Here is a 111,858-nt window from a genome sequence, read left to right on the forward strand (position 1 = left end):
GGAAGGAAGGAAGGGAAGGAGGGAGGAAGGGAGGGAGGGAGAGAAGAAGATATATGGAGTGAAATTGCAAATATCTACTTAGTTTTAAAAAAGCTTTTTTTTTATAGTTGTAAAACACCAATTTTTCCAAATCCACTTTTCCCAACAGGGTAGTTTTAAAAAGCTAACTTTGAAAAAAATATTTTATTCTACCATTGTTTCCCACATTTGTGCTTTATTGGAATCTTAATGATGTGATTCTTCACTAAGGTGCTTTTGAAAGGGCACAATTTTCAAAAATTTAATCGATCAATAAATATGCTTTCCTTGACTCAGCTTTAAACACCAAAATATTATACCATGTGATTTTGCTGAGATTTTATTTATGCATTCTTTTTTAAAGGTCACTTCTCTCAGTTGAAGGTTTTCTATCAAGCTAGCACTGAAAGATATTTTTCTCATCATTGCTTAACCAATAACAACTTGTTTTCTTCCTTGGAGAACATCTCATTCATATACAGCAGGCTGACAGCCAATACCATGAGAACTTCACTGCTTTTTAATAGTTATGTAAGAGAAACCCAAGAAGACCCTTTTTAATTGTCAAATCATGCACTCACATTATATGAAAATATAGATTTAACAAAGAGGCAGGAAGTTGATTGAGAGTTAACATCTATACCTAATGGATCAAAAAGGTTTGCCCCATTGATTGCTCCTTTTCAATTCAAGGTTTAATAAACTGATTCATTAATCATGTGGAGTTGTTTATGAAGAAATAGACCAATTTATTTGACTTTAATGGTTTTCATGGGTTGTAAGAACATGAAATTTTCCAGGCTAAACTACAAATACATTTAGTGGTTAGGTGGAACATTAGGCAGCAATATTAATCTCTTTTATAATGGAATATCTGGGTTTAAATAATGAAGCAAGAGAAACAAAACTATTTAAGTTCATATTCTCTATAACTTAATACCAGTTTTCATTAATCATTATGATTTATTTTTCAGTTCTATTTGAGGGCCAAATTGTTTTTTTTTAATGTTTTATTATTAGTACAACTGATTAGGCATTGAGGGAGAAATATCCCCTTAGAGACAGTATTCACTTGGGAGAATAAAGGAAGCTATAATGTGGATTGTTTTTGTATGATGTGCCCTTCATTTCTCACCAGCTGCTCTTCTTGAACTGGACTATACTTTCATCAGACTTCCAGAAAAACTCTTCACCAGGAAACTCATCATCCTGTAAGACTGCATCAGTTTTGGAACTCATGTCTTATCAGTACCATCAGGAACCCTCGGATTGGAAGGCCAGAATGTATGTAGATCAAAGAACTTCTCCCAAAGATTCTATTTAAAGAGGACTTCCAGGCCAGCCAGCTTTTCACTTCCTACCAGCTCCACAGCTTAAACTCAACTCCACTATGCCCCAGATAGGCACCTTCCCTCCACCCCCTTAGCTTTTCAGCTTTCTTTCATGTGTTGTCTTCTCTCATTCAATTATAAGCTCTTTGAGACATGGGATTTTTCTTATTTGCATCCCCACCACTTAGCATGGTGTTTAATGTTGAAAGACTGTTTGACAAAAATAACTTAGTCAAAGTTAGTTACATATCCATTATATGTTAGAGGCTATAAGGAATGTGAAGAAGAAATGGTGCTTCTTGCTCTCAAAATGCATACCTCTTCTAAATTTACTGTTCAGCAAAGACAGACTAGTTTAAACTAAAATCAATAAGTATTTAATGAGCTCCACTAAGTTCTAGACACTAATTAGGATGCATAAACAAAGTCTCAAAAAAATTATTTTAATTGAAGTCTGACTTGAAGGGTCACACGCAACTCTGTGAAGAAAATAAAAGTAAAACAATAAAAAAAATTTAAATACATGACAGAATTAAATGCCAAAGTAAATAGTATAGATAAAAAATGCTATGAGGTGACTAGTGAGTCATCTAAAAGACCAATGTAATAAAGGGAAACAAAGGAGAAGCTGTAGGGTTTAAGTCAAGATTTGGTCAAACAGAGGAAGAAGAGGAAACTCTAAGAGTAAGGAATGATATGGGGAAAAGAACAACGGCAGGAATAATAAGTGTGGCCATTGTAGACAAGAAGTGAAGAGAGGCATTCATTTAAGAAGCAGGCTTAAGTTAAAGAATAAAATTAAACTGCAGAGAGTTAAATTCTAAATTGAAGTATTTGGACTTTGAGAACATGGCATATCTAAAGGTTTAGTATCATGGGAGCAATATAAAAAGGTCATTTTTTAATTGATCAAGCAATATTATCAAAAATAGATTATGAGATCAATGGAGGAAGGGGAAAAGTGATCTCAAGGAAGAGGGGAGAAGGGGGTAGTCAGAAACAGGAAAACAACTTAGAAGGTAATCAGGGTCTGAATGAAAATGGTGGCCATGAAAATAGAAAGATTAAAGAGATAATAACAGCCAAACTGACAGACTAAGATAGATTGATAGACATAGACCCCGTCCCCACATAAAGCCCTGGAGTGAGCACAGGGCAGTGTGTCCCAGTAAGAAAGCCTACGGTAGGAAGGCTTTAAAATGGAACGTTTGAATTTGGTGATAGGTTGGGGAAATTGGCAATTAATTGATACTTGTAGTAGCCCAAATAGGACTGATATATATATATATATAGAGAGAGAGAGAGAGAGAGAGATAATTAGTTGATGCCTTATGGGAGTAGGGGGTTAAGGAAGAAGAAGAGGAACCCCTCAGACTTACTGGGTATCAGAAGAACATACCTGATGGACCAAAGGCATAGATACAGGAAATGGAGGATTGTGAATACCAAGCAAATCAGTTTAGCTGGAAGCAAAATACTGCATGAAAAGGAATAATATGGAATTTGTCGAGATGTATTGGAGTAGACTTGTGGAAAGCTTTAAACTTGTATGTAAAAATAGTTTGTATTTTATCCTAGAGGCAACAAAGACCCACTAAAATTTGAGCAAGGGCAAAACACAGAAGAGGAAGAAAAATTATCAGGTCTCTGTTTTAGACAATTAGACAATTATGTGGAAGACAGATTGAAATGGAGAAGAACTGAAGACAGGGTAACCAATTAGGAGGCTATTAAAGTAACTTTTGTGGAACTCAGAGATTATGCTACATTAATGTCCCCTTCTCCCAAAATGAAGGAGTAAAGGAATCAGTTGGTAGTGGCTGCCTCATTCCTTCATTTATGTCTTAGTTGTTTTTGTTCTTAAGAAGTTCAATGGATTTTAGAGGGCAAGTACCCAGAAATGGCTCTTGCTCTCATATGAATTGCAAGTTTTATGAGTTAAGTATTAGTGTAGTCCACTTAGATATGTGTACCAACTTAATTTTCTCTGGATTTGGCTATCAGGAAGGTATGAATAAACATTTTTATAGTCTCTTCTCTTCTCTCTCCGAGGGTGACTTTGATTCCTTCTATGAGGGGAGAAGGCTGGCAACTCTGTTCTCCTAGGATAGCGGCTGTGCTTGTTCAGCTGTTCATGCCTCTTCGGGACCCCATTTAGAGTTTTATTATTAAATATTGGCTGCTGAAGGATAATGAATTCCTAACAAATAAAGAAAACTAAAGTATTATCTGTAATAAGATAGATGTTTGAATGTATAAAAATAAAAAATTTTTTACAGGGAAAAGCAATAAAATAAAAATCAGAAGGAAAAAGTTACATATTTAGGGGAGAGAGGGAGAAATATGAAAAATATAACTGAAGAAAGTTTAATCTCCAAAATGAAATAACAATAACTAACATTTAGAGAGACCATTAAAGTGTCAGAAGTAAGATTTGAACCCAGGACTTCTGAACTTCAAATCCAGCAGGCTATCTTCACTGCCATAGTACCTTTTGAACTGGTATGAAAAAATAAGGTCAACAGCCAAATTTCAGGTAAGAATCAAAATAAAGGAACACACAGAGGAACAAGAAGAAATAAAGTAAGTTCCCACATAGACAAATAAGACAGTCTCACTAACAATTTAAGAAATATTCATTAAAAGTCCTATAACATACACCTAAGGTTGAATACATCTATTCAAACAGGAAAATAAATACAAATTATAAAGTACAATGTCTGTGGGGGAATGGCAGAAGAGCTTCCTTATCTATTGCTAACAACTCTGTAAATAGATTTCCCCTGGAGAATAATGTACCAGGAACTATAAAACTGTTAATATCCTTTGACATAATAATTCAGTTTTAGAAAGTATACTCTAAGGAAATAATCCAAAAGGAAGACACAATTTGCACAAAGCTCTTTTCATAGCAACGATATTAATGGGAGGAATAAAAGAAGAAACCCAAATTTCTTTAAAAAAAAAAAAAGTGTGGTTAAACAAACTATGGTATAGTAAATCTTATGCAATAACAACTAACCGTGAAAAAAAAATGTACATCAGTACATGAAAGGGGTTTATAAAATATTAAGAGAAAAAAGCAATACACAAAATAAAACTGCTGAAACTTCGGAAGTAGAAATGATCTGTTTTAAAAGTTAGTCATGTTCATTTTCCAAAAATGGCTTCCCTGTCTCCTCCTCAAGCATAATTGGGAAAATGAGAGATAATTCCGGGCCATCCTTGGATACCAAAGAAATACAAGAGCACCATCTAGTGGCAACCTGAATGACAGGAACATGATGTCTGAAAATCTGCAGGATATACGTCTTACGAATATAACTTATAACATAACCAATATATTCTCTTTCACAAAATGACTAATATGGAAAGATGTTTTACACTATTACACAGGTAAAATATCTATCAGTTTGTTTGCCATCTCAGGGAAGGGCAGGGAGGAGAGAGAGGAAGGGAGGAGAATTTGCTTGAGAAAAAAAAAAAAGATTTAAAATTTGGTTTGTTTATTTTTAGTGTAATTGAGAAGAAAGAGAAAGATGTTTTAAAGAACCAATGGGATCACTTTTTTCTTCTAGCTCTCTGAATATAACGGTGGATTGAGATTTCATAAAGAAAAATACAGCTCACTCTCACAAGTAACTGTCCTAGTTACACATATATCCATTGGAAGGGAAAGCAACTTCAACTAGCATGTATTTTTATTTCCTGAGGGTATGTATGTACGTCAAGTACGTCAAACACTTAGCTAGATGGTCACAGACTTTGTCTTTTTGCCCTGTTTGGAACATGCTGCTGTACATGTGAGGAACAATTAGGAGTTGAAAAGCTCTAGGACTCCATACAAATTTCAAAAGATCTTAAAAAGGTTGAGGCTCACACTACTTTTTTGTTTTTGTTTTTAATTTTTTAAACCCTTAACTTCTGTGTATTGACTTATAGGTAGAAGATTGGTAAGGGTAGGCAATGGGGGTCAAGTGACTTGCCCAGGGTCACACAGCTGGGAAGTGTCTGAGGCCGGATTTGAACCCAGGACCTCCCATCTCTAGGCCTGGCTCTCAATCCACTGAGCTACCCAGCTGCCCCCGCTCACACTACTTTTTATTCAGAAGTAAACAAAGTGGGCAGCTGGGTGGCTCAGTGGATTGAGAGCCAGGCCCAGAGATGGGAGGTCCTGGGTTCAAATGTGATCTCAGACACTTCCCAGCTGTGTGACCCTAGGCAAGTCACTTAACTCCCCATTGCCTAGCCCTTACTGCTCTTCTACCTTGGAACTAATACACAGTAGATATTGTTAAAAAAAAAAAAAAAAAAAAGTAAACAAAGATATTTTGTACTCTTTACAAATGTAATAATCTAAGGTAAGCAAACTCTTCCTACTTTTGTTTGATTTTTTGTTTTAAATGTTTTTTTTAACTTAAGACTGAATATTAATTCAAAAACTAAACTTAGCAATTTACACATAAGTTCTCCAGATAGTGTCATGATATTTTCACCATTAGTACTTCTAAGTTCCTTCGGAAATCTTTCTTCATTATTTTTTTTTCCTATCACAGAAATTTAGAGTTAGAAGATACCTTCAGCATTCGTCTCTACTTTAGTTCCAAAGGAATGTCTACCACAAATAGTTACCCAGTCTTCTTGAGGATATACCTCCAAAGAGTATTAGCTCTAATGGAAGCCATTCTATATTTTGCATAGTTCTAATTGCAAAGAAAATTTTCTTGCTATCAAGCCCTAAATTTTCCTCTTTTGTAGACTGCACTCTTTTTAGTTCTTGCCTTTGGGATCAAATAAAACAAGTTTAATCCCTCTAGCAGATGACAGCCCTTTAAATGCTTAAAAACAACTATCATGCCCTTCAATCCCAATGTAATGGAAAAGTTCATGAGCCTTAATTTCTCTTCTACTCCACACGCCCAGTTCCTCAAACCAGTCCTCATGTGAGGATTGCGAATGCCTCTTTCAGATTCTACCACCATTATTCAGTAACCTCTCCTCCTTTGATCTTCAATTCATATCTACAAAATTCTGGTTGTTTTTACCTATCAGCTTCCAGGATATTCTCCCCTTACTTTGAAGAATACAGCACCCTATCTTTTTCTCCTCCTCAACTCCAGCTCTCATACTAGACTTTGACACACATATTGACACTCTTTCTTAACACCTAAACCCCCAGTTCCTAAACTTAATCATTTCCCATGACCTATATTACTCCTTCACCCTCCTCAGGCACACACAAAGATGTTAATACTCTTGAGATCATTCAATCAAGCACAATTGCACAGTCCATATCATGAATTCTGAAATATCCCTATCTAATCACAATCAATTCCACTTCTCTTTCTGCCTTCTCAAACCAAATCCTGATCTTCATCCATTCCATGACCTCCAAACCCTTGACCCCTCAGTTTTCATCCCTGCACTAGTTACATTCTCTTCCTTGTCCCACCTTGATGCCTTAGTGAACCAGTTCAACTCCACATGGTCCTCTCTTCATGAGTCCTTTGTCTCTTTATCATATCATCAATCTTGCTCTGTCAAATTTCACCCTTAGCTCACTCCCACAATTTTCTACCTTCAATCCTATTCAGCTACTGTTGAACAAAGGTAGAGAAAAATCACAAAATCATGTTGACTGGGTCCACTACAAATTTGTCACATAACTTCTCTGCTATAAAGTAATTCTTTTAACTCACTATTCCACAGTGGCTCTTCCAAACCTTCTTTTCCCTACTCAAAACCTCCTGACTCCTCCCAACTCCTGCCTTCTTGGCTGAGAACATGTCTCCTGTTTTATGGAGAAAAGTTGAGGCCATTCACTGAAAGGTCCCTCATCTCCCCCTCCTTTTCTCACATTACCCAAACACCTTCTGACACTTTCTTTCCCTTCACCTCTATATCACATGAAGAGGTGACTCTTCTTCTTGCCAATTCTAACTCTTCTTCATTCATAAATGATGCCATTTTATTCCATGCTCTCCAACAGTTTGCTTCCTTTTCTTCATCCCCATTCTTACTTCTCTTCCATTTCTCCTTGTCTACTGGCTCTTTCCCTGACACCTACAAAAATACCCATTTCTCCCCTAACTTCAATGAACTCTCACAACCTATCCATATCCATTAACTCATTCCATCTCTCCTGCCTTTTGTGGCTAAAGTTATTGAGAAAACCTACCATAGGTGTCCCTAACTCCTCTCACCTCAACACCATAGTCTGGCTTCCAAAGTCATTATTCTACTGAAACTTTCTAAAGTTACTAACCATCTCTTTATTGTCAAATCTAATGTTTGTTTTTTCTCAGTACTAATCCTTCTTGATCTCTCTACAGCATTTGACACTGTGGATCACTCTCTTCCTGGTTCTCCTAACTGCTCCTTTCGTTTTGCTGGGTCCTCATCCAGACTATACACTCTCACCTAGGTGTCCAAAAGGGTTCTCTTCTCCCCTTATACTATTTCACTTGGTTATCTCATCAGGTCCCATAAATTTACTTACCATCTTTATGCTGATGCTTCTCAGAGCAGCTACTTATCTAGCCCTAATCCTTCTACTGATCTATCAGCAGATAACAAATATCTAAAGTGAATGATGAGTTCCTAGCAATAACTAAATGTCAAAAAGGATTCTACTAATCACCCTTTTCTCTTTAGCTTATTCAAAATTAGAGTAGTCAAGGATATCCACGGTCTCCAACAGCCTATCAAGCATCTCAACCTAGATACACACTATCCTGGTGCAGGGACTCCTCACTCCATGCCTGGACCAATAACTTGCTTGTTGGTTGGCCTGCCACAAGTCTCTTCCTTAGTCCAGTCCATCCTCCACTACTCCGCTCTCAAAGTGATCTTCCTAAAGCACAGGCCTATGTCACCCTCCTACTTAATAAACTCGATTGTCCCCTCTAGGATCAAATATAAAATTTTCTGATTGCATCTAAGACTGTTTATAACCTGCTCCTTTCTCATATATTTTCTTATCTTTTCCCTCCATGTTCTCTTTGCCACCTTACAGTTGCTAGAACTCTGCTCCTCCTCCGTCTCCCAACTTGGAATGTTTTTTCTGACTGTCCCTTATACCTAGAATGCTTACCATCATCTCTGCTTCATTTCTTTTGCTTCCTTCAAGTTCCATCTGCTAAAGGAAACCTTTGTGTCCCCCTTAATAGGAGTGCCTACCTCTTTAATTTATCCTTTCTGTATCATTTGTATATAATTGTTTGTATGCCATCTCTCTCACTAGACAGTAAGCTCTTGAGAACAGGGACTGTCTTTTGCCTTTCTTTTAACCCCCAGTGCTTAGCACAGTACCTGGCAGATTCAAGTACTCCTAATATTAGACTAATTGTGCCTTTTAAAAATTAGATTCATTGATCTAACCATTCTGGAGGGCAATTTGGAACTATGCCCAAAGGGTGCTAAAAGACTGTATGCCCTTTGATCCAGCCATAACACTGCTGGGTTTGTACCTCAAAGAGATCATAAACAGACTTGTACAAAAATATTTATAGCCATGCTCTTTGTGGTGGCAAAAAATTGGAAAATGAGATGTCCTTCAATTGGGGAATGGCAAAACAAATTGTGGTATGTATTGGTGATGGAATACTACTGTGCTTAAAGGAATAAAGAACTGGAGGAATTCCATGTGAACTGGAAAGACCTCCAGGAACTGATGCAGAGTGAAAGGAGCAGATCCAGGAGAACCTTATACACAGAGACTGATACACTGTGGTAAAATAGAATGTAATAGACTTCTCTACGAACAGCAATGCAATGATCCAGAACAATTCTGAGGGTCTTATGAAAAAGAACTGTGGGAATAGAAACACAAAAGAAAAACAATTGCTTGAACACGTGGATTGATGGGTATATGATTGGGGATGTAGACTCTAAAAGATCACCCCAGTGCAATTATCAATGATATGAAAACAGGTCTTGATCAATGATACATGTAAAACCCAGTGGAATTATGTTGGCTGGGAGGAGAGGGGGGGTCGGAGGGGAGGGAAAGAACATGAATCATGTAACCATGGAAAAATATTCTAAATTAAAGTTTTTCAGTTAGATGAAATAAAATAAATAAAAAATTACAATTAGATTCATAATCTTTCCAGATTTTCCAGAATTCTTCATATGTCTCAGTATTATTTGTATTATCATACTGGACCACAGACATTCCTGAATACTCCGATTTTGAATAAGCTAGGTAGGAAAGGGTGGTTGGTAGAATTTTTTGGTACTTAATAGTAATAGCTACAAATTCATCAATTATTCTTTATTTCCATCTATCAGTCCCCTCCACCTCCTCCCAGAGGGAACGGGCCTGCCTAATTTGACAAAAGTGCTTCAAGTCCCCATCGTATCACATCTACTTTAAATTTTGAATCCTTTATACTTTCCAGTGGTATTTGTGATCTGAAGCTTCTTCATTGATTTCTTGGTTTACTCTGTTGCCAAAATTTTTTAACATTCCAGATGTGGAGGTGCCAGATAATTGAACTCTATTAAGTCTATACAATTAACTCTTCATTCACACACTCTTTTAAGTTTATGAATCATAGAAATGCCCAGAATATTTAGGTATTAAAAATCATATCTCATATTTCTTTAGTGCTTTATCGTTTAAGTGCTTTTACAACTCTGAGGGTACTCCTCACGAGGAATTTCCTCTATCCATGCAGCCTGGTATATTTTCCAAAATTTATAACCTTAAAGAGTTGCTTAGAGAATTCAAAGATTATGTGCTTTATTCGGTATGAGGCGGCTGGGAGGCCACCTCTATTCACTACACCAGTGATGGGCAAACTATGGCCTGCTCCCTGAAACGTTCTATCCGGCTGCACAGTATTCCTAATCTGAGGAATACAATGAAACGTTGAAAGAGTTGCCTTAGAAACAGACTGACAGCTGAGCATTTCCTTTCTTTTGGCCCCCTCTTTAAAAAGTTTGCCCATCACTGCACTACACCACCCAGCCTTTCAATGTCATATAAGTGCATGTCATGATGATTAGCCAAAAAGAGATGCTTTCTTACTTCCATGAGTTAAAAGTACTAGTATAACCTATTTTCTACATATAACAAAATTTGAAGTCATTTACTACACAAGACCTTTGTTGAGTCCCCCAATTAAGTGATCCAAAATTTTGGGGTTTACTTATCTTAGTACATATTGTATTCCCTTAGTAGAAAGTAAATTTTTTTAAAGCAAGGACTGTTTTGCATTTTTCTTTGTGTCCACAATGATTTAACACAGTACACTAAAAACTAGAGATCTTTTTTTTTCAATATTTATTTGTTTGTCTAGTGTTTAGCACTGAGCCTGGCATATAATAAGCACTTATATACTTGAGTTGCTTTGCCATGGTGGTTAAAAAGTGTTTGTTGAATTGAAGATCACACAGCTTAGAAGGTGGTGTAGCCAGAAGTCAAGACTTGAATATGAATTTTCTTACTCTAAGGCCAGAGATCTATTTCATAAAAAAATTAGAGAACCCAACATATGATGAAAACTGAATGTTAAAAACATAGCATAACTGAAAGAAGCCAGACTCCAGTCCATGAACAAAGTATCTTCCTTAAGCTGGCAAGACTAATGGTAGGGCATTGCTATTATTACTATTCATCCTGCCCAAAACCAGTGATCTGTCAAGGAAATGGAAGTTCAGGTCTGAGTCCAAGCCTTGGATCACAAAAATTACTGAAAAGATTAAGATGCAAAGTTCGATGCGATACAATTAGATATTAGAAGCATGAGCCAAGGAGGTTCACCTCCAATAAAGAGGCCCAAACTCTGGATTAATAGGGATCAAGTTCAGTCCTGGGGGAGAGTGGTATTCTCATTGTCTTCTGCTACTTATGTCCAACTTTGGGGGAAATGACTTATATTTGGTTCATCTCTAGTTTAGAAGACTTATTACATACATATACGCACACAATCAATGCTTAAAACAGTAACCCCATCCTTCCTATATTCTCCTGAGAGGTTGGTATTCATCAAAACATAAAACATTTGACTGCAAAGTCATTTCTCTACTCTACATTGTCCAAACACCTCCCTCAGTCTAAAAGGTAATTGGGTTAAGTTTCTGTCAGTGGCCATCTCTGAGAAAGGTGTACTTGCAGATAGTTCCTACCAATGCCAATCAGCTCCTACTGAGACAAACTCCTGACTTCACTACCTTTGAATGAATAAATGAAGCATTGTGTTTACTGTGTACAAAGCACAGTGCTAAGCACGGGGAATACACATAGAAAAGACAATCGCCGCTATCAAGGAGCTCACATTCTAAGGAAGGAGACATTTACTGAAAGTTTCAGCAAGTCCCATTGGATTTACGGAAGTGGCAAAGTAGATGTAATATCTCTTCTTTAATTTCCACTTTTAAAATTACATCAGCTTTTGATTTGAACATTTGCAGTGCAATGCCAAGAATTTTCTCTCTTGTGTTTTCAGGAGCTGTTGCTGGCCTGCAAGCTCACCAAAGTTGCTTCCCAGAATGATGGCTGTAGACAATAACCTCAAAGCATTGCTGTTCCAAAGGCTCTTGAGTTCAAGGACCTGGACAATCTCCACCAGGGTCAGAGAGATGATTATCAAGGTGATGCCTCGAGGTGATGGTTTGACTCACCGGCTGTGTCTCCCTCACAGTGCCTTGATGCCAGGCTGGCTTGCCTTCCTTGGGAGTGGTAGTTGGCTGGCAGTTAGTGAAAATAGCTGATCCTTTTGTTCACTGGTTTCTATACTTTATGCAAGTCATATTACATAAACTCTCCCCCAGAAAAGGTATAGATCAACTGAACATTTCTTCTAAGGAGACAACCAGAATTTCACTTTCTAAAAGATTTCTCTCTTGCAGGTCAGGTTTTTTTATCTTATCTCCTTATGGAGGCAAATTATGTAGCCCCTTGTTCTATACATGGCATCAGCTGAGGTTATTCTATAGCTGAGATGTCATAAGTCCCCAGTCTTAGGCATATCTGGACATATTCCAGGATGCTGAAGGCAAGGGCAAACACCTTTTGGAGATATTTTGCCCAGGCATTTGACGGGATTTTCCTTGTTATTTTACTTAAAATGATTAATGACTCTCATACACAGTCATCTATTTATTACTATTAAATTTATAGTCATAATTTATCACTAAAATGCTAAACAAAATAGAATTACAAAGAGGATATATACCTTTAAAAAGGCATAAAATAGTGACTATAAACAGATTAAAGCTTCTTAAATTATCTTTCACAAAATGTAGCTATTTGTGAATATGGATCTTGCATAGGCACAACAGATAATGAGCTGGGTCCAGAACTGAAAAAAGAAAAGATTCAATTACACTTAACTTTTCTCTGAGATAAAATCCCATCTTTTTAAACACCAATATTCTCTCCACAATATGAAGTTGAAAATCATGGAATACCATAATTCATTAAATTCAAACAGAAAAAAAAGTGAGCTATACATCCGTAGCAGATTACTAACGATGATGCCAGTGAAAGTAGCAGCAAAAAAGAGACCCCTGGCTGCATCTTGTTTTGTGTTTCTTTCCGGGACATCAATCCTGAGGTGGGAATGTCTAAGCTTGGTGGCGACATCATGAGTTTGAGAGGCTAGATAATCTGAGTTCTTCACTTCAGTTAGAGATGATGAGCTTCTAAACCAGAAAAGATAACCATAACAAAAGGATGAACAAAAGCCCTGATCTGGTTTGCCAGAAAACATGATCCTGGAGAAAAATGTTTAAAACATTTCAGATCTGAGGTAAAATGCCTATTCAGTAATCCTAACAAATGATATTTTTTTAAACGCTTACCTTCTGTGTCTTGGAATCAATACTGTGTATTGGTTCCAAGGCAGAAGGGAGAAAGGGTCAGGCAATGTGGGTTAAGTGACTTGCCCAGGGTCACATAGCTATTTGAAAGGAGGCAGTCCTTGCTCTGAAGAAATTCAGTCTAATGAGAGGAGTCCTTATATACCTTTTTGTCATGGATCTAGTAGAACCCTAAATTAAATTCTAACCAATTCTCACTGACTCCCATAACTGTCTTACTTAAAACACTACTATGTCACTAGTTATAAAATTAAGAGCTCTTTTTTATTGTTCAAGAAAATCATGAGTTAATAAATGTGCCTGCGTACTAAACAAGCAGTTTTCGAAACCACTAAATCCATCTTCTGGGTTTTCCAGCTTTAGAAGAAAAAGTGGATTGTCAGAATTTTTCAAACTAGATGCTTCTGAAAAACTACCACAAGATGGAGATAAATCTACAGTTTGAGCTAAGAATTGTATTATAGTCATGCAAACAAAGGTTTTTAACAAGTTATTGCCATTCTATTTGAATCTATAGCAGACAATTATTTTAATATGCAAAATTAAATGTAAATTAAATATTTGTGTCATATTTAATGATTTTAGAAAAGATTCCAGTCTACAAAGATATGTTTCATTGCTTTGTATCTTTAATCCTTGGTCTGATAAACTGATGTCATACCCCTACAGTTCTTTTAGGAGTCCTTCAACCCACATCCTTTGGTTTATTAGACATCCACTTTCTTAATGGCTTCTCCCAATATAAGTTCATAGGAATTCAGATGAATGACACACAAATATCTTCACTTTAAGGCTAACAAATCTGGTTCTGTCTCACCTAAAACAATCACTCACTGCACAGGGACTAAAATTTAACTTTCCCTCTCTGTTATATTGATTACCATGGACAGGAACACAAATTAGATTCTTCCAATGATTTGTTCCACTACCTTATCAATTTTTTTAAAATCTGTGTAACCTATAGAAGTCCATTGGCTTCAAATACAAAAAATTGCAATCATTATTAGCCACACATACAGCCCAACAATTAACTAAACATCTTTATATTTTTTTTCAGTTTGTTTTCAGGATGACTTTTAAGCCACTAGAACATTTTCAGAGTTAGTTAAAACTAGATAATGTAATCAGGAAATTTGCTTACCTCTGCACACATAAATTGCCACCTCTCACAATAAACTAAAATGAGCAAATGACTAAGGATAGCACTATATCCATCCCTTTATGTAGAACTTAACTTCTTCCCTCAAGACACCTCATGTAACATAAATACACGAGGATACAGTGTAAATTAGTAAAAATTGGGCAAAGTATAATTTCTTAATTTTATGGGGAAAAAATTTAAATAGAAGTTATATTTTCTTCTCACATCCAAATAGTTCACCTTGTGAACTTTGGAGACACTTGTCCTGTATCAGTAAAAAAAGATTTATTCAACTGAATTTATCAATTAATTCCCAGGGAGAAGATATTCCACTTCCTATCCCATTTCAAAAGAATAAGGAACATGAAGAGAATGTCTCAGTGGCCTAAAAATGTCACTTCCAGCACTTACCTCCTTTGTGTGGACCCAAGTCAAACTATTCTTCCCATCTTTATTTCTAGTGCCAATTCAAGTACCTCATGTATTACATCTAGTTGAACTAGTGGACTAGTTGAACTGAAAGGTGCCTACGTCTCTTCTAAGTCTATGATTAGAATTAAGACTAAGACATAATACTATTTGTGTATAATCAACCCATACAGAAAAAGGATACAAACTATACAATTTGTAAAGTTTATTATTAGGAAACATGAATACAGGTTAAAAAAGGGCTGTTTCTTGTCTGAAACACACTGAATGAAAATTCATGGCAGGACATATGCAGGCAATGATAAAGTATTAAATAGTATCCAAATTAAGAGGCCATAATTCAAACTGTTCAATTACAATCCACATGTCCTGGCAGAAGTACATAGTTTTCCTTCTTCATGAAGTCTATGGCCTTCAGAAAAAAGCATTAAAAAGCCTCACCACAAACTTAGTTATAAAACTTACAGAAAACAATGCCTTTTTTGTGAATAAGCATGCACCTATCACATAAAGCATTGTAACTTTCTATTTACAAATGTTTGAAGTTTTTTAAAACTATGTCACATCCATCATTTAAAGTGCAAGCTACAAATATGCTGTACTCCTAAAGAAAAGAAAGGCATTAAAAAGTCTGATGTAGAGACCAGATCCTGCCAAAAGTGGTTATACAACTAACCAAAAGGAAACTGGCAGAGCATTCCTAGCTCCAATCAGGTTTTAGTGTAACACCTCCAAAAGGATTCTTTTTTTTATAACACTACCAACCAAACATATATTCCATTGCTTTAGATACAAGACTTTCATCTTTTCTCGGAGTTTGTCTGTCAGAAACAACCTAAAAGACACAAAGAGAAAGAGCCATTATTACCATAAACAGTTTCTTCAAAATTAATTGCATAGTAAATATCAAAACTGAAACAATTAAGTGTTTGTAGCTCATTCATCAACAAGTTTGTGCTTTGCCTAGCATTACCAAAGTTAAGTGGCTGAGCAAGAATGTGGTAAGATCTTCTAAATCTCCTTTCTTATACTATTTTCCCTAAGGTTTAGGGTTTTTTCATGCACAACAGTTTACTATGGATAGTTGTTCTATAAAAAGGAAAGTCAAAAGACAGGCCAACAATCACTACCATTTTATTATCTTTGTTGTTGGTCTTTCATCTGCCACCATAATAGAAATGGGACTCAACATACTAAAATAATGTCCAATTCCTCAAGGAAGGAAACAAAAATGTAGAAGTGAAGAAAGGAAAAAGAGTTTTTTCATTAATCCAATTCTCATTTTAAAAAATAGTATTCAAAAACATCATTAGTTAAATCATCTCAAAGACACCAATTCTGTCCCTTTTTTAAAAAACATTAAAAAATATACATTTAGAGCTTTGAAAAAGATTTCACTCTCTCCTATAAACATATATGGTAAGAAAAAATGTTGTAAGACCATACAAGTAAAGAATATCTTTTTGCCCAACTCATAAAATACCTGATAGTCACTAGTAGAGGCTTTATAAGCTGTAGCAAGAGGTCTCATTGTAGAAATTCTAGGAGTACTTGAAGGTTGTACTGGTGTGCCTAAAGTTTTGATTGGTGGTGTGAAGGCTGATCCTGGAGAATATACAGTGCTTCTATCAAAGCTTTCCATAACGCTCTAGAGAACAAAAAATGCAAAGCCTGACTTAGTTCATAAAACCAAAAGGGCCTTCAAAGAGTCTTTTTTCTGTCTAGTCTATTTCTTCACTATAAAGCTGAGAAATTGAAGCCCTGAAATCACATAGGTAATAAATGGCAAAATTGGAGTTTGAAGCTAAGTCTCCTGATTTCTAATCCAATGCTCTTACCTACTACTACTTCTTTGGTAGAAATATAAAACCAAACACATCAACATAAAATTTTAAAGTAAATTTTTTCAATGAAATCATGAAGATGATTATAATATCTTAACTGGTCAAATTATCCTTTTAAACAACAACTGCATTGAAATAAACAATGTTTTACTCTAAGGTTGTATGGTAAAAAGCCTAAGAAACAGTGGGTCTAGATTCTATTCAGGTTTTTGCCACTAAATAACTAAGCTACTATGGTAAAAATTAAAACTTTTAACAGGTTTCCATTATTACAACTGAAAAAATTAAGAGGTTCCCCTTTCCTTAAAATCACAAAGAGATGAAACTTTAGAGGTCCTCTAGTCTAATTCCATATTCTTACAAATGTAAAGTTATCTGATTATTTATGATGTCTAAAGTTTCTTCTTAATTTGTTTAGCATTTACCAACCAAGTGAAGACACATTAATGCCCTACCTTCAATTAAAACAGAATGTCAAACTTCAACAAACTTGTGATATATCAGAAAATCAAAAATAAGCAACAGAAGCTGCTGAAAGGCAAATTGTCAAAAAAAATTCCATAAATTTTGATTATTAGGAAAGATACAGAACTTCACACAACACTCACACATACTTTCTCCCACAAACCTGTGACATTCTCTAATATATATTGTAAGTAACTTACAATTACAAATACAGTGCCAACAGCAGCAAGTTAAGGAAAAGAAGCAATGAAGGTATTTAATGTAGAAACAAATAGTCCTAAAGACTCTTGATAGGCCCTATAGTATGGCACAGTACTATCATTAATGTTCATGATTTAATGAGTCATTAAGAAAACATTAAACTGAGGCAGCTAGGTAGCTGAGTGATGGAGAGCAAGCTCTGGAGACAGGAGGTCCTGTGTTCAAGTCAGAACTCAAGGCACTTCCTAGCTGTGTGATCCCACTAGACAATTCACTTAAACCCAATTACCTCACTCTTGCCACTCTTCTGCCTTAGTATTGATTCTAATACTTAGTATTGATTCTAAGACAGAAGGTATGAATTAAAATAAAAAAAACAAAAAATACATTTCAACTGTTCAGTATACTCTGCTGAAGGCAGACTACAAAAGCAGTTACCTTGATTTTTTTAAATAAAAGAGGCAAGTTTCATTTGAATAGAGAACGCCTCATTTATCAAAATGCCAACATTACTAAAAATGTTATATTATCTGGTTCAACTTTATAAATTCAGTATGATCCATTTTATAAGGAAAGGAGAACAAAGGCATACATGGCCTGTCAAAAGATAACATGGCTAAAAAAAAAATTAATTAAAATAAATAAATAGGTAGATGGCTAAATAAACAAATGGATGAATGGACAGATAGATGAATAAATGAATGAATGAATGAATGAATAGATAAATGAATAAATAAATAAATAGGTAGATAGGTAGATAAATAAATAAATGAATGAACACACAAATAAATAAATAAATAAATAAATGAGCGAATGAGTGAATGAATGAATAAATAAATAAATGAACATATAAATAAATAAATAAATGGATGGATAAATGGATGAATAAGTGAATGGATGCATGAATAAATAAATAAATAAATAAATAAATAGATGGATCGATGGATGAATAAATAAATGAATGAATGAACGAATAAATAAATAAGTGAGTAAATGGGTAAGTAGGTAAATAAATAAATGAATGAATGAATAAAGGTAGCATGGCTAGTTAGAGGGAAAATCAGCCAAAGAAATCAAAAGATTCTCAATTCTCAGTTCAGTGGTCTTCCTATAGAATAGATTATATACCTGTTTTTCAATAACTTACTTTATCTATACAAGGCTTTACTCCAATCATTATGGACTCTCCAAAAATTCTCCCATCTTTGCTTAAGGCTTTCCGGGCCTGAAGTTTGGACTGATAACGAATATGCATCCAATTCCCTGTGTTAGACATCTGCAGAGATTTCAGTTGCAGAAAATATGAAATGGAGTCAAATAAAGAATAGATGAGAAAGGTAAAAATCCACAATAAAAATAATGAATCAAAATCACTATTTTATAGTGCTTTATAGTTTACAAAATACATCTTATGGATTGTCCATGATCACAGTTTCTTCCCTTAGTCCAGTGCAGTTTCCACTATACTATGTGGTCCCAACAAATAACAAATTTTTTTAAATTGTGGATAATAATTTTTAAAATTGTCAAATTACAATTGCTAACAACAAAATATATTTCAAATAATACTGTGCAAACAAATGCCTTTTCCTAAATCCCATTTATTTGACTCATATTTTTCAAGTACCAGTAAGATACCACTTTAATAATAATATTTAAATCTAAGATTATGTTTAGAATATGTATTTCCATAATCGTTAAATGGATCATTTTCTACAATCATGTGATACCACAAAAAAGACTCAACTAGCCTTACACATTTAAGAGTTCCTGTGAGGAAGCACAGGAACACCAGATCCATGCCTAATTCTCCTAACAGCCCCCTGCCTACCTGTCTGCAATAATCATCAATAATAACTATTTTGACTTCATTTATATGAGGAATTCCTGATGAGGATACTCCTTCAATCAATGCAGAACTGTAGCTGAAAGAGTAAATAACTTGTGGCAACTAGGTGGCTGGCTCAGGGGATAGAGCCAGGCCTGAAAACAGGAGGTCCTGGGTTCAGATCTAGCCTCAGACACTTCCCAGTTATGTGACCTCCACCCCGGGCAAGTCATGTAACACCCATTGTCTATCCCTTACCACTCTTCTGCCTTAGAACCAATACATAGTATTAAGTGTAAAATAGAGTAAGGTGAGTAAATAACTTGCCCAGGATCACACAACTTGAAAGTATCAAAGGGTCTCTCTGACACCATGGACAGCCCTTTATCCACTGTACCACAATGCCACTTAACAATACCTGAGGTTTATATAGGACTTTAAGATTTTACAGAAAGCACTTTCCTCATTAATAACCCTGAGAAATACACAGAATAAGTATTATCCCCATTTTACAGAATGGGAATCTGAGGCAAAAAAATTTTAAATGATATACCCCGAGTGTATGCAGAAATCAGGATACAAATTCAGCTCATTATGCTGTGCTCTCTCAAACTTTTGAGAACCTAAGGAAAATCCTATACTAAAAATATCTTCAAAAACCCAAAGAAATGGGGAAATAGGAATGAATACACAACCCGTCTGATTTCTCCTATCCACAACATATTTTTATTCTGCCCACCTTTTATTTCCCTCCAATGAAAAAACTTTTTTTACAAAAACTTACCACATGTTTTAATATGTTTCCATACTGTGCAAACTGTAGGAGTATATAAGAAGCAGATGCTTGAGGAAACCTGAAAAGAACAGAAATCATGTTCAACTCCATATTAACAGCACAAATATCATCATGCAATAAAATATTTATTAAGTCATTATTAGGTGCTAGACAAAAGTAAAAGTCTTTATTCTCAAATAGCTCGCTAAATAATCTGTGAGAAAAACAACTGAAAAAGTTAAAGAGCTCTAATTGCTAAAAGCATCAAAGTAAGTTTACTCTTCAATTCACAACATTTTGGCAAGAAGGGACAAAATTACAAAAATCTCAAGAGAAGCTCTTGAGAATACCTCCATTCCACCTTAGAGTGGGACCCCTCCACAAGATGTAATTCTAGCATTTTATTCTCTATTATAGCCAAACACTCCAGTCCCATCTCTATTTTAAGTGATTCCAAATTCATTCAAGGGAGCTTTATGGTGATTGTGTTACACCAATCATAGAACTATAAATAAAGATTTTTTCAAAAATACCTAGGGTATTTCATTTTTATCTATATATGCAATTACATATACACACATACACACAAATATATGTATATATGTGTAGTGCATATACACATAATACATATGCAACTGTACTTAGTAGTAAAACATAAAAGCTGAGAATGATAACTAAGATTTTCAAAATACCATTGTGGTAAAGTCATGGCTCACTAAGTTCAAGTTACCTCAATGATATACTTAGCAAATGGCTGAAGACCATAAAGTAAACAAAAGGGGACTTCCACTAGCCAAAGTATCAGAGTCCATGAATTAAGACCTCACTCTAATTCGATTTATTCTTATTTTAGACACAATTCTAGCAGACTTCATCATCGTTAGGCCCAGCCCATAGTATATTAAAAACAACCAGCAAAGGGAAGGGAGTGAGAGAGATTTCAATTAGTCTAAGTGCCTACTAAGTGCTGGATATGAGATAGTCACTCTGATTATAGGAAAAAAAACTTTTAATTATCATGTAATTCAACATCTTCATTTTATAAATAAGCCAACTGCGACCAGAGACTTAAATGATTTGCCTATGGTTGTATGGCTATTAAGTAACAGAGGTGGGATAAAATCTGGGTCCTCTTTCTATTTTATCACAATGACAGCAGAAAGAAATAACAATGTGAGAATGATGGACACATCAAAAAAAATTTTAAATCAGAAATTATTTACAAGACTTTGTATTCTAGGATCAAATACGCATCCATCTCAAGAAAACTTAAGGATAATTTTATTGTAGCATGGAATTAGAATAGTATAAGAATGAACCCCAATTTCCCAGAAAAAGTTAAATAATATTAAGTATAACTTATTGAATCAGGAAATATATAAAATAAATGATAAATAATCCCATAAAAAGTTAACATAAAATATTTTGTCACTTAAAATGTTTAGTCATCTAAAAAATTTCATTATATAGAACACTTTATTCCAAGACAAATAAATAAGATACTCCTATAATAAATATGAAATAACAAATGAAAAATGAGGAGGCTAAGAGAGTAAAATGCTTCCAGCAATCTACCTATTCATAATGACACAATCATGTTAAAATGACATTGCTGCTACTAAAGAACAGAAGATTTTTGTTCCAAAACTGACATTCAGATTTCAGTGTTTTGACATTTCATGATTAAAAAGATATATTCAAATATAATGATTCTAATCTCAATTATTACATATATATACTTGAATGATGAAAATTCTGGAATTTTCTGAAAAAATTAAGAGAATTAAATGATTCTTATTTTGTGTTATGTTATTCTTTCCAATATCTACCCACTTCTACAACTCATACATTATTAAGCTTTAGTATCATTACAGTAACTATTTTTTCTCTCATCTGTAAAACTTCTCCATTTTAATTGGTATGAGGTAACTACAGAAATGTGCCAGGTGGGTGTTACTGTACATATGTTTATATAAATGTAATTTTGATGCCAGTTTTTATCACTTCAAAACATATGGACTGAAGGGCAACGGTTGCTAGAAAGAGGGCAAAATGGCTCTGTGGAGTCAAGATTCTATCACAGATAAGGGTAAAGTAAATAAGACAGGGTAAAAAAACAAACAATAGCCATTTCAAAATTTTGATAAATGGTTAGGGGTAGGGAGAAAATTGATACCTTTTCCTCCACTCTAAGATAAGGTTACATATTTCACTAATAAATAACATTAATTGTTGAACCTTTTTAAGACAGAAAAAAAAGAAAGTAGTACTAGTGTAGTTCTTTGCTCCAAAGGAAAAAAGCTTAAGGCAAAGAGCCAAATGATGAAAATCACTTACCCAAATACAGTTACCCAAGTGTCATCAAGATGATCATCTGAAGTCAGAGAATCTCCTTGAGTATAAAAGGGATCCAGCTGAGCAGGAGACAGAGTAGTCTTTCGTGGCTGACCAATATTTGCTGGACTGAACACTCCTGGACCTATTATTAAAAGATCATTTAAATTCCAATGTAATTAACTCATTTTATTTGAAATCTAACAGTGTTTTAAATAAAAAAACAATACATAAAATTCAAAATTTATTAAAAGACAGAACTTTGACCAAAAATAACAGATAACTTAATAATTAAAGCTTTAGAACTTTTATAGAGAACAAATGGTTACATTTCTGCTTACATTTTTGCTAATATGAAACATATTCTCGAAGAAGCCCCTTTTTGATTATCTCCATTTTTACTAACCCTCTAAAAAAATTCAAAAGTACTAAGGAGTACAACTAGATTTAGGCAGCAGTTATGCCTTGTCTTAAGATTCTAAAGCTTCTCAGCCACCATTGTACCTATTCCAGTTCAGGGTCAAAGCTCTGCCCTCTGCATGTACTCAAGAGAATGGAAAAACAATGGACAGGGACAATGAAAAATCCACCTGTCTCCCAAATATGAGGGCTTGCTATTAGATTTAAAACAAATTTGCTTAATTCTTATGCAGTGCCACACACATTATTCAACATGCATTTGAGCAAGAGCTTACTCCTTGCAAGTCAGTGAGATATACAAAGAAAAGTAAAACATGATACCTGCTCTAAACAAGATTACAATATAGGAAGGATAAAGCATACAAATAAGCATAACAAATGCATAAGAAGAATATGAGATCCAGTAAAGTAGAGATCATTTCTAGGTAGGATCAAAGAATTTAGAAATAGAAGAGATCTCAGTCACTACTCTTACATTTTACAGAAAATGAAACAAGAGGTCCAGAAGGCTCAAGTGATTTGCCCAAGGTCACACAAGAATAAGTAGCAGAGCTAGAATTTGAATCTTGGCTCTTTGATTCTGAATCCAGTACTGTTCTACAGCACCAGGGAAGATTAAATATGATTTAAGTTTGGTTTTGAGAATTAGGTTGGTCAAAAGGCAAAAATCGCTTGGGCAAAATGCACAGGATTGTGAAAGGATTTTCATAAAGATTGTGAAAACTTCCATTTGACTAAAAGGGAATATGAGAGAAGAAAAGAGACAATAATAAATAAGGAGAGAGAGGCTAGCTGGAATCAGTATAGGGTTTTGAATGTCAGGCTAAAGAATAGGACCTATGTTCAAAAGGCAATGTGATCTCATCACTATTCCCTTGAGGGAAAAAGAGTGATGATGGATGTCAAGAATTTTATGGACTTGTATACAGAAGCTGAATTAGGCATGTTCTGCTTGAACAAAAAGGAAAGAAACAGAAGCAATAGGTGACAGTTCAAAAGGATTAAAATTAGACTTTAAGTAAGAAAAACTGACAATTCGACCTCTCTAAATGTGAAATATACTATTTTGAACAGTAGTGAGTTCCCTCTCCCTAGTCCTCAGACTTGCGGTAGAAAAGCAAATATAGCCCTTTTGGCTGGTATGTTGTAAGATAGCATTCTTTTGCAGGCAAAGGTTGAACTAGATGACTTCTCAGATTCATTCCAACTTGGGAGATACTATGATCAAGACCTGTACATTAAGAAATGTTGCTTCTACCAAAGACATACAGCATAAACTCATGGAAGGAGACAGGATGTGGAAAGTATGTTAGAAGATGACTGTAACAGCACAAGACAGAAGTCATCAGTACCAGAATTAGAAAAGTACTATGGCATTAGCAACAACGGAGACAAATGTGAGCCACATTGAGGAGGAAGAATAAACCAGAATTTTGCAAATAACTGAGATGATTCCAATGATAAAGACATAAGTAATTATAAGATTGGGAGTATTACTGACAAAATTACTGACAAAATAAAGTCAGGAAATATAACAGGATTAGGGAAAAAAAAGACATTATTTCAGTTTCTAGGGTCTGGAGTTTGAGGTACTCTTAAAAATTAAAGAAAAGAACACATTGTGATAATGACAATCCAAAAAATCTTTATGGTTTTATGTTTTGGGCCTAGCCATTTTTTGCAACAAGCTGCTTCTGTTCTAAATAAATTCTTTCCTCCTGCCTGTACTGCCCTCTCCCTTTTCTGGAGTCTCCAATACCTGGAATTTCCTATATTCCATGCTACCTCATAAAACAGGACTTCCTAGACTATAAAAGTAGAAAACTCTACACCTATTAGAGAACTTGGGTCCTTCTGTATAAAAACCTGAGATGTACCTGAGATGCCCTGTTATAAGTGAAAGAAAACACAATTATTCACACTGAACTATGCCTGAAAAGTACCTAGGTTCCAGGTCCAACGAACATCTCTCAAAGAATCATTATTCCACTTGCTCCTCCAGCTATGGCCCATAGAGTATCTTATTTTGTTAAGTAGTTTTCAGTTGTGCCCATGACTTCTTTTGGGGTTGCTTAACAAAAATATTGTTTTGCTATATCATTCTCCAACTCATCTTAATAGATGAGGAAATGGAGGCAAATACAGTTAAGTGACTTGTCCAGGATCACACAGCTATTAATGCCTAAAGCTACATTTGCACTCAGGTCTTCCTAACTCCAAGCCCAAAGTTCTATCCACTGTGTCACCTAGCTGCCCAAAGATTATCTTAACCAAGGCCTAGATGTCATTCTGCTTGGATTATATATTTGTCCCTCCAGTGACCTGTGAAATGGATATGTTTTTGTCCCTCTCCTATTGCCACAAGAACCTAAAATTAAAGCTATAAGTCTTCCACCTTGTGTGTGCTAAAAAAAATAATTGATCAATATTACCTCTTCTGTGGAAACCTTTAAGTCTCAAAACAGCTTCAAAGAACTGAAGTACTTAAGTTAAACTATGGATAAAACACAAAACTTGGACCCCAACAAAACTTCTCTCAATCCCCAAGGCAAGGTGAACTGCAAAAAAAGTTACATCTGGAGTCAGAAGACCTAGATCTGTCACTGGACAAATAACTTGCTTATCTGAGTTTTTTCATCTGTAAAATACAAGAATTGGACTAAACTACCTCTAAGGTACATCCCCCAGCTCTAAACCTATTATCCTATAAGCCACAGTTCTATCAGACAACTTAAGTGTATATTAAAGACATACCTCTAATTCTTAAAAAAATTTGACTGGAGTTTGAAGTTATTCTAGTTCTTCTTGCAACAATAGTCTTAACAACTTAACAAGACCAACATTCATCCAAGTTGATGCCAAATATGAATGTGATTAAGTGATGCATTAACTAGAATGTCTCATTAAACTGGATTTGCCATTCCTCTAGATATAAAAATGGCATCTTGTCTCTCCCTCAAGGGCATCTCTCAGTAAAGCCTTCCCAAATAACCTCTGCTGGGAAGTGATCTTTCATATTGATATCAAAATGTTCTATTCCTCTTATGTATTAATTTTTATCATATCTAAGCATAAGAAAATCCTGCCTCAGACACTGTGTGACTATGAGCAAGTCATTTAACCTCCATTTGCCTCAGCTTTATCGTATGTAAAATAGAAATAATAACAGTACCTGTGACTCCCAAGGTTGTTGTGAAGATCAATCAACATTCATTATCTACCAAGTACCAAATGAGCTAATATTTGCAAAGTGTTTGTAAATTTTAAATCCTATAAATGCTATTATATAAATTACCATTCCAATTTAATTATAAGTACCTGGAAAATAGGGACCATATCTTTTTTTATCTTTCCTCTCCCCGCCATATCTAGCACAGTGATGGTGAACCTTTTAAAGACAGAGTGCCAGGCCCCACCCCCTACCCCCCAGACCAAGTGCCATGCCCCTCTCACTACCACATACTGGGTACACCCTGCCCCGCCCCTTACCCATAGTGGAGAGAGAGAAAAGTGCTCCCATTGGACTGCTGGATGGAGAGGTGGGTAAAGTGAGGAATGTCCTCAGTGAGTGTAGAGAGGGGGAGGGGAGTGGCCCAAGTGCTCTGCTCCCCTCCAGCTCTGCCTCCTTTGAGCCTCCCACCTTCCCCTCTGTGTGCTCCTATTGGGCTGCTGGGCAAGAAAAAGGAGGGAGGGGGAGGTAGGTGACAGGAAAAAAATGACCTCAGGCACAATGTAGAGGGGGGAGGGAAGAGGAGAGCAGCTCTACTGGAGTCCCTCTGCCTTTCTAATAACAAATTGGGGGATGGGGTGAGAGGGTACGGTCGAGTGCCCAGACAGCATTCTGCATGCTGTCTTTGGCATCTGTGTCATAGGTTCACCATCACTGATCTAGCATATAATGTGCAATTAACAAATGTTTGTTGAATTCTCTTACAAGTCATGTTTTTCCTGAAACTGCTCCAAGTCTTTCTACAAATTTATTAATGAATATACAATATCAAAATGCAAAAGAATTCTGAGTGCTAATGTCAAATATATCAAGAGAGTTCCTACCTACACATTGCACAAATTATTTCAATTGTCATAAAATAAGTTGCTCCAAAATAAATTTGGATACTACTACTTTTAGAAAGTATTAAGTGAACCAATTTTGTGAAAAAGTATCCTGGGTCCTAGATATCATTAACTATACATCTTAATTTAAAGGAGAAATAGCATGACATAGACAACCTGGAATCAGGAATAGCTGGGTTCAAAGTCTAAATATGATGCTAACAATGTGACCGTGGGCAAATCATTTAAGTTACAGAGAAGTTAGGAACTAAAGAGAGAGGAAGTATCTTATCAAATATCATCTGCAAACTTAGACCAGAAAGACTGACTTCACTTCCTCACAAAATTCCAAAACTGATTACTAAAGAGATGGGCTAGGGAGCATTTACCAAAGGAAGCATGATCATAAAAAAGCCAGCTAGCTTCATTAAGAAAATATTTGATGCGTACAGAATAAGATATACATTTTCAGATATGGTCATTGTGCTAATTTGTTTTGCTTAACTGTACTGAAAATGGGAGTTACTGGGAAGAAAGATTATTTTTAAAAAGGGGGGAAAAATCAATACAATACCATCCCCAGACAACAACATCAACAACAATAACCTTAATTCCTTGTTTTAAAAATAGTTATTAAAGTGGAAGATTGGAAATGTTGTAAATGTCATTTACTTTGGTATTAGCAAAGTGACATATCTCTTTCTATAGGAGCAAAGAGAGATGTGGGCTGGAAAAAAGTAGAAATAGATGCATTTGAAACAGGTTGAATGGCCAGATTCAAAGAATAATCATTAATGGTTCAATGTCACCTCCCAAAGAATGGTCATTAATGACTCAAGGTTAGTTCCCTGGAGCTGTTCCTGTCTTAAGGTACATCCAATCACTCCTTACTACCAAAAACTAAGCTTTCTACTGAAGGTATCATGACCAAATTAACATTCTATTCACCTTCCTTCCATAAGGATCTTTCAATATTCACAATACTCTGCTTAGATGAACTCCAGCAAAGTTAGTCAATTCTTGTTTCTCTTATCTGTCATACTGACTAAATTATAGAAGAGCAAACAAACTCCTCTTCAACTCCTGCTTCTTGCTCTTTCCTCCCCATCCACCTAATCTTTCTTCCCTTATGTCTTGCTCATATGTACTTGACCCCTAGATACTGTGATCTCTGGAATTACTGCCCCATAATTAACCAAGCTCTATTTGTTTTAGTTCTCTTCCTCTTATTTTCCTCTCTCTTATTGAGACCTGCCTGTTCCCTCATGACCTGACATTCCAGATCTTTCTTGCTTTCCAGGACAGGTTAAACTTTCTCTCTTACTCCTAAAACACATTGATCCTAAAGATAGAGTCCTCATACTCCTTCCTCTTAATTGTCACTTGTTCATCCCTCACTTCAAGGAGGACCAATTATGTCTTGACTTCCTCCATTCAGATGAGGCAAGGTTGCCTCACTCTGACTCCTACCAGGGTCATCAAAGTCCAGGGGCAAGACAAAATCAGGATAACTTGCAATGGCCTGAGAATGCAATGTGCCTTTGATGTCTGCCCAAGCTCAAAGCGCTCCATAGCACTTGCTTTGGCTGCCTTAAAGGCTTTTAGAATAAACTGTCCTTATGGACACATTCTACTGAGAGAAGTTTTCACATGCTTGGGGTAGACACCCCCCTAAGTCATTGATAGGTTTGAGGCCTATTAGTTACCCTCAATCTGCCAGATGGTTTACCAGAGTGAGGCCATTGTACATGCTATAGCTTTTTGGGGTCAAGCTTGAGAGTTGGGTAACAGGAAAACACCAAAGGTGGATGAATAGTCCTGAAAAGGGCCCAGCAAGCCCTCACACCAAAGGTGCTAGTCCTCCCTGCACATCCCATACATCCTGTATACTTATAGCCTTCCTTTACTACCACCATGCAGAAACAGCCTGTTCTTTGAAGTTTACTATAACCAGATTTATTATTCATCTAGACCCACGACAGTGAACCCATGGCACCCATGCCAAAAAGGGCACACAGAGCTCTCTCTGTAGACACACCTGTAGTCACCTGCCAGAGTTCCTTAGTAGAAAGCCAGAGGGACTAGGGCAGAGCTTTTCCCCTCCCCCTCTCCATTAGCAGAGGACATTCCTCACTTCAACCTCCCCTCTGCCCAACAGCCCAATGGGAGCACTTCCTCCCTCCCCTGTTGGCAGGAGAAAGGGGTCAGGAGCATGGCACTGATCTATATCCTGATGGATGTTATCTATAGCCCTCCCAAGACATATTTCTTTCCTTTCTCATTCATGTTCAGTTTCTGTCTATCTTCCTACCCTCACCCCCTGTGTACATAGGAGATGATTTCAATATTCATCAAGTTCCCTGAAATACCTTAACCTCCCAATTCTTAAGTCTGTCCAATTCCAATATACAATTTCCCCTTATGTAAATTTATATTATGCAAATTCAACTTTTTATGTAAAGAATTCTGAAAGAAATAGGCAATCCAAAAAAACAGTGGTAACTTTACTATATAGTACTGTGTTTTCTCTCTCTTTCCATTCCTGCTCCTCTGTTCAGTTCTCTATGGCCTCTTACCCACCCCCAATGAAAAACAAAAAAATCCTCCATGATAAAGGCACAAGATAGGCACACTGAGAGACTGCCACTGCCTGACTAGGTGCTTGACAGGAGACCTCTACCCCACTCATCTTCCTTCTGTCCCTATTTGGGAACTTCCTTCTGTACTTGGCCCCATGTTGCCTGCCTTCTCTGGTCTGTGGTCTCATCTCTCCTACTTGTGTCCATATTTGGTCTACACATGTCTGCCTCCATGTGGCTGGCCCCCCAAGTGTTCCTCCTCCTGCACTCACTTCTCTTTCTCCAGGCTCTTGAACCATATGTTGGCCAACCTCCCTCCATGGGAACAAGAGCTTCCTCCTTCCCTCTCTTTCCTAGACCCTCAGACTAATTCAAATTACATAAAAATTTTGCTTTGCTTTTACTAAAGCAAAAATTGTACCTCCACTGGACTCCACCTAAACAAAGGCATAATCACACCTCTGATCTTGCCAGGACCAAAAAGTACTACACTTCTATGATTAAGAACTCTGAAATTCCTTTAACCAATCCCACCTTCCTAACATTTTTATTTTTTTCTTGTGCCTTATCCTTCCCAAACCAATTCTTTATCCTCACCATTACTGGGAATCTCTTAATACTTTGTCAACTACTCCTAGTACTAAGAGGATTATCCATCCCTCCCAACCTCAACTCCTTAATGAAGTCATTTAACTCTATACACTTATCTACTCTTGAATATCTTGTCCTAAAGGAAAGCCCCAACTCTAGATTTACTCCTATCACCTTCCTAACTCCTCCATATGGGTGGCAGTCCCATGGATTCATCTTGACTTTGTGATAACTCCCAGATTTATATAAAAACATTTTCCCTAGAACTTCAGTCCCTTCATCAACATCTGGATATTTCAAAATGGATGTCGTGGAAACATATTAAATTCAACATGCTCAAAACTAAACTAATCATCTTTCACCAACAAACCCCTCCTTTTCCAAACTTTTCTATTTCCACCAAATATACAACCATTCTTCCAAACTCCCAGATTTAAAATTGTGGCATTATCATCTACTTAGTCTCCCTTTCTTTATATATATCAAATTAGCTGCCAATTACGGCATTTTTATCTCCACAATACTTCTTCATTCCCTTTCTCACTAATCAAACAGCACTTCATCACCTCACATAAATTATTACAATGGACTGCTTTGCTTCCAGTCTCCACCTACTCTCCCCCAACTTACAAAGAGTTCATTAACAAAGTAATTTTCCCCAAGTATAGATCTAATCATATCAGTCCTCTACCCAATAAACCTCAATGCCTCTTTATTACCATTGGAATGAAATATAAATTCCTGTTTAATTTTGAATGACCTAACCCCAATCTTTTCAACATCATTACACATTATTTCTCCTAATGTACCCACCCCCCCAATACCCTCTGACTTAGTTTTTCTGTTTCTCTTACTCTGTCTCCCATCTCTATGCTTTTGAATGAACTTATTTAAAGTTTTTTTGAATGAACTTTCTTTAATGACAAGAATGTACCATATTTTTTTAGCTCTGTCTCACAGAATCTCTCTCTTCCTTTAAGATGCACCTTAAGGATCATTTACTACATGAAGACTTTACTGATCCCCACAGCTGCTGATACCTTCCCTTTCAAACTACCTTGAATTTAACTTATTTTAATTTATTCTTTTTATAGTTACATGTGTACTTGTATCTCCTGTAAACTCCTTGGGAACAGAAACTGTTTCTTTCTTTGTATTTATATTCCCAGCACCTAGCCCAGTGCCTGGCAGAGCACTGGTTACATAATAAATGCTTGCTAATTGTTCACTCTGAAAAAGACTAGGGGGATGATGGCAGTCTTCAAGTATTTGAAAGGCTGCCACATGGAAGCATAAATGAGTCTTATTTTGCTGGGCCTAAGAAGGCAAAACTAGGAACACTAGGTTAGAAGTTATGTGAGAAAATGTAAGTCTATTATCAAAATAAATAAATAAAAATAAAACAACATGGCTACCCAAAAATGTAATAAAATATAGTATGTTCCTTCTCAATGGAGATCTTCAAAGATTAGGTGACAACTGGATGGATACATTATAATGAGGATTTTTTTTCAGGCAAGGTTTGGAACTGATTTTTGTGGTCTCTTCAAACCATCAAATTCTGTAATTCTCTAATCTGAAATAATTTCTTTGATTTGGTTAACATTCATTTAAATTATGATGATACTGAGTATGAAAAGATTTAAAAAATGAAAAATACACATAAAACAAAAGTCCCTACAAGAGTCATGCCTTTAATTTATAGAAAACAAGAAAAGTATTTTACTCTAAATTCTAAAGTCAATTAAAATATCCAAGTACTAAATACTAAAAAAAAAAAAAAAAAAAACAATATTTACCTGTACTATATTTTGTAATGGCCCTTATGAAGTCAAAGGCTCAAAGTTAAGAGGACCATTTAAAAAATAAATCAAACTCAAAAGTTCAAATGAACAAGCAGTCTTATTATTGCCCTGTCAGCTACTCTGGAAAACATAATTGCTTATACCTAATCTAAAACCATTTACATAACTTTAACATAATTGCCTTTTTAAAAGAATGTTTAATTGCTTCACTGATTCTACATCCTTTCAATCAGACTTCCTGGTACACACATGCTATGCTTTATAAAAGCTGAAAATTAAGCCTACCTATTTATAAAAATCACATTAAATTGTGACAGTAATATTTCTTGATAAATCATAACTTCACCCTTCACAAGATCAAACTAAGGCAAACTAAGGCAAAGGACCAATTCATGAAAATACTCTATTTTTTAAAACTCAATTGAAATAGAAGACTGATTACTTCAAAATTAGCACTACAGACCTAAGAGTAAGGTAGTCAAAAAAACATTTATTAGGCATCTGCTATGTGCCAAGAATCATGCTAAGTGCTAGATACAAAAAAGACAAAAAGACAATTCTTGCTCTCAAGGAGCTCACTATCTAATCGGGGAGACAACAAGCAAACAAATATGTATTAAAAAAACTATATATAAGGGTAGCTGGGTAGCTCAGTGGAGTGAGAGTCAGGCCTAGAGACAGGAGGTCCTAGGTTCAAACCCGGCCTCAGCCACTTCCCAGCTGTGTGACCCTGGGCAAGTCACTTGACCCCCATTACCCACCCTTACCAATCTTCCACCTATGAGACAATACACCGAAGTACAAGGGTTTAAAAAAAAAACACTATATATATAAGCTAAATAGGAAATCATTAAAGAAGGGAAGACATTAGAATTTATAGATTGAAAAGCTTTCTGTAGAAAATGAGATTTTGGTTTAGAGAGGGACTTAAAGAAAGCCAGGAAAGCCAGGAAGAAAACATGAGTAAAAAAAGCATTGCCACCAGAAAAAATGCCCAGAGCTGAGAGATGCAATATTAAGAGAGAAAAATTAAAATGCTAGTTAGTAGGGCAACCAGGTAGCTCAGTAGAGTCAGACTTGAGAAAATCCAGGGTTTAAATCTGGCTTCTGATCCTTCCTAGCTATGTGACCCTGGACAAGTCACTTAACCCTAATTGCCTATCCCTTACCACTCTTTTGCCTTGGAACCACTTACTACCTGTGTGAACCTTGATAGTCCTTTGACCTCTTGGGGTTTCAGTTTCCTCATGAGGGAGTTAAACTAGATTACCTCTGAGGTCTCTTTCAGTTCTAAGTTTTAGGATCCTATATTACCGTATATTTGTAATATGGTTAAAAAGTCTTTGTGGAGGCAGCTGGGTGTCTCAGTGGATTGAGAGCCAGGCCTAGAAAGGGGAGGTCCTGGGTTCAAATCTGGTCTCAAGATACTTCCTAGCTGTGTGACCGTAGGCAAATCATTTAACCCCCATTGCCTAGCCCTTACCACTCTTCTGCCTTGGAACCAATACACAATATTACTAGTCTAGATCACAATACATAGTATTGGTTCCAAGGCAGAAGGTAAGGGTTTTTTTTTTTGGTTTTTGGTTTGTTTTTATTTAAGTCTTTGTGATCTAGGCTAGTAATTCAAAGTACCACCTGTAATATTACATAGAGGCATTTGTTCCAAATTCCAAGCTAATATTCAGGGAACTGTGAGATTAAGATAAATGACAATTGTTACAGAACTTCTCTACTACCAGCTATCACCAGTTTTCTTACTTTTAATAACATATTTCTACAGTTTTCCTCATAAAAGCCTTAGGAGTAGTAGCAATATATTATCCCCATTTTACAGAAGTGAAAAAAACATGACTCAATGAATTAAAATTATTTGTCAAAGGTTTAAAAGGAACTAAGTGTTAGAGCCAAAAATTAAGATCAGGGCTGACTTCAAATCCAGTACAATATTCCATACTTCTACTTACAGTCTTTTCTCAAATATAGTAAAATCCAAAGTGAAGCAAGGACACCCACTCTCCTCAATATTATTTGAGATCATTCAGAAATGCTAGCAATAGCAAAAAGAAGTAAAGGAATATGGGTAAAGAGAAGATAAAACAATCCCTTTTTTTAATTAATGATATGATGGTTCATTTGGAAAATACAGTAGGAAAAAAAGGGGGTGTCTATTGATTTAATATACTCAACAAATTGTGATATTATCAACATAATAGCATTATTATTATGTTATTAAGAAAGATGAACTCAGAAACATAAAGATCTATATGAACTCAAACAGAGCAAAGTGTGAACTAAGAAAATTATATTCATGATGACCACAATAAAGGAAAACAAAACTAACATCAAAAATCAATGTATTAACCAATCTTATAGAATCTAATAGCTGTCTAGTACCAGTAATACATGAAAAGAAAACACACTATACCACACCAAATAAATGGTCATTCAGTCTCTGCTTGAAGACATTCAATGATGGGGAAACCTATCATTTCAGTTCATGACATACAAGATTACATTATCTTTTTTTTTTAATGCCCCATCATACTGCTAAATCATATTAAACTTCCAGTTCATTAAAAGTCCTAACTTCTTCCCTGACATAATCTTGATTACAGAAAACTATTCATTAAACATGTCTCTTTTCTCCATGACAGGAAGTAAACTACAGATGTAGGATGAGACATATTCTATTAGATAGGGTCAAGGTGTCAGTATCTATTTTGTTTTATTTAGTTGTATTTTTTTACTAAAAAAGTTCTATTAGGAGTAATGAGTATATTGTTTTTAAGAACATCCATAAAACTTTTAAAGCAAATAGGCAGGAAAAAAAACAATAGCAATGAGGATCCAGATTGGCTACTGAAGCAATATAAGAAGTTGAAAGCAGCAGCTATTATAGCTGGTAAAGCAGAGATTAAAAGTAAACTGAAATACAAGAAAAAAGAATTTGTAAAATGAGATTTTTTAAAAAGAGAGTCCTGAAGACTAGAAAGCAAATATCCACTTCTTGTCCCTCAGTAAACCCTTCAGCAATCTGTGCTTAAAGAATTAAATCTCTCAAAGGCTTGCTTATTACTCTTTCAAAAGTGAATAATATGGAAATAAGTTTTGAGTGACAATACACATATAACCCATTGGAATTGCTTGTCAGCTCCAGGAGAGGGGAGAGAACATGAATCATGTAAACATGGGAAAATATTTTTTAAAATAAAATTATATTTTTAAAAAATCAAAGGCTTCCTTATCCTGAAAATATTCTTCAGCAATATTGAATAACAAATTTTACTGTACCTGAAATAAGATTAACATTAACTCTCAATTTCAGTTATAATATGTAATCACTATTGTACCAAAATGATCTGCATAATCTAACACTGAATACTATCAAAAAGAGACTTTCGATTTTCTATTTTCCATGCCTTGTAATTAAAATTAATAAATTATATAGGGGATTTAAATTTATTTGGGTTCATTTAGCAAAAGTGGAAAATCTGGTCCCTCTGAACCTATCACCAATCTCATCTACTCCTTAAAATCCCAATTCTCTAACCCCTCTAAACTTCTCTTATTTCCCTACTTATATCACATGATCCACAGTTCATTTTTTATATAACATCCCTGTTTTTTAAACAATGGTCTTATTCAACCATGATTGTATGTCTTGCCTACATTTTTTTTTGGTCAAGACTTATGAGTAAAGTTATAGCTAAAGCAGCAGTGGCTCCAAGTGGCTGATTTAGGTTCTGTATATTTTCTTTATTACAGCTTCATATTTTCAGAGATAGCTACTACCTCTGCAGGGACTTTCCACAAGCCAGTGTTGGAAAAATCTCTCAGCTTTAGCTTAATTTGTTGACTTTTGATTTTGGACTTCCACATTTGCCTTGAATTCCATTTAAAAAATAAGGATAATTTCACTGTCAAATATAAAAAGAAATATGCCACTAAGGAGCTATTTAACCTAATACTCAAAGTGACATTAAAGATACTTCCTAATCAGCTCCTGTTTCAAACCCCAAAACCTTAACAAGGTCATAGCATGATCATAGATTTAGAGGTAAAAGAGACCTTAAAGGTCAACAAATAAAACCATTTCTATTATAGGTGAGGAAAGTGGCTAGTAAGTGTCTGAATTAGACTATGAATCCAGGTCTTCTTGAATGCATTCCAGGACCTGAGCCACATTTCTCTTTTGTTCTGAATCTGTTTTCATGGGTTTCAACTTATTATTATTCAACCCAATTACCTGACCCCAGAGCCACAAACAAATTCAATATGTGATACCATCAACAATGTTGCTCCTATTACCTAGCCTCTATTATTTTTTCTATTGACTTTATCTACCCAATAGATTAATACATTTCATTTTGATCCTATCCCAAATCCTAAAATAGCCTCACTCTGACCTCAACCGAAGCCTCCCAGTAAAAGCTTTAAGCTATTCCAAGTGTCTTCTCTAGACCTGCTCTAAGTCAGCCAAAACCTGAATTCCAAGAGCTAGAATTCTAGCCATAACTGTACATATAAAGGTCCAACAAGTGGCATTAACTACCAACTCTGCTAATATCCCATAGAAGAAGTAAGCACATCTATCCAGGTTAAGAATGACCAATCCTCACCCTAGATACTGTCCAGATTGACAGGATTTGAAGCTAGAAGGAACCTTCCAGTGATCTAAAGATAATTGTGCCCATAGTCATAATTTTACCTACCCCCTTATAATTCTGTAATATTTTATATATAGTCTATAATTCTGTGATGCTTTATAGTTATTCTGTTCTGATAGTGCTGCTGCCCCTGCCTTCCCCCCCCCCCCCCATGCTTTAAATTTCTAACAGTATTGTAAAAAAAGATGGCAGGGCCCCAGGGATGTTAAAATATAATCTAAATGGTTGTGGGTACACACACTGGGTGAAGGAGAGACAGGACCAGGATAGGGAGACCAGAGTACAGAGCTAAGCTGCTGCTAACTGACAAGAATGGCTGTTGGCCAACTGTCACCACTAGGCCAGAGTCTTTGAAACCAGCAGGCAAGGTAAAAGGTTTTAACAGTTTTAATTATGTTCAACTAAAATAAAGGTGGGATAGGGAATTCTACATTAAAACCTAAAGGGCAAAACCACAGGGCAAGGGGAGGACTTGTCTACACTAATTCTAATCTTAGTGACCTAAACAGGCAAGGCCCAAAGAAACAGAACTGGAGTCTCTGAGAGGCTGCTTCAAACCTAGTTCCAGCCAGGTTTGACGAGCACAGCTAATGGGTCTAAGGGTGGCTTTGGGGTTCTCACAGTAATCCACAGATGATCACAGGATGCCAAAAGCCAAGGTGGTCCAGGGTACCCAAGTAGAGAGAGTGTGCTTGAGATGCTGTCCACCAGGTCCCAAACTCCTCCTCCACTTGGTGCTGCTCTGTAGGTCTTGTCCACTTGTTAGAAACCACCACCACCTCTAGGAGTTGATGCAGAGCAAAAGGAGCAGAGCCAGAAGAACATTGTACACAGAGACCAATACACTGTGGTAAAATCGAATGTAATAGACTTCTGTACTAGCAGGAATGCAATGACCCAGGACAGTTCTGAGGAACTTATGGTAAAGAACGCTACCCACATTCAGAGGAAGAACTGCAGGAGTGGAAACACAGAAGAAAAGCAACTGCTTGAACACATGGGTTGAGGCGGACATGATTGGAGATGTAGACTCGAAACTACCACACCAATGCAACTATCAACAATTTGGAAATAGGTCTTGATCAATGACACGTTAAAACCAGTGGAAATGTGCATTGGCTATGGAGTGGGGAGGAAGGAGAGGGGAGTCAGGGGATGAAGGGGAAAGTAAGAGCATGAATCATGTAACCATGTTAACTTTTCTAAAAAATAAAAATTATTAAATGGAAAAAATTTTTTAAGAATTTAAAAAAATAAAAATATATATATAATTTAAAAAATAAAGAAAGAAAGATAGAAACAACCACCACTCAGGATACCAGGGAATCAGGATGCAGGTCTGAAATTCCCGAGGGCTAGCAACAGTTTGTGCCAATCACTAATGGAGTCTCTCTCAGAGCACAAGCCCACTTCCTGCTCCTTTATTCCATCTTGGAATGCTCCAGTCCTTCCTGCTAGGTCCATATAAACTATTGCTACATAAACTGCTAAATAAATCTTCCTCACAACAGTATCCATCCTAGGTCAACAAAACTATACATCTTTGACATTCTGCTTTGTTATGATTCTGTGTTTCTTTGCAGAGGTTACACCCTAAGTTGATGCATAGGATTACTAATGTCATTGGGCAGTATCCATAGGATGTTAGGGCTGATGCAAACCTTGCATGCATGATAAAGGGCATAAACCCTGTATTCATCACACCTGGATAAAGTCATGGGTCAGACAACCCATTCTAACAGGCCAGGGCAAACTACTCAGGTTAAATCTCATTCTATTTCTGTATTTCTAGCACCTATTGACTGTGTCTCTAGCTCATATTGTTCTATACAAGGGGATAGCTCAAGACTTGAGGTCTTCAGTTGCTTACTGGAGTCATGCTTTATTGTGAGACCAATCCTCTCTCAATAAACCTATTTTTTTTTAGTTGGAGACTTTGTTTTGTTTTTGGTTATCTCCACTAATAAATGTCCACTATAAGACTTTCCGGAATTCTTAGCCAAATCCGAAGAGCCTATCTCAAAAATCAAAAGATTAGTTGTAAGATCATTAATCTCCTAGAAGTTAAAAAAAAACACATTTCAAATATCCAAGCAAAGAGGATACTATTAGCTTGCTAAATCAAAAAATTTCAAGGATTTATAAAATTTCAACAGTAAAGCGGAAATTAGAAATCATCAAGTCCAATTCCTTCATTTTAAAGATAAAGAAAAACTGCAGCTCAGAAAAGATAAGGAGACTTGTCCAAGATAACAAAACTGATCAGTAACAGAGGCAGAACAAGAATCCATCTCTCCAACTCTTAATGCAATGATTTTTCTATGATGAGTATTTCTCCTTATAGCTAAGAAGTCTTTCCCAAGAAAAAAGAAATGTATATGTTACATATTTGGGTTAATAATTAGGTAGCTAAAAGTCATTGTGCACTTATGCTTATGGCTGAAAAGAGAGAATTTAAATTTTCAAAAAACAAAAAATCTTAAGAGTCAAATAAATACTGTTTGCATCATGTATACAAACATGGGACAAAGGGAAATTACCTTAAAATTCCCATATCCTTTTGCACTAAGGTAAAAACAGGAACACTGTGTAAATAGAATTAGCTAGATCCCATTAATAGTCAAAAATCTACTCAACCCAGGCATGCTAATGATGTCACTCCCACCTCCCTTAGTGGGAGTTACCCACACGTGACAATAAGTAACAAATCAAGAATAAGGGACTGCCCTTTGGGCAGTCCAAATCAATGTAGAAACTGCCATTTGTCCATTTGAATTAGAGGTGGACCACAGGAAGTGATGAAAGACACTATCTCTTTAAGTAAGTTAGGGAACTTCCTGTGGGAGCAGTTGCCATCTCGAACTGGAAGAAGAAGCATCTCCTGAGACCACAGACAGCTTACACTCTGTATTGTCACGTGGGTAAGTTAGGCTGGCTTCCTTGGCCTTGCTGGGCCAATTCTAAACTCTGCCTATCTGGCTGTTGGGCCCTGTGGCTTACAGCTTCATTTATTTAGCCTTCTAACCTTCTCCCTCCGTCCAGGCCTTTGGCCTGGACTAGCCTCTCCTTTTTCTCTTTATTCCTACTTTTACCGACCTGATTGTAAATAAACTCTTCAACCCGGTGCTGACTTGGGTCTGATTTAATTACAGAATCAACCTAAATTGTTGATTCCTGGCGGCCACATATTTTAATATATACCTATAAATACCTAAATTTTATTCCTTACAACACTAAAATATGACCAAAGTCTGGAATGTGAGAGAAGTCTGGTAACATCAATATTTTTTAATTTAAGGAATAACAAGCAACCTTTTATGTTAAGGAAAGTATTTACCTGTTCCTGGGGAAGCTGGCATAACTCCAACCAAGGGACTCTGCATTACTGAAATGTTGGCCTGCATTAAAACAGAAGTATATACATTAAGAAATAAGAGGGTTTTTTTCATGATCTAAAATAAGTTTTGAATACTTCACTTCAAAAAGATATTTATATTACAAACTTATACAAAGGAAACTCAGAATACTCCTATCTAATATAGTCAAGTATTTTTCTCCAGGAAGGAGGCTGGAGGCACATAATACATGGCAAGTATTAAGCATGATAAACATTAATTAACTATACTGAAAGGAAAAGTCTGGTTATCAGAGTGGGAGTCCTTTCAGTCATCAGTCTGTCTATAGTCTACCCATCAGCTAATTAAAGTAAAGGTCAGAAAATTAGCATCAAATTAAATAAAAAAACAAGGCTATAAACAACTATAGTAGTTTTAACCTGACCTTTTCAAATAAGTAGATACAGAAAACTGGAAAATGGAAAATATCAACCTTAATTATCACCATTTCCTACAAAGTTTAGCAAACATAAAACAATGTCCACAGTAATGAGGCCAACAAGCCCAGCAAATGCTTTGTCTGGCTAAGTAAAAGGATAGTAGAAAAGTCAAGTAAAGGAGATTAGACTACAAACTCATTTGTAAAATATGCCAGAGGAAGATGGCAGATGGTTATAAAGATTATCATCACTTAAAATAACATAAATTTAAAATAAACATTGCCCCCCCAAAAAAATGTTGTCCCCTAAAGCTTAGTCCATCTAGGCCACATCATCCCAAAGGCATTCAGTGATGAAACTGGCAAGTGGACAATAAATAAAAGAGAAATCTGGAGGCAGCTGGGTGGCTCAGTAGATTGAGAGCCAAGCCTGGAGACAGGAGGTTCTAGGTTCAAATCTGACCCTCAGACACTTCCTAGCTGTATGACCCTAGGCAAGTCACTTGACTCTTCACTGCCTAGCCCTTATGACTCTTCTGCCGTGGAACCAATACATAGTACTGATGCCAAGATGGAAGGTAAGAGTTAAATTTTTTTTTAATTTTTTGAAAAAGAAAAAAGAAACCCAACATATTTGTTAGCATTTCTATAACTCTCTCATCAACGATGACAGTCAAGAACCAACACATTGATTCTAAGCACCTAACTCCTTGAAGTTTGAAGAAGTCAAACTGGAACAAGGACTGCCAAGAACACACCAAGGCATAATATGCCAAAATGTATTACATAAATGTAAAAATACTAAGAAAGTATCTTCTTGAGAGTTATGTCAAATGGTAGAAAGAATGGGGATAGGGGGGCAGCAAAATTAAAGACACTGCCAAAAACAGTAATCAAGATAGCTATACCTATTTTAATCCCTACAAAATCTTTATGAAAATGATTTCCTATTAGTATATGCTCACAAAAGAAATAAAAAGTCATACAGCGGCTATGTGGCACATAAAATGAATCAGTCCCAAATGGATATATTCTAGAAGAATAGTAAAGATTTATTCACTCATTAAAACGCCTACTAGGTACAGATACAAAGCCAAAAAATGAAGCTTCTCAAGAAACTAACATTGTATTGGAGGTAAACAAGTACACAGAAAAGCAAATACAAAGTAATTTTACTAGGTAAGTATTCCAATTCAAATATCAGCATTTCATTTACTACTTAATAAAGAACTCAAGGATTCACTGAAGAGACCCAAGAAAATAAGATTTTTCCCATAATCCTACTTCTTTCCTTCCTTTGAAATGGTTAACTCCCACATGGTTGACTAAAGGCCCAAGTACTCCAACCCTCAGTTAGTATAAAAATATAACAAATGAACTGATAACATTGAAACTAAGTTGTATCTAGTAAAAAAAAAAAACTAGGTCCAGAAAAACTCTGCAAAGTTAATCTGTATAATTCACAAAATTTCACAGACCACAATCCCATGGAAAGCAGCTCAACTCAGTAAATTAGGCGAGTCCTTGAAGAAGTTACAACCTGCTTAGAAGAAAGTATCTAAATTGCTCTTCTCTTGTACAGCTATCTAATTAGTCTATGCAGGGAAGAAATAAAGTACTTGCTGGACCAGAATGAAAAAGAGACTCAAACAACAACAAAAATTTTTTATCTACAAACCAACCAAGGAAAAGAAGTAAAAATGAAGAGTGTATTGTTTCTATATCATGTCACAGATATTCACAACACAGTTTAGTGCCCACCTGCATTTTTTTCTTCCTTATGATTTGTTTTGTGTTCATGTGTCAGAAGCTCAAGGTTTGTGCTCACAACAGATCAAACACCTTGAATTGTAGGTATTTCTAAATCCTAAACTGGTACCATAATGATCAGGATGATTTAGTCATGATCTCCTGAGGTCTCCTGCTGAGGAAGATTTGGACAAAGGAATAAGTCTAACTCCAGGCCCATAGTTTCAAGCACCCCTGAATAGCAAGTGTAATGATAAAAATCTCTGAAGACTATCTCAATTTTATAATTCTTATTTGTTAAATAGTAAAAAAGTGGGAGAGGGAGAAGCACAAGCCTTTTGGCTAATGAGCCATTGGGACTGCCTATCCAGCTGGCACTTCTAGCCCCTGCTCCAATGAGCAGCTGAGTAAACCCAGAGTCAGACCTCATGGCCATGTAAAAGTTTCCTGTTGCCTCCTCAAAATGCTCTTCCTAATGTCCCTTTCCAGCACCTCTCTGATTGGAGAGCTCAGATCTCAAGCAGGATAAGAAGTGGGTCTTCTAACATGGGGCCCTAACCTGGATTTCATTACCTCATCTCTGTAGAGTTAAAGTGTCTACTCAGCTGCCTTTAAACTCATCATCTTTAACAAAGACAGCAACAAAGAGATGGAGAACCAAATCCATTTTGATAACTTAAGGGAGGAACAGGTGGACCTCTAGTTCAAAATCAGGCTATTTTTCAGGGGGACTGAAAATCATTTCACAGAAAATATCTCAATTCAATATTAATTTTCCATACAAAGAATACTAAGAATTAGTGAAACCATAGTCTCTCATGGCTCTTTTCAATTTCCCTGTAAAAAGAAGTTGAGAGTTCATCCATTAAAGAAGTAGCTCTATTCAGGAATAGAAGGAAGTTTGTTTCTTAACCAAAAAGATCGAAGCTGAAGTTTTTTTTTTAAAAACCTTTACCTTCTGTCTTAGAATGTGTAAAGGTTTCAAGGCAAAAAAGCAGTAAGGGCTAGGCAATGGGGGTTAGGTGACTTGCTCAGGGTCATAGATCTAGGAAATGTCTAAGGCCACGTTTGAATCCAGAACCTCCCATCTCTGGGCCTGGCTCTCAAATCACTGAGCCACCTAGCTGCCACCTCAATCTAAAGTCTTTAAAGAATCCTCTGTAGCTGTACTGACCATTTCTGCATCTGAATAATCTTTTAGGGTTTTCCTTTAGGCATTAAACAACTGGAACATAACTGAAGTGGGGCCAGTGAAAACATCACAGAATCTAAAAACTGGAAGGGACCTCAAATCATCTAATCCCACCTGTGCATGGTCAAGAATCACCTGGCAACTTGTCAAACAGCCTATTCTTAAATTCATAAAATAGGAGAAAACTCACTAGCTCCCAAGGCAATCCATTCTACTTTGGGATAAGTATTTTCTTTATATAAATATTCAATCTGCCCCTCTGTAATTTCTACCCACTGCTCCCAGTTCTGCCCTCTGTAAGTAAACAAACAAATTTAATCCTTCTTTCCAGATGAAAGCTACTTAAGTACTTAAATATTGCTATTATGTCCTAAGCCTTCCAGACTAAGCAACTATAATTCCTTTAACCTATCATAAAAGGTATGATCTCTAGTTGTCTTTTCATTATCAATGCGATACACAGAGATCTAAATCCAATGTGGTCTAACTAGGGCATATAAAAGTAGAAAACTATCACCTCTCTAGTCCTGAACATTATATACTTCTTACTGCAGCTGTTTCTGTTCAATTAGCTTTCTTGGTTGCTATATAAAATTATCTCATTTTGAATCTGCCTTATCATTTTCAATCACAACTCTACTAATTTTAAAAAAAAATCAACTTTTTTTAAACAAATGTATTATTCTCATTAATCCCTATTAAATCACATCTTAGTTGGTTCAGTGTGCTAGTCTTAAAAAGGCAATGGATTCAACCTGTCATATTTTTTAATCATATATAAAGACCAGTAGTATTGCTATTGGTTGAAGATGATAAATTGAAATAATTTAATCTACTTACAGTTACATTTGTTAATACATATTAAAATTTAAGACATAACTAAGTGCATGAATGGCTACTGTGCCATAAGAAATTATGAAATAAATGGTTTCATAGAAATCATTAGAAATATCACACAAATTATTTTTACATAAACTCAAGACTAATAACCAGAGTCTCAAAACCATGTCACTTGAAGATTAGGCAAAAAGAGTATTCAATAAACTCAAAGATCCCAACTTCTGCAGTAAGGATTCACCATATACCCAAAAAAGGCTGGGATAACTGGAAAGCAGTCTGGCAGAAATTCGATTTAAATAATATCTCCCACCACAAACCACAAGAAACTTCATGTGGATATGATTCTACATATTAAAAAGTAGATGCAGGAAAACAGAAAATATGCCTCTCAAAGACAAAGTTAGGAGAAGAATTCTTGACTAAACAATGGACAGAGATTACCAAAAATATAATGTACAATTTTTATTATGCAAAATTGAAAAATATTTTTACAAATTATGCTTAAAATTAAAAGAGAGAAAATTGACTGGGGGGAAAAAGTTCTGATATATGGATAAGGGACAGCTTCAGGGCTTAGAGAACCAGGACTAGAGATGGGAGGTCTTCAAATCTGGCCTCAGATACTTATTGTGTGACCCTGGGCAAGTCACTTACGCCTCTCCCTTACCACTCTTCTACCTTGGAAAAAATACACAGAACAGATTCTAAGATGGAAGATAAGGACTTTAAAAAAAAAAAAAAAGATGTATAGAGAACTGATTTGAATATATAAAAATAAAAGCCATTCCCCAAGAGATAAATGGCCAAAGAATATAGAGACAATATTCTGAAGAAGAAATGAGTTAGCAAACACATGAAAAAATGCTTCCTATCACTATTAGAGAAATGTAATAAATAAACCCAAAAGCTCCCTCTCACTCCCAGTAGATTGACTCTGATGACAAAAAAAATAAGAAAATGACAATTTGTTGAGAGGATATAGACAAACAGGCAACTAATGAACTAATGGAGCGACGAATTGGTTCAGCCATTAGAGAAAGCAAATTGTAACTGTCATTAAATGTCCCAAAATGTCACTAAACATTTTTGTCTGCCAATACTACTACTAGACCTGTACCCCAAAGAGATCACAAAAAGAGGAAAAGAACCAATATATTCAAAAATATTAATATTCATTCTTTTTGTTGTCATGAAGAACTAGAAACTAAAAAGTATATATAAATTGGAGAATTGAAGAACAAAATAGGGTGCATGAATATACTTATGGCTACTGTGCCATAAGAAATTATGAAATAAATGGTTTCATAGAAAGCAGGCAGGAGGGGGCAGCTGGTCAGTGATTGAGAGTCAGGCCTAGAAACGGGAGGTTCTAAGTTCAAATCCAGCCTCAGACACTTCCCAGCTGTGTGACCCTGAACAAGTCACTTGACCCCATTGTCTAGCCCTTACCACTCTTCCACCTAGGAGCCAATACACAGAAGTTAAGAGTTTAAAAAAAAAAAAAAAAAAAAAAAAAGAAAGCAAGCAGGAGCAAGAAAACAATTTTTATAACAGCATTGTAAAAATAAACGATTATAAAATACTTAATCAATAACCATCTATTAAACATCTACTATATGACGGGCACTCTGCTAGGCACTAAAAATGCTGATCAATGCAAAGATCAACCACAATTCCAGGGAACTGATGATAATCCTTATACCAAGTGACAGACTCAAGGTTGCAGAATTCAAGTTATTTTTTAATATAGGAATTTATATTGCTAGTTGTTGGTTCAATAATTTTTCAGTCATGTCCAACTCTTCATGATCTCATTTAGGGTTGTCTTGGAAACTATTAGTTTGCCAATGCCCACTCTAGCTTATTTTATAAATGAGGAAAATGAGGCAAACAGGATTAAATGACTTTTCCAGGATCACAGAGCTAGTAAAAATCTGAGGCCAAGTCTTCCTGACTCCAAGTCCAGCACTCTATCCACTATACCACCAAGCTGCCCCTGTTTTACTTAACCATATATAATTGTTAGAAGGAAAAGGAATGCTTGTTATTTGGGGGGAAACATTTAATAAATGCTTAGTTTACACTAATACTTAACTGGAATTTCCCATTCTCCTATGTGAATCTTTCCCTCCTATGTGAATCTTTTCTCTGACAGTTTAAATCCTATGTCCTCCATAAGACCTAATCCCCCAACCTCTGACCATTCAGAAAAAAATGATCTTTCTCCTTCCTTCCTTGTATTAAAAATAGCATGATCTATCTGCTGTTCTCATCAGAAGGTTTTATCTAAAATTTCCTGTCAGATCGGCTTTGAGGTTTTACCTCAGGGCTGAGACCCAATGGGGTGAACTTAGTTGTTGGAGTTCATTCATAACGGTTTTTCTGAGACAGTTTTTGGGGAATAAATCAAATCAACTACTGAGGGTCATAGATACTTAGCTTTGTCAGTTTGGGGGATACCTAAATAGAAACAGGGAGTTAAGTTAGCCCGAAGACATAGAAGGCTCCCTCTTGGGAGGGACATAGAGGACTGCAGGTCATTTGCTAGATCCCTTCAAATTAGGGACTCCTTTTTCTGATCCTCAGTTTGAATGCTTTCTTAAACAAAAAAGATTCTCTTTTTTATAAAAAAAAAATAGCATGATCTTTAGAGCATTTAAGATTTTAAGTGTTGCCAAGACAACTCTATATATTGGGTTGCTATATTATTATCCCCACCTTAAAAATAAGGAAAATGAGGCTCACAGAAGTTAAGTGACTGGCCCAGAGTCACAAAACTATTAGTTTGTATCAGTGACAGCATCTGAACCTAAATCTGTCCTGTCTCAAAGTCCAGCATTTTTATACTATACCATGGTGGAAGTCTCACAGTACTTTAAATCATAGAATATTCTTTATTATCATTTTTGAGATAGCATAATTCAATGATAAGAGCACTGATGCTGGATACAAAGGATCTGGGTTCAAATCCCACCTTTGATGCTTCCTATTGTGTAACCTTGGGCAAGTCACTTACTTTCCCTGGACCTCAGTCTCCTCATCTTCAAAAAGATAACCTCAGGGCTCCCTTCCAATTTTAGATTAACAAGCAGTTATTAAAGGCTTACTATGGGTATGTATACACATACCCATAGTATGTATATGTATACACACACACACACACACACACACATGCATGTGTTATGATTAAAAATGATGAGGGCCGAGATCTAAAGGAAGAATAGTATTTTAATAAAAGCCATGCTGATAGAGATAAACTGACCACGCGCCTGTAAGAAACCTATTCCAACCTCACCTCAGCCATTTACCTTTTCCTCTCCCCGCGCGCTCCAGTAGCTAAAGAGGAAGTTCCCAGTCACTTCCCCCTATTTTAAAAACCGTCCCTCACCTTGAATACGTAATCCAAAACAGGAAACCCATTAGGGATCACGGGAAATGTAGTTCCAAGTATCCCAAGTGCTAACCACAATACAAATGTTAATATTATTACCATACAAAGAAAAATAAAAGTCTTTGCCCTCAAGGAGCTCACAATCTAATGAGGAGATACCACCACGCAAACTACATGTAAACAAAGTTAACAGAGGAAAAATTGGAAATAATGTCAGAGAAAAGGTATTAGTATCAAAGTGACCCAGGAAAAGGCTTTTTGCAAAAAGTGGGACTTGAAGGAAGTGAGGAAAGCTAAGAAATATTAGGGAAAACATACAAGGTATAGGGTACGCCAGAGAAAATACTCAAGAGTTAGGAAGAAAGAATATCCTGCCCTATTTCAGGATTAAGAAGACTAACATAGTGGGGAGTAAGCAGAGGGAAGCAAAGTGTAGAAAGACCAGAAAGAGAAGAAGGGGCCAGGTTATAAAGAATTTTAAAAGCCAAATAGAGATTGTATTATTTAACAATATAAAGGAGCCTCTGGAATTGGAGTAACAAGAAAATCACCTTGGTATCTGAGTAGAGAATGAAGTGGAGTGAGTAGAGACTTAAGGCAGGGAGCCCAGACAGCAAGCTATTAAAATAATCCAAATGTAGAATAATGAGGGCTTACATCACAGGGTGGTGGCAGTATGAGAAAAGGAGGTATATTTGAAAGACATTATGAAGGCAGAATCAAGAAGAATTGGCAACTGATTGGATGGAGGGGAGGGGCATGATAGAGAGGTGAGAAGAATTGAGAATGGCATCTAAGCCTGGATGACTGGGACCTCAACAGTAATAGGGAATTAAGAAAAAGTAAAGACTTTGGCAGGAAAAGATAATGAGTTTAGTTTTAGACTTGTTGAGCTTAAGAAATCTACAGGGACATCCAGTTCTAGATGTCCAAAAGGCAGTTGAATGTTCAAGACTACAGAGCTCAGGCGAGAGCTTAGGGCTAGACAAGTAGATCTAAAAATCTTCTGTAGAAGATAATAATCCCTGGTAATAGATAGAAGTACTTTGAGAGTAGAGTATAAAATTAATATAAATTATACTCCTCTTTCCTCTTCTCAGGGGAAAGTTTTGAAAACCCATTTTGGTCAGTATCAGGCCCATCCTTTAATTGGGTGTGTATTCATGCTATGGGAAGATGCTGGAGGCCTTGTGGCTCCCTGCAGTCCTGAACAAGGCTTGCCTATTATTTCCCCTGACTCCTGGTTTCCAGAAGACTGTTCTCTGACCCAGATTGAGGTCAGGATGGACCAACCAGAGACCCAAAAGGAGTGAAATCACCAGAGGGTTTAAAGAGAAGGGCTTGAGGAAGGAGAGGGCTCTTGGTCTGGACACTTCCTAGCCTAGCAGCTTTTGGATAGCAAAAAGGACAAGCATGGCAAAATCAGATGAGTTAAGTGTAGCCAGGTGATTATGTGACTGTATCTCTCTCCAATCTTAACTACATAATAATTATAAATTAAAATAAAGTCTCCTGAGAATTTTAATCACAACAGTAGGAACCATTTGTATTTTTCTTTGAATTTTCTCCAAGACCTGAACACAATGTTTTTCATTTAGTAGGCAAGTAAATATAATTGTTAAATTAGTAACAACTTAAGTGGCATTGCATACAATAGAATCTTATTTCTGTATTGCATAGATTACCATGAGAAAAAGATTAAAAAATTCACTTGTATTTAATGAATACCTAATAGGTATAGCAGTGTTACACACTTTTACAAAATAAAGTTATTTCAAAAGCTTTCCAATATTTGCATACAAATATATAGATGCTTTTTTAAAAAAACCCTTACCTTCCATCTTGGAATCAATACCATGATTGGTTCGAAGGCAGGAGAGTGGTATGGGCTAGTATGATAATGAAATTAAATCTGCCCTGCCCATCCTTAATCTAATCACCAAAGGTGAGAACATCCCCACTTAATTCACAAGTTGGGAGGTCTGTGACCCACCTGTGCTAGAGTGAAGAATCAAAATCTACTGATTACCTCCTGAGCAGTCCTAAGCAAAGCATTTGTGATTGGACACATAAACTAAGAAGGCGGCACAGGAAGTGACACAAAAGAATAGCCTTTTAAACAGGAGTGACAACTTCCTGTCAGGGAGTTCTTGTTTGTTTCCTGGAGTTGGAGCTGCTTGCTGGACCTGAGACCTTGGTGAAACTGCTTTCAAATCTCTTCCTTAGAACTACACTTGGTGAGTGAAGAAGGCTGACTACCTTAGTCTCCCTAGAGGCACTAGCCACACAGAAGCTCCCTTGACTGGGAGAAGCCCTCATGGCTAAACCCCTTGTTAATTGACTTTTAGGTCTCCGGCTGGGCCTCTAGAGCTGCCAAAGTAAACCCAGACTTGAATACAAATCTAGTTCGTTAAGTTAGATCTCTTACTCTACCCTCTTCTCATCTCTCTACTTCCACTCTCTCCTATATTTTGTAAATAAATTACTAAAATCGTTTTTAAATTGATATTATTTCAATTCTTGGCGACCACACTTTTAAATATTAATATATCCAACCCAAAACCCCTTTTCCCCTTTTACACTAGGCAATAGGGGTTGAGTGACTTACCCAGAGTCAAACAGCTAGAAAGTTTCCATGAGGCCAAATTTGAGCCCAGGACTTCCTGTCTCTAGGCCTGACTCTCAATCCACTAAGCCACCTAGCTTGTCCCCAAGATATGTCTTTCAAATAACTAGACTTAATAAAAAAAATTTTAGCTTTGTAGTCATTACATTTAATCCTTAATCATAATTGATGACCTTACACTATCACATTAAAATCAATCCTTAATAACATTAATGTGAATACTACCCACCTGTCTTCTTGAAGATAAAGGTGTTGATCCAAGTCCTGGGCTGGAAATATCATCATAGATACTTCTAACTGGTGGTGCTCCACTTTTATCTTTATGAGATGGTACAACTGGTTGAGGTGGAGATCCACCTACAATAAATTCAAAAAAGGGAAGGAGTGATAAATACTGTCAAGCGTATTGACTATTATCACTTTAAAAAAACTTGGGATTTTTTTTTGACTAAGTAGTAAAAAGGACAATTAAACAAATGCATATCTCTGCAAATTAAAACTACAACATACCTAAAAAATGAAATAGAGGATTATATATTTAACAATATAAAGGAGCTACAGAATTGAATGAATAGGAAATGGGCAGATAGTAACATGGTCAAATCTATGCTTTAGAAAGCACACTTTAATATCTGAGTAGAGGATGGACTAGAGTGGGGAGATCAGAAATGTAAAACAACTCTTTTGCAAATATCAAATCTCAGTATCCCATAGAGAGATACAGTCATTTTTTAAAAGGATATTCCTACATCATGCTACATTTAAATAGAAAGTGTTACCCTTAATGTCTTCTGCATATACAAACTACATAAATACATATACTGCATAAATGTCTTCTCCGTAGTTTGTAGAATGACTCATTTCTAATATCCTATGGGTGAGAAGCTTAACTCACAGGTTAGAAACAGAATGCACATCAGCAGATATTCAAATTATATATTTTTGGCTTGATATTTCCATTCTCAGATAGTAAACCAAGATATTTAAATTGATATTCAATGGATAGTAATATATGTAGATTTAATGAATGGTTTGTTCAATTACAGTAACTGGTGTTTGCCATAATTCAGCATTCAGTATTATAAATGTTTAGAATAGCAAAAGGAGAAACCCAGCCATAATGTTATAAAGAGGCAGTGTGGCACAGTGCCTTAAAGTCAGGCAGACCAAGGTTCAAGTCCCACCTCTGATACATCTATCCTGGCTTTGCAGCCCTAGGCAAGTCTCTCTAACTCTCAACAAGTTACTGAGTTGCACTAATTAAGGGAAGTTATTCACTCAGCACTCCCTAAACAACAGTTCCAGCCCATCCCCAACAAGGTATGGTGGAGAAAACACTGGTTTAGAAGCCAGATTCCATTAAAACAACTTTGAGATACCACCTCATAACTATCAATATTGGCCAATATGGCAGTAAAGGAAAGTGATAAATGTTGGAAGGGACATGGAAAAATTGGGACACTAATGCACTGTTGGTTGAGTTGTGAACTGATCCAACCATTCTGGAGGACAATTTGGAACTATATCAAAAGGGTTATTAAAAAAAACTGTGCATACTCTTTGTTCCTGTAATATCACTACTAGGTCTGTATCCCAAAGAAATAAAAAGGGGGAAAGGACCTACTTGTACAAAAATACTTATAGCTCTTTTTGTAGTGGCAAAGAATTGGAAATTGAAGGGATGTCCATCAATTGGGGAATGGCTGAACAAATTGTGGTATATGTTGGTAATGGAATACTATTGTGCTATAAGAAATAAGCATGATTTCAGAAAAAGCTGTTAAGATCTGCAGGAACTGATGCAGAATGAAATAAGCAGAACTGGGAGAATACTGTACATAATAAAAGCAACAATGGATGATGATCATCTGTGAAAACTTGGCTACTCTCAGCACTGCAGTGATCTGGGACAATCCTGAAAGACTTATGACAGGGAATGCTATCCACCTTCAGAGAAAGAACTGGGAGTTATCTTTCATATCAGTGTGTTTATAGTTTATTTGGGGATTTGGTTATGTATGAGTTTGTTCTTACAATAGTGACCAATATGTTTTGCATGACAATCAAAATATCAAAAAAATAAGTCAGATTCTAACAAAACTGGAATCAGTTTTGCTTTGTGCCTCCTGTGCAAATTTAAGCGGCTCACTATACCTCTATGGGCCTTTGCAAGCTCATTAGTTGAATGGGCATTAGATTAGACAATGACTTTAACATCATGAAAATTTTTCTAATGAATATAAAATGTTGTAAACTGTAGCATGCATATACTGTTTATTCTCAAAATTATCTTAAATAATTACCCACCTGCAAGTAAAGGTGACCTCATTTCCATAACCCCAACAGAAGGGCCACTGAAAGATCGAGGCTGGGGAGTTGCTGGAGCTGGCAAATCTCCCATTAAAAAGCCAGGTAAGAATTGTGCATTCACTCCTGGCTTTGGGGAAGTAGGTGAACCCAACAACATTGGTTCAGCTCCTAAATTGTTACATAAAAACAAAATTAATAAAATACATCTATAATCATCCACCCCAAGTGATTAAAGGAATTTTGAGAAAACCAAAATTTTCAGTATCCATTTTTAAATTATATGAAAATATTATTTTAGCAAGCTTTTCATTTAATGTGTACAATTAAACTACAGATAACTTCAAAGTCTGTGACACACCCTGAATCTAAGGAAAAACATTCCTTGTTAAATAAAGTCTTTAAATAACTAATAGAAATAAGTTATAAAAATTACTTCCTGGTGGAAGGGCCAGAATTCCACATGCCATAACAATCCTAATGATGTAATAATAATTGACATGCATATATACAAACTCCTAGCAAACCTGGGCTTTTCTATGTTACATCCTACATTTCTCCCATACACATAAAAAGCAGCTTATATGTATGTAGTAATTATATTTGCATCATATAACAAGACAAACAAAAAATATTAAAAAGGATTGTTCAATTCTTTGCCAATATTCTTATACTATACTGTTCAATTGCAATCACATTCTTTCTTAAAACATAATAGTGTAATTTTGGTAAAACCACATAGGTCAAAAAAGTTTCTAGACCAGTGATGGGCAAACTTTTTAAAGGGGGGACCAAAGGAAAGGAAATACTCATCTGCCAGTCTGTTTCTAAGGCAACTCTTTCCAAGTTTCATTGTTTTGTATTCTCATTGTATTCGTCAGATTAGGAATAATGTCTCACAGAGCTGAATAGAACATTTTAGGGGGCCACATGTGGCCCACAGGCCATAGTTTGCCCATCACTGCTCTAGACTAATAAAAGACATGCCCTCTTTCCCTTTCCTCCTCTCAATCACTACTAGTAACTAAATGTTTGTTGAGCAAATAACATCAAGTTAAAAGAGTTAAGTGACATCTTAATACTTTACTTTTTAAATTTTGTATTTAAATTTTGTATTTTAGATAGATTTTTCAAATCAGTAATATACAATAAGAAGAGGGATGATGAGTATGTGAAGAAAAAACTAATTTTTCTACTAGTTTTTATTCAATATAGTTTCCCCAAAATTGTTATATGAAATACTGTTTAAAAGATGTCATGTACAAAATTGGGACACTAATGCATTGTTGGTGGAGTTGTGAACTGATCTCCCCTTTATATGGTCTTTATTTCTTCCAGTTCATCTGATATCCTTAAATCATTTTTCTAATCCATTATTTACTTTTAACAAGCATTAAAAATTTTTTTGAGTTCCAAATTCTTTTCTTCTGGCCCCTCCCCAGACAAAAAGATGGGGAAAAGGAAAAAAAATTGTAATAAATTATCTTCACCATCTCTGATGGAAGTACTCTTATCTCAGCTCCAGGCATTTTCTCTGGCTTTCCCTCAAGCCTAGAATTTTTATCTCCAACTCCTGACTTCCCTGGCTTCCTTCAAGTCCCAGCTAAAATCCCACCATCTACAGGAAGCCTGTCCCAGTCCATCTGAATCCTAATGCCTTCTCTCTGTTGATTATTTTCTATTTATCTTGTACTGGCTTGACTGTACATATTTTTTACATGGTATCTTTATTAGACTGGGACCTCCTTGAGGGGAGGGAATGACTGTCTTTTGTCTTTTTTTGTACTCCAACATTTAGCACAGTGCCTGACACATAAGAGCCATTTAATAAATGCTCATCAATTGGCTGACCATCAGGAACAGTCAAACAGCCATATATGGACATCAATCTAAGATGTGCTTACTAAGGAAGTAGAAATGACATTAAGATAGAAAAAAGAAACGCTAAAAAAACAACTAGAGTGTAACAAGTGTATACAAGGAGGTCTGTGACAATTTTGAGGATCCTGTGGGTGAAATTATCAAGGAATCTGAAAGAAAACAAAAATCAAATGTGTAGAGGGAAAAAAACACCTCAGCCACTATTATTATAAAAAATGAAAGGTGAATAGAAGATCAAGAATTACTGAACCACATGTCAATATTATCCAACTCTATAAAATTTTTTTAAAATAATTATGCTAGGGGGCAGCTGGGTAGCTCAGTGGATTGAGAGTCAGGCCTAGAGACGGGAGGTCCTAGGTTCAAATCCAGCCTCAGACACATCCCAGCTGTGTGACCCTGGGCAAGTCACTTGACCCCCATTGTCCACCCTTACCACTCTTCCAAGTAGGAGCCAATACACAGAAGTTAAGGGTTTAAATAAAAATAAAAATAATTATGATATACAAGGATATCTATGACATCCTTGATAGAGGTACTAGGAAGCATTAGATAAGCTTTTGAAAATAATATTCTAAAATAAACCACATCTTCAACCTCACCCACTTGACCAAAAGACTTAAACCAAGACTGAAAGAATACAAGATCCCAACTGTGCTGTTTGTTGACTATAAAAATAAATTTGATTAATAGCACAAAATGCCACATTAGCAGTTCTCCAATACACAAGATTCTTCTGAGATAACTTTGCTTGAATGGCCTAATTATTGATTTTAAATGAACTATAAAACAGAATATGTAAGAAAAATATTCACCAGTTAAACAAGAGTGCCACATCTTGGTTCCTGTGAAATGCTTCTTAAATTGAATATGAAGACAGCATGATGTAGTGAAAAGTGGGGCAACACAATAGTCAAAGGAGAATGCTGACTGGCATCTTTGTGATGTCAAAAGAACTAAAGGAAAGTGCGCAGCTCATTGGGTGGACACTCTGTGAAGAACTTATGGGAGGATATCAACAAGAGTAACATGTGATGAGCAAGTATGTATGGACTGTGAACTGGATCATTAGAGAGAAAATCCAAATTGATGAAATCATAGATGCTTTTGAGTATTACTGCTAACTTCAACTCCTAGATTTTTAATTTATTTCATAATAACTGACATATATGTGTGTATGTACACATACATATATATAGCATTTTTGTTTTTATAGAAGTATTAACACATATCATCTCATTTGAATCTGACAATCCTAAAGCAGGTGCTAAAAACCAATTAGATATAACCCAAACACTTTACCATAGAAGTACATAGCTGCCACAGAGCAAACAGCCAAAGAAAATACTGAATTTTTTTTAAAATGTACTATATTGCTCAGTCGTTTCAGTCTATCCAGCTCTTTGTGACACCTTTTGGGGTTTTCTTGGCAAAGATACTGGAAGTGGTCTGCCATTCCTTCTCCAGCTCATTTTACAGATGAGGAACTGAGGCAGAATTAAGTGATTTTCCCAGGGTCACAAAGCTAGAAAGTATCTGAGGCCAGATGAACAGGAAGATGAGTAATCTTGACTCAAAGTCTGGCATTCTATCCACTGAGCCACCTAGATGGCCATAGTTACTCTCTCCATATCACTAAATAATTTCCACTCAAAACCTCTAGTCTCTCCTAAACTAAAGAAATCTTATTTCAATATCAGAAACCCATTTTTCAGAAAATAATTTCATATTCTCAAGTTTAATTTTAGTGATTTATAATTTAATAAAGCACAATTATTATTGACTTATATTAGGGATCCAAATTCTGACAACTTCAAAGTTTTCCTAATTACCACATATCTACTCTTGAAAATCTGAACTTTCCTCAGAATCTATCTGGTTCAGAAGGTTCCCTAAACTGAGGTTCATGAATAGATTTCAGGGAGTATATAAACTTAGATGTAAATGTGTTATTTACAATAAGAGATAGTCCCAGTTATTAGATGATTGAATAACTGTGTATAAGAAATAATCAGTAAGGGGGCAGCTGGGAGGTTCAGTGGATTGAGAGCCAGGCCTAGAGACAGGAGGTCCTAGGTTCAACTCTGGCCTCAGACACTTCTTAGCTGTGTGACCCTGGGCAAGTCACTTAACCCTCTTTACTATTCTTCTACCTTGGAACCAATACACAGTATTGATTCTAAAACAGAAGGTAAGGACTTAAAAAGAAATAAAAAATAATCAGTAAAAATAATCAAGACATAATAACAAAATGTGTTTGTTTTAGTAATTAAAGATTAATTCTTTGTGCAATTTTAACAGTGAGTATATACTATAGGGCAGTTGGGGTGTTAGGCAACTCAGACCCTTTACTCTTTGACTTTGAAACTCAGTTGCTGACCCTCTGGTACCAAAAAGGGGAAGTTCCCACAGTGGCCCTCACAACTGAGAAGAGTCAGACTCAAGACAAACTCATCTCATCACTGCTTATGCTTATAGTTACATTATAAATATTTATAAGTTATAAGACTCAGGGTCTCAGACCATACTGGGTGCATCTGCAGATCTCTTACTCTGACTGCAGCTCTCACAATAAAGTCAGACCTACTCAGATCTTTGCTTTTTTTTTTTTTTTTGACAGTCTCATATTTCAATAAAATATTGAGGCCATTCATCAAGAATTCCCAAGAGTTCCCTTTTTTCCTACCCTCTTTACCTCACATAATTCAGATGTCCTCTGCTACTACCTCTCTCACCAGTATCAAATAATGAGGTAGCCCTTCTCCTTATCAATTACTTGCACAAGTGATCACTTTCCACTTCATCTTCCTCACAGATAGCCTTCCCTTTTATCTCCACTCTCTCACTTACCTTCAATCACTCCATGTCTATGGACTCCACTATTTTGCTTACAAACATATTCATGTTTCCCCCATCTTCAAAAAAATTCTCTCTTGATCCATTCACCAATGTTATCTCATATCTCTCTTCCTTTCTGTAGCTAAACTCCTTGAAAAGACCATACATTTACAGCTGATTAACTTACACTTCAGTTCCTTTTACTGTCTTAACTCTAGTCTGGCTTCCAACTTCATCATTCAACTTAAGCGGTTCTAAGTTACCAACTGATTTCTTAATTGCCAAATCTAATGCCCTTCTTCCAATCTTCATCTTTGTGGACATATCTACACCCCTTGACACTAGAGATTAAGTTCTCCTTAATACTCTCTTCTAGATGTTTTTGTAACATTATTATATTCTGCTTCTCCTCCTACCTCTCTGACTGCTCTTCATTCTCCTTTGCTGGATCTTCAAAACCTGCTAACTTTGAGTGTCCCTTAAGGTTTTTCTGGACCCTTTTCTCTTCCCCTTTTTACTATTTCACTTGGTAATCTCATCAGCTCCATGAACTCAAATATCATCTCTATGTAGATGATATTCTAATTTATTTATCTCTCCTTTTACTCTCTGGCATCTCCAGAGTTGTATGATAACTCAACATGTCTAAAACTGAACTCTTTTCCCATCAACCTTTCCCTCTTCCAAAGTTCCATATCCACCAATCCCTCAGGATCACAATCTAGGTGTCATCCTTAAATTTATTTCCCTTCTGCCACCACTCTGGTACAGCCCCTTATCACCTCATGACTACATTACTGCAAAAGCCTGTGGACTGGTTTGCCTACAAGTCTCTCCCCTTTCCAAGCCATCCTCCACTCAGGTATAAAAGGGATCTTCCTAAAGCAGAGGCCTGACCATATTACTCCCTTCCTTAATAAACTCCAGTGGCTCCCTCTCAACTCCAAGGTCAAATATAAAATCTCTTGTTAACTGCCCTGTAATCTGCCTCCCCACCTTTTCAGTCTTCAGTACCTTACTCACCCCTCTTGCCAAGTATCACTGGCCTCCTTCCTGTTCCTCGCACAAAACACTCCATCTTACTCCAGGAAATTTCACTGGCTGTTGCCCATGTGTAGAATGCTCTTCCTCCTCATCTCTAATTCAGGACTTGCCTGGCTTCCTTCAAGTTCTAGCTAAAATTCTATCTTCTATACAGGAAACCTTTCCTGAATTCCCTTGGTTGTGGCCTCTCCTTGGTTGATTATTGCCAATGTATTTCATATAGCTTGTGCATACATAGTTTTTTTGCATATTGTCTGTCTGATTAAACTATGTTCCTTGAAAGTAGAAATTGTTTTGCCATTCTTGGTAACCACTAGGGCTTAAGCTCAGTGCCTTATGGAGCAGGTGATTAATAAATATTTGGTGATGCTATATATCTTGTATGTACATAGTTGGTTGCCTAGTGTCTTTCTCCTTAGAGAGTGAATTTGAAGGTAACTACTTTTTTTTTTTTTTTAACTTTATTTACATCCATCTCTGAGCACAGTATGTGGCACGGAGTAAGTGTTTACTAAATGTTTGTTAGGAGGACACCTAGGTGGTTCAGTGGATTCAGTGGATCTCTAAGCCAGGCTTAGAGATTGAGGTCCTGGGTTCAAATTTAACATGATTCGACACTTCCTGTGTGATCCTGGCCAAGTTATTTAATCCCCATTTCCTAGACCTTACCACTCTTCTGCCTTGGAATCAATATATAGTATAGATTCTAAGACGGAAGGTAAAGGTTTAAAAATTTTTTTTCTTTGTTGGTTGGGGCAGCTAGGCAGCATAATGAATAGAGTACCAGGCTGGTGTTGGGAGGGCCTGGGTTCAAATCTTACCTCGGGCACTTCCTATATGTGTGACCCTGGGAAGTCACTTAATCACGATTGCCTACTTCTAGCCGCTGCTGTCTTAAAACTAATACTTAGGCATATGGTAACGCTTTAAATAAATAAATGTTTGTTGACTGAAGAAAGCGTGTCAGCCCCAATTTCAGGAAACTATACCTCTCTTTAAAAAAGCCCTTCGTCTTCATGACATCCTTGGGACACATTTCCACAACACCTGTGGGAGACAGACAGATAGACCAACTCCGGAACTCCGCCCACCCTTGGCTCTAGCCAATCGCCTCCTCGCCCACGCTTTCAGGGCCAGGGTTAGATCCCAACCCCTGCTCACACCTTCCCCCGAAGTGGGGACCGCACAGAAGTGTGGGCGCAGGAGACGCAGCGGCCCCCGACCCCAACAGGAGGGGCGAGGGCACCCGCTAACCACTGCCTCGGGGCCGCGGCTGGGAGAGTAAGGGTCGGAGTCCACCCAGGTGAGGCGCGCACACTCGGAGCCAGAAGTCACGAAAAGCCTGGAACCTCCCTCCTGCCCCACTCGCCATTGGGCTCCTCCCGCCGAAACGACCGCGCCATCTGTCACTCACCTGTCGGAGGCGGTTGGGGCTCCACGGCGAAGGTAGCCATGACAGCAGCGAGCAGCGCTAACACCGGCTTTTCCCGATTTTCAAAAATGGCGGAAACGCTCCCCACGGGAAGGGGCGCGTGGTCTGATGGGTCTGCGTAACTTCCGGATCCGGGGGAGGCCGAGGGGCGGAAAAACCAGCTAGGGGCGGAGCAGAGAGTCTAATTTGTTTCTCAGAGTGGAGGGAATCTATCCTTAGTTTGTCCTTTCCTCTCCCCCTTCTCCTTCCCCTTCCCTGCATCCTGAGCTACTTTTTGAATATGCCAAATCCTGAGAAGTCCGAGCAGCTCCTTGGGGGGAAAAAATCCCTAATAAATACGGCATGGGAATCTCAGTCCTTTGCGGTTGGCGTTTACCCGGAAGGACAAAATCCATTACATTTTTTTTTGTTTGATTTTTTTAATTATTTTCAGTTAAAACCATTTTTCTCTCCCACCGCCCCTCCCCCATCTCCTCTTCCAATTAGTTATTTCAAACGAAGCCTTTTAGGCAAGTAGATGAGCGTTTTTTAAAGGCTTCCTATGACTGCCTGTTGGTGGGGATACAAACAAGGTCAAAAGGCACCCTTTGCTCCCGAGGAGCTTGAACCTAATTTAGGAAGCTATGTGTGAACAACTGTATAGAGATAGGACGGGAGCAGATAAATTGTGGGTCAGATCAAAGGGAATGAACTATTAGATTAAGGAGAATCAGGGGAAGTTCCTTGCCTTGAAGGATGCTAGGAAACGGAGACCAAAAGGTAGAGTATGGGGAACTTCTAATGAAAGTGCAAGGGAATTGAAAGATATTGTCTTCTACAAAGAAAAGCCTTTGGCCTTGTCCTCCTTTCTTTTTCTAATCTTTACCTTTCTAAACCTGAGTTTCCTCATATGTAAAATGAGGAGTTTGAACTAGATAACCTCTGATGTAACTTTCAGTGAGAACTCATCTAGTACAATCCTCTAGTTAGTTTCCTTGGATCACGGATTATTTTACAAATTAAACTAGAGACCTAGGAAATATAAGTGGCTTGTCCAAGATCACAAGAAGTAGCTAGGAAAGGATTCAAACCTGGGTCCTCCAACTCCAAACATAATACTCTATACCCTGATCCTTTCAAATTTGAACTACTGTAATAGCCCCTTTCTTCCCTTCAGTTTCCTGATCCTTCTTCCCATCTTCTAATTTATTCTACATTCCACCTCTGGACTAATTTATCCCAAATGCATCCTTGTACACTTTACCTACCTGCTGAGAAACTTTCAATAACTTTTCATTGATAATAAGAAAAGGTCTAAAATCCTTAGCCTGGTATTCAAGACCATCAGTATTCTGGCTCCTAACTTCAATTCAATTCTAAATTCAATCTTCAATGAATCTGTTTCTTTGCTATACAAACTATGCACTACAACTTAAAAGGTACAGCATAGAACATATTCCTAGAGTTAACCATACACTTTTCATAACACATCATTCTTTCTGCTTGATATTTTCAAGAATGTTCTCCTCAGTGTAACTATCTCCATTAGAAATTGTTGGGATTTTCTAGTTAGTGAAAATTTCACTGTACAGTAAACTGTCTGCAGAAGGAGGGCAGCAAAATATCAAAGGAAAGAGAAGTTTAGTTAATTCACCTTAATTTGTTTTTCTTTTATTCAAATTAATATTTACATTTACCTTTGGAAATAAAACAATACAGTAACTCCAATTTCTAAGCCATCATTTTGATACCTAATTTCTCTTTTTAATTGCTAGAGAAATATATAATCAGGCAAATTTCAACCCTAAATAAAGGGTACTTTTACTCATCTCAAGGATAACAGTGCAGTTGAAGAAAAGTTGCTTCCCATCTGCTAATGTTTTGTCACTATTTAAAATTTATAAATTTATATTAGCCACAATACTTTTTAAATCAATGACTTCATGAATGTGGGTACTTGCTGCCTGATACAGATTACAACCTCCTCACAATTTAGTAAATAGTTCTCATGGGTTGCTTTAGATGGAAACATTCATCACTTATTGGCCACTCTTCTTAAGAGGAGCCTCTCTGAATATTAGTTAGACTGATCCTCAGAAGACAAACACAAGAAGTTATTAGCCCAGTATTCAAATCCTGTTTGCCATAGTAATATTTATGACAGTTTGTAATTCATCAATATATGTAACCCATGGTCATCTCCACACCAAAAATGAGTCCTCAGAATAGAATTCTAATGAAGGACTTTATATAATTATATGGCTAATAACTTTTTTTATTAACATTTATTAATATACATTTTTAACATGGTTACCTGATTCATGCTCCTCCTATCCCCTTCACCACCACCCCCCCCACCCCCCCCCGCCCATGGCTGATGCGCATTTCCACTAGTTTTGTCATGTGTCCTTGATCAAGACCAATTTCCCAAATTGTTGGTAGTTGCATTGGTGTGGTAGTTTCGAGTCCACACCCTCAATCACATCCACCCCAACCCTTGCGTTCAAGCAGTTGTTTTTCTTATATTTTTCCTCTCCTGCAGTCCTTCCTCTGAATGTGGGTAGCATCTTTACCATAAATCCCTCAGAATTGTCCTGGGTCATTGTATTGCTGCTGGTACAGCGGTCCATTACATTCAATTTTACCACAGTATATCAGTCTCTGTGTACAATGTTCTTCTGGCTCTGCTCCTTTCGCTCTGCATCAGTTCCCGGAGGTCTCTCCAGTTCGCCTGGAATTCCTCCAGTTTATTATTCCTTTTAGCACAATAGTATTCCATCACCCGCATATACCACAGTTTGTTCAGCCATTCCCCAATTGAAGGACATACCCTTCTTTTCCAATTTATTGCCACCACAAAAAGCGCAGCTATAAATATTTTCGTACAAGTCTGTTTATCTATGATCTCTTTGGGGTACACACCCAGCAATGGTATGGCTGGATTAAAGGGCAGGCATTCTTTTATAGCCCTTTGAGCATGGTTCCAAATTGCCAGCCAGAATGGCTGTATCAGTTCACAGCTCCACCAGCAATGCATTAATGTCCCAATTTTGCCACATCCCCTCCAGCATTCATTACTCTCCCCTTCTTTCATTTTAGCCAGTCGGCTAGGTGTGAGGTGATACCTCAGAGTTGTTTTGATTTGCATTTCTCTAATTATTAGAGATTTGGAACACTTTCTCATGTGCTTATTGATACTTTTGATTTCTTTACCTGAAAATTGCCTATTCATGTCTCTTGCCCATTTATCAATTGGGGAATGGCTTGATTTTTTATACAATTGCTTTAACTCCTTGTATATTTGAGTAATTAGACCCCTGTCAGAGTTTTTCGTTATAAAGATTTTTTCCCAATTTGTTGTTTCCCTTCTGATTTTGACTACATTGTTTTTGTTTGTACAAAAACTTTTTAGTTTAATATAATCAAAACCATTTAATTTACATTTTGTGATTTTCTCTAACTCTTGCTTGGTTTTAAAGTCTTTCCTTTCCCAGAGATCTGACAAGTATACTATTCTGTGTTCACTTAACTTGTTTATAGTTTCCCTCTTTATATTCAAGTCGTTCACCCATTCTGAATTTATCTTGGTGTAGGGTGTGAGATGTTGATCTAGACCTAATCTCTCCCATATTGTTTTCCAAATTTCCCAGCAGTTTTTGTCAAATAGTGGATTCATGTCCCAAAAGTTGGGCTCTTTGGGTTTATCATACACTGTCTTGCTGATGTCATGTATCCCAAGTCTATTCCATTGATCCTCCTCTCTATCTCTTAGCCAGTACCATATTGTTTTGATGACTGCTGCTTTATAATGGCTAATATCTTTTTCCTTAAAATGCAGCATTGTTCTAAGTAGGTTACCTTATTTTTACAAAAATTTGGCTTACACAGAACTTTACTGTGGGCTCTAATTTCTGATTTTATCTTTCTGGACTAAATTTAATGATACTTCCAGCTAAAAATGAGCTTAATTAAAATTTCCTTAATGTGATCAAGCTAACTTCTTTTATATAATAAACTGAATATGAGTCATTGAAAAAGAGTGGCTGGGTGACTACTTGTTTATCCTTTAGAGCAGATTCTTTTTAAGCAGGGATTAGACAAGATGGCTACTAGGTTCCCTTCCAATTCTGAAGTTCTACAATTCATCAGAATTAAAAAGCATTTAAGTTTTTACTGTATGACAAGTCAATGTGCTGAGTGTTGATGTAGGTTACCATGCAGACAGGTTGGTATACAGAGGTGTTGATAGGTTGCTATAAAGATGTAGGCAGGAGCTCTGCAAAAGGAGAGCCAGCATAGGCACAGTAGCACAATGGACTAGAGACTTTCCCTTCTTGGGAGTTTCCACAGAACAAAATTTGACCAAAAGTTGCCCCAGGGTGTTTAACATATTATTAGCATAACATTTGCATCATGTTTCTCAGTCACCAACCAGTGGATAAATAAGATGAATCATGGGTAAAGCCATTCAACTCAAAAGTGAGCCATAAGTAAAGTGACAGTTCCTTGGGTACACCAAGGACACAACTGCCCAAGCAATTGATTCCTTCCCTGACAACCAAGCAAGAAAAAAGCATTCCTGAAAACTACTTTGGGCCTTTCCATCACCACAGCAACTCCATCACCAGGGCTATTCCACCACCTTCCTCTTTCAATAAAGCTTGTTCCCTTGCCATGGAGATTGCCTGAGCTGTCAGTTCTTTGGAGAAGACTCAAATCTCACTGCCCACATTAGTAGTAATAAGAACACAAAGAAAAAGCAAAAACTACCTGTCCTCAAGGACTTCTATTTGAGAGTTAAAGATGATACCAAGATTGTAAGTCTGGATGACCAGAAGGATGGTGGGAATATCTATAATAATAGGGATGTTTTAGTGAAAGAGAGGGACCACGGGGGATGATGATAAGTTCTATTTTTAACATATTAAATTTGACATTGCTATAAAATATCCAATTCAAATTATCCCATAAACAGTTGACAATGCAATACTGGAGCTCAAGACATAGTCTGCTGCTAGGTATATAGATCTGGGAATCATCTATAACGATAATTGAACCCATTAGAGGTAATGAGATAACTAAGTGAGTATAGAGAGAAAAGGAAAGAGGGCATTGGATAGTCTCTTGGAGTGGCATGACATAGATGACAATCTAGTAAAAGCAATTGAAATGAGAAGTTAGACCAATAAGAGAACCAAGATAATGCAACAAATATTGCAGAGAAGTCAAAAGGATAAGAATTAAGAAAGATCATGGGGCAGCTAGATGGCTCAGTAGGTTGAGAGCCAGGCCAAGAAATGGGAGTTTCTGGGTTCAGATCTGGCCTCAAATACTTCCTAGCTGTGCAACCTTGAACAAGTCACTTAACCTCCATTGTCTAGCCGTTACCACTCTTCTGCCTTGGAACCAACACACAGTATTGATTCTAAGACTAACAGTTTTGAAAAGAAAAGAAAAGATCATTAGTAACTTTGGAGGATGCAGTTTCAGTTCAATAAGGAGGATGGATGGGCATGCAAATCAAAAAAGTAGAAAGTGAACAAATTAAAAATCCCCAGATGAAAATTAAATTAGAGATCATAAAAATTAAAGGACAAATTAATAAAATTGAGAGTAAAAGAACTATTGAATTAATAAGACCAGAAGCTGGTACTTTGAAAAAACAAATAAAATTGACAAAGTACTAGTCAATCTAATAAAAAAAAAAAAAAAGGAAAAAATTAACAGTATCAAAGATGAAAAGGGAGACCTCACCTCTACTGAATAGGGAATTAAGGCAATCATTAAAAACTATTTTGCCCAACTATATGGCAATAAATATAGCAACTTAGGTGATATGGATGAATATTTACAAAAATATAAATTGCCTAGATTAACAGCAGAAGAAATAGAATACTTAATCCAATATCAGAAAAAGAAATTGAACAAACCATCAAAGAACTCCCTAAGAAAAAATCCCCAGGACCAGATGGATTCACAAGTGAATTCTATCAAAAACATTCAAAGAACAACAAATCCTAGTACTATACAAATTATTTGCCATAATAAGCAAAAAAGAAGTTCTACCAAATTCCTTTTATGACACAAATATGGTACTGATCCCAAAGCTAGGTAGATCAGAAACAAAGAAAACTACAGATCAATCTCCTTAATGAACCTATGCAAAAATCTTAAATAGAATACTAGCAAAAAGACTCCAGCAAGTGATCATGAGCTTTATTCATTATGATCAGGTGAGATTTATACCAGGAATGCAAGGATGGTTCAACATTAGAAAAACCATCCACATAATTGACCATATCAACAAGCTAAGGAACAAAAATTAATTGATTATCTCAATAGATGCTGAAAAAACCTTTGACAAAATACAACACCTATTCCTATTGAAAATACTAGAAAGTATAGGAATAGAAGGGCCTTTCCCAAAAATAACAAATAGTATTTATCTTAAACCATCAACAAGCATCATATGCAATGGGGACAAATTAGAAGCATTCCCAATAAGATCAGGAGTGAAACAAGGATGCCCATTATCACCTCTATGATTTAACATTGTACTAGAAACACTAGCAGTAGCAATTAGAGAAGAAAAAGAAATTGAAGGTATCAAAATAGGCATTGAGAAGAACAAGCTATCACTCTTTGCAGATGATATGATAGTCTACTTAAAAAATTCTAGAGAATCAACTAAAAAATTAGTGAAAATAATCAACAACTTTAGTAAAGTTGCAGGACACAAAATAAATACATATAAATCATCAGTATTTCTATATATTTCCAACACATCTCAGCAGCAAGAGTTAGAAAGAGAAATACCATTCAAAATCACCCTAGACAATATAAAATTCTTAGGAAACTATCTACCAAAACAAACACAGGAATTATATGAACACAACTATGAAACACTTTCCAAACAATTAAAACTAGATCTAAACAATTGGGAAAACATTGATTGCTCATGGGTAGGATGAGCTAACATAATAAGATGACCATTCTACCCAAATTAATTTACTTATTTAGTGCCATACCTATCAAACTACCAAAAAACTTTTTTAAGTTTTTTAAAACTTAAATTAAAACTTTTTTAATTAGAAAAAACTATAACAAAGTTCATATGGAAGAACAAAAGATCAAGATATCAAGGGGAAATAATGAAAAAAAAAAACGCAAAGGAAGGTGGCCTAGCAGTACCAGATATTAAACTATACTATAAAGCAGCAGCCATCAAAACTATATGGTACTGGCTAAGAGATAGAAGGGAGGATCAGTGGAATAGACTTGGGATAACTAGTGTCAGTAAGACAGTCTATGATAAACCCAAAGAGCCCAGTTTTGGGGACAAAAATCCACTATTTGACAAAAACTGCTGGGAAAAGTGGAAAACAATATGGGAGAGATTAGGTTTAGACCAACATCTCACACCCTACAACAAGATAAATTCAGAATGGGTGAATGATTTGAATATAAAGAAGGAAACTATAAGTAAATTAGGCAAACACAGAATAGTATACTTGTCAGACCTTCGGGAAAGGAAAGATTTTAAAACAAAGCAAGAGTTAGAAATGTAAATATGTAAAAATAAAAAAATGTAAAATAAATAATTTTGATTACATTAAATTAAAAAGGTTTTGTACAAACAAAACTAATGCAACAAAATTAGAAGGGAATCAACAAATTGGGAAAAAATCTTTATAACAAAAAACTCTGACAAAGGTCTAATTACTCAAATGTATAAGGAACTAAATCAATTGTACAAAAAATCAAGCCATTCCCCAATTGATAAATGGGCAAGGGACATGAATAGACAATTTTCAGATAAAGAAATCAAAACTATCAATAAGCACATGAAAAAGTGTTCTAAATCTCTTTTAATTAGAGAAATGCAAATCAAAACAACTCTGAGGTACCACCTCACACCTAGCAGATTGACTAAAATGACAGCAAAGGAAAGTGGTGAATGTTGGAGAGGATGTGGCAAAATTGGGACATTAGTGCATTGCTGGTGGAGTTGTGAATTGATCCAACCATTCTGGATGGCAATTTGGAACTATGCCCAAAGAGCTTTAAAAGACTGTCTGCTCTTTGATCCAGCCATACTACTGCTGGGTTTAGAGATCATAAGGAAAAAGATATGTACAAAAATATAGCTGCACTCTTCGTAGTGGCAAAAAACTGGAAAACAAGGGTATGCCCGTCAATTGGGGAATGGCTGAACAAATTGTGATATCTGCTGGTGATGGAATACTATTGTGCTCAAAGGAATAACAAACGGGAGGAATTCCATGTAAACTGGACTGACCTCCAGGAATTGATGCAGAGTGGAAGAAGCAGAACCAGGAGAATGTTGTACACAGAGACTGATATACACTGTGTTACAATAGAATGTAATGGACTTCTGTACTAGTAGCAATGCAATGACCCAGAGCAAGGCTGAAGGACATATGAGAAAGAAAACTATCCACGTCTAGAGAGAGAACTGTGGGAGTAGAAACTATGTTATGTGTCACAAAACCAGAATGTCAGAGACAAGAAATCCAGATATAAATTCCATACCAAATTATATGTTCTATCATATGTAATGGGCATTATGTTTCAATTCTTAATAGACTAAAACTCAATAGCACCATAAAAAAGGAATACATTCATATCAATGCTGTCATTAGCATGAAGAAGGGGCATGTAGAAAAACAACTGCTTGAACACATGAGTTGAGGGGGATATTATTGGAGATATAGAAGCTAAACAATTATCCTAGTGCAACTATCAATAATATGGAAATAGGTCTCGATCAATGATACATGTAAAACCTAGTGGAATTGCATGTCGGCTACAGGGGATGGGGGGGTTTGAGGAGAGGGAAAGAACATGAAACATGTAACCATGGGAAAATATTCTAAATAAAATAAATTAATTTTTAAAAAGGAGTATAGAAAGCAGACTGCACAGTTTTAGAAAAGAGTAGGAGTAAAAGATGTGAAGGAATCAAGTATGGATGGCTTTTTGAAATTTAGCTGAGGAGTCAGAGGATGATAGCTAATAAGCATGGCACAATCTAGTTGACTTTGAAGGAAGTGGGAAAGAGGACACTTAATAGACTCTTGGAGGGTACTCACTATTAGTGGCATGACATAATCTGCTGAAAGAGAAATTGTATTTTATCTCTTCTAGAACTTCAGCAGTAGCCTTTGGTCAAAAGTATTAAAGTTCTGACCCATTTCTTTTATAAATAAAAATAGTAATAGAGCATTATCATCTTGTCAAAAAATGCTCTGGAACAGAATTCCAAAAATGCTTGTCAAAAAATGCTCTAGAACAGAATTTCAAAAATTTCCCCATTATATAACTTCATGGTTAGAACAATCCATTTGACTTTTCTCTTCATCCTGGCTTAATCCTACCATCACTTGGTAGGAATAATGGATTTAGTTTATGAAATCCATTCCTATATGGCTGGATGCTATTATAACTTGTCATTCCTTCTCAACTTTCTCAACTAAAAGTTTGTGTTCCAACTACTTCCCACCAGCTTCTGTACATCTCAAGGTTTTTTTTATTATCCTCTGTAATTATTTTGACTAGTTTATTACCTAAAACCTTTTTATATGTGATTCTTAGTAAAGCTACTTTATCAACAAGTTTTAATTATTCTTCTCCAAAACAGCTAAGCTTATATGTAGAATACTACAATTAACTTAATGACTCTCAAGGATCTCTTATTAATAAATAATTGCCCATGTCTCTATTGTTTTCTCGCTGCTTTGTGCATTGCATTGGACTAGGAATTATGGCTTACAAAAGAAGTATAAAACACTGTTATACCACACCCAAAAAACCTTTCAATTCAGTTGAAGAAACAAGACATATACATATGAAATAATTTGTGGAAAAGAGAGCTACAAATCTGATTTTTGAAAAAAAGAACATGGGAAAAATTGATGATTATGTCAGAATGGAGAACTTTCCACCAATGAAGATGCAATCTCTCAATAACTTAGGTAAGTCCCTGAGAATTGTCTGAGGCACATAGAGATTTAACAACTTGCCCAGTGTAATATAGCTTAGACGTGCCAAGGACAGATTTTTAACCTAGGTCTTTCTGACTCCAAGCCCAATACTTTATCCACTAAATCCTTATTTCCTCTGTATGATATGTTATTTTTTAAAGTATTAAACTGAAAAGCATGAAAAGAGAATAAAAGAGTGTAGAGCTCTATGTGCCACAAGGCTTGGACATCTAACTTACAAAACTTCCCTATATAAATATGATGACTTCTGAACCATTGCCTTCTCTCTTCTCTTGACATCTATCCCTGCTAAAGTGAGATCAAGAAGAAACATGAATAAAAATAAGCAAGAATACATTTTACTTTTTTTTCCCCTACATTATCAATAAAAAATATACTAATTTGATGCTGTAGTAAAATGTAATTATATTATCCAATTTAGGTTGTACTTCTTATCTAAATCTGACTTTTGTTATTTTTCATACTATAATCTATGGTCCACAAAAGGCCTACTCCTGTGTTGTCAAATCTTTTCTGAGTTTGAATGCCCACAGGGCAAATTCAAGCTGTCTGTGAGCCCCTGCATCACCAGAGAGAGCTGAGGGAGGAAGTGCTTGCTTTGGGCAGCTGGATTGAGGGGTGAGTCATGCAAAAAATGTCCTCAAGTGTTTGGAAGAGGGGAAACAGAGCACCTCGACACTGGCCTACTCCAATGTCTCACTGAGCCACAGAGGTCATCCTGGGTTCTTGAAAACTATGACCATTTTAGTGCCTATTTCTGGTAGGTTATCAACTCTGGTAAATTCTACAACTAAAAAGGCTTCAGACATAACCTTGGCAATAGACCATGTCTTTTGCTTGTTGCTAGATGTACCTAAACTGGAACAGAATGTTAGCCCCAAGGTGATGAAATTTTTTATAACTATAACCATATAACAGACAAAAATAAACATTTCTCAGTTTTTGTGACCCCCTTATGCTTATGCAATGATGGAATTAGAGGGTGCTAATAATCACCCAGATCTTTGGCCATCTATGAACATTAATTTGTTGTTATTCTTAATTTAAAATCTTTGTCTAGTAACCATGAGTTAATACCATCTGAAGAAGTGAATCACACCATTTGGATAATTTTCCCATAAATAAAGTAAGATAAAGATGTTCAAGCTAAATAGAAGGGCTCAGGGAGTCAAATAAAAAAGTGTTTCATCATGCACCAGCAGGCAACAAGAAATTACTTTGCCTAGGAAACTTGATAATCTCATCTTACAGTGCTTACAGTGAACATAAGAAGGCAATAAACAAACATGTAAATCATAGGATTATAGGATGCTAGTTTTAGAATTGGAAGGGACCTTAGAGAGGTCCATGTAGTCTAACCCACTCATTTTACAAATAATGGCATAGGCCAACAAGCAATAAATAAATGTGGTACATACCAAATTAGAAGAAAAGATAAAGATGATGAAGCAGTGAATGTAATTACAGTAGTATCAATCCACTCTGTTTAAAAATTTTTACTCCAAAAAGTGGGAAACAAACAAAAGTAAAGACATTATCACCATTTGTTAGAGTCAAACAATGCAGAAAACACATCCAAGAAAGGAAGTCAAAAGAGCCCAGAAATCAACTTAACCAGGGTACTGTATCACTTACCAAACAGAATAATAGAATAATCAATGGCAATATGAATTTAGAGTACAAGCTTATTTGTAAAACATTATGGAGAAAAATTACAAAGCGCCTCACCTCAAGAAACAGCAAAAAGCAATTAGAAAAAAAAAGAACCTATAAACAGTTTGACATGAAATTAACCCAGCCCAGATAATTCTAAGGAAATTTATTTATGACTAGAAGATGGAACTCAAATGGGGACAAAGTGGGCAATATTCCTCTTGTAAAATGTCCCATTCATGGCAATAATGAAGCCATTATGTTTGGTCTCTACCACCTCATTATGCAAAGAAATAGCAACTGGCATTTGGAAAGATGAACCTGTGGAAATCTAACACTAGCCTCTATCCCTTTTTCAGCAACACAAGACAACCTTTTGATTTGATTTTTTTAAAAACCCTACCCTTCTGTCTCAGCATCAATATCACTTGCAAGACAGGAGAGCATTAAGGGTTAGACAAATTGGTGTTAAGTTGCCCAGGGTCATGTAGCTAGGAAGTGTAGGAGGTCTGATTTGAACTCAGTACCTCCTGTCTGAGGCTGGCTCTCCATCCAACTTTTTGATTTAAAAGTACAACTTCTACCCCCTTGCTGAATAAGGAGGGAGATAAACAAGCTTTGTGTGGTAGGCATCAGTTTATTTACAGTCTTATTTGGGGGTTTTGAGTGTGCTCTTAAAACAGTGACCAATACGGAAATGTGTTTTGCATAATAATACATGTATGGCTTAGATCAAATTGCTTACCATCTCCCAGTAGGGGTGGGGTGGGGATGGAAGTAGGGAGACAGTTTGGATCTTATAATTTTGGAAAATGTATGTTGAAAATTATTATTCCATTTAGTTGTAAAAATACAATATCTTTGAATTAAAAAATAAAAAGACAATGTAGCAGAGAAAAGTAGACATGAGTACTAGGCAGCCATTCTAAAGATCTTGGGACTCCTGGCATCTGGAAGACCCATCTCTTGTACAGAGAGAGGTCAGAATGCTCCAGTCAAAAAGGCTTGGGAAAGGAATGTCACAATGAGCATAAATTGGAGTACTAGGAGGAAGTATGGGCTTTTTCCTAGGAATATGGAGTGAGTAGGTATGTGGTCCCAGGGCTCTCAGAAGGGAGAGTGGCCAACCACATGTGGCTGATGCTTCTATTTATCTGGCCTGCTTTTTATTATTTAATAAATGATTATGAATTAAGATATGGTCTCCAGAGAATTTTAATCATAACCTGAAAAGAAGAGCTGTATTTAATCAAATAATAAATATATGTTGTGGGGAATACAATTTCAAAGACATTTAGGGATCAATTTTCAAGATAGAAATATATGTGTTTTTTTTTAAAGAAAAGAACACAAGTGCTATTTTTAACCCCCAAAAATTGCAACTGAGAAGACATCATCAACCCATGTGCCTATTTACATATTGATAAGGGATCATAGGGAGATATGGTCTCTAAGGCCCATCTAGTCCAATTTCCTCATTTTACAGATGAAGAAACTGAGGCCCAGAGAGATTAAGTGATTTGCCCATGGTCAACAGGGAAGTAAATGTCAGAACTGTGATTCAAATCAACATCCTCTGACTCTAAATCCATCACTCTTTCCACTATACCATGTGACCTATACTTCAAGGAATAGAAATTTTGCTGGAACAGGCACTCCCCTCCACTGTCACAGAGCTCAGTCCCTCTTTATCTTAAGAGTATCTTCTAAAGCAACTATGGCCAAAAAATACATCATCCCACAGCCAGCCATTTGGTAAGTCTCTATTAACTTACTAGCTAGGCTGGTCCTCAGGCATATTTACATAGTATATTCCTACATCTAACACCTTTCCAGGCTGGTAGAACCTACAAGAATGTATCCTTTGCTGAGTAAGCTTCAAGTCACCTCTAAGACATGATGAAACCTTAGAATAGGACTTAAGCATAAGGTCTATTTTCACACCTCTATAATATCTTTATGAAAATGGCTCATGCAGGCATTGAATATATCTTTGACATAAAAAAAATACACATGCAAAGAAAACAGGCTTTCAAAGATTTTTCTGTAATAGACTACCACTTTGCATTCACTCTATGGAAAGGCAAAGAAGAGAGTAAAAAGCTCACTATTATTGATATCCTAAAACCATTTCATTCAGTAAAACAAAATGCTGTCTTAAAATTATTCTTATATAATGTATCTCTTATATATGTTCAGATAATAAGATTCTATGACACATCCAAATGTGCAATAACTTTGTTTAGTGATTCATCAAATATCAGTAGCAAACCAAAGGTATATGACAGTATCATGGAGGATGTTCTGCACAGTTCAAATATAAGAGAGATTTCTTGTCGATGACAAAAGCCTAAAAATGATATGGGTATAGGATTTGGGGTTTTAGTTTTAAAAAACTACTCTATTATGAAAATGAATAATATGGAAATAGGTATTGGATGATAATATGCATATAACTCAGTGGAATTGCTTGTCAGCTCTAGGAGAAGGAAAGAAAAGGGAGAACATGAATCATGTAACCTTGGAAAAATACTTTAAAATAAATTAATTTAATAAATAAATAAATTATCTGAAAATGTTTCTGTTCATAGATGGCAACATACTAATTCCATCAAGCCTAAAATGTTACAAAGCATGTTTCAGGAAATCCATGTTTATTTGAGAAATTGGTTTAATCATCCACACTAGAAAAGTAATGTGATTGAAATAATACATAATGGTCAGATTCTGACATGTACCTGGAGGAATAAACAATTGAGTTAGTCCTTCAAAATATATATTTCTAGACAGGCGACCCATATGTATAAGTTTTGGACCCAGAGGAAATTGAGGTGGACCATGTTCAGGAAATTCATAATGCTTTCAGTGCATCTAATCTGCTTGATGATGCGAAATCCCAATTGTCTCTATAATACCAGTATTCTCATGATAATATTATATGTACCAAAATTCCAAATTATGGAGCCCCACAATTTCAAAAGAATCAAAATTGCAGGTGATCCAAATGGCAATGGAAAAAACACATGGTGTGTATAAGGAAGCTTTGAATATTGTCAATGATGTGTCTTTGAAGTGATAAAAAATGTCACAGAGAAGCTGTATAGTATAGTAGAAAGAACACCAGATTTGGAATCAAAGGACGTGAGTATGAATCTGACTTAAAAGCTGAGTATCTATAGCATGTCACTTTATCCCTTTCTTCTCTGGGTCTCAATTTTACCCGCTGTAAAATGTAGCAGTTTAGATTAAGTGACCTCCATAAAAACTTCCATTTTTAATTCTGATTCTTTATAAAACTGGGAAAGAAGCTGAGTCACTCATGAATCAAGGATAAGCACCATAGGTTGGAAACCTCAAATGTTATACTGGTAAGCTATTAAAAGAACCAGAGGAAGGTTGTTATCAGGTAAAGTTGATTCTTCATGAAGAAGTTAAGGAAGGATATGGACAAGGAGTACACAAGATAAGAAAGAATGGTCTACCTATTTTTTTATATTGTATACATCTCATATTAAGAGTTAAATTCATACCAATAGAATATTCTCTTTCAATCCCTTAATGGTGTACTCTAGGGGTTATTATATTTAAAGGTTACATTGTGACTCTAATGTTGAGTTTTGTACTATCATTTCAGTGGTAAGAAAAATTCAATTAGTAGGGGCAGCTGGGCTAGCTCAGTGGATTGAGAGCCAGGCCTAGAGACGAAAGGTCCTAGGTTCAAGTCTGGGCTCAGACACTTCCCAGCAGGGTGACCCTGAGCGACTGTCCCATTGCCTACTGGTTGTGGCCCTATGCTCCTAGAATGGAGTCCCAGGATTAAAAAAAAAAAAAAAATTGCTTGTTACTAATAGAAACACAACCTTCTTGGAATGACTTAAGTCACTAAGACTGTCTAAAGCCCTAAATTAAAATTATTCAGTTGTGTGGTCAATGGATTTTCTTCCTAATCTAAATTAACTTGAAGCACTTCAATCATTTCAAAATAAAAACTCACAAAGAAACCAAAAAAAAAAAAAGGTTGACATAAGAGAAAAAAAACATTAAATTTATTATTTTAAAATCAAGTATTTTTGCACCTACAAAAAGTACTTTAGTACAGGGTAAATTATAAATGTGTATACAAAATAAATGTCTAATTTTCTAAATCATAAGAAACAAACACTCTGGTTTCTTGTTAACTGCACCTGCATAAATGATAATAGTACAATAAAACCTTCAGAGATAGTTACATTCATAAAAAGAATTCCAAAGTCATCCAGCTAAGATGACTTAAGGCTATAAAGAGTGGCTAAATAGTGGCTAAAATAATTATAAAGCTCTTCCAAAAGTTTATTTTTTGTTTTATTTTGTCCAAAAATGACTCACATTAAACATTTAGGCTCAATCATGTACCAGTACTTTTGTTTGTAATTTATTAGTCTTGGTAACTTGTTCTAAGTATATCTTTCTGTATGGCATATAGTTGAGAAATTCGTTGTGTCAAACTCAACCTTCCTTTCAATATTAGGAACATTTTGAGTTCCTCACACATTTGAAATGCCTGACTCACTTATATTCGTCTTGCCAAGTTTTTGGTTTTTTCCATTGAAATGATTCAGTTGAAAAGAAAGTAGGTTGCTCAGTTCCTGAAGAATACTTTCCAAATGCTATACTTATATGTCTTAATGGAAAAAAGAAAGAAAAAAGATATAGCAATGAGGATTTAAAACATTATATTTTTCTTTCTCTCAATGTTGTTGTCATAGTGGTTTAATCATCATGGTTAAAATTTTGCCTCAAATCTAGTGACTTAAGGGAAAATAAAAGGAGAATTCAGATACTCCCAAAACTATCCATATCATTGGATAAATTTAAAATATTATGTAGATACAATAGTTACTTAAGTAAAACCAAAAAGTAACTTTCAAGTTAAAACAGGGATTGTTTTTTAAATCTAAGCCTGCCTTTATAAATAGGTGAAGCCCGTATTTTATTTCTTTTCTACTTATAATTTTGAGCAAATATGAACTTTATTTTTTCTTTTAGTCTAGATATAAATAATTAAGCATGACAGGAAAAAAATCTATTTAAGTTATAATTTCAGGGACACAGCCAAAATCAAAACTGCACAGATGGGCCTATATATGGAGGTTTTTTTCCTCTACCAAAATAGTGACATTTGGTATCTACATATTTTTTGATTCATAATGTTAGATAGTGGGATCATAATAACATTTCTTTTCAAAATAGCTTTATACCATCCAAGATAAGGTGTACAGATTAATTTCTCCACATGAAATCATCCATGAACCTATATCTGACCACTGTCTTGCCAACAAATCAGGGGTTTTTTTGGAAAGATTTAATCTCTTAGGTTCCATTCTTAGAAGCAACAAACTACTACTTATAGGTAAAATAAGGCTAGAGATCCAAACAGGATCTTTACCAAAAAAGAAGGTATGGTAAGTATATGTTATGTGTCACAAAACCAGAATGACACAGACAAGAAATCCAGATATAAATTCCATACCAAATTATATGTTCTATCGTATGTAATAGGCATTATGTTTCAATTCTTAATAGACTAAAACTCAATAGCACCATAAAAAAGGAATACATTCTTATCAATGCTGTCATTAGCATGAAGAAGGGGCATGTAGGAAATCTATGAATCCTTGGCAATGATGACTAGAGAGAATACCATGGAGAAGTCCTGACATTCAATAGGGCAGGGATACTTGCATTGGTCATTTTCAAACTGTTCACTTTGGGTTGGTTTATTTTATATTGTTTCTCAGGATTAGTATGTGGTAAAAGGCTTCAGTTCTGAAGACAACTTTTCAGGCAATTATTTCTCTCAAAAGTACACAACTTACTTGTCACCTTTTTTCAACCTTTTGCTCATCAGAGCAGCATAGAAGACACAGCTTCTTAACTGCATACTTTTTCAATGAATACTTTTCAACTTATTTGAAAGGAATATACTTGTTCAAATGAGTTGTGTTTATAGGAAAATCAATAATTTTCCCTCTGGTTTTTCTACTATTTCTTGAATTATAAAATATGAAGGAAAAACTTTTAATGCAAATTTCACAAATAAGATTAGAGATGTATATTTTATATCATTATCAATAATATATTCATAGAAATAGTGCTTCTGTTTAAAAACATTTCAAAGAGCTAAAAAAGAAAATCTCCAGGTGGTTTTGTAATAGGCAGAGATCCTTCTTTCCCAAACATACAAAAGCAAAAGTAATGAAATAATTGATTCAAGGCCTATAGTCAGAGGTGGGGTTGAAAATGTGTCCAGACTCCATGAGAAATAGGTCCAAATTATTTGTTAAAATTTTAAATCTTAAATTTTTTATTTTTCATTTCTTAAACAATTTTATATAATGGAACAATAGCAAATAAAATTCACTATAGACATTTTTGTTTATTATCTATGTGACCTTTAAATTCACTTCTGACAAACAAGCCTTTCAGTATATAGAATATTTTTTGGAAATCTAAGACTTCAGGGGCAGCTGGGTAGCTCAGTGGATTGAGAGTCAGGCCTAGAAACAGGAGGTCCTAGGTTCAAATCTGGCTTCAGACACTTCCTAGCTGTGTGACCCTGGGCAAATCACTAGATCCCCATTGCCCACCCTTACCACTCTTCCACCAAGGAGCCAATACACAGAAGTTAAGGGCTTCAAAATAAATAAATAAATAAATAAATCTAAGACTTCCAATAACTTCATAAAATAGGACCTAACAAAAGTAAAAAAAAAAAAAAGAACCCAGTATGAGAAAAGTTGCCTATTGACAATAAAAGTATATATAAATCAGAAGATATTGTAAATGCCTAAGTGTAAGGGGCAGGGAAGAGGAAATGAATAGAGCTGGGGGCAAAAGCTACCTAACAATTATTAGGCCAAAAAAAAAACACACACCTTAAAAGACAATGAATTCTGATGAAAGGATATTCAAGTTCTATGTATATTATAATTGTACACTCTCAGAATAAGCCTTTTGGTTGTAAGTATGCCCTTTAAGGAGTTTGTGTTATTTATTTTTATCTGAAAAGAAATTCAGACAAAGAAATATCTCTAAGGTGGTAAGTCAATTTTTTCTAAACGTGTACAAGTCAAGCAGTATTAGAGTATGTCTCTTTATAAGAACAATTGCTAGAACAGAAAAAAAAACACCAAAAGTTTCCAATAATTAGTTCTTTTAATATTCAAATACAAAATTTAAGACTACTTTTATCATTTTCCTTCAAAGAAGTTAACATAAATTAGTAATGCCAATGTTATTTGGTCTATGCAATTCAAGAAAGCATTCTATCACACATTTGAAATACTGAAGAATAAGCAACACTTTTAAAAAATTCATTTAGGCTGTAGCTCAAGATAATTGAACTGCCTCAGTTTACACTTTAAGGGTAATAAAAGGAAAGGGTTTGGTTTCTCCCATTCTATCATAAAAACTTGGTTTTAAAAGGTCAATTCAGAAGTTATAGTTTCACATCATCTGTTGAAATGCCATTTCACAAACTGTTGGCTTCATCTGCTTCCTGAATTTTATTGTGCCCAATTACTTATTGCCATATTTATTTTTCACTGTTGATATGCTCGAAGTTGTTCCATGAAGCCTGAATTTGGGCATATAGCAGGTCTTGCATTTTTCACCAAAGAAAAGGCACTGGTAAATGTGATTTCTTCAGTACTCATCAGGAAGCCAATTATAATTGCAGCAGCCCTGGAGACCCCGGCATTGCAATGAACAAGAACCACTCCATCCTTCAAGACAAAAAAAAAAATCCACATTCATTTGAGAAACATTATCAGGCTCACTGCATATGCCCCTTACAATTGCCATAAAACATACTATATATCTCTTCTTGGATTATAAAAATATAATCCACCATTAGCAATGTTTAGAAAACATTCTCCTCTTTAAGGACATATAAATGCTCCCCAAATCAGTTTGGAAACCTAAAATTGGGATTGTATCTTCTTTTGCACTTTAGTGATATCAGTAAAACTGGTAATAGTATCATTATGTTTTTAAGTAGAAAAAGAATATATAAAGAATGTAAGTACATTTTAAATTAAGACAACAAAAATCCATAAAACTAAAAGATGAACCCTGAGGCAAACTAGGTACAGTAAGTATTCCCCCAAAAATAATTGGAAGAAGAGTCAGAGATTTGATCTAGCTGTTCGGAAAGGAACATTTGCTTTTCCCATTAGGTTCATTCTCTTTCAGCTTCATTTCTAACTGCTGAGCAAAGCAAACATTAAGTAACTTTAAAATCGTGACCAAGTAGCAAAACAAAAACTCTCAGTTAATCTTTTAGTGCCTAGTAGGAGGTTGTAGGACAGTTGCTAACTTGCATTGGTTGGGGGAGTTTCCTTCAGTAATTTAAAGTAGAAAAAATTGTGCAGCTCAATCTTTTTAGTTTTTTATTCAAACTTATTCTTATTTAAAGATTTCTTATTCCATTTATTCTTCAAAAGTGGATCTGATTGGGGGAAGCTGGGTAGCTCAGTGGATTGAGAGTCAGGCCTAGAGATGGGAGGTCCTAGGTTCAAAATCAGCCTCAGATACTTCCCAGCTACGTGACCCTGGGCAAGTCACTTGACCCCCATTGCCCACCCTTAGCACTCTTCCACCTAGGAGCCAATACACAGAAGTTAAGGGTTTAAAAATGTAAAAAAAAAAAAAAAAAAAAAAAAAAAAAAAGTGGATCTGATCAACCATTTTCATTAAAGCTGAGAGCTATAGTACAAAGATCTTCACAGAGGAGAATTTCAGCCAAAAGCAAAAAAAGAAAAGGTCTTGTTATGTCTCAGGATTCTAGGGACAGATTGATGGAAGAAGAGAAAATAAAGGAGAAAAAAATTAGATATTTTATATTTGAAGTCTAGTTTGGAAAAAAGACTTAAAGATCTCAATGAGACAAGGGAAATAAAACAGAAAAGCAATAGATAAGGGAACAGGTTAAGCTCTATCTTTATCCTTTATTATGGTCAGTCAGAAATATTATTTTGAAGATGTAAGGATAACAAGTCTAAAAGTCAAAATAAAGCTGTGTTACACTCATATGATTAACCTATGGCCCCTGTGATCTCCTGTATTATTATTCTATTTCATTTTGACTACACAGTTCTTGCTAAAGATGATGAAGTGAAAGGTCGAGCAGTATCAACTAGAAATATTTTTAAATGCTGAGTTAAAATAATTCTGTTTAACACTAAAATATGCTTCTGCTTTCATTTCTCTTACAATTGCTAAAATTGATAAAATGGTAGGTTCTAACAAAGAGAACTAAAAGAGGTACAGGAAATATTTTGGAAGAAGTAACATGTTTCCAGGAACATGAAATCATTTTTTAACATTAACTTTAGTGAAATACTGAAATAGGTGGATTTTTAAATTTAGTGTGCCCTGCCTTCCTTTTCTATTTTTTTCTACTCTGGTAATTTTAGCTTATGTTTGGTACATGTTTGAACTCAATATTGTCACAATCCTCTTTATAAACTAAGAAGTATTTATAAAAGCAGGAAAGTACCTGAAAATTAATTAAGCTTGTGAATTAAGTGGAATAATGATATTAAGAGCTTGCAACAATATGAAATGGAAACTGTAATTGGACACTGAAATGAGGTCAATAAGTGAAAAACGTTTCAGGTAACTTGCAAAGGATACTTTACAAGTGAAAAGAGACACACTATAAAACAAATGCTAATGAAGGTTTATGCCATCAATAATGAAAGTGATAGATCTGATGGAACAGCCTTGATACAGGTTGACTAGCCTTGTGCTTTTTAAAAATTAATGATCTAAATGAAATGTGGTACTCTGTAGTGACAGAATAGACAATATTCCAGTCCCTACATTTTCTGATCTGAAATCAGGATCACTTGTTGGGCTAGTCTATTTAGGATCACAATAATAAAAAAATTTACTTATGAGTAAGGAAGAACTATAGAGTAATGTGTAATATTTCTTTTGAACCCAAATAGGAAAAAAATGAAAATAAACTTGCACTGAAATAATTTTTAAATACCTTTTTGTCCCAACCTGAGTTTTCAATGGTGTAAGAAATTCTGGGGAAGGAAATTTCCTGAACCAATGCCAGTTAGCAACTGTTCTATAGGCACTGAGAGATTAAATACTCACCCAAGGTCAAAAAAACTAGTTTAAATGTATCACATGTAGTATTTGTTGTTTTTTTAAAATTTTGAATATTTTCCCATAGTTACATATTTCATGTTCTTTCCCTCTCCCCCAAGCCCTCCTAACCCCCCTTAGCCGACACACAATTCCACTGGGTTTTACATGTATCATTGATCAAGACCTAATTCCATATTATTGGTACTTGGACTAGAGTTATCCTTTAGTGTCTACATCCCCAATAATATCCCCATCAGCCCCACATGTAGTATTTGAACTAAGATCTTTAGGGCTCTAAGACCAGCACCCTATCCAAAAGGTATGCTGTCTCTATTTTAAAGAGTTCACTTCTCTATAGATTCCTGAGTTTACTTGCATTTTACTTTTTCATTCATCCTTAGAAAGATCCAATTCTTGGAAACATTTTCAATGAGAAATAGTGGCACTGTATTTAAGACTATGGAATAACAATATAACATTTTTCTTCCAACAAACTCAAAGCAGAATATGAGTGACAAAGGTAAAACCTTTCACTCTATAAACCAGGTATCACACAATGAACATATGGTGATATTATCCTCATTCTCCAATGTATTCTTTGGTCAAAGGTTATAATGAATCCAGAACTCAACTAGATAATAAGTTCCTTGAGTAAAGAGACTGATTATGTCATATTATTTTGATTCCCTCCACAATACTTATTCCAGGACTGTACAGAAGTTTGATTTTATTAAATACGCACACATTCCTTCAGATTTCAATTCATATGTTATCCCTCACATGAAATCTTTCCTTTATTTCCCTAGCTGTCAGTTAGTGCCTCCCCATATAACTATCTTGTGTTTATTTTGTATATACTTTATACATCCATGTTGTCTTCCCCTACAGAATATAAGCTCCTTGAGAGCAGAGATTGTTTCATTTTCATCTTTTATTCCTAGCACCTAGCTTAATTGTTTAACAAACATTTTTTGATGGCTGATAGACTAGAATTCTTTATTTTACAGTGGAGGTTTCAAAATTGAACATACTACTCTTTGTTTTGAGGCATTGCAAATTAATATGATGATGATATGTTTTTAAATTATGGCCAACTCTTGATTATGTATGCTGATGGAGGTAAGCACTAGTATTGTCAATCCCAAATAGTGGTAGGAATCACTTTTTGTCATATCAACATCTCAGTCAGATATAAAATTTCAATGCTGAGGGAGGTATGCAGAGGGAGGCAGTCTAGGGGATTGTGAAAAGTAGGATGTTAAATTCAACACATTTTCTATCACGCTCTATGATGCTTCTATAAAGGATACCTTTTAAATTCCTGGCCTTATGTCCAGAATTAACAGTAAAATAGGTAGAAAGGCAAATACGATTTGCTTGATCATTTTTTTTCTTTGTGTACATAGAAAAGTACAGATTATTTTTAGTTTTTAAAATAACACCAAATAAGGTAGCTTGAGGTTGAACGAATATCATCTCCTTTGTTTATTCTCATCTTTTATTCTTCATGTCTAGGTTTGCTAAATATACCTTATTAGGTTGAGAAAATATAAAAAGTAGGGGAGGAAAAAGCAAACTAATAGAATTTTGTAAAACTACACCCCAGAAACTAGTTTGGGAGAAATGGAGAAAAGTTCAAGGAGATAATAGTCATTAACAACTATTACACTGTGATACTGGAAAGGTAACCTTAAAGGAAGATAAGCAGTGAGTGGAAATCAAGAATTAACTATTTGCTCTACAACTAAGTAGGTGTTGACTTTGGCCAAGTCACTTCTCTCTCCAGTCATCAGTTTCCTCAACAATACAATGAGTAAATTAGAATAAAAAACCTTTGTAGACTGTTCTAGTCTTAGACTTTATGACTCTTTTACAATATTATCTAGGGGAAGACTTGAACAGATGATAAGATCTACAGCAGGGAATAATAATTATTAAATTGATGAATTCATGTAAATATCAAGCTTTTATTTAAATAAATCATCTAGACAAAACAGGTCATAAATATAAGCTAAATCTGTATTCATGGTAAAAAATGCAAGGTTTGGGAAATGTCTAAATCATGGCTGTAAATCAAAACACATTTCCTAGCACAAACTAATCATCTCAAAACAACCTATTGAATAAAAATAACAAATTTTAGACCTAAACTGAATTATCTGCCATAATTCATAATTTGATGTCTCCTGTCCTATTCTAGACTTTACTCTTTGTTCAACCTTTAGCTTTAATAATCATGTTTTTATAATATTGCTAAGAAGTAAAGAAAATCTTCATTTTACCCCTCTTAATACCTGTGTATGTAAGAGTGTCAAATTATAAGGCATTTCAATTTTTTTTGCTTCTCACACTATAAACAAATATATTTGAGTAGTCTCTAAAATCAGTGACAGTTCTTTTCCAAAGAAGTCAAACAAAGGAAGTGGCTAAATTCTGATGTGAAAAGTTGTTTTCTTCTATTAGGTTGAAAGTTAGGTGGCATATTAGAAAAAGAGCTGGCATCAGTGTCAGGTGGACCTGGGTTCAAGACCTGCCTCTGAAATATACATGACCCTCAGCAAGTTACTAATATTAAGGTGCCCCTGGAAACTTTCTAGGACTCCAAAATTGTAGATAAGGTACTGATAACTGTATTGACAGAGGAAGTTTCCTTATGCCAGTGAAATCACAGGGTTAGTCCCCTATTGCTTTCTGTAATGTTCAACCCTAGAGTTGTAACAAAATGTTTGAAGGGCCCAGTTCTGAACTGTCTTTGGTTCTGAACTAGAAAGCTTTCTCCATTGATTCTTTCCAAGTGATTATTATTGAGTAAAGGAAATATGGAAAACCCTATTTAGAAGATTTTGTAGATTTTCCTATCCTGTTACTTAGCCCAGTGCCCAGCACACAAATGTTTACTGATTAACTGATATACAAGGAAAGCTGGTGAAAATGCCGGGAGATGAGATATTTAATGAATTCTAAATTCCAATCCTATCAATTACTGTGCATTTCAGGGAAGTGGTTTTGGCTCTCTGTAAATGACTACCACCAGCCACAACCTATACCTACTACTACTGTGCCTTACTAATCTAAAATGGATTTGGTGAAAAGAGTATGTTCACAAAATTCAGAAATTATCATTATGGAACATACCTACCTAGTTCCCTATATATATATCTTTTTTTTTTTTAAACCCTTACCTTCCATCTTGGAGTCAATACTGTGTATTGGCTCCTAGACAGAAGAGTGGTAAGGGCTAGGCAATAGGGGTCAAGTGACTTGCCCAGGGTCACACAGCTGGGAAGTGTCTGAGGTCAAATTTGAACCCAGGACCTCCCGTCTCTAGGCCTGACTCTCAATCCACTGAGCTACCCAGCTACCCCCCCCCCAATATGTATCTTGATTTGGATCCAATACAGCATTAGTATCCAGTTAGTGAGCAAAAGATTGAAGCACTTATATCTCAGTGATTTCCTGGTGTCAAAAGACCATTCCTCTTCTTGTCAGCTATAGTTCATTTGTTCTTCAGTACAAATACCAATAAAACACATTATAGCAGACTATATGTAATCATGTGATAAATGTAATAATGCAACATTTACTTCCCAGAATGCCCTGAAATGCTATGTTAAGAAGCACAGATTCTTATTTCTTTCCTGAAGTAGTCAAATAGTCATACTGTTATGCTAATAAATATACTTTAAAGTTTAAATCAGACTATAACAGTTGAGTTATAAACTTTCAAAGGGCAAATAAAAACAACTCTGAGGTACCACCTTATACCTAGCAGATTGGCTAATATGGCAGCAAAGGAAAATGATAAATGTTGGAGGGGATGTGGCAAAATTGGGACACTAATACATTACTGGTGGAGTTGTGAACTTATCCAACCATTCAGGAGAGCAACTTGAAATTATGCCCAAAAGGCTTTAAAAGACTGCCTGCCCTTTGATCCAGTCATACCAATGTTGGGTTTGTACCCCAAAAAGATAATAAGGAAAAAGACTTGTACAAAATATTTATAGCTACACTCTCTGTGGTAGAAAAAAATTGGAAAATTAGGGGGTGTCTATCGATTGGGGAATGGCTGAATAAATTATGGTATTTGATGGTGATGGAATACTATTGTGTTGAAAGGAACTGGAGGAATTCCATGTGAACTGGAAAGACCTCCAGGAATTAATGCAGAGTGAAAGGAGCAGAACCAGGAGAACATTGTACACAGAAACTGAAACATTGTGACCCAATAAAGTGTAACAGACTTTTCTACTAGCAGCAATGCAATGATCCAGGACAATCCAGAGGACCTTATCAGAAAGAATGCTATTCACATCCAGAGAAAGAACTGTGGGAGTAGAAATGCAGAAGAAAATATATGATCACTCACGTGGTTCAACAGGGATATGATTAGGGTTTTGGATTTAAAAGATCCCTCTATTGCAAATATGAATAATACAGAAATAGGTTTTGAACAATGATACATGTATAACCCTGTGGAATTGCTTGTTAGCTCCAGGAATGGAGAGGGAAGAGGGGTGGGAAAAATCAAGTAACCATGGAAGAGCATTCTAAATAAATAAATTAATTAATTAAAAAAAAATAAAGATAAAAACAAACAAAAAACTTTCAAAGGGAAGTTATCGCTACATATTTCAAATGAAGAATTTTACTTTCTAAAATTTCCCAGAAGAGTAACATACAGTAAATGAAGGAGAATAAGATTGAGTCTAAAAAATTTCTATTGAGGAGAAAAATGCATAAAAAGAGAATCATTAGGAATGTAAATGAATTAAATTCTTATGTTGGGAGAAATTTTATAAGTGTTTTTTCTAAGATTGGTATTATTACATTTCTGAATTTTGTTTGGTGAACTATATATCAAACTATATATCAAAATAACTAGCATTTATACATAGCACTTTAAAATTTGAAAGTGCTTTACAAAATTTCTTTTATCCTCACAGCAACTCTGGGAAGTAGGTGCTATTATTACTATTTTACAAACTAAGACAGACTGATATTAAGTACCTTGCCCAGGGTCACCCAGCTGTTAAACTTCTATGGCAGGATTTGCACTCAGACCTTACTGATTCCAAGTCCAATACTTTATCCACTGTACCACCTAATTTCCCTTACCTTCAGTTTGGCTTCTTCAATAAATTCAAAGCATTCTGGAAAATAAGATATGATATTGGTTTCAGGTAGATCCAGAATAGAAATGTTCTTATATGTAAAGTCATTGAGGAAAGCATTTTCAACTCCACAGGCAACATTGAGAATATGAGTGACCTAAAAGGAAACACAAAGGTAAATTTTAGAACTTGTAGACTTCAGTAGCACATTATAAGCATATATCAAAAATGGGCAAGAGACATGAATAGGCAATTTTCAGATAAAGAAATCAAAAGTATCAATAAGCACATGAGAAAGTGCTCTAAATCTCTAATAATTAGAGAAATGCAAATTAAAACAACCCTGAGGTATCACCTCACAAGTAGCAGATTGGCTAAATGATAGTAGGGGAGAGTAATGAATGTTGGAGGGGATGTGGCAAAATTGGGACATTAATGCATTCCTGGTGGAGTTGTGAACTGATCCAACCATTCTGGCTGGCAATTTGGAACTATGCCCAAAGGGCTATAAAAGAATGCCTGCCCTTTGATCCAGCCATACCATTGTTGGGTCTGTACCCCAAAGAGACTATAGATAAACAGACTTGTACGAAAATATTTATAGCTGCGCTTTTTGTGGTGGCAAAGAACTGGAAAAGGAGGGTATGCCCTTCAATTGGGGAATGGCTGAACAAATTGTGGTATATGCTAGTGATGGAATACTATTGTGCTCAAAGGAATAATAAACTGGAGGAATTCCATGTGAACTGGAAAGACCTCCAGGAATTGATGCAGAGTGAAAAGAGCAGAGCCAAAAGAACATTATACCAGAGACCAATACACTGTGGTAAAATCTAATGTAATGGACTTCTGTACTAGCAGCAATGCAATGACCCAGGACAATTTTGAGGGATTTATGGAAAAGAATGCTACCCACATTCAGAGGAAGAACAGAAAAACAACTGCTTGAACACATGGGTTGAGGCGGACATAATTGGGGATGTAGACTCGAAACTACCACACCAATGCAACTATCAACAATTTGGAAATAGGTCTTGATCAATGACACATGTTAAAACCAGTGGAAATACGCATCAGCCATGGGGGGAGGGTGGAGCTCGGGCAGGGGGTGAAGGGGAAAGTAAGAGCATGAATTATGTAACCATGTTAACTTTTCTAAAAAATAAATATTAATAAATGTTTAAAAAAATAAGCATATATCAAATAAATTTCTGCCCTAGTTGGGGAAATACCCATTCAAAGAGATATCATACCCATATAAAAATAAGTAGGCTTTAAGTCATCATCAAATGGGCAAAAGAAAATGTATCAAAAAAATTTAACAACAACAAAAACTAGGAAAGAACTTGGAAAACTCTATTAATTTCATTTTTGTAAGACAATAATCACATAAAATGAAACTCCAAAATAAAAACCTAAATAAACTAAAGTGAAAAATTGTATGCTTTGATCTGTAGTCCAACTCTAACAGTTCTTTCTCTGGAGGTGGATAGCAATCTTTGTCATTAATTCTTCATAATTGTCCTGGATCGTTGTATTGCTAAGAGTAGCTAAGTCTATTACAATGATCACTCCACAGTATTGCTGTTACTGTGTATATTGTCTTGGTTCTGCTTATTTCACTCTGCCTCAATTCATGTAGGTCTTTCCAGATCTTTCTAAAATTATCCCTTTTTTTAAAGCACCACAGTAGTCTCACTACCATATACCACAATCTGTTCAACCATTCCCCAATTGATGGACATCACCTTAATTTCCAATTCTTGGCCACCACAAAAAAGAGCTGCTATCAATATTTTTATACAAGTAAGTCCTTCTCCTTTTTAAAAAACTTCTTTGGGATATAGAATTAGTGGTATTATAGGATCAAAGAATATGCACTGTTTTATCCTCCAGAGTGGTTGGATCAGTTCACCATTCTACCAGCAATACATTAGTTTCCCAATTTTGTCATATCCTCACCAACATTAATCACTTTCCTTTACTATCATATTTGCCAATCAGAGAGTTGTGAGGTGGTAACTTGGAATTGTCTTAATTTGCATTTCTCTAATCAAGAGTGCCTTAGAAAATTTTTTCAAGTGATTATTGATAGCTTTAATTTCTTCATCTGAAAACTACCTATTTATATTCTTTGACCAATTGAGGAATAGCTTATATCTTGTAAATTTGACTTTGTTCTCTAAATATTTGAGCAATGAGACTTTTATAAGAGAAATTTGTTGTAAAAATTTTCCCAGTTTGTTTTTTTCCCTTTCTAATCTTGGTTACATTGATTTTGTTTGTACACAACCTTTTTAATTTAATATAGTCAAAATTATTCATTTCACATCTTGTAATATTCTCTATCTCTTGTTTGGTCATAAATTCTTCCCTTCTCTATAGCTCTAAAAGGTAAATTATTCTATGTTTCCCTAATTTACTTAGGGTTTCACCCTTTAAGTCTGTATCATATACCCATTTTGACCTTATGTTGGTATAGGGTGTGAGATATTATTCTATATCTAGTTTCTGTCATACTATTTTCCAGTTTTCCCAGCAGTTTTTGTCAAATAGTGAGTTCTTATCCCAAAAGCTGGGATCTTTGATCAAACATTAGATTTCTGAGGTCATTTACCCCTGATCTATTCCACTGATCTACCATTCTTTTCTTAGCCAGTACCAGACTGTTTTGATGATCACTGCTTTATAATATAGTTTATGATCCAGTACTGCTGGGCCACCATCCTTCACTTTTTTTTCCATTAATTCTCTTGATATTCTTGATCTTGTTCTTCCAAAGGAATTTGGTTATTATTTTTTCTAGTTCTATAAAATAATTATTTGGTAGTTTGATTGGAATGTTATTGAAGAAGTAAATTAATTTAGGCAGACTTAAAATTTGTATTATATTAGCTCTGCCTACTCATGAGTAATTAATGTTTTCTCCAATTGTTTAAATCTGACTTTATTTGTGTGAAAAGTGTTTTGTAATTGTGTTCATATAATTCCTGGGTTTGTCTTAGCAAGTATTTTACATTGTCTAAAGTTATTTTTAAAGGAATTTCTTTTTCTATTTCTTGCTTTTGGACTTTGTTGGTAATATATAGAAATACTGATGATTTATGTGGGTATATTTTGTATCCTGCAACATTGTTAAAATTATTGGTTATTTCAACTAGTTTTTTAGTTGACTCTCTAGGATTTTCCAAGTATAACATCATATCTTTCATGAAGAGTGATAGTCTCTTTGCTTACTTCAACTCCTTCAATTTCTTTTTCTTTGCTTACTGTTAAAGCTAGCATTTCTTGTACAATATTAAGTAATAGTGGTACGATGGGCATCCTTGCTTCAACTCTGATCTTACCTGGAAGTCTTCTAAATTATCCCCATTGCAGATGATACTTGCTGATGGTTTTATATAGATATTACTTATCATTTTAAGAAAAGCCATTTAATTCCTATGCTTTCAAGTGTTTTAATAGGAATGGGTGCTATATATTGGTGAAGGCTTTTTCTGCATCTTTTGAAATAATCATGATATTTCTGTTAATTGTTTTGTTAATAATACAGTCAATTATGCTGAAAGCTTTCCTAATAAAACCAGCCTTGCATCCCTGCTATAAATCAAATCCTACCTCATAGGGAATAATCCTTGTGATATATTGTTATATGCTCTGTTAGTATTTTAAGATTTTTGCATCCATATTCATTAAGGAAATTGGTCTGTAATTTTCTTTGGTTTTAGTCTTCTTGGCTTAGGTATCAGCACCATATTTATGTCATAAAAAGAATCTAGTAGGACTCTTATTTGCTTATTTTGCCAACTAGTTTATATAAAATTGGAATTAATTGTTCCTTAAATGTTTGATAAAATTCACTTGTGAATCCATCTTGCCCTGGGGATTTTTTCTTAAGGAGTTCTCTTGTTCAATTTCTTTATCTGAGTCCCATCATTTTTCTAAACACTCTTCTTAAAAAAAAAACAAAAAAACACCCTTTCTGAGAATTTATTTTGAGGCCCCAAATACTAACTGGACCAGGAAAGTGAGTCACAATCTCAGGAAAATAAGGGTGGAGAGAAATAATCATTAAATAGCTATTAACCACAGTGCCGTCATTTGGTAGTAAGAAATCTTCTATTTCTAATGTCATCATTCCAGTCTCTATGACAAACACATAATCCTTAGATGGTAGAGAAGAATCTTTCTGATAGAAATAAACTCCCCTAAAAGCAAGTTTTTGCTTTAAAAAATCATGAATTGTGGACATATAATTTATACATGGACTTGTAAATTTCAATCACCTCTGAGTTTTGCTTTTTCTGAAAAGATTATTTATGGGGTTAAATCTGTCTAGAACTTGTGCATTTATTTATCTCAATATTTTCTGACTGGCTTTCTTCTAGAACTGTTTACTTTTTCATTCTTAGTGGAGTAAGGCTAAGTCAATGCCACAAAATTCAGGCCTTATAGTCAGGTCTTACTAAAGATTATATTTTTACCACTTAACGACTTACTTTTTTTTTCTGATGTTTTTGAAATAAAGAATAAGTGCTATGACTTTGTGTTCTCTTCAAATATGCCTATTGACAAGACTTTTCAGGAAGAATTAGCATCTAGACCTTTATTATTCTATTAACCCCTTTGTGAGAGGGACAAAAAATGAGAGAGACACTACGCCAAAATCTTTATTTCTAATCATAGCCTTAAGACAGATTATATAAATAACACCAAAAGGGAGAAAAGTAGAAAAGTGAAAGCAAAAATATTTGAGGATAAAGTTTATAAAGCCCTCCCTTTCCTTCTAGTCCCTCTGCTGTCCTAATCCTATGCATCTTTTTAGATTCTACTCAAGTTGATGGCAGCTACAGACTCAGTAGACAGAGAGCCAGGCCTAGATATAAGTGGTCCTGGGCTCAAATTTGGCCTCAAATACTTCCTCTGTGGTCCTGGGCAAGTCCTTTAACCCCAAATGCCTAGCCCTTACCTCTCTTCTGCCTTGAAACAGAAAGTTATTAATTTTAAGACAGAAGTAAGTGTTTAAAAAAAAAATTCAACTCAAGTTCTATTTGTCTATGAGGCCTTCCCTGAATATTCTAAATCACAGAGATTTTGTCTTCTCTTTTTTCCTACTGAATTTCAAGTCAGTCTCACACAGTTTAACCATTAAATATATAGTCTCTTTTTTAAAAACTTTACTTTCTGTCTTAGTAACAACTCTAAGACAAGGGCTAAACAAACATGGATAAGTGACTTGCCCAACATCACACATCTAAGAAGTCATATTTGAATCCAGATCCTCTCAACTCCAGGCCTGGTTCTCTATACATTGAGTCACCCAGCTGCCCCAAATATATATAGTCTTAAATTGTTCTAGGTTCATTAGGCTTGTAGTCCCTACAAGACTTTAAGGTATCTAAGGACCTAGATCCTTAGTACATAGTGGCAGGCATATATTGCACACTTGATAAATTGTGGAATCACAGAATTAGAAGTGGAAGGGAACTTGGAACTTATATGGTCCATCAAATCATTTTATATATAAAGGAATGCCCAGAGATATGGCATGATTTTCCCAAGTTCGAGTTTGGATATTGATCCTCTGACCTTAAATCTATTCATAACTTGATCAATTAATAAAAGAATACTAAGGAAATATGTCCCATTCCCAAAAATAAAAATTCAAGGAAATACCCTAATTCATATATAAATACCTGAAAATAACTTTCCAAAGAACAAAAATTATATATTATATGTATGTATGTATATAATATATAATTATTCTATAATAGCACTGTTTTATATGAGAAATATTGGGTTTGAAACCTGACTCTTCCACTTACTAGATGTGACCTTGGGCTAATCAGTAAACTAATTTATTTCTCAGTTTCCTCGTCTTACAGATGAGGACAACACCAAAAGCCTTGCTTATTTTATGTAGTTACTAAGAGATCAAACAGGATAACTAGGAAAACATTTTGAAAAACTGTACAGCTTTAAATAAATATGTATTTTACAGGGCTTCTGGCTTTGAAATGTGACATACAGAAAAATCACCATAGTCCATTTCCTGTGGTATCCTCCAATTTCTCTAGAAGTTTCCTATAAATTCTTCAGACCCTAGCCCTGCTTCCATTAGTTCACTAAAGAAACTAGACATAGTATTAAAAATATCTTTTAAAGACTTACTCAGTCCATGTCAGTGAACTAGAATTAAATTAGCATCTCTAGCTTTAAAAAACAGAACACAAAAAAACCTCCTAATTTGTAGAGTCCTATTTGTCTCTCTATAGTGAAAACCATGTATTTTCTTAAAATTTTGTATCATTCTGTAAACAGATGGTTGGAGATGAGGCTTATAAAAAATTCAAGCAAATCTCTTTTCCAATAAGTCCTATGGGAGGGCAGAGCCAAGATGGCAGCTTAGTGGCTGAAACCACTCCGACAATCCTTACAAATCAGTCTTTAAAAAGCACTTCAAAACAACAAGAATCAAAAACCAACTGCAAGACAGAGTGAGGGGGCTCTCCCCGACTGAACACAACTTGAAAGGTAGGGCAGAGAGAGAGAGAGAGAGAGAGAGAGAGAGAGAGAGAGAGAGAGAGAAAGTCAATTTTCACAGGATAAGAGGGACCTGGAAGCAAAACTGCACATAGAATGCTGGCTGATCACCACTCCCACCCCCTCTACTGTATCACATTCCATATCTGGGCATAGACCAAATTTGGGATCCCAGGATCCAGGCTACACCAACAAAAGTGTACCTCAGACCCTTCCCTTGAAGTCCCAGTCCCTGGCACCAGCCTGTAGTAAGGTCTGGAAGTCCATAGCACTGGGCCCTCTCATACAGCCTGTACTGCTGCTGTAAAGACCTAGCACCAAGGCAAAATAGCTCATGGTGAGGAGCCTTACAAGTCAGCAGCAGTAATGGGGAGATTAAGCAGTAGCACTCAGGCTGTGTCTAAAGACCTGAGGGTTCCATAATGGAATGAAGCTGGGATTTTGAAAAAAGGAGTGGGAGTTTGACTAAGCTGGAGGAAAGAAGGTGTATTGGCTGTGTGGTCCAGGTTTTGCCATATTCCCAAGGAGCTTTCAGTGTGGGATACCACTGAGAAGGAGATTTTGCAAGGAAAACATAGTGGCCTAGGTTGAGAATAGGACTGGGTTAACTGGACAACAGGTCAATCTACCTTACTCCCTGGAGTCTGTTTTGGATTAACTGGCTGCTTTTGAACTTGTTCCTGTTACATCTGTGACTAGCTTGGAGAATCTCTGAACTTGTACTGTGAGAAACCCTCTTCAGCTCTCTTAGGCTAGGTAGTGAATAGCTCAGTTAGTTAAAGCTTTAGTCTAGTTAACTTTTAAGTTAGTCTTTTAGCATAGAAACACCCCTCTCCCTTCTTCCCTTAGTCATTACCATTAAACACAATTTTGTTAGCACTTCCTATCTCCTCTTAGTTATAAGAACCCATTACATTGATTTTTTCCCTGGTTGGCAGTTTGTCAGTTACAAGTCAACTGACATTCCTGAAACTCACATCCCTATTTGGTTTACCTGTGTTCCCCTGTCTGTCCTTCCCTGGTGAGGAGTGAGTGTGTCCTCAGTTTATTATTTATTCCCCATTCCCAGTATCACCTTTTTTCAGACAGAATTCCCAGTCCACAGGTTTAAAAATGAGTAAAAAGCAAAAAAAAAAATTCTAAAACTTTTAATTTTTAAATTTTTTCATTTTGTATTTAATTAATTTAGAATATTTTTCCATGGTTACATGATTCATGTTCTTTCTCTCCCCCCTCCCAGAGCCAACGAGCAATTCCACTGAGAAACTCCTAACTCTTGAAAATTTCTATGGAGACAAAGAGGGAAATATAGAGTCGACAGGGGGCAGTGAGATCCAAGCAACCACATGCAAAACTTCAAAAAAAAAAAATGGAAATTGGTGTCAAGCACTGGAAGAACTCAACAAAGAATTCCAAATGGGAAAAAGAAATTAAATTAATGCAAAAAGAAAATAATAGCTTAAAAAACCAGTAAGTCATGTAAACAAATATTTTAAATTCACTTGAAAAAATCTAAAAATGACAAGGTTCATAGATTTATTAATAATTTTTCCTTCTTAATAAATGATCCAAGTTCTAACAAAAATCTGAAATGACTAATAAACACATAAATGAACAAATTTAGATTAAGCAGGCAAATTTTAGTCACATTTAAATCATAGGGAAAGGTTATTTCTGAAACTCTAGAAATTTTTCAAATGCTGACAATGTACTTTTTCTTTCAAATGATGTGAAACACTAATGGAGATGCTAAATTTACCTTGTGTTTTTTCAGTGTGTCTAAATCATGAGCAACATCTTGTGATCCTGCCAAAAAAAAATAAAGATAAATCATATTTACATAGTGCATTAATGTTTATGAAGTATTCTCCTCATGGCACCATAAGATATGTAGTATTAGTCTTATTATTCCCGTATTACAGATAAGGAAATTGAGATGTATGGAAGTTATGTGACTTGTCTGAAGTCACAAAATTAGTAAGTATCAGCTACTCAACAAAAGTAATTACTTTCATTCTCTAAGGCATTAAAAATATAATTAAGAAATCTTCACTGTGCTTCTATTAGATCTTCACTTCTTTTTTGAAGATGGTAAAACCAAAGGCAATGATGTCAAAAAAAGGTGGAGGTATCTCAATGATTAAACAATTTTTTAGGCAAAAGATATTTTTTAAAACCCTTCCAGATTCCCATATCTACCAAGAGGACATCTGACCTCATCTTTGGTACATAGTAAGTTTAATAAATGCTTTTCTATTTATTGCTTTATTTATGCATTCTTTCCTTTTTGGTCGACTGTAATATGGTCTGATTCCATCTTTTTGATCTTGTCTTTTTACTACTTTCTTTCATATATATTTATGACACTCCTAAATTGTGCTTCTCTATATTCCCCCTACATGTTTACTATCTTCCTTCCCTTTGCACATTTGCTCCCCACTATCTAGAATATTGCTTCAGCTCAGTCTCCTACTGTTGAAATCTATTAATTCTTCAAAGCAGAGATCAGATATTGTTTTCCTTATAAGCCTTTTCTTAGATTTCTGCCATCTCTGAACTCTTTTAGCACTGTATAACTATTTAGTCTATTTGGAATTATTGTTATTTATGTTCATGTTGCAATTCTGCTAATAGACTACAAACTACTTGAGGACAGAACTGAGTTTCATTCATTTTTTAAATTCCCTCTTAGACTAGAGCCATGCACATTAAATATGCAACAGAAGGCTACTGAATAAATAAATCAGTTGTAGTATCAGACACAGTGAACCAGTGCTGGCAGATTAGTCAGTCACACCCTGGCTAACCCCAGGCCTATAACTTGTTTTCTGAAAGGTCTTTTCTAGTCCAACTATTATGTTTTAGCTAATTCCAAGGATCCTCTGAGAGAGTTTAGGATTTTGGACTGTCATTATGAACCTGAAACTCAGAGACTGTGAAACTACCCCCACACATACATACTCTGAAGTGTTATCTCAGGAACTTGACAAATTGGCTCCAATTACTTGGCTGTTAATACAGCCAACCTCAGACAATCAGTATTTGTTACAACAGCCAAGGGCAGAGAAGCCTATAAGCTTTATTTTTGGAGACTTCTAAATCTTATATTCTCCTGAAATGGAATCCCTTTTATAGCAACAGCATTTTTATTCTCAGATTTTGCACACAAACATGTTGATTCATCCCTACAAAGCTTAGGAAGAAACTAAAATACTCTATTCCTTGGTTTTAAGGGAAGAACAAGTGTTTTCATGTCCCTACCTCCACTGCCAGAGCTTAACTTTTTATTTCCTTTTACATTTGAGAAAACAGGAAGCTGCCTCTAATATAACTTTAGACTACTGGCAAATTCCAATTTCTGTGCACATGCACAAAAAAGAATATATAAAGAATGCATTTTCTGAAGATACAAACAGTTGGTAAATGTGGCCTTGGTAATATCAAGTGAGTAGGCTGCTGGCTTTTTCTCCAAACTACCTTCTGACTTGGGCTTTTAAAGGCCCTCTTCCCCTTTATCTCTTGAACAAAAGAAACTTGGTGATTTTATAGGTTCGTTTGTTCTATCTATCTATCTATCTATCTATCTATCTATCTATCTATCTATCTATCNCGTTTGTTCTATCTATCTATCTATCTATCTATCTATCTATCTATCTATCTATCTATCAGGGAGTTCTTTATTCTCTTTGCCTAGTTGGAGCTAATACTTTGCTTAACACTAACTTAAGTACCTCCTAGATTGTGAAGACAGGATTAACTCTCCTTTGTCCACCTTTTGATTGAATCAACAAAAGCTTGAACTAGGTGGAGGAGCTCTCAAAACCACTTAGTGAATTCACATCCTCAGAAACTCAATCAGCCAGGAATCTGTGAACCCTTTTGAAGAGTATTCACCCCTCCAGAAGGTGAGAACTGATTCCCACAAACTGCCCCCTGGGCAGCGCTAGACAATCTGGAAGACAAGAAGCCACTATAAAAGGCCCTGAGTTTCTGGAGGTGAAGGAGTTGACTCCAAGAAAGAGTTGGACTTCAAGAGGGAAGTCAGCTTCAAGAAGAAGGTCAGTTCAAGGAAGAAAGTCCGCCTCAGGAATCACCTTCAGCTCAAGTCATTGTCTTGATCTGCCTCTTGAAGGGAATTTGAGTGGATAGCTGGCTTTCCCTTCCTGTCTTCTGGAGGGCGTTTAATTCGGGTTGAAGATCAACAAGTTCTGGCTGAGTAGAGCCACCAGAGCAATATTTAGTTAGAATTTGAATTGGCGACTACCATATTATTTATACTTTTCATATATTTTAGTCAACCATTAAAAAAAGTTTCTTTCAGGTGCAAATAAGCCATTCCATACTTTGGCAAGGATTCTGAGGCCTATCAAGGAGCAAGCCCAGCCTGGAATAGCATACACTATCGCTCTTGGGTGATTGTTTAGAGCAGGGGTCAGCAACGTATGGCTCTCCAGCCATATCTGGCTCCACCTCCCAACCTGCCAGTCCTGGCAGAGCCCAAGGATGTGCCCCAGGGGGCCCTTCAGCTCCTGCCCCATATTCCACGGCCTTCCTCCTCCTCCTGCACGTTTTTTATGGCTCTCACAGCCAAAAAGGTTGCCGACCATTGCGCTATCAGCTCAGTGAGGATCCAGCCAGGTGTTTGAGCAAACTGCCTCTAGCCTAACCAATGCAGAAGAGATGTTATACCTTTTGAAGAGTCAGTCCAACCTATCTATGAAAGGACTAGCCAGTCAGGAACACTGATGCTCTGCCCTGCTTGGAACTTCATGAGTATTCTCTGGAGAAAGGACAAAACAGTACAGTTCTATAGTTATGGCATGGCCACAAGTGTGGCTCTCTATCGTATTAAGTCTGTATCTACTCTCCTCCCATATAGTCTGTGTGTATTTGTGGGAGAGTATGCCCAGGGTTGGGGGGAATGCTTTGTGGCTACCACTCTTGCTATAACATTAGACTTTTTCCTAAGAGCTAGTTCAATATTCTGGCTAATTCTTAATGAGAAGAATGCCAGTGGCAACTCTAGAGCTAACTCTAGTGTTAGGAGTAGTCACCCAGAGGGTTACCCCTAGAAACTGATGCAGTTGTTACTCTGGGTACCTAACCTGAGTATAAATTGGGGGAGTGAGCCTGGAATGGATGCTATATGGGATTCCAAGAACTATTATCTGGGAAGACTAAACTGAAAAGCAGTTTACATATACTAGTATACTCCAAGAAAATTTATAACCAGTTGGAACTACCTACAGAGTGGTAATTATGAACAATAATAGCAAGCTTTATAAGGACATAAAGGAAAACATATAAGGAATTCATGCTGTCAAATGGAATTTTGCTTTTGAAAAAAAAAAAAAGTCGGTACTTTTATAGTTGCTAAAGTATAAACATAATGAACTGGAAAGACCTCCAGGAATTGATGCAGAGCAAAAGGAGTAGAACCAGGAGAACATTGTATACAGAGACTGACACATTATGGCACAATCTAATGTAACAGATTTTTCTACTAGCAGCAATGTAATGATCCAGGACAATCCTGCAGATCTTATGAGAAAGAACACTACCCACATCTAGAGAAAGAACTGTGGGAGCAAAAATGCAGAAGAAAATATATGATTGATGATATGGTTCGATGGGGATACGATTGGGGATTTTGACTTTAAATGATCACTATTGTAAATATTGATATGGCGATAGGTTTTCAACAATGATTCATGTTTAACCCAATGGAATTGCTTGTCAGCTTAGGGAGGGGGGAGGGAATAGGGGAGGAAAGGGACATGAATCATGTAACCATGGAAAAATATTCTAAATAAGTTAATAAAAATTTAAAAATTAAAAAATAAAGTATAGGCATAAATAACTAGTGGTCTCCAAATGGTTCTTACAAATCAAAAAGGAAAAAAAAGTAGAGCTACTAACAGTTCCTTGTTTCATGGGAGCTCATGACCAATGCAGCATTTAACTCTGCTGATCACCCTCTCCTCTTGGATATTCTTTTCTTCTTCTTCTGGCATTGTTCTCCTTGTTCTTTTCCTCTCTGAATGACTATCTCTTCTCATTCTTCTTTGCTGTGTCATCATCCATGTCCTTTCCCCCTCTGTGTGGGTATACTCCTGGGTTCTCTCCAGGGCCTTTTTCTCTTCTCTCTTTAGGTCATCTCATCAGCTGTCATTTATTTAACTATCATCTTTATGTAGATGATTTCCACACCTAAATATCCAACTCTAGTCTTTCTTCTGAGCTTTTGTCTCAAATCACCAATGCATATTAAACTTCCCCAAAAGCACTCCCCATAGGTATCTTTTTTTTAAACCTTTACCTTCCCTCTTAGAATCAATACTGTGTATTGGATCCAAGGCAGAAGAGTGGTAAAAGATAGGCAATGGGGGTTGAGTGACTTGCCTAGGATAACATGGCTAGGCAGTGTCTGAGGCCAGATTGTACTTCTTATCTCTAGGCCTGACTCTTTATCCACTCACTATCCCTCATTCATCTCATTTTAAATTCTACATTCTAGGCAAACTGGATCACTTGCTAAACCTCCAAGACCCATCCTGAAGAGAGACCTTTGAGGATGAATCACCTAAGATCTATGCTAATTCTCTTAGGGCCTGGTTTCTTCTCCCTTTCTCAGAAAGAAATAACTTTGTATATGTTATTTTGATTTATCTGGGTTCATATCTCCCCCAATAGTATGTAAGCTCTTTCAAAGCAGAGATATTTCATTTTTCTCTTTATTTCTAATACCTGACACATATTTTTGGCCAAACTTGTGATTTTATTAGTGAAGGACATTCCTAATAGAAAACTCCCTCTATTAGGCAGCTGGGTAGCTCAGTGAATTGAGAGCCAGGTCTAGAGACTGGGGGTCCTAGGTTCAAACCTGGTCTCAGACACTTCCTACCTGTATGACCTTGGGCAAGTCATTTAACCCCCACTACTTATCCCTTATCACTCTTCTGCCTTGGAACCAGTACACAGTATTGATTCTAAGACAGAAGGTAAGGGTTTAAAAAAAAAAAAACTCCCTCTACCAATACAGATGAGTAATTCTCCTATGGTTTATAGCCTCAGAGACTTATCTGGGCCATTGAAAGTTTAAAGGACTTAAAGTGCCTAGGGTCATATAATAATCAGTATGAGTCAGAGGTAAAACTTGAATCCAGATCCTCTCCATCCACATCACTTTGTCTCCTGCTTGGCACATAATGAATACATAAAAAATACTTATTGAATCAATAATTTATTGAACAAATCACTTAATCATTCTCCATGTCATCTCCATTCACATCTGTTAAAAGAAAGGGTTGGTTTAGGTAGTCTCCAAATTCCCTCCTAATTCATAATCTATAATGATAATGTCTTCCATCTTAGAATCAATATGTGTATTGGTTCCAAGGCAGAAGAGTGGTAAGGGCAATGGGAATTAACTGACTTGCTCAAGGTAACATAGCTAGAAGTGTCTGAGGTCAAATTTGAATCCAGAACCTGCTGTCTCTAGGCCTGGCTCTCAATCCACTGAACCACCTAGCTGTCCCATCTATTATTACACTATTGTTATTAAGTGTTCATAGAATTATATATATACACCACATGTATATATTTAAATATTGCAGTACATTTAGTCATCAAACAGATACTTAATCATCTTATATCAATAACTTTTTAAAAAACAATAAATTATCTATGTCTCTCCAACTCTTTTATTCTCACTGAAACAAAGCAAGGCAAAACTCAAAGTTGCCAATTAGCATGTCATTCTGGGAGGGAGGGCAGGAGAAAGTTGAATTTGGAGAAATAAAACTAGAAATAATATCAGGCCACTAAAATAGAGACAGGAAGTGGTTAGGAAGCAGATTATACATTATTCATATGGCAGAGCTTCTGGGATAAAAAGAACAGTGCAAAAGAGGTCATGTGTCCCATTGGAAAGGGATGGCAGAAAGTAGTTCATAGATCACAAAACATAGAATCATAAATTTGGAGCTGGAAGGGACCTTAAAGGACATCTAGCACAACCCTGTCATTTTATAGGTGAGAAAACTGAAGTTTAATGAGGTTAAATGACTTTTTTTTTTTAAACCTTTACCTTCTATCTTGGAGACAATACTGTGTATTGGATCCAAGGCAGAAGAGTAGTAAGGGCTAGGCAATGGAGGTTAAGTGATTTGCCCAGGGTCGCACAGCTAGGAAGTGTCTGAGGCCACATTTGAACCTAGGACCTCCCGTCTCTAGGCCTGGCTCTCAATCCACTGAGCTACCCAGCTGCCCCCTTAAATGACTTCTCTAAGAAATTTAAGAGGTGGGATGCTAAAGAAGATAACCCTTTTGATGAAATGAAAGGGAACATAAAAAGTTTATCTCAAGGCTCTAACATATCCTCATCTGAGCAAAACTGCTTTTGTATGTCCATTCAGAACAAGTCCAGTCAAAAATAATGCAAAGATTAATTTGTTTCCTTCTTGTAACTTTGTAAAAAAGTATAATTTATTTTCCAGATTAAGACTTTGTGCCTTCTTTCTATTTTGTAAAATAATTCTACAATGATGTTCATTAATGTAGGCCTTCCAATAGTATAGCAACCCTCCACAAATTTCTTGTGTTGTTTTTGCCAAATAGGGAATTAAACAACTAGTGAATAGACATCCTTGGAAAAAGTGAACTAAAAAAATTATATTCTTTTCCAGTCCTGGCAAGGGAGTCTGGTGAACTTTCTAAAGTAAGTTCATGGGAAATAAGATATTTGCAAAGTTTTCAGCCAATTCTTCATAAAGTAATTTTTTGCCTGGGGCTCCTGATATCAACCATTATTTTCTCCAAAAATTAATAAAGGCAAGTCCTTTGTCTGGCAAAATGCCCAAATGACAGTAATTCCCAACTAAAATTGCCACCTTCCAGTTGTACAGAATTTTACATCTTTCAAAGAACCTTAAAATTCTTCTATTCTTTATTATCATAACAGTTCTGTGAAATAGATGTTATCAATTCCATTTTAAACACAAAGGTCCTAAAGCCCAACAAGAAGAAAAGACTTACCAAAGGTCACAAACAAATTAGTTCCAGAGCAAAGTGGGCCCTTCTAATTTCTATCTTAGGATTCTCTGTGTAACTGAAGGTAAACCATTCAATAGGCCAAAATTTTCAATTTCTCTATTTCTTTTTTTTTTAAAAAGGGAAATAATCCAAATTATTTTCAAATATTCAAATTTCAAATATTCAAATCAAATTTAAAAAAACTACAAATGGGTAGCATGTCATTTAAAAATATAAAACAAACAATGTAGGCTTTAGTAATAGTTATAGAAGTAACTATAGTTCAATTTAGTCACAAGGGCAATTATTTTTTTAAAATCTTAGTGAAATGACTCTTCATACTTACCTTTTGGTTAAGTGAAAGCAAAAATAAGGAATGACCTAGTACAGAAGACAATAAAGGGAAACAAGTGCAATACTTCATGACAAAGAGCCCATTTCTTGAACTCTATAGAAATAATCACTGTGATTACATGAAGTCATGATTAGAAGATGCTTACTTTGGGTGCCGTTGGCACCCATAGAAGAAGAAAGGCCCATTACATAACTGTGTCATGATGAATTTCTCTTAAAACTTTTTCTCCTTCTATAGCCATAAATATTTTCTACCTTTCTTTTAAAATTATCATTGACTATATATAATGTTACACATAACTTATCTCTCTCAATCACATGTAATCAGGCATTAATTAGGTCAGCCAATTCTTTTGATTATTGACTGGTCAAATAGGGTAAAAGCAACATAACCTTGTTTTTCTTATGCAAGAAGTGAAACACAACACCATGACCTTATAGGAAAATAGATTTAGAGCTGGAAGTGACCTTAGAAGTCACTGAATCCAACCTCCTTATTTTACAGTTGAGGAAACTGAAGTCCAGAAAGGTTAGTGATTTGCCTGAGGTTAAAGAGATAGTAAGTGGCAGAGCCAGCATTCTAACTCCAGAACCATTGCTTTTTCTACTGTTCTTATTGTTGGGATTTTTCATATGTAAACTTCCATAACAACTTGTTCTATTTAGTCTGATGAAATTAAACACACACACACACACACACACACACACAACTTGTAGTTATCCCTGCTCAATTTGAGGGAGAAGTCCTCCAATCCACTGGTGCAGGGGATTCATCAAACATCCTTTCCTTATAAATAAAGCATCTGGCTTGTTTTCCCTGTTAATCTCCATATATTGGAGATTCATATCCACCCTGTAAATTTAGAAAAACAGGATGACAATTATTTGTATTCCAGCTACTTAATACTGTGTATATTAGGGCATGTGTTTCTAATTAATAGAGTGTGTACGTGTGAAGACTTTTTTTTTTTTTTTTTTTTTTTTTTTGGCCAGAAAAGACTCTTCATCTACAGTGAGTTCTAAAGCCAAAATGCAAATGTTTCAACTTTCCAACTGTGTAACTGATTCCAACTGAATTAAGAATACTGTAAAAAACGAATAAGCAAAATGATGACCCTGACTCAGGAGCCAATACATATACTCACCCAGTAGCAACCATGGCTTAATAACACCAACTTGCAGGTCCAGGCTTAGGTCCTGCACAAAACCACAGCCACCCCCACTGCCAGGCTCAACTTCTTCCACCACGTGAATTCTGGCATCTTTCCAGGTTTCTATAATTTTTTTCCCAGTTAATGTTGTCACCCTGGTGCATTGCTTCCTGAGATTAGTCCTGGAGAATGCTCTAATTTCCTGGTTAAGGGAGTGCATTACATGAACAGTCGCTGGTAACAAATAAAAACAAGTCTAAGATGTACAAGATGAGCGTGACCTCCTCTTCCTGGATCACACAGGTAACGAGCACGGTACCACTTTCTCCCTCCCCTCTGAATTCTAGCAGTTGCAGTTGGTCCGGCTGACAGCACCACGGAGCCTCATTTTTTTTTTTTTTTTTTTTTTTTTTTTTGTGCCTGGATGCAACACAGCTTTCCATTGGTCCTTTAAAAGCAGTGGCTGATTGGTTCTTTTTTCTGCTTCCTGTAAGCGAGTTCCGAACTATCTCATCTCCTTGCTTCTACAAAAGGTTGTTTATTTAGTCCCTGACACTTTGCATTTTTTATCCACGCCTACTAATATTAGCACAAATGTTGTGAAATATTAAATCTAGGCCGAAAAAAAGAAGTAACACACCTGCCCACATATTTTTTCAAAGCTCAAATGATTTTCTATTTATGCTGGATCATATCAGCGGACATGAAGGATATAAGGATGGTGCCCTGTACATACTTGACTCAAGGAAGTAATGGAGAAATGGTAAGAATAAGATACTTGAAATAAGGAAAACTTCGGTTCAAATCCCACCTCTTTCACTAAATGTGTCTTCATAGGCAAGTTACAATGTCTCTGGGCCTCCCCTATAAAATGGAGATGATAACAACTGTGACACCTCACAAGGTGTTTGTGAGGATCAAGTGGAACTGTAATATAAAGCATTTTGCAAATTTGAAACACATAAATGTCAATTATTAAATAGCATATACAGTTCATATTTCATTGTTGCTAAGATAAAATAAAATATAAACTACTTCACAAAACTTAAAATGCTATATAAGTGTTAGATGTTATTTTTCAGAATTGAAATGATAAATGCTCCCTTTTCTCTTCCCATGGGAGTCAATTTTTTATTCTCTCCTCCTTTATTCCAGCCTTCAAGGAAAAAGCCAGTTCTTTTCACCTTGTACATACAAATGAAAATATCATTTAATCGGTTGAAAATATGCACTATATTGAACCATAGGTGAAGTGAGAAGACATAGCAAGAATTGTACTTTTGGAAATTGTATACACATGAATGGCTGAATTCATCAAAACAATGGGTTGAGAAAGAGAGAGTAGCACATCAAGGAAAAAATAAAGACCCCAAAAGCAAAAAGACCCAAAACTAAAATGTTCCTAGAAATCTTAAGTTAATAAATTATAAATGCTAGAGCAGTGAATGTTTCAGGATATGCCAAAACAAGAGATGCTCATATTTTCTGAATTTATGAACAGTTTTCTTGGGAAGATGGCACAGGAGATACCTCTGCTAAAGTCTATTCTGAAGCCTCACTGGAGCTTTAAGGTAGCCCTAATTTCTCAGACTCTGATAATGGAACAAAACCTCAGGTAAGTCCTGTCAAATTGGAAAGGTTTTTTAGTCAGAATCTGATGATGGACATCTAAAACCCAACCTAGCTAATTTCAAATAAGTCCAACACCAGATTGACTGCTAAAACACAGAAGGGTTGTAAAACTGTATTGAATGAGGGAGTACAGTATTCACACTTATGAGATCACAAGACTGACGGAATTGAAGTATAAGATGCTGTTTATTGTGGTCCCTGAATTGCCTTTCATAGAAGATTGGAATCCTATTATGCTGAGAATTTAAAAAGGCATGAGATTTATGAAGAAGTATGTAATGGAGGGAAAGCAGCAAATGGAATTGATCAGTTTGTAATAAATAAGTCACTACAATTTAATATGGTGGTGGGAATATGCATCCAGAAGACAATGTTATATTCTGTAAATAGTTTCATGTACATAGTGGTGCATGTATAAAAACCTGGGATCCAATTCTGGCTTTGGTATTAATTAGCTCAGTATACCTGGGGTAAATTGCTTATTCTCCCTATGCCTCATTTCTTCACCTGTAAAATAAGGAGATTGGACTCACTGAGGGATAAGACCATTTGTGAGAGGTTATAAGCTTCTCCAAGGAAGGACTGTTTTGTTTTTGTGTCCCTGGTGCCATCCTAGTGCCTTGTATTTCGAAGGCAGTTAATAAATGAGAATTGAGTTGAATTGAAATTTAGCTCTAATGTACCATGATATATCAGTATGGGGAAAAGCATATACTTTAAAAACAAATAGTGATTTTCTTTAGCAGGTTCATGTAGAAAGCTGTTTTTCTGGCTGGCTGATGTTTAGTTTTGTCTTGATACCTGTTCATTGATCTACCATGTTAAAAATAGCTGTACTGGTGAAATCAACAGGAGTGTACATTGGTTTGTTTAGTTGATTTATATTTATATAACTTTACTTCAATACTTCAGTGGACGGATAGTCTCATCACAGTTGGGGGTACCACTGCCAATGTCACACAGCACAGTCTATCCATGTTTCTCATCCTGTGATACTCTTCTCTCCCAGGTCTTTTTTTAACATTAAATGGATACCAGTGCAATACTCAAGCTGTTCATGTTATCTTTTGCTGTCATTGCGAATAAGCCGCCTCTGTCTCCTAAATCACTGATATTTTTTATGTCACATCTAGTACTGAAGCTGCCATTAAAAATCTGCGACAGCCTACTTCCTCTCACTGTCATCTTTCCATTGCCTTTTCGGTTACCAGCAATTTTGATTCTTTGAAGACTGTAATGTTTCATTATTTATAGCCATGTAATATCATTAGATAATATTCATTTTATTAGATTATTATTAGATATATTATTAGATAATATTTATTCCAATCAAAATGTATAAATTGCTCCCTAAAATTTATATTTATGTTTTAAACACACACATACCTATACATACACATAAATTCAGGTACATAATTCTCTCTATGATTAAATGCAGAAGCACTATGAAAAAACTTTTGTTTTATCTTGTTCTAACTCAGAGCACAAATAGAAGTAAATGTAGATAAGTAGTTTATAAGCCAAATGCTACTAAATCATTTGCTACCAATTGCATTGATTACATTTGGGAGCTAGTAATTATGGTCAATTTCACTGTAGTACTTAATATGAAACACCATATTGTACCAGATGTGTAATCACTTTTAGATTCAAAGAGAAGTTTTTACGCATAAACTATCAAGATGAAGAGAAGATTAAAGCCTTTCTGGTTGTATAGTGGCAGAAATTCTCCATGTTAATGAAATGGAAAGTAGAAGCTTCTAGCAAATTTGCTGGTCTATGTGGTTTCCCAAAAGGATTAATTTCTTGGAAACTTCTGAGTATTAAATGATGTTTTTCATGGATTTTTTTTTAACAAGCATAAAACTGTCCAACTTCCACAGCAATATAAGTAAATACTTAAGAATTTGTCATTGTTTTTATTCTTGGATTTTCTCTTTTCCTGTTTTTACCTTTCTTCCATATAAAATTTATGTTACTTCCTCAGACACAATATGGCATAATGATACAAGGCAACAAAACAGCCTTGTCCTCTGGATGATTAGGGACCAAGATCCACCTCTGTGACTCAGATTTACTTTATAACTTTGGGTAAGTCTCTTAACTACTCGGTGGTCCCAGGCAAATCTCCAAGATTATAAATAAGAGAATAGTTGACTTCATGTCTGTATTAGTGGAGGGACTTTCCTCACCAACCAATAAAATCAAAAGATTTTAGGAGAAAAAAGTTATATTTATTAGCATTATTCATTGGATAATTTGTGTCAATAGATTGTCAACTTGATTCAGAAAAATCTTTTTTGACATTTAAAAATAATTTATGTTCATGTATTTTAAAAACTGAATTTTCTTTTAATTTTATGATACTGTATGCCACCAGGGGTCAGCACAACTTGAAAATATCATCATCATCATCATTATCACTATTATTACTATTTTACAAAAAGTGACGAATAACAATCATCTGTATAGATGTATGTGCAAAATGTGCATGTATAGACACATATATGATTACTTTTTAGTAACATGCTACTTGATTCACAAGCTGTAGATTCATATGGTATGTGCTCATTCCCATGGCAACCACTTCTAAGATAAATGCATTTCTGAGCAATGATCCCAAAATAGTAAATTACTCTTTTTTTTTGTAGATTTTCATTTTACCAAAAAAGAGCAATTAAAAAATCTTGACCTGCTCTCTGATCAGCAAAAGCAATGTAATAAACAAACCCAATGTGGTTATGTGGTTTATGTAATGTGGTTATGTAATGAAGATTTATATCATCAACTCTAGCAAATAAAGAAGATTTTCATTTTGTAATTATTCATGATCCTGCTTCATCTGGTTCTTCACATTTTTCCCATTTAAATACCTTACTCCTAATTTCTTGATATATAAAACAAGGGAGACAGACTAGACAAGGGAGACAGACTAGACTAGATCTTTAAGGTTTCTTCTAGATCTTACATGCAAGGATTGTGTTATGGTTCTATGATTTCAGTGCTCACCAACAAAGAAGGGAAAATAACAACTAATAAAACTCCAACCATACAATGTTTCCACTTCTGAGGCCAGATATTTCTGAGGAAGAATTTTAAAACTATTGACTACATATATGATTATGATGGAATATTATTGTGCTATAAGAGATGATGAGCAGGATAAGATGGTTTCAGAAAAACCTAAGAAAACTTATATGAACTGATACAAAGAGACATGAGCAGAAACAAGGAAACATGGTACACAGTAACAACAATACTATAATAATTATCAACTGTAAAAGCTTAGATACTCTGATCAAGACAGTGATTCAAGACAATTCCAAAATACTCACAATGAAAAATGCTATCCATCTCCAGATAGAACTGTTGAACTCTGAATACAAATTGAAACATAGTTTTAATTTTTTTTCTCTATTTTTATTGTCTTACTTTGTGTTTTCTTTTACAATATGACTAATATGGAAATGTGTTTTACATGACCTCATATGTATAATCAAAATCAAATTGCATTCTCAAGGAGGCAGGAGGGATGGGAGGGAAGGAGAGAATTTGGAATTCAATTTTTTTAATGATTGTTAAATTTTTTGCATGTAATTGAAATATTTAACAAAATAAAAATAATTTTTAAAAACCCTATTGACCACACATTCAATATGGCATAAGTAAATAGAGTGTAGGAACCCAAGAAGACTTAGATTCAAATTCTACCTCAGAACACTTAGCTGGGTGACCCTGGTCAAATCACTTAATCTCTGTGAATTTCAGTTTGCTCATCTATAAAATGGGGCTAATTGCACCTCTCACAGGATTTTGACTTGAAGGTTAATATGAAAATAATTTATGCAGCATGTTTTGGAAATCTTAAAGCACTACACAAATATTAGATACTATTTTTATCTAGAGATTTCTGTTTTCTATAAACTTATTAACTTTAAACTTATTTGTTTTCTTTGGAGATAGAATTCTTACATAGCAAACTGATGTCCTTGCAGTAGAGGACTCCTGTTCAGTGTTCTTACCCTTTCGTCCTATTGTTTTCTTGGTATTCAGGCTGATATTTAAGGCTGAGGGAATGTATTTCATTGGACTCCTCTAAGTACACTGGGGCCTACACCTCAATTTCTTTCTGCTGGAAAAAATAGAAAACTATTTTTCCTCAAAATATGCACTGCCAAATAAGAACCACAAACATCAACAGAAGAAATGACCCTAGCTGTGACTTAGTTCTTCCTTTTTTTGTTAAGCCTCTAAGAAATGAGGTGACTCCATGAAAAATTAGGTAGCCTTATTGTATACCTTCCATTTTTTTTTTAATGCTATGCCTGCCAGGATCTTCCATTTCATACCAGCTAATTCTAATCTATGACATGTAGGTATTATTTTGTTATATATCCAGTCACAATTTTTTCCTCATCCCAAAATGAATTTGTTATATGCCATATTCCATATTTCATTCCTTTAGGGAAAGAGTGTGTGTGTGCGTGTGTGTGCAAGTCGCTTAACTTTTCTCAGTTTCAGTTTCTTCATCTATAGAAATGAGTATAATAATAATACCCAGGGTCGTTGTAATGATCAAGCAAGATGTTTGTAAAGAGCTTTGCAAACCTGAAAATGCTATATAAAAGCAAGTTATTATTACTACTATGATTATTGTCAATAACTTTTTTATTATTGTATACCACTAAGAGTCAGGCTGTAGGGGCTCCCCAAACTAGCAAATATTTCTATTTTTAAAAGTGTCTTTGAGGTCAAGCAGTGAGACTAATAGTTTGGGACAAGTAAGAGAGAAGGAAAAAAGAAAGGAAGGAAGAAAGGAAGGGAAGAGAGGAAGGAAGGAAGGAAGGAGGGAAGGAAGGAAGGAAGGAAGAAAGGAAGGAAGGAAGGAAGGAAGGAAGGAAGGAAGGAAGAAAGGAAGGAAGGAAGGAAGGAAGGAAGGTAGGTCACAACCTGAGGTTGGGAAAGTATAGAAAGATGCTACCTCTCCTCTGAAGTGGGAAAGATTTTTTATTCCCTTAACTATCCAGTGAATATTTGCTTGTTAACCAAATCACTCTGCAATCCTTAGAATTTTAGTTGATAGGACAATAAATTTCAGTTAGGGGACACATCTTTTGAGTCATACTAAAGCAATTTAGAAAGAGCTCATGACTTGAATAGAGAAAGGATAGACTCAAATTTTGTCTCTTGACACTAACTAGATGATCAGAGGTAGATCAGTTAATCTCTCCCCACCTCAATTTCTTCATCTGTAAAGTGGATATTTGTAGTACCTACCTCACAGGTTAATCATGGAACTCAAATAAGATAATATATGCAAAGCACTATATAAACATGAGCCATTACTTGTAAATTGAAGAAAATGAGACTTGAGAGCCCTTGCCAGGTGGTGAGCTGGACTTCTTCGGATAGAAATTATAGAGTATCTAGTTAGGCAATTTTCTACTTCCTATATTTTTCTCTCTTTTACTATATCTCTAGTAAACTAAATTTTTAAAGAGTGGTTAACAGACTCGTGACTTAAAAGTTAATTTTTTTAATTGGTGGCCACAATATTACTTTAGAACTTTCATATTAGCATAAAAACTTAAATTTAATTTCTTATAATATATGGTGAAGAACAGTCTTTATTATGGTCTATCAAACATGCTGAAAATTAATAAAAAACTAATAGTATCCCATAGAAAATTAATCTGATTTTCATCTCTCCCTGGTAAATCCCACCTTTCTCCCAGAATTCTCTATAGTCTTTTCTCTCCCTCTTACTCCAGATATATAACATCACCCTGTTGCTTGACCTCCCCTCAGAAGAGAATAAACTTAGTGTTCCTAGAGACAGCCACTAATATTGCTGTGATTGTCACTTATGCCCCAGGGATGTAAACATTTTAGACATCAGCAGAGACACCCAGATCTTGCAAATCAACACCCAGATCAGCTTCATGATTTATGTTCTCTCCCTCCTCTCTTCCCTTCCCCCTCCCAGAGCAAACAAGCAATTCCACTGGGTTATAAATGTATTATCACTCAATACCCATTTCCATATTATTCAATTTTGTAACAGAGTAGTCTTTTTTTAAAAAACATTTATTAATATTCATTTTTAACCTGTTTACATACTTTATGCCCCTACTTTCCCCTTCACCCCCCACTCTCCCCCCACCCATGGCCAATGCACATTTCCACTGGTTGTAACATGTGTCCTTGTTCAGGGCCTATTTCCATATTGTTGTTAGTTGCATTGGTGTGGTAGTTTCAAGTCCAAATCCCCAATCATGTCCACCTCAGCCCATGCATTCAAGCAATTGTTTATCTTCTATGTTTCCTCTCCTGCAGTCCTTCCTCTGAATGTGGGTAGCATCTTTACCATAAATTCCTCAGAGCTCTCTTGTGACAATTACATTGCTGCTGGTACAGAAGTCCATTACATTCAATTTTACCATAGTATATCAGTCTCTGTGTACAATGTTCTTCTGGCTCTGCTCCTTTCGCTCTGCATCAGTTTCCGGAGGTCTTTCCAGTTCACATGGAATTCCTCCAGTTTATTATCCTTTTAGCACAATAGTATTCCATCACCAGCATATACCACAGCTTGTTCAGCCATTCCCCAATTGAAGGGCATACCCTCCATTTCCAGTTCTTTGCCACTACAAAAAGCGCAGCTATAAATATTTTTGTACAAGTCTGTTTATCTATGATCTCTTTGGGGTACAAACTCAACAATGGTATGGCTGGATCAAAGGGCAGGCATTCTTTTATAGCCCTTTGAGCATAGTTCCAAATTGCCAGCCAGAATGGTTGGATCAGTTCACAGCTCCACCAGCAATGCATTAATGTCCCAATT

At 35.7% G+C, this 111,858-nt stretch overlaps 2 protein-coding genes across 3 annotated transcripts; both read right to left on the minus strand.

Moving 5' to 3' along the window:
• Positions 1-14,975: 14,975 nt before the first annotated feature.
• On the minus strand, positions 14,976-59,423 carry NUP35 (nucleoporin 35). Of its 2 annotated transcripts, none has more exons than XM_044666469.1 (9): positions 59,370-59,423; positions 52,193-52,363; positions 50,115-50,242; positions 39,651-39,711; positions 22,199-22,334; positions 19,871-19,940; positions 18,406-18,534; positions 16,232-16,396; positions 14,976-15,583 (listed from the first exon to the last, which is right to left on the minus strand). In XM_044666469.1, exons 1-9 carry the CDS (start codon positions 59,407-59,409, stop codon positions 15,506-15,508), a joined length of 978 nt encoding a protein of 325 aa, XP_044522404.1. In that variant the 5' UTR covers positions 59,410-59,423; the 3' UTR covers positions 14,976-15,505. The 2 variants fall into 2 exon arrangements, with proteins under 2 accessions (XP_044522404.1, XP_044522403.1); XM_044666468.1 differs by having other exon boundaries at positions 22,199-22,340.
• Positions 59,424-78,315: 18,892 nt separating this feature from the next.
• DUSP19 (dual specificity phosphatase 19) lies at positions 78,316-103,758 on the minus strand. Its single transcript, XM_044666470.1, has 4 exons — positions 103,377-103,758; positions 94,604-94,650; positions 86,306-86,458; positions 78,316-78,807 (listed from the first exon to the last, which is right to left on the minus strand). Exons 1-4 carry the CDS (start codon positions 103,600-103,602, stop codon positions 78,625-78,627), a joined length of 609 nt encoding a protein of 202 aa, XP_044522405.1. The 5' UTR covers positions 103,603-103,758; the 3' UTR covers positions 78,316-78,624.
• Between the last annotated feature and the right edge of the window lie 8,100 nt (positions 103,759-111,858).

Source organism: Gracilinanus agilis, chromosome 3 (assembly GCF_016433145.1).
Source record: "Gracilinanus agilis isolate LMUSP501 chromosome 3, AgileGrace, whole genome shotgun sequence".
In the NCBI taxonomy this organism is placed as follows: domain Eukaryota; kingdom Metazoa; phylum Chordata; class Mammalia; order Didelphimorphia; family Didelphidae; genus Gracilinanus; species Gracilinanus agilis.

Coding starts and splice junctions, on each gene's coding strand:
- NUP35 (XM_044666468.1), bottom strand. CDS start 59,409: ATGGCTACCTTCGCCGTGGAGCCCCAACCGCCTCCGACAG. Junction 52,364..59,369: donor GCCCCAACCGCCTCCGACAG/GTGAGTGACAGA, acceptor GTAACAATTTAG/GAGCTGAACCAATGTTGTTG. Junction 39,712..50,114: donor CTTTATCTTCAAGAAGACAG/GTGGGTAGTATT, acceptor GTTTTAATGCAG/GCCAACATTTCAGTAATGCA.
- DUSP19 (XM_044666470.1), bottom strand. CDS start 103,602: ATGCACTCCCTTAACCAGGAAATTAGAGCATTCTCCAGGACTAATCTC. Junction 94,651..103,376: donor TAAGCCATGGTTGCTACTGG/GTGAGTATATGT, acceptor TTTTTTTGGCAG/GATCACAAGATGTTGCTCAT. Junction 78,808..86,305: donor TTGAAGAAGCCAAACTGAAG/GTAAGGGAAATT, acceptor TTTGTCTTGAAG/GATGGAGTGGTTCTTGTTCA.